The sequence below is a fragment of the Atractosteus spatula genome, chromosome 2 (assembly GCF_055471065.1).
Source record: "Atractosteus spatula isolate fAtrSpa1 chromosome 2, fAtrSpa1.hap1, whole genome shotgun sequence".
NCBI classification, from domain to species: Eukaryota; Metazoa; Chordata; class Actinopteri; order Semionotiformes; family Lepisosteidae; genus Atractosteus; species Atractosteus spatula.
Genome location: NC_142707.1, coordinates 69,990,700 through 70,112,468, shown reverse-complemented (window position 1 = coordinate 70,112,468; position 121,769 = coordinate 69,990,700). Strand labels below are relative to the sequence as shown.

Here is a 121,769-nt window from a genome sequence, read left to right as displayed (position 1 = left end):
GCACACGGCCCTGAGGGGCACCTGTATTGGCAGTCAGTGTGGAAGAAAGCTTTCCATCGACCCTCACAGTCTGTGGACTGCCAGTCAGGAAATCCAGAATCCGCCTGCACAGAGAGGTGTGGATGCCCAGGTCATTAAACTTCCTAACTAGTCTGGAAGGAACTATAGTGTTAAATGCAGAGCTGTAATCAATGAATAGCATTCTGACGTACAGTATGTGTCTTTGTCTATCAGATGAGTCAGGGGAGTGTGAAGAGCCAGGAAAATAGCATTGTCAGTGGACCTGTTACACCAGTATGCAAACTGCAGGGGGTCTAAGCACTCAGGCATCATTGTGTTAATGTACCTCAAGACCAGCCTTTCAAGGCATTTCATTATGGTGGATGTGACCACTACCGGTCTGTAATCATTAAATCAGGTCGCAGTATTTTTCTTTGGCACTGGAATAGTGGTAGTTTTCTTAAAATACATGGGAACAGAAGATTGTAAAAGCGAAAGATTAAAAATATCTGTAAAAACCGTGGCCAACTGGTCAGCACAGGACTTTAGGACCGGTCCAGGAATGCCATCCGTGCTGTTTGCCTCCTGTGTGTTCACGGAACACTGGTGTTGTGTGTGTGTGTGTGTGTGTGTGTGTGTGTGTGTGTGGTGTGTGTGTGGGTGTGTGTTGCCCTTTGATGGTCTGATGTCCTGTCCAGGGTGTATCCTGCCTTGTACCCATTGCTTACTGCAATAAGTTCCAGCTCCCCAATGAAGTGGTTAGAAAACAGATGGATGGATTGATTAATGCAAGTAGTGAATGTACAGTAGCAAGTCTACAGTATTCTTCGACGGATAATGAGATCTCTTGTAATTGTGCATCTACATACCAGGACAGTAAACACATAAGAGATACCCAAATAATCACAGCTTTTAAATAAAGGCTCAAGACCTATATTTGGTCACAGTTTTGCTTCGCCTGAAATTCTAATAGGGCTGTCAATGGACAAAGTTTTCTATATAATGTAATTCACCTTAAACCACGATCTTCCATGCAGTTACTGTAACACAGTTTCATTTCCCTCTGCCTGGAGGGCTCCTGCTGCCGGCATCTGATGTTGAGTCTTAGCAGCCCGTGACACTGGAACCTGGAACACTAGACCCAGAATGGCAGACCTAGGGAACCTCAGCTACTGCTCTTGATAATCATGAAAGACCTGGGGGGCCAGACCTTGCAGAAACTACGCATGATCCATTATGATGCCAATGAGCCTGGGACACTCAGAGGTTGATTTTCTGACTGCACAGTGGTCGGCTGTTGTTATATACTGCTTGGTTAACTGCTATAGAACTCTGTGTAGCAAAACTGTAGCAAAGAGTGCTGTACCAAATAAAATGATTGATTTATTGATTGATTCATTGGTTGGTTGGTTGGTGCTCTTGCATATAGGAGCAGACACTGTTCAACCTTCTTGTCTGCAGTTCCCTCATGTGTCCACAACTCCCATCCACACCTGGCACTTTTTGCTGCAACAGAAGCCTATGTATCACCTGCAAGTACATATCCAGCTGCACACACGTATATGTGGCCTGTCTGGTGACTTCAGCATCACCCAGAGAGCGTCATGTTTGTTCGGCAATCTCATTTATTGCACTTCATGCAGAAACTGTCCTGCCAGTTAAATTGGGGAAACAGGAAGAAGACTGGATATCCCTTTCGGGGACCAGTTGAGGGCAGTGAGGATCAATGAACTATGCAGGAGGATATTACCTCCTCCAATTACGATAACGCTGTCATCTCTGTGTCCTTTCACAAGGATTTCAAGACACTTCTTCAGGAAAGACATCAGGGACCCCATTCACATATTCTCACAGCACTTAAACATCCGCTCATTCATCTTTTCTAATCACTTCTTCCAATTCAGGGAAGCAGGGGAGCCGGAGCCTATCCCAGCAGGCAACCGGCGCAAGGCAGGACAGGATACTCTCCTGGACGGAACGCCAGGCCATCGCAGGGCACACACAGACACAGACACACACTATCACAGCAGGGCCAGTTCTCCCAGATGCCAGGTTATTCCCCAGTATGTTTTTGGATTGAGAGAGGAAACAGGACACTTGCATACAGCACATCATACAGACAAAATACACACTTGGTATCTAGTGACTGTGAGAAGAACCTGGAGCACCCTGAGGAAACCCACATAAACACAGGGAGAACATACAGAAAATACACAGACAGCAGCCCAGGTCCAGAATTGAGCTCAGGGCCCTAGTGCTCTGAGGCAGGAATGCTAACCACTGCGTGCCAACAATCAACTAATATCTTCTGTACAAGACCAACTGATTTCACAGACTGCTGCTTTTCACACTTCCTCTTAGCATTTGTCCAACAGATTACCTGCAACCATTCCCATCTCGCCCTCTTCTTCACACACCTGAGAAAGGCTCTACAACCAAAACATTGTGCGTACTGTTCTAGTTCTTTTTACTGTTCAGCATGGCTTTGACCTCCACAGTAAGAAATGACTACACATGAGAAGGCAGGGCCTCACAGTTTGTGTCATCAGGTGTCATTAAAGATCAACCGCCATAGCAAGCAAAATCCAGAAATATATAGTGTTTCAAAACACTGAGCCTGAATTAGTTTCACTGAAGAGCACCTTCAAGCAAATTTAAAGTATTTTCCTAATTTCATGTGGCTTTATTAAAAAGTGAGTTTTACATACGGTGTGTCTGTAATGAATGGTATTGAAGCAAGTATCATGAAAAACTAGTGCCTTGGAAGACAAACGTGATTTTGAGAAAATGTCCTACGCCTAATTCTATTAATATTTGGTGTACAGATATTGTTTGTAAATGTTCTCTGCGATGCAGATCAGTAATAACCGATGGAACCACAGATGTCATTACAGCTGTTTACTCACAGGGGGTAAACAGGATGTTGTGATAATACAGAATTGTAATTATAACATGCTGATTCATACCGTGAGTTCGTTTTTCAAATAGAATGAACGCACAGGTTCGTTTGTAGGTATCCGGCGTGTGTAAGGCTAACTGAAGGTCAGATGCCTGTGGATTCCACTGCTACCACACCCTGTACTTGTTTCAACGTATGCATCACTTCTCCACCCGTTACTTTTCATCTGGGTTTTGTTTGAATCTAACCAAGGAACATAAAAACAGAATGCAAATCTGGAAAATCACATTCTGAGTGAACCATTAAGTGGCAGGTTTTTTTTGCAAGTCAGAAATCGGACTCACTTTTTTTTGTTGTTCTTTCTTACATTATCTTTGTGTGTGCCCTGTTTTTGTTTTTTTATCAATAAAATTGTAAGGCACACAAAAACTACTGCCACTGATGATTTCTCTTTAGTTTTCACACCTCTGAATCTGATAACGGAAAATGTGAAAGGTCACAGATGATGATGTAAAGAGAGCCTACCTCACCACAGAGATTGCCTTTTTTTAGACAACTATTTTTAAAGGGCAACTGTCCCAACAAACAGAAAGTTCCTACTATTCAAAAAAGGTTTAGCTGTCTTACAGCTAAGCTGACAAACTTTTGATCTACCAGTAGACACAAGGTAATATGACTCATTTTTATTAACCATTTCAAAACTGTTGATATATTTCACTCTTTGTTTTCAGCCTGTCCAGAAGGTAGTTCAATCTTAAAATCCTGTGGTACAAAGACATGATTGACAATCCCTTCTGGTCCTTACAAGGCAATCTTCTATTTAATTACATAAGATGATGGGGCGTGTTTCTCTTGTTAGAGCTTAGCCCTTCTGCTATGAAAAACACACAGTAATGAAGTAGTTTTGAGAAACCATAAAGAGTCAGCTATTCACAGAACACGGAAATTTCCTTGCAACAGTCTAAACGAGATTCTCAGTTTTCCACGACCACAGCCTGTTATATAATGAACTTTATACGGAATTGTTTAATACACCCGTTCATTAACTGCACATCTGCCGTGTTAAAGCATCCAAGAAAAGGACGAGAGTAAACAGTCTTGTAGAGCTGTAGCTCAGTCACTCGTGCCCCATCATTAAAACAGAAAAAGGACCTCCCTGAAACCACAGAAAAAGCAGCAGCCTGACGTCAACAGGCATACTGCAGACAGAAAAGTCCTCATTGAGGAAACATAGTGAACACACCACATTACAATGAAAAGGTCACCGAAAAAGAGAGAAATAAATCTGTATCGAAGGCAGACGTGCATCCTGGAAGTGTAGCCTAAACACTGCGCTAAACTAACTTGTGAAATAATTAGCAGAAGTGACAGTGACACATCAGGCAAGACAACAAGCGCAGAGAGAATTCAGGCTTCTCCCCCACGCAGAGTGCATAAGAAAATTTCCTTTGTGATAGTCCAGTAACCTTATTTAAATGACATCATGTAATACCATAGTGAACAAAAATAAAAGCCTCCATGCATAGAAAAATATGTAGCGCACAACATCTTTTCCCCAGATGTCACTGAAATGTCAATAAAGAGAGCGAAGGAGGGCTGAAGAGCTGTAATTCCGAGGCGAAGGTTTGAACTCCCACACAGGCGGGGTGGGTAGGACAGCCGCAGCCTGTCATTTGTGAAGTCAGTAATGCTGGTAACACTTAATTACAGCATGCCTTCTCACTTCCACTTCTGTCGCCAAGATCGCTGTGTTCCCAGGTTGAAAGCTGACACATCTGACACACACACACACAAAAAGAAAAAAAACAAACAAGAAATTAAAATCTCGTGTTTTTTTTTAAATGATGTGCTCTTGCAGACTGTTGAGGGGACAAAAAAAAGTGCGTTGCAGTTCTTCCGAGTGTCCTGATTGACACCATGTGGGCAGTAGGTAATTGCTGAGGTGTGTCTGTGGTGAACATCTTGAACAGAAACGGATGTGCAGCAGACTAAAGCACGGCAAGGTTTAAAAGTGATGACTCATTTTGCACGTTATTTACTTCTGCTTGTTTGTTTGTTCTGCAGGTTTTAGCTCAACAGCGTAGCGTCGGTTTTAAATGTTGCTTGAACACAAATCTTTAGCAGTAGAGAGTGCCTGCTAAATACAGTACTTTAAACTCTGAAATGACCGTATAACACGAGCAGAGTTGCATTTTGCTCCCAGGAAATTACATCTGGAAGCAAGTAAATGATGACATTTTATCTTTGAAGAATTCTATACACAACTTTTAAGGCTTAAAGGCTTAAAACACTCAAACTCGGGTTATTCATTGTCGATTCTGACCAAGTGCTCATTGTGCCTTAGTGAGTTCCTGATATAAAGATTTGTATTACAAAGGCTTGTGTGTATATATATATACAGTATTACAAATGGGTCAGGATCGGTCACATGACACGACAGAAGTCACACTTTCGGTTGTTTTACATGAAAGAGGTAATATAAACAACACACATAAACGGCCACTCAGATCCCCATTCCCCACTGGAGTAATCTCTGAAGACACTACCCAACTCAAAACGTATTTGACTCAAAAAGCTGGCATACTGTTTTTGTTTTGTTGATTTTCCTGGTAGTGAATGACACATTTATGTGGCAAGTAATCATTAATTTATTAAGCAAGTAATCATTGAGTAATCATTTTATATTTTGTTAGCAAGAAAAGGACATTGACTGGATGCACACAAGCATACATGCCTTCCTTAACTCTTTCATGTACAGGAAAGTCTAGATTTGCATTGCCACATCTTTGTGTTTTAAAATGTTTTCCATGTCTGTCCCCATAGAAGAACAAATGTGCAAAAGTTTTAAAAAATGGTAGTGCTTTATTTGACTGTTGCTCCACAATGGCTTCATGACCCTTCATATCATAATCACATGCATAATGCTTTAACAAGAAAATGCACAGATGACATGGAGTGTGTACAGTATATGTAGTCTTGACATTTGTTTTAGCATTGCATCATAGCAAGCGCTATAATGATGCAAAAACAAATGTCATGACCTCTTATGCAGACATCATGTCATTTGTGCATATCTTTGTTAAAGCATTATGCATGTGATTGTAGTCTCTTGTGTACCAGTTACTGTATCAAGGGATAATGCTATTAGGCAGCAACGTTCAAATAAAGCCATACCAAAATATTGTAGTGCGTTGTTTTTATTGTGACTGCCTTTGAACTTCTCTTCACAGCTACACATCTTGCCAAAAAGGTCTCCCCACAGCTGCTGAAATTCAGATTGCAACAGCTCAAGTTCTCCTATTTTGTTCACTGTTCGGTGTTACAAACTGTTTGTGATACATCTACATCCCACAAATAGGACTGTAAGTGGCTCTGTGAGGATCAGCTAGGGACCCTGAAACGCTCAGCCGGTGTTGTACCTGCTCCAACAGTTTTGTGTTTACTGTAACCTCTGTCTGTTCCTCTTTCTGTATGGGAAGCAGGACCTGGCGGGATGGAAACCTGATATGGGGAAGTCTGTCTGCAGCATGCCCTGTTGTGAATGGTGGTTAGAAAAATCCCTTAAGCATGGTTCATGCTGCAATGATTGACGTCATCAAGGTATTTGACTCCCTTGTGCTGGCTCCCATCTCGTAAAAAAAGGTGCATTTACGTCTTCACACCAGTGCCCGGGCTTGCCTACAGTACATCCTTAGCCAGCATATTCTAGGATGTGTTCTGGCACAGAGTGCTACTTGACCGCAAACCCTGTGAATCACTTCAAGATGAGTCATCTCCTTTCAAATAAGATTCCTTGACCAACTCTAGCATTTGTTCAATGTAGAATTATTGTTTGTTTTGGTTTTACACCAAACACTCCAGCTATGACTCATATTCAGCTCACTACATACAGGAATCGAAATACTTTTACTTTTGTATTACTGTACTTACACTTCTGTAGTAGAAAGTAAACCCGCTGTTATGGGCTTTGTTGTGTTTCAGACCTTTAAAGCTTACACAAATCAGCATATAAGGTGTAGCTGTTTAGTTTTATTAGGATCACAAATGAGGTTACAAGAGCTTTCACAGTCAAAACAAGTTACCCAGGAGGGTTTCCAAAGTGAATAATGAGTAACACCATTGCTTTCTTCATCTTGAGCCCATGGGAGAGTGTCACCTGTTTGTGGTCATGCCAGTTATCAGTTTAAACAAAGCTCATCTCGCATAATGTTACATGGAGGTGGAGTTTAACAGACTTCAGGTTCTGTCATTGAGCCAAGAGTAAGATTAGTGTAATGCCATTTTTAACGGCAACATGGATATTCAAGATTAGCACTGAGGAACCCAAGTACCTCCACCATGTAGAATGCTTGCTGTATCGAAGGCACGACTATGGAACACTTATGTATGATGGTTGCCCCCACTGCAACCAAACTCACCATTTTTCTGGGCACCCTTGATTTTCATGTGTACCCTACTGTGCAAGAGTAGCTGGGGAACTGCTCACTGGCTCACTGGATAAATCAGAGAGATGTGGTGGGCTGCCAGCTCCACCTGTGAGTATTTATGGTGCTGTGGGACCTCACTGTCACGACCAGTGATGTCCACACCTCTTGGTGCTGCTCGAAGTGCTCCTGTCCAGCAGAAGATCTGCATAAAAAAGCACAGTGCAGAAGACAGCCGAGCCTTGTCTCCAGGGCCTTAACACAGAGGTGTACTACACTGGATTCAATGCATGATATCATAGTAAGTCACAGAGCTAAGCAGGTCTGGAAATTATGTGGAAAAGTAATGTGTACCATTGCCTTGTAATTTGTATACATGATGATATGTTTGAATAAAGGCATCATCATAGGAGGTGCTTCAGCTTTGCAATTGGAACTCCCTGCTAGAGTTATTATTATTATTATTATTATTATTATTATAATTGCTTACACTTATATAGCGCTTTTCTGGACACTCCACTCAAAGCGCTTTACAGGTAATGGGGATCCCCTCCACCACCACCAGTGAACAGCCCCACCTGGATGATGCAATGGCAGCTGCACTCATTACACACGAGCTCTCAGCTCTTTGTAAATAGATTAATTATTTATTATTGGGCTATTTAAGGTCATGTTTACAAAGGTAGTTGAAAATGGTTCTCTTTTATTCTGCATTGTAAAAAGTGCTGAAACCTAAATATTAATAATATTTGACTCGGATACCATATTTCATGCATAAAAGGTATTTGCTTTACAATGAATAAATCCTCTTTCAGAAAACTGAAAGGCCTGTAAAATGATTATTTTAAAAATGGAGATTTGAAATTTTAAAAGATTTCAAATGAAATGGAGAAACCGATGTTTACTAAGCAATCTAACACAATTTTTCCTCAAATGCACAAAGTTTTCAATACATTGGAAGAGAGACACTTGATCTTCTAACACAAGATGATGCAATTAAAGCATATGTGCTATCTGTATCTGTTCTCAAATCTACAACACAATCATTAGAAACACTTTTAGTTTTTTTCCTCTCTCTGATTTTTATATCATTGTTCTGCAACTGATGTCATGCAGGAGAGCAGGAAAATGTTGCTATACATATATACATTTGTGTCAGTTCTTATCTTTTATAGTCCCTTCAAACATTTGTTCTTCTGATAATATTAGGTTTTATATTATTTCATTTTCATGTAATATAATTAACACTTCTTATTTTCATTTTCGAATCAAACATTAATTCAACTCTGTAATATCTTAAACAATAGCAAATGAAAGAAATGTGACATTTGCCAAATCTAAACAAGCTGACACAACAGTATTTAGAATGAGAACTGAGTATGTTACATATTTTATCAGTGCGCACCAAAAAGGTTAATAGTCATAGGACTGTAATACTATATAACTGTAATAGTTAACATTCAGATATTCTATTTGTATTATTCTCCTAATTGTCTGTCTTTATTTTACTGTCCATTTTTTACAGTATTTTTACACATCAAAAAGCATCCTAGCGCTATAGAACATGGAATATTACTATTTGTCTTTAATTGGAAGACATTCACCCTTTTAGTGACGGCAATGGAATTTCGGGTTTTCTAATGTTAATCTAACTGTAAATCTCTTTCTAAAGCATTTTGTCAAGCTTATGGATCATGAATGGATCTTCTGACATTCACCTGGTGTTCTAAAGAAGAGGAAACAAACATATTTTGTGAACACTTTGAATTTGCAAGGTATTTACTCTGAGTATCATACAATAAATGATCAAAATAAACTGAAGCTACATTTTTAGACAGGATTAAATAAACTTTCAATGAACCCCAGCTAATAAAGACCATACTTTGGGGAATTGGACCATAAACATTTGTAGTCTGCCAGATATAATGCTGATATTATTTTTCTTTTCAAGATTACTTTTTGATCAGCTGTTGCACATACTTTTTGCATTAGCTTAAATATGCTCTTCTGCATGATTCTCACGTTCTCTTTCATTGAGAGACTAGAAAACCACTGCAGTATGACAAAACTGCAAAACCAAGGCACAGAATTGGCCCTTCGTCACGGCTCTCCCAAGGTTCATTCATATAAAACTTTTGCTCATGCTTAATGTAATCAACAGGGTCATAAGTAACAAGGGAAGGTCACAATACAGGAATCCTTCTTGTGCTGCTTTGGATTAATACTATTTATATTCTGACATGAGTCCTCTGGGAATTTTCCACATACAGAGCTGTCTAGGCAGTTGTTAAGATTTACTTCAGAAGCACAAAAGATCAATGCCTTTTTGTCACAGTGCAGATACTCACTGTAATGTAAACTGATTTTTAAAGTTTGCAGCAAAGCTTTGGTGAGATATATTCAGGTTCGGAATTAATGAACAAAATAGCCTAAAGGGTTACATATGGATAAGTAGAAATGGAGTCACTAATCTGGTGGATTAGCATAGCATTGTATTTTTCTAGGAATTTATTTTTTGCCTGATTTGCTTGCTGTCTCGGAAGGCAATTTTGTAAAATGAAAACAAATTAAAAACCTCCCAAATAATTTTCAATGTCTATGGGACTGCTGTACCAAAAAGCTGATTGATTAATGTGTTGGAGAACATTCATTCTCGCAAATCTACCTGCATTGTTTCAAGTGCAGTGCAGCACAATTGCTACAGATATATAAGGATACTGTAAATGGCTTAATGAGAAGACAATCATAATGAAATTCGTATAATCGCTTTAAGACTCTTCTTGTACATCTTTTAATTATTAATCCATTATCCTTTAAGCTAAACAAATGGTTGGTAAAATTTTGTCTGCCATTGTGTGCTCTAAGACAAATTTCCCCAAATGGTACAATAAAGCTTGAATTAAATTGAAATACAAATGAAATACCCAAAAGAATATCCATTCTTTATTAAAAATCGCAAGCTATGTGCCGTTGGGAGACAAATGTGGCTTAAGATATGGAACAAATAACAAGCTACACCTCAGGTCATATATGCAACAAGTTTGGATGTCCATGATAAGACTAAATACGATCCAGCAAAACAACGAATTTAATGAAGTTTTTGAGAAGGCAAATCAATGAATAATGAACAAGGATGTTAAACTGCCCTCTTTACTACCTTAACATAATGGTAACTACAGTAACAGGATGACACTAATTGATGAAATAGCATGATTGGCTTCTTCTGTAGCTCCTACTGGATGTTGTTGACAATGGGTGCTCCAAGTTTGCTTTTTCTAGCACATCGTATAAACAGAAGTTACATACAGTGTGTATTGACTATTAATACTGGCTGTAATATTTCTTTTTTAAAACTGACCGGAGACCGGAAGTTATCAAACCATTGGATTAAACATGAGAAAGAAAGAACTATAATTCCGTAAAAGAAGGCGCTAAGTTCTTTTTCATTCTTGGTAAAAAGACACCCTGTTATGTTCCAGTGAAACCTCTATTACAGTATGCTGCTAGCAGAATGAATTTCCACTAGGAGCAAAAAAAACTCATGTAACTTAGGTTTTTCTTGTCACTTATTAAATACACCTTAATGCTAAAGCCACTCCTGTAGGACCTTTGAAATAGTAGTGGCAGGGTGTTCTTTTTGATCGGGGAGAAAGTGCTTTTCGATTGTACAGAGTAAGCGGAGTGGAAGAGAAGATGTGGCATCTAAAAAGTAAAATCTGTGGTGCCCTGATAATTTATAATTAAATGCAAATTCCTTGAGGGCAGAATTCTACATTGGAAATCATTTTTATGCTGGGGAAAGCTCTGTTCTACAAACAGTATGTGGGCTGGTGCTGAACAAAGTGTCTGTCAATTGTACAAGGCTTGCGTTGCCTCGTCTGTGTTAACTTCATCACTTTGTCCCTTCCTGAAGAGAGCGCGGCAAGCTGGATTTACATAGAATTTGCCGATCTGGCACGGCCTGTCTGCTTAACAGTTACGAACTAATGCCAATTGAAGGTTTAAAAACCGTTAGTGTGGAAGAAACAGTATCTCCAGAATGAATGGAACTCCACATTTTGTCTGTAATAAAACGTACATATTCATTTGAACGTGTGCAGAGCCTTATACAAACAGGTCAAGAAAAGTTAAAGCCTTGTGTTAAAGCCTTTTTGTCCTGGAGTTATTAAAAAAAAACATTTGACTGGTTGTGGATGAAAATCTTCATTTTGGGACAGAGTTCTTCAGTAAAGTAATAGGTGTTGCCTAGAATATAACGGTTTTCAGGTTAATTCACAACATCCTTCTATTTCCACTTGTAGAAGTATGAGACCTTTATCATTCTCAATATACTACAGTAACCATGACAACATAGTTTTGTTTTTATCAACTAGTAAACCAGTGATCCTGAACATCTGAATGACAAGTGTAGTTTCTTTCAGTTTGGGATGCTTTCGCAATGATAATCTAAAGAGAAGATCTCGCTATGTATTTAATCCACATACACAGGTGGTCAATATCTGGGGCACATCTGGACCCTCTCCTTGAAATACAACAGAGAGAGGAAAATAGACATAAAAATATGGATACATATAAAAATCTCATTTTAGGCTTTCTAAAAAGGCTAACTGTTTTTCTTAGCATATCATCCCTTAGCAGTCATGCAGGCTAACAGACTCACACACTCTGCACAGTATGTTCATATGGTCACCATAGTATTGAAAAGATAATGCTGCACTGGAATTAGCCTAGAGCAGACCAACCAACTGCATTCTGGAGCTTAAAGTGTCCTTCACTGTCAGGCTGAAAGAAGCCCAACCTTTTTAGTCTTGAGCTGAGAAGATAGTGAAAGGACCTGACCCAACACCCTCAAAAGGAACTGCAAAGGGTTGTGGAGTGTGGAACAAGCTGCCCAGCTATACTGTTAGACCTCATACCCTGGGTTCCCTCAAGAAATGGCTGGTGAGATCATTAGATCGATTAGCCAAACAAGCGAGACAGAGGTCTCTTCTGCTTTGTAACCTTTCTTAGATTTTTATACTTTTACTGGTTGTGCCCCTCTTTCCTGTACTCCTGTACCTTCATTCTGTAATGTTTCATCTAGACTGTGAATGCTGAGACCATAACAAAATCTTGTATGACAAAAAAACGTAACATCTGCTTTCTCACTCAGCAAGCAACCGGCGCAAGGCAGGAGACACACTGGATGAGACACCAGTCCATCGCAGAGCACACAGACACACAATGGGGCCAGTTTCCAAGAAGCCAGTTAGCCCACCAGTATGTCTTTGTGCAGAGCCACACAAACACGGGTGCAATATACAAACTCCAACCCATTACACCATGACTTTGTAATTGTAAATTAATGTAGTCGCCTCATTTAATGTATGTAACAGTAGATTTGCTATTTGCATCTAAATGTATATATAGTGAGATATACTACTGTACATTCCATTTTGAAAGGAGGTGTGTAGAAGGCTCCACAGCCGAAACGTTGTGTCTCTTCTCCTTTCAGCGTGGAATAAAGCTTTACCTGTTCCTGTGCAGCCTGCGTATGCTGACACAGCTACCTAGTGTACTTGAACTCATACTACAGTCCTCCCTTTTTGCATGAAGAGTTGGACAGTCATTGATCCTGGCTATTATCTGAGATGGCTTTGTAAAAAATGAATGAATGAATGATAAACTTTACAACAGAAAACATTTGACAATATACTGTATCATGTTGTAATGAAGGTGAAGTAGGGCATTCGTTTTTTCTAACTGGGAGATTCCACCAGGCTTGTGGTTAGCTAGGCCATGAAAACCACATTAACTAACAGAGTGCGAGCAAATGTGCATGTTTTTTTTTTTCTCAGAAGTGCGTTTTTCTTGTTTTTTTTCTACCACATACAATATTAACAATATATTTTGAAATTTAACCTAATCTGTAGTTATAGTGTGGATATTTTGAAAACGAACTCATCTCACCAATAAATGCGAGATCCTTTTCATCGTGCTTGAATTACAGGTGTTATAGTCGACTCACAACCTTTAGCTTCCTCAGCTTACTAGCAGGGACGCATTTACCCGTGACATATGCTAAGAAGATTTCTGAATAACAATGTTAATCTTGCCCTGGTTTAATACTAAACCTTATTAATTGCGGAGTATTATATTAAAGCATGCGATGTGTTATAGTTTAGAATGGTTAAAAGGCTACAATAGCGCTGATCTGTCCCAGACACAGTGAGGCAGGCTGGGACCTTTGTTCTTCTCTACAGCAGGGTAGTGAACTGAATACTTTTATTAATCTGCTCTGAGGAGGGCTGCTCCAGACCCCAAGAACTGCAAGGTCTTCTGGGCACTGCTCTGGTTGAGCTGAACCAATTATTTGCTTAAGGAGACTAAGTGAGCGGTGATTTACAAAGGATTGTGGTAGGAACTGACGGGGGGAGGTAATTCAGTCCAGCTATTCTGTTTGATCGTGGATATTTGATCAGAGGATCTCGTCCAGCTGTTTCCTGGAGGACGCCCGGGTGTCGGCTTCAGCAGCGTGGCCGGGGAGCTTGTTCCCTGCTCCCACCACCCTTTGGGTAAAGAGGCGCCTCCCTTTCTCACTGCCGGTTGGTTGGTTTTCAAACTTGAGAGAGTGAGTCCACTCGCAATCCTCCTGCAAGTCTGAAGGGTCGTCTGTACACTTACTCTATTTAGAAATCGCCGCAACAGTGTGAGCCCGCTTTTAGCAAATGTGCTAGGAAAAAAGGTCATGCATTTTATAGACAGGGTGTCTATGAAGTGTCTCGCGTTGTGAATTGTAATTATTAGCATGTCGTGTATCTGCAGCTTATTCATTTACAACGATGTCCAAGAAAACGTGTCGGAGAACACGGGAGACACACTCGTGTGTGTCACCGGCGATTTCCCATCGACCATACAGAGCTCATGCGGGCGAATTTGACATTTTCTCGCTTTGTACTACAAATCCCATACAGCTTTGCAGCTCACCCCCCCCCCCCCCCCTCAACTGCATACTTCATTAGTCATGGCGAAAAAGCGCCGCACTCACAGAAACACAATCCCGCCGCGTGAGGCTGCTGAGCTAATGCGAGGCGAGGTGGCGCGCGGCGCGCGCTCGTTAGGGCGATTCACCAAGCCGCGCTGCGGACAGTTTCTTGAGTAGGTGCCTAACCGCCCGGGGCATTCACGCAATCTGTACCGTGCATTGTTGTGAATGAGGGATAGGGTGACGTCAGCGCTCGAATGTCAACAATGTAGCGATTGAGAGTAGGCGTTCCATTAGAGTGTAACAAACAGGGGAGAAGGAGCCGCACGCTGTATTGGAGCCTCACACACTGACATTTACCGGGCAACATCAACAATAACATTAAAGAACCACCGAACGGCCCTCTTGCACAAAGACACAGCTGAACCTTAAAAGCATCAAATGCAATCTCCGTGCAGTCACGGGGAGGGGGGGGGGCTTTAGGAAACTCTGCAAGGAAGTCACCATGTGAAAAAATGTTCTAATGTGGTAAACAGACAGACCAAAAAAAAACAAAAAGGCTGGATTACAAGAAAAAAAAAATCGAAAGTTAAAAGGTGAGCAGCATGAACGTTTTTTTTTTTAAAATCCTTTGCTTCGATCTCTGGTTTTCGTTTCCTGGCTTTTGTTCCCGAGTAGTATTTTGTTCATTTGCGGTACTGCGGTTCCAAAACTTGTGCGCTGGGTGGGCTTTCTCTGAACGCGTACTGCTGGAGCTGGAGCTGGCGTCCGAGGCTGGAAAAGGCGACTGTGTGTGTGTGTGCGTGCGTGCGTGCGCTCTGTTTTCTGTCCGTCGGGCAGTGTCTTTCTTTTTTTTGCACATTTTGCTGACCGCTTCTGCCTGCAAGCCCCGATCGGCATACAGCCCGGGTGAAACCGGCGAAGCCCGGAGAGTCCCACGTCCTGTCCTGTCGTGCAGTGCGTTGTGTGTTGTGTGTTGCGTGTTGTGCGGTACGATCCCGGGGAAGGAGGAGGAGGCGCGGGGCAGTGCCGAGGGGTCAGGCACGGCTCTTGTGTGCGCGCAGAGGGAAGGGGCTGTCAGCTGCGAGAGGCCCTGGCCGCTCAAGACAGCCGCGGCCAAGACGGAGACCCCCTCGTTACTCCTTCCCGCCCTCACTCATCCCGCAGCTCCCGGGAACGAAACCGAGACCAGGAGAGCAAATGAAACAGCAGCAGGCTTCGCCCGTGCACCCCAGTTTCTGCGCTGTTTAGCCCCACGCTTTGAGAGAACGGCTAGTGTGCCTGTGCGATTTATATATATATATAAAAAAAACCCCGTCGCCGGTATGCATTAGCACTAACGCCCTTGGACGCTGACATCGTCGTATCTAACGTTCAGCCTTTTACAGCAGATTGCGACGTCAAAAATGGGAAATAGTCATTATTGGACGAATGCAACCAAAAAAAAAACGCGTTTTTTTTGTGTGTGTGTTTGCCCCGCTTTGCGTGATGCATAAAACGTGGTGCACTTGGTACTCGTCGCAGCCACAGTGGAAATAAAATCTGCAAGCCATCACGTTGCAATTCCCATTAATCCGCAGAAAATCAGCAAACTATTTGCTGTGTAAGGCACCGCTGTCCTTATTTGGTTCCGCTGCAAACGCAAACGGCGTGATAACCCGTAGGTGTCACTTCAGACTAGACCAAGGGGCATGTGGACGCGCGTTTTCTCAAGCTTTCTGAAAATCGTCGGTCCGGTTTTGCTTTTAACAGATTATTCTTCTGGTCAAGCACAATATGTCTAACTGAGAAAAAAAATAATTCTATAGATCAATTCGTAATATAGACGCGCGCGCGCGTGTGTGTGTGTTTTTAAATCTGACCGCCAATGAATACAGTTGCTTTGTGTGCGGTTTCTGGTGGTGTCTGATCAAATTTGTGAAGAGACTCGTGGAAGCGCGGGACAGTAAAAAAAAAAGATGAATGTAAAAAAAAGACTCTTTAAATCTCATGTGCGCTTTTTTTTCTCCTGAATGTGCTCTAAAGGTACAGTCCGAATGGGAATGCCGACTAGAAACATGAATCGGACCTTGACACGAGTGCTAGCGCTTTGTCCTGAAATCTTGGAAGAACTTGACTGATCTGTCAACCGGGGTTCATGCGCATTCGGTCTCATCAGCGTTTTATACTTGCAGTGCCGAGTTTATGGGACGTCTTGTGGCGGTTTCACATAACAGTGTTGGATGATAAGCAGATCTGGGGCGTCTGCACAGAGAGCCCGCAGAATCATCCGAAGCAAATGAACATGCCCGCGGAGACGAAAGGTGCTGGCGTGTGGAATGTTCACCAGCGTCGGTGATGGGTTCTGGTTTAGCTGAAGCTGGCGTGCGGGTCGCAGCCGCGGATGCAGTAGGGAGCACCGGAGTGACAGCCTTTGTCTGCTGTTGGTGGGCAGGAAAAAATGAGAATAGATAGGGGGGGGGGAAATCCTCGTAAACATTTACAAGTCTCCTCCAAGCGTGTTCAGGCGCAAACGGCTTTCTTTCGCGTGATCACAGGGAGCTGTGAAGAAGGAGGAATGGCGGTACCCCGGCACTGACGGCCGGGGAAGAAGCTGAGTGTGAAATCGCGTCCTCTCCCTCTGCACTCCCGGCTATTTTTACAGTGTAGTGACATGCTTCTAAAAATAATAGAAGTCATTGAATGCTCTTAGCCTGATTGGGGGGGGAAAGAGGGCAAACTCGGATGTGATGGCAAGTGCGTGTTCAGGGTGAGATCATTTGCCTTGTATTTGCTGTACTGCGCACGTGAAGACTGCAGCATGGCAGAATTGCACCTCAATCAATAGCGTTCCTCTCCGCTATCGGATTGATTTATGGGGTACTTGTATGTGCTGCAGCGGCGGGTTTTTTTTTTTCCCCAGTCCATTGTTCTTCGCATTTGACCGCGGTCTGATCTTTTGTTTTGCACTTTTTCTTAAGTTAACCCGGGATGAAGAAGCGTTTCTTCCAAGGTTGGGACAACTTTAATTCACTTGGCGTGCGTTCATTACCCGGCTGGTCCGAAGGGCAGGTGTCGATGTGCCGTTGTGGATAAAAGCCGAAAATGAGAGAGAGAGAGAGAGAGAGGGGGGGGAAAAAAACTTTGATCACGACGTTCAACTTTCAAACGTATTGTAGTGCATAGCTTGATGGGCAGTTGCTGATGGTAGAAATTGAGATTTAATGGGCGGGTGTTTCTCGTGTCGTTTTATAACTGTTGCAAAAGCATAGTAACTTGTGATGCAGTCGCACAAACCAGGTTTTCAAGTCATGAAAAAGGTAACGTGTATGCAGTAAAATGGATCAATTCGCTACTGCCTGCCACTGAGGGGAGGCGAATTTCCTAGAGGTCAGAATGCGTTCAGTATTCAAACAAATGGAAACTAGAGGTTATCGGATGGCATTAGTAAATACTGCCTATGGCCGTTTTATTCACACATCAGTTTTGTGAATGTTCCTTCACAGACGCAATTTTAGTCGATCTTAACACAATAAGCATTAGTAATACATTTAAATCTGGGTGACCACGAACTCGATTAGACACACATAAAGGTCCCCTTTATAAAGCTGAAACCAGATTTCTTTGTAATGACGACAGTACACTAGAAGTGTAAATATTACGAGGAAAGTGTACCAGGGATTTTAATGTGCAGTTGATATGTAGCTGTGATGCCCCCTTTATAAACATCTTTACCTTCGGCAGGAGCTGTGTATTGTAAGAATATTAATCAAAATTAGTTCAGTCTTATTCTGAATGAATGCAGTTTGATGGTAGGTCAGTGCTCTTCATTTAGAGGAGGAAAAAGCAACATTCACATGTTCATAAAAATAACACATTTGATAAACGCGCTGTTTTAATTGTTAATGATAAAACGCTCTCTCCTTCTTTATATATATAACAGAGGCAGCTATCTGTTCGGGGAGAGTACAATTTTAACAGTGCTCGAGAATTACGTATAATTGTGTCCTCACGTTTAGTCTTTGCCTAATACACTGCCTTCAAGATCCTGATACGTACAAAACATATATAGATATTTGCAGTGCGTCAAATCAGTTATGCTGCAACATTTTTTGTGTAAAAAATTGTAAATCAAATAGCGAAATTACACATAAAAATATGCAAACATGCTGCATAATATGAATACACAGATGCAGGTCAGTAAATGCAGACTGGGATTTGGGCTGCAGTAATCCCTAGGCAGACTGGTTGGGGAAAAAAAAGATGTGCATTATTGCCAATGTATACAATGTGTACGGATAATAGCCAACTGCAGCTTGTAACCTTAGTGCAAGCAGTGAGGACAGCTGTTCAGTCTTTTGATGATGTAATGTAGCTTTCTGGTTCTCTACCAAGATTTATCATTTAGGGTTTCAAGTCAATGGATATAATTCTGTACTTTATGGGAATGGTCACATTTGTCACTGTGTCATTCGGTGTTCAGTGCATTGTGCGGGATTAGTAAAATGAGATTGATTAGGAAAATCTAAAGCAACCCTTTCATAGTCCAGGTGATCTTGGAGGATATAAGAAGAATGATGGTACAATAGTGGTTCTAAAGTTAACTGAACAGTGTTAAGCTAAAGATATTTTAGATTCTTAATAAATACAATGTGTGACCAGTCAAGAGGACATTTATGACATTAATAATTACAGTATGTGTCACATTAGCTATAGTTCTTATTACCAGGGTGTCTTAATTGAAAGATGGGAAAATAGCTATTATTTTGGATCAAGATACAGCTGAGTGGCATGGAAACAGAATTAGGTTTTCAAGTGTCAGTGACCATTTTGGAAGTCCACACTTGCGGGTGGCTCAGACGAATACTGTGTTTTCCACACAAACCATTCTTGTTTTGAAAATGCCATTTGACTGATTCTGTAACAAATCTGTTACAATCACATGTACAATATTTGAAATTATTGGACCCCTTGATACGGTTGAAATTGAAGTTGGTTGAGAAATGAAAAAAAAACATAGTGTAACGCAACGGGGGCTCAGGTGGGCGCCCTTGCCGCATCAGGTCGGCCCCACACTGTCCGGGGCTCGAACCCGGGACTTCCGCGTCTCTCTGCAGCGACCTAGCCCCGTGAGCTAAAGAGATCTCTGCAGCGACCTAGCCCCGTGAGCTAAAGAGAGATCTCTCCACAGCCCAGTAGCTGTAGTCCTGCTATCACAGGGAAGGGCGGTGACGTCACCTGCTCTGGTACGCCGGCTCTTACACAGTGTCTGTCGGCCGTAAGCGTTACACTCTCCCCCGCTTAAATCGCCGTCCCCGGCGAAGGGCTATCCCACCCCGCTTCTGACACCAATGTAACGCAACGGGGGCTCAGGCGGGCGCCCTTGCCGCATCAGGTCGGCCCCACACTGTCCGGGGCTCGAACCCGGGACTTCCGCGTCTCTCTGCAGCGACCTAGCCCCGTGAGCTAAAGAGAGATCTCTCCACAGCCCAGTAGCTGTAGTCCTGCTATCACAGGGAAGGGCGGTGACGTCACCTGCTCTGGTACGCCGGCTCTTACACAGTACCTGTCGGCCGTAAGCGTTACAATAGCTTCTGCTGAAACTTATTTCAGAACTCTTGTTGAAACTGATATACCCGGCATACTTCAAGACATGGAGAGAAGAGATCATAGCCACTAGCATCCAATCAAGCTACAGTAGATGGGACGGTTGGCTTTTTTCATTGATATCCTTTCTTACATTATTTTCTGTCCTAGTTATGAGCATGATAATTGTATGCTCCACAAAATTGTCCTGATGCTAAAGTTTCACTCTTAAAACCTGGCCCACAAAACTTGTATCTAGCAGTACAAAAAGGAGAGGACATTTCTCATACTAAAATGTACGTCGAAACACCACCATGTACGATGCAATTATTGTTCAGAGTTCAGAATACATCCAGATATCGCCTCACTGCATCAGAACACAACAGCAATAAAAGCAATTATGCCATGCATCATCTGTTCATCTTATGAACAGTATAATATTTAATGTGTGTTTGGACTGAGCTTTAGCTTTAATTTCACAGGTGTGGATCTAGTTAATGAGCAATACTGACAAAAAGGGAAAGAGTGTGAAATTGCAGGGTACTTTAAGAAAAATTATTGCGGGATTTTGCACACTTCGCAATAGATCAGGCAGATGAGTGAGAAATTACATTGCCCATCAATAAGTTCCCAACATGCCAGGAACACATCTCTGCATGTCTCTCCGGGGGTTAAACATTCCTAGTTCAAGGTAGCTAAACAGTGTTTAGCTGTTAGATAACAAAGACAGAGGATCTCAAATTAAATTTGTGAATGCTTTGCAGGTATTTGCTCTAGTCACCAAGTGACCTGCACATACTGTAGCTGCCTCACAGCAGGGATATTAGTCAGCAGTTCACTGGACGGTTTGGGTCTTTGTCTGGTTTTGGAGGGGGAAGCGACTTCGGACATGTGCAAGAATTATGAAAATAATTGATCCACCTAGAAGTGAAAATTTTGTTCAGGGCGTTTTAGGATCTCTGGTTGGATGTTGTCTCAGCCAGCAGCAGTGCTTTGTCCTATTCCAAGGCTTGAAGAGTTAGGGGATGTTTCTGCTGCCCTTGGAGAGTTCCCCCACTCTGCTCTGGATTTGCTTTTTCAGTCCCTTTTCTGCCATAACTTTCCCATAGGAAACCCAGGAATCCCATTTGACCAGATTGCTGGGCTGTTTCCTAGCTCTGTAGATAATCTGTGTCCTGTCTGTTCTGAACAAGTGACCCATATTGCTGAAGTATGCAGGCAGACTCCTCCTGCAGACAAGGTAGAGTTGACCTTTGCCCAACATGGGGGTTACATTCCTCCAAAGTGGCGCATTAGGCTATTTTGCATTGAAGAAACTTAACACCTTATGTAATAAATAGGGATACATGAATGCAGCCGTATAAGTCGCCTGTTAATACTAATATACATGTATGATTCCACGCAATCGGAATAGTGAATGAAATGAAACTATAATAAAAAATCATATATTTACTGTAAAATAAAATTATAAACATTTATTACATTTACATATGATACAAATGTTGTTAAATGCTTACCTTTAGATAGTGAAAGTTTAGGACATTCAGACCTCCACACCTCCAGAATTTTTGTTTTTTTCCCACTCATGCCAGAACGTACTGTAAGTCTTATTCTCTATATTTCCACTTTCAGGTGCCATGCCTTTTGACTCCATTATGTTTTTTAAGGCTGGAAACCAACACAAAAGTTCAAGAAGGTCGAAAAAGGCCACTTCTCTACTAAACTGTATGACCTTACTGAACTTCTCGTGGTAACAGGGTACTTGAGACTGAGGGAGAGAAGGGTGTACATGGTGTAGAAGTGTTGAAAATATGTATTGCTATGAGTTTCTAGAGCACCTATAAAAGTAATAAATACTACTTTTGGCAGAATGTTTATGACTGCATGAAGTCAAATGTTTTGCGTTCGACGGATATTTATTCTCTTTGATTTTTTTTCCACGTACAATCAAACCGAATTGCAGAAGGGTTTACGGTATAGATGCATGGCAATAACTCCATAGAATGGTCCACATGGCTGCCTTATAGAAGACTCTCCAAAAACAGATGTATGCCTGTTCTGCAGGGATATTGTGGGATGATACTGTTCAGGACCTCGCTGTGCAGTATTTCAACCATTTGATTTTGTACAGGTTCACACAAAGAGGCAGGCAGTGGACTAATGCTTACTGAACTGACCCAGCACAGCCATCTTTCTGTCTAGCAGAGTGGAAAGTTCCAGGATGTTTGGAATATAGACACAGTCATGCTCTGACTCCCCATTTGAGTTTTTCTCTGCATCAGCTTCTTGGTAGCTGGAGGGACACTGCACTGTGTGAGGTGTCAGCTTCCAGGTGAGATGTTGGACTGAGGGCCTGACTGACTTGGTCATCAAAGACTCCATAGCATGATCTTAGGGGTTGACACCTCTGAGATCAATGGTGTGAACCCCAGTGAGCTGGCTACAGAGTGGAAGTACAAGACAAGTACAAGAGTGGAATGTATTCCACTCTTGTACAATCTGGCCTTAGTTCAATTAGTGAAGCAAATTTTCACCTTTCCACCTGATATTCTATAATGTGGGACGGCTGGTGCATAATGGCTGCCAGACTGCCCAGGGGATTTCCAATATTGAGGTTTTTACTGTGTGCACTAGTCTCTTGGTAGCCCCATTCCGTGTGATGGCTGCTGAAGTCTTTAATATAGATGGCTGGGTGTGGTAGGATTAGTAGAACCCGTTGGAAGATTGGATGTGGATTTTCAGGTAAGGTATGTTCTTGATATTGTCCTCCAATATTGTAGGATAAGATCACTTTATTGGCCATGCACAATTTCTTGCATTAGGAATTTGTCTTTTCGCATACCCCAGCTTGCTCTCCATGAGACACACAGACAGGGAGAGAAGCTTTGGGTCAGAGCACAGGGTCAGCCATTTATACGGCGCTCTAAAGCAGTTGGAGTTAAGGGCCTTGATCAGCGGCCCAACGGAGTAGGATGCCTCTGCCGGCCGCGGGATACGAACTGGCAACCTTCCAGCCACAGACGCAGTGGAACAATCTTCGAACAATCTTTGTGCAATACCTCTGACGAAACAACATGTCCAAAACAGATCCGTTTCAGATTGGTTTACTTCTACCCATGAGTCTAAAGGCTTATTTCAATATTTTGCAGAAAATGAGCTGTTAAGAGGTAGCAGGTTTGACTTCATTGGACTTGTGCAGCTGGGATTCCGAGGTATCTGCCTGCGATGGTGGTTCACATCTGTCGAGAGCAAGAGTTCTGTGGCCCTCGCACATTAATGGCCTGTTTTTTTGACAAACTGGATTTGATTTGATGCTAGTTGAGGCTCAGGCGTGTGCCTGTGACAGTGGTTCCAGCTGCGTACGCAGCAGAATGCCAGTCTGTCCTAGACATATGCATGATGATTATCTTAGAATAGAGAATTGCATATCGAAAGAGGTTTGCAATAGCACTTCTGATATATCATATCCACACTTGTTTTATTTTTTAAAATAGAAATATATTATTAATTGTATAACATGTTTTTGAAATCAAAAACAGGCTATTATAGTCAAGCTATCAATCTAAAAACACAACATTTCTAGTCAGAGGTGTTTTGTTTGAAGACTCAAGTAAATTGTGAACCAGGAGATCAGTTATATGGGAACGTTTTTTACAAAATTGGCGGCTTTTCGTTTTTGTCCACAACACAGTATCCTCTTGTAGGTTAGCAACCTTTATCAAGGCTGGCATGGAAAAGAACTTTTCAACTGTGTTTACACTCTGTTTTTGCCATATCATAGCTGGTTTTAGAAGATCACAAGCCAGAAAGCCCTTAATCATGAATTTAGCAACCTTAAAGGGAAAACATTAAGTTCATATTTTTTTTGAATGATATTCATAATTAGATAAATTAACACATTATTGGAAAGCTGTAATTTGATATATGATGGGAGGCCTTGGGTCTGTACTGTAGAAAAATGAACAACAGCTCTTTTTGCCCATCTATTGCTGGGGAGAAATAGATTGCAAAGATCAGTCAGTGCTGATCACATTGTGATTTACATGTTATGACAGCCTCAGTTTTTTTTTTCTAGAGCAGTAAGACGGAGCTCCTCTGTAATTCACTGTAAAATGAGTGAAAAAGAAACTACTACAGGGAAGTGGCAGCACATCTTTCAAAGTGATTTTTTTCACACATAGCTGAGAGAGCATATTTAACACAGCGCAGCTGCCATTTAGGCATGGTGAGCTCTTCTCACAAAGACAACCAGTCCTGTCTCCACAATGGCACTAGACCAGCAATGAAGAGGAGCTTTTTGGAATGCGAATGAGTCAAATAAATTGTACTCTACCTCACATATCAATTACACTGCATGATTCATTAGAGGTTGTACTTAGTTTGCATACTGGAGGTCATGTTTTTTTGTGAAGATTGATTTTGTTTTATTTTCTTGTGAGAAATGTATTTTTTCTGACTGAAAAAAGAAATCAGCTCTGATGCTATGTCTGGTTATTATTATTTTTACTTTAAATATTCTACCATGCCGTCATCACACTGTGCATAAGAATTCAATTTGGCCTATATAATGACACACAAAATGGAGCAAGCGTTTAAGTCATTAAGTCACATACTGTACATATGGTTATTTACCTTGTTTCAAATGTGGTAGTTTTGTAAATTTCTTGAGTAGGGTTGTACTTTGGGATGAATAAAATACTTTCATAAATACTCCATTTATAGAATTGCAGTTGATGTGAGATTTCTAAAATTTGATGATTAAGAATCTATCTTGAAAAAGACAGGATTTGATTTAATACGTGAACAACAAAGGGCACGCTAATGCTCCATGAGTAAGGATGAGTGTGTGATTGTCATTGATGTGATTGAAGACAGACAGACAGTCTGAGGGACGATGCCTGGAGAGTCAGATGTTCTGCTTCGACAACCAGCAGAAACCACAAAGCTGGCTTTGTGAAGGACAGGCCTCTGTCTAAAAAGCAGGTCATCACACTGGGCCCGGGATCATTACATCCATTTGAATAATCATTTTCAGAGGGCAGTGACTCCATCACAAGAGATTCCAGGAGGAAATATCCTACATATCAACAGAAAGGCTGTAGCTTGTCGTCTACATGGAAGGGATCTGCATTCACAGAAGCTGCTTAGAGGTATCGTGTTGACAAGTGAGAGATGAAATTACCCTCTTTTGTGGCCAGGGAACGTCAGCAGAGAGAGTAGCGGAGGATTTAATTCACCAGTCAGTGATGGTTTGTCCTTGGCAGACGTGACAGAAGACAATGAGTGTGGAGATGTCGTGGCGATTACTATGCTGACTGTTGTATTGTTCCAGCCACTCTGTGGGGTGATGGAAATGTGATGTATCGAGGAATCTCCTTTTCACAAGAATGCCTGTGGTCCAAATCAGTAGCTACCTTACTGCTGAGAAATAAATCCCTTGACCCAGCAGTTTTTATGATCCTGCAAGAATCATTCATTTTCCAGCAGGGCGTTGCGAGAGCACAGAATGCTGGGATTACAATGGCATAACCTCAAAAAGTCAATGTCAATGTCGGTGTCTTGCCACGGCCAGCTTTCTTTCCTGACCTGAGTCCAATAGTACTGTGTACCATAGAACTATGGGATAAGTGCTGTCAACAGCAGACAACCATGACTGGCCAACCTTCACCAGTTAGAGACAGACAGGATATCCCAAAGCACTTTGTCCAGTAGCTGATTTGAGTTGCTGTGCTTCCAGGGTTGTGGTAATGATCAGGGAGGTCATACCTGTGATTAACATTATATTAATTTTAACTGTGGATAATGTTCCATACAGAAAATGTATCATAATTATTTTAGTAGTATTTTTGTTCAGATTTGCAGTGAAGTTGTTTGATGCCTTTTTTAAAATTTGATAACACTTATTTAATCAAAGTATTGCTTCGCATTTGGCTGCATTTAAATTTTCTACTGAATATCGCTTTGGTACTTTAGCTCAGTTTTGCCTAGTAGTTCTGAGTCTAAAATGTCTTTTAATAAATGTATTAGTTAGTCCTTGTTATTTAGGAGATAGTCCATGTGAAGTGTTTGTGGCAGTTGTCTAAGCATAAAGTAATGCATGGATTGTTGTAATCTACATTTTCACTAGGAAAGATGAGAGCCTCTTTGTACATTTTATCACAGGAAACATTTACCAGGTTTACGTTTCTTTCAAGCCATCACCTACACTAGGTATGCGTGTGAAAAACAGATGTCCAGCAAAGCAATAAAGGAGCTTAATGGTCCTGGAAGATCCAACATATGACATTTTCAGGCATTGATTTATAGTGGGTTTCAATGACATGTCAGGTAATTTCTGTGCTATGCACAGATAAGGGTTAGATATAAAAACAATTACTACTCCCTCCAAAATGCTTCTAATTTAGACAAAAAATAAATTTTAAAAATTGAAGCATTCAAATCTTCAGAACTCTTGAATGAATGAATGAAATCAGAATTCTACTTTCAAGCATAATGGAAAAGCATGCTTTTCAAGCTTGAAAGGCATTATTTTTCTAGGAACAAGTAATAGGTTTATTCCATGCTGAAAAAAAAGAAGAAAGAGAACATCGTTTCGGCTCCACGGCCGAAACGTTGTGTTCTCTTTCTTCTTTTTTTCAGCATGGAATAAACCTATTACTTGTTCCTTTGCAGCCTACGCATGCTGACTCTTATTTTTCCCATCTGAACTCTTATTTTTCTAGTCCTGGTACATAGGACAGCCTTATCTGAACGAAGAACAAATTTAGTCTAAAGTGCTTATTGCCTCTCTTATGAACATGATTTTGTTGTAAGTTAATTGTTGTAATTATACATGGAGATATCTTCAGAAAGTTGTATGACTGTTCTTTGTATTTCTTGCACGTGAATACCTTTTCATACCGTTTCATTACCATATGACTAAAATGTCATAGTATGTGACTGAGCAAGACTTATATTACTGCCGAGGGAATCATACATTTCCCCACCTTTTTTCTTCCTTTTTTTTAAGGTAAATCAATACCTCACGATACAGCTTTGAGAGGATAAGATACGGACTCTTGGAGTCACTTGCTGATGTGCAGGAAAAAAAATGTTCTTCAGACTTGAGACTTAACTTCTTAAGAAGGAAACAAGCATGGAGATAAAAAAAATAGGAATCACTCATAACACACATGACTGAATTATACAACGGTCTGTTGATAAATAAGAGAACAAAAGCTCCCATACTAGTGCCTTTATTTATGCTGAGGCAGAGATAAAACCATTAAGAAGATCCTTATACACTACAAACCTTATACATGTCCAAACCTTTTTAAATGTGTTGTGCTATGGCACCACATCCTCATATTCAGTGCTGTAAAAAACCCGCCAGTCTCCTAGAGCCACCCTATGTGTTGCAGATCATCTGCTGGGCAGGAGTCTCATCCAGGCAGCTTTCTGAGCATCTGTGAGTGGCTGCGATATCCAGTGAGCCAACACCTTGCAGCACCCAAATGCCCACGAGTTGTTTGGCAGCCAGGGCCCAGAGAAATGTTGACTTAATAATAATAATATTTTCTTACACTTATATAGAGCTTTCTGGACACTCCACTCAAAGCGCTTTATGGGTAATGGGGACTCCCCTCCACCACCACCAGTGTGCAGCCCCACCTGGATGATGTGACAGCAGCCATAGTGCACCAGAACGCTCACCACACATCAGCTATCAGTGGGGAGGAGAACAGAGTAATGAAGCCAATTTATCGATGGGGATTATTAGGAGGCCATGATTGGTAAAGGCCAATGGGAAATTTTGGCCAGGACACCCCTACTCTTTTTGAGAAACACCCTGGGATTTTTAATGACCACAGAGAGTCAGGACCTCGGTTTTATGTCTCATCCAAAGGACGGCGCCTGCTTACAGTATAGTGTCCCCGTCACTATACTGGGGCATTAGGGCCCACATTGACCGCAGGGTGAGCGCCCCCTGTTGGCCCCACTAACACCTCTTCCAAAAGCAACTTTAGTTTTTCCTAGGAGGTCTCCCATCCAGGTACTGACCAGGCTGAGCTTCAGTGGGCTGCCAGGTGTGAGTTGCAGGGTGAAATGGCTGTTGGCCATATTTGCATGAATTTGCATGTAATAGGAGCAGGTTTCACTTTTCGGTCTTCCATGACTTCCACAGCTTCCAAGCATTCTCGTCCGTGGAGGAGGTACTTGGATGTCCAGGTTGTTTCTCATCTCAAGTCCTGCCGTTATGAAAAGTATTGCACCACACCCACACCTCTTGCCATGACATGGTGGACACCTCCGTGATACAGCACTGAACTTCAGCCATTGTCGAGGCCTTTGTGCATACGATCATGTCCTCAGTGTTTCTCCATGTGTCTAGATAGGTCAGCCGATCCTAGGAATTACTATAAACAGGTGGTACACTTCTGTGGGCTACATCACTGAGTGGATCATGGTATTACAATGCTTTAGTCAAACTTGCCAGCGTAACTTGTTTTTAACAATGAGAACTCTTCTTGCCTTACTTTTTGAAAAGTCTTTTTGCTGGAGTAGTTAATATGAAATAATCGTTAAATTCAAACGAGAAATTCCTGTACACATTAATAAATCACTCTCTGTGCTAAAGGCCATGAAACATTCAATTTATTGGCTTTATTTAAAGTCTAGATTGCCTATGAAAACCTTAAGTCCTCCATGGATAACAAAAACATTTTTTGGGTTGAAGCAGATACCTGTTAATAGTAATTCATTGCATTTGTGTGGCATCTTTCTTCCTAAGGAATCCCAAAGCAATTTGGATAAAGCACAACATCAACCATTCACCACCGAAGTGCAGTACTCATTGGGGTAATCCAGTATGTAAAAATTAACTGCACATGGTATGTACAACTTCCTTAGAAACTGCAGAATATTTTTGTTTTTTTAGGTATTAAATTAATAAACCCTTGCTTTTTCAAATAGGGGAATTCAGGTAATTAAGTGACATGGTTTAGTAAAGAAAGCAAAATATTAGAAAGGGACTTTTCTGTGTGTATCTGGTACAAGCTCTGATGCTTGCTATTAATATGGTGCTAGGTCGGCTTCTGTGGCTTTGTGCTATATTGATTCTATCCGCCCGTATTGTACTTTTGAAACCCTAAAAGAAACAGATGTTCTGTTTTCCTAAGTACTGAAACTGCTTCAGTTGCCCAGTAGTACTTAAAATCAGAATGCTTTCTCAAAACATTAGCTTTTAGTACTGTCATAACTGCATACTTCCAAAGGGCATTTCTGTGTTCAGTGGTATTTAAGCCATACATGCATCTTTAAGTCAATTCATAAACGCCAAAAAAATAGCTTCAAGGAATATGGTCAAGTTTTTCTTACTTTAGGATTCACAGTGTAAAAGCTGTTTACAAAAAAGATCAGCACTGTGTTGGTGACATTTAATTTCCTTGAGGGTGATTCATTTTTGTCACTGTGGCACAAGTGTTTTATTTAAGCATTTAAGAAGTTAGCCTTGTTTATTTTGAGTCCTTGAGTGTGCAGCTTTGTAAACAGGAACTCAGTGGAGGTGTATCTATTGATGTTCTCAGCTCGTGTTGAACAAGTAGGTGTTTGTGCTGCTGTTAAGATTAGAATGATACAACCCGTCAGCATTTTCCTATGTTTGCTGCTGAGTCACATGTGGGATAGAGCCACTGTAACCTTAGTGACCACTTGCTATTGACAGATTCTTCGTTGTTTTTCTGAAAGTGCAATCAAAGTTTCCTTTCTCTGCACAGCTGCCACAGCTTCCACACAGTACTGACATGCTGTGTTTCTCCATTGTCTGTATGCGATTTGGGAAGTTTGTGTTTGTTATTGTATCTCTGTAATTCCAACTGGAGTTACCAAGTGAGGATAAAAGATCATCCCGCCTGTCTTTTGTTTAGTATGTTTAGTTATCTCGTTTGAGAAATGCAGTGAAAAGTTTGTAGCTGACATGACTGACTTCACCTGGGCATGGAGATGCCAGTGTGGTACGAAGGAAGGAGGTTATTGCTCAGGACAGGTGCTTTGCACGTTTGTCATCAAATGTCGCCCTTTGAAAACCACATTGCAGAGACTGAGGAAATGTGTGAGGGAGTACATGGGTGTCACTGACTTTTGTCGGCACATATGACTCACTTCTAGCATGTCAATATTGTACGTACTATTAATAAAACCTGCAGAGTCTGTGGTTAGTGAAGCAGTTTAGCTACCCCAGAATTGGAAAATATGAGACATTTTTTGTTGTGGTTTATCTGCAAATTGTTTATTTAAACATGTACTTGTGCACTTTTGACAACTCACGTGAAAAAAAAAGACATTTTAATATTGTTTTTAACGGATTCTAGAAATGTTTAGTGCTTTTTCATGTCGTGTTCTAACTTGGTCATTTAGAGAGGGTTTGAAGGATCCTAGCGGTAAAGGAGCTGAATAAGTTATGTTTCGGGGCAGGTGAGTTGCAGACAAAAGCTAAAAAAATCACATTTGGTACAAAACATACAAGCAAAAAGCAATATTCTTGGTGTACACATCTGTGTCCAATTTTAAATTTTAAGTTGATTTATATCTGTAAATGTAAAGTAATATATGGTGATGATAGAAAATAGTTTTTTTTCAGAATTTTGTCTCGGTCATTTCTGTCTTTTGAGTTATGTCCCACGTCCAGTCATGCAGCGTCTTTCAGTATCTGTGGAGGCCAGCCTATGAAGTTTTTAGTATATGCATGGGAAAATGTCAGCTCTGGGTATGCCTGTGCACTGGCAGTAGTGTTCGTCATCAGATTCCTTCTACTGTTGCCAAAAATAACTAATTTGAAAAGCTGGATCTTTTCCCCGTGTGCTCTGACTCTTACAGAGTTACAGACGCTTTGTTGAGTTGTCCCCTGTCATTTGCAGCAACGTTGGTTAAAAGCCCAAGTGAGTGAAGTGGCTGGTTCAAGATTTCTTTTCCCTGCTGAAGTCTGTTTTCTCCCCCCCCCTTCTTGTTTGTCGGAGGTTTTCATAGGATGGGGAGGGAGCGCTAGTCAGTCTAGCACGTGAAAGTGCAGAGGATATTTAAAAACAATCAGCACATTCCCGGGAGCAGGAGTGAGGTCATTGTTATGAAATGCAAGGGGAAGAAAAGGGCCAGGATGACCCTGAAGCTCTGTCGTTATTGTCTGGCTGCCAGGACTGTTCAGTGAGCGCCGTGAACTCGCTGACTTGGATGGTGCTCCTGAGGTAAAGTGGGGTTTCATACAGATCAAAACTTCTTGGAGCCTGATATGTTTGGATTTCTCAGTACATAGCCACTCGGACACACAGATCTGCTATTTAATTATGTTTATTCATACTTATTAAGTAGTTCGTAAGAGCTGGTCCTGCGATTTATCAGTGTGGCGGATGATGAGCAAAACCGTAATCGCTAAAAAATGACATGAGCTCCAGGGGGCCCAGCATATTTTCAGCTGAGGGCATATTACTGTTTAGTGGAAGTGAGAAAGCGTGTATAATCTGAGAAGTGGAAGTGAAAAAATGTGTCAAAAAACTTTATTTTTCCTGGTCTTAATGGCTTAATTCAGAATGAAGGGTACCCTGGTTTTACATAAAAAATAAGTAAATTACCCCTTAATATGCCACCAGTCTGACAATGACCTCATGATATAGTCAACATGGCAAAGAATCATTTTACACTTGCATTTTGTGTCAAAGAACCTTATTGAGAAATTGATTTCATTCTAGAAAAGAAGACACAAACTAAACATCATTATTAATCTATTCAACAGTTCTATTATAGAACAGAATGTTTTTTTCTGGCTATCAGGCGTCCGGCAGAGACTATCACCAGTGTCCCCCTGGGGAGTGGAAAAGTCACCATATTGTAGTATGCTAATATCAAAAGGCTAACATTGAGTTCACCATAGTTTTATTTGAATACGTTAGATGCGAGCAAGCCCCGTGCTTTTTTAAATAGAAAAAAAAAATATTTTTATGGGCAGATTAGTCATCACAAACAAATGAAGCGTGAAAGTTCTTTTCTTTTTTAAATGCGCAATCTGTGGTTTTTACAATGCAGCTGGAAATGGAGTCTTGTGAGCGCGAAGGTGGGGAGTGGGAGGACCTGGGGGGTGTCTGCATCCTGTGAGACTTGTACAGGTGGTTGGGAGGAGGAGGGGGAGCTGAAGGAGGGCGTCGCGCCCACTTCCTGTGTCGTACACTGTGAGGTACTGTAACCCACCGGTCCATCTCCTGACACAGAGATCAACAGGATTTGCTTGCGGTGGCTTTTCACTGCTTCTGATTTGACTGTCTTCAGAGACAGAACCTGCGGTTCGTGGCGCACAGTTTTATGAGTTCTCTTTTTGCTTTTTTTGTTTTATCTCAAGAGAGATACACAAGTTGAAATAGCGAATGCATGTGCACTGGCAGGCGAAATTAAAAGAGGTTACCTGGAAGTCTTGGTGAAATACAACTTCATAAAAAAAGAAGAATCGCTAAGCTGTTGAACTGGAGCTACGCTCATATAACTGCAAAAGAATCGTCAGTAGAGGATAGGTTTCACCTGGATTTTATTGCAGGTGTTTCTCATCAAGTTTGTCCCCCTCACTAGCAATGAGATCTGTATATGCTTTGGACATTCAGATTGAACTTTGTCATAATGTTATTTATTCACTCATCCAATTCCCTTCTCTAAGACAGCTTACAATAATATATACATACAGGAAAATAATTCAAATACTGTAACAAAAATAAGTAAAACACACAAATGAAAAGTAAAAACCGTGAAGCAGGTACAGGTTAGAAGTGCAGTCCAGGGGCAGAGAAAGCAGTGCGCATTGAGCAGTAAGGAATCATTGATTCAAATTCTTGTGCTGAATATTGCACTCCGATTCTGTAAATTCAGTCCCAGTCTGTCTGCGGAGCTCATCCTATGCTTATTCTTGTCAGTCATCCTTTTCTCCCCTCTCTTGCACATCTCACCTGGTGACATTTTGGAGGGAGTAAGTTCTGGGAACTGCAGAGACCAGTGCAGCAGTTTAGTTACGTTCTATTGTTTTAGCTAAGTTTAAGTTTGGAGCCTACGGCATTCTGAAAGTTTTGTGTGAAATGCAGGAGGAGAATTGTCCTTTTCTATTAAAATCTCCTGCTCGCACAGTTAAAGAGCTGTATTGTACTGTAGGAACTAACAACATTATGACAGGTCTGTTTGTCTTCTGGGACGGCTTATTCTCTTGTAATGAAGAACATATGATCTCCATTCGAGACCTGAACATTTTTGGAAGATCTGGTCACCCCTTTGGTCTTATATGGAAGATCACCAATTCTAATGTAATTTGTTTTTTCCAGTAGTACTTTGGAATTGGAAGGCAGTGCTGTCCCTATATGCCACATTATATTACATTATTTCGTCATCTGTTTTTTCTTTGTATCAGTGGACATGATGTGCTGCCTTATTGGCTATCTGATTATTAGTGATGCGTATGCTGTAAAGCGAATTGCTGTTATTGATATTATTAAAAACAAAAAGAATATTAAAAAAACTCCTCCTTCCCTCTACACCGGTTTGTATGTAGTGGAATGTTCTAGGCATTTTCCAAAGTTTTCTTGTTGGAACAAAAATATTCAAGCCGTTGCTGTGCTCATCATACCAGCTGCTTGGAGATACATCTGAGTTTTCTTTGAAACTCAGCAGGATGTTAAGTTCTTGTTAGGCGATGATTTTCCAGAGTAATTTCAAAAATCGTGTTTTTGTTTTTTTGCTCTTGTCAGTCATGCTTTTTTTGTTTTGCTGACAGAGTTTCTGTATCAGTTGATTGCAGACTGCATTACATAACACAGAAACAAAATCTTTCTGCATCAGACTCCAAACACTAAGGAATTCTCCTCCAGTGTTTGTGCAAGCTCTCTGTTGTTCACTCCTGCACGAAAATGTTCAGTGTTTAGGAAGGTTAGTTGTTTTCATGTACACATAACCCCCTCCTTTTTGCCTTTTCAGAGTGCATCTTCATCAAAGGTCAGTTACCCACATTTGAGGTGCTTCTGCTACCAATAAGTTCAGCAGCCCTCACAGATGACACAATAAAGCTTTTTTTATTTTAACGGAAAGAGGGTGTTAAATCTCTATGACCTTATTGGATGGAAAATATGTTAAATGCCTCATGATAAAGGTTGAGTTTGTATTCAAAGTTGACATTAGGAATGTCAGGTTTCAATTAGGCACAGATATTTCTGATTCGAATGTCTGCCTTTTGAAAGAAGGCTGTCTTTTTTTAGCTGTTAATTTTCCAGTGTCATCTGTAATTTCCATTGACTGTAAAAAGTTAATTAAGAACTGATACATGGGAGATCACACATGCTGTCACAAAGGGCAGTAGTGTGGATGTTCAGTAAAAACGTACGTCTGCTGATATTATTAATTATCAGGGCAGCATCATTATTTTTTTCTAGAAAAGAAATGGTCACGTATATGATGCGACTACACCACAATTAATTGATGCAGAGATCAGTGAGAAAACAATGACAGCAAAAATATATGATTTCTTATAGAAGCATATGGAAAGTAATACACAGTCTAACCTTTGTTCAAGATATCGGTGATGCAGAAAAGCATGAATTCTAGTAATGTTTTTGTAAACTAATAAGAAAGGCTTTAAGTTAAGGGTCTAATTTGAACTTAAATATAAATAACCCACACAAGTAATGAATGATCAAATGTAAGTACAAATGCTGTTCAGTATCCATATTGTTTTTGTTTGTAGTTATTACAAAGTAAATATGATGGAAAATTGATAATTTATGGAAAAGGCTTGCTATCCTATAATTAAAAGTCCTTACTGGGTTTTATACAAACAGTAATGTTAACCATTTTCCTTCCTCTCTATACGTATTTACTGACAGAAATGTAGATAATATTGCAGCTTTTGCCTTTAAAGATCACAATATTTAATTCTATAGAAAATGTCCATGACAGTTCCCAAAAAATGATCAAAGCTAGTAATTTACTAGAAGATGTATGTACTTAGAAAAGCATCAGTGTTTTTTAATTCAGTTAAAATGTTTTTTTACATATTTGTAAATTATTTAAGATTCCATTTCCTGTGAAATTATCTAAAAAAACTGTTTCAATCACTTATGTTGTCTTGTAATCAAATAACGTTTGCTTGACATGGGAGTTAAATTTGGGCAGATCATTTATTTTGGCATTCTGAAAGGTAGTTCCCTTTTGTCTTGAATAATTATGTAGATAATCAGGATATTGCCATTTTATTTTCCTTTTGATTCATTATACATTTATATTTTCTGAAGATAGATTGACATAAGTGTGATCCTAAAGTTTAACAGAACATATGGTTGGTTGAAAGGTCATGTTTTGTGTAAAAGTATATTTTCCACAAGTAAAGTAGGTGAAATTGTAAAAGGAAACTATCACCTACAGTTACTTAATATACTTCATCTAGACTGATCATTACTTACCTAAAATTCATTTTGAAGCTAATTTCATTAGTCTACCTCAAGCATCAACCTCTTCATATTTTTCTAAAAAAGAAAATACCATTATATATTCTGTGCAAAAATGCACATGTACAGTAAATAATTCCTGTTTATTAGATATTCTTAAAAACTCTTATTTTTAACTTTTAAATTTACCTTCTTAAAAGTAATTTTAAATTTTATGAATTTGGCCTGAGCTGCACTAGTTTTGGTATAGAAAATGTAAGCAATTCTCTATTGTCATAAAAAGAATAATCTTCCTATTGATAATCTCGAGATGTTTTCATGCCAATAAAAAAACAAACTGATGCATCACAGATTTCAGGCATATACAGTATGCACATTTGCAAGGGAGTGGTTAAAGAACAATGGAATTCATCCACAACAATTTGTAAACTGTTTCCAGTTATTTATTGTAATATTTCTGCAACATTTCCTGTGTTTTAAGACTTAGACTTCAGTTTGATGTTACCAGTAAATTGTTCGGTTTCTCCTGTTTTTCGTGATTTCATTGTTTTTCAATGTTACCAACAGATAACGTTTTAGATACATTTTAATTTTTTTAATTGGTTTGCTGTTTTTGTACACTTTAAAAAAAATGAGACCTTAAAAATAAGATAATTAAATGTTCAATTATGAAAGTGAAGAAACTGAGGCTAGAGTGCAGATTCTGTTTCAGTATGTTTCATATGTTTCAGGCTGAAACTCCACATAATAAACACTGAATATACTAAGAATTGTTGTTTTGTTCACAATGAAATGTACAAAATAGCATAAAATGGACAGGATTACACATTTTAGTATCATATTCCTCATTTTAGTATAATCACTTGGCTTAAATATTACCCTCACTTAAAGAAGTTTTGTAATTCATTACATTTTTATTAACAGGATGTTTACTTCTTTCTTTTGCATGTAAAATTAATAGTTGATACTGTGTTTTACTTTTGCCATTATTAATACAGTCAGCAGAAACTATTGTAATGCAGAAAATGTCCCTTTTAAGAAGGGTATTTTCTAGAGCAAATTATATCATTGAAACAGCTTTCTGCTAATGATTTAAAGAATTCACTCTGGAATTTACTGTGTAATTTCTTTAGTTGTACATTTTATTAGAAGCATGTTAACTGACAATGAGTATAATTAGAAAATCATTATCTACAGGACAACACACATAGAAAATGATTGCATATCAGGCTAAAACAACGACTGGTTTTTCACCAAGCACATTCTTGATGAATCTCATTGGAAAGAGGCATGTCTGATTCTTTAGGATCTTAGTGTTCAGCCAGACAGCTGTGGTAACTTACATTACCTCATTGTACAGTGATTGAAGAGGAAGCCAGTCTTCACAAAAAATACCAATACAGAATGTTCTGTGCTGTGGAGACCTGTTTGAATATAGCAGACCATGTAATTTCTAGTGCCCCAATCAAAATCAATTTGGATTCTCTTATAAATAAATCTTTCGATACAGTAGGTTTATTGGTCTGAAATCAGCATACGATTCAGTGCTGTATGAAAAAGAAAAATAAGCAAAATGCTGTGGAGTTGTCCAGCATTCCCACAGTACTTTTGTGCCTAAGGTATAACTTTGTGGTTGAAGTGTGGTCATCTGCATTAGGTGAAGGCCAAGCTACCACTCGCAAATTAGATGGTGTCTGCTTTATTTTTCCTTGTTGGTGTTTTCACACTGTGCACTTTTTTATAGACATTATGGTTATATATATATATGATTACAAAAATCTGTTTAATTTCAATATCTGCTGATTTGCTTCACATGAAGCCTCGTGGAGTTGGTAACTTCAATTTCTTTAGAAACATTTAAAATGCTTTATTGATTATTCTGACCTCATTAAAGGATTTCACAGTCTTGAGAGGAATCTATTGACTCGCTCTCCTGTTTTCCTTTGATATGAGAATTTGTTGTGTAAAGGAAGAAGAGACGGCTTTTCTCTTCGTCTGTGATTTCTTTGCAGTTTTTTTTTAACACTTGAGAGTCACCCTTGCCCCTTACAAAATTACTCACTTTTTTGTTTTTTTCCCCTTTTTAAAAAATGGACTGTTTCATTATCTTGCACATAAATCTGCCAAATGTTTGGAAACATTAATAATTTACTGCAATTAATAATGTTTTTTTTCATCCTATGCATTAGAATGCAGTCAGATATATTAAGATGTTTTACAAAGCAAATTTACTTATCCCCTTATTTCCTATTTGCTTGTTAAGTAACAGCTTAGTTATGATTCTGTACTCTGAAATCTCATACAGTATAGGCATTAGTTACAATATTTAGGGGGTTTTAAAAGCTAGTATTTAAGCTGTGGTTTATAAATAAAGTAATTATTCTTTTTTATGTACTGTCAAAGATTATGTGCTGTCACACACATTTCCCACAGTACCAAAAGAAGAAAGTGGTACTGCCCACAGTACATGTGAGTGTTTCCATTAACGTAGTCTGAGAAACTGGGAGACTACAGTAAGTGGGCAGCATGACAAAGGTGCCTTCATTTCCTGTACGTTGGGAGGCCCACTCTATGTTTCAGTTTGTTTGGTGTCTATGCCGTGATGCTTTGTGTTCTTGCTCAAATCAAGCATTACAATTTCTGGGCTCCCCGTGCGGCATTGTGTTCAACATTTACATATTAAGATCACAAAGTGGAACATAAATGTAAGTATTTGACATGGACTTATTTCATTCTTCCCTTGTGCTCTGTGAGTAAATGACGCTATGTTGCTGTGTTTTCAGGTATGCTTGTTTTGACTTACAGTCGTGTCATGCAGGCCTACATAAAAAGATCTAATTCGAAGTGATGTAACATCTTTTTTAAAAGGTAGGCTTTATTCAAAAGTTGCTTTACACTTCAGTTTTTGGTTACTTGTATCTGTGTTGGGTAGTTTAATAGCTACTAATTAAGATGTCAGAAAGTTTTCTCTCAAGAAATGCCATCTAGCTTTGTTGTGACCATTGTTAAAAAACTGTTAGTGCTGAAATGTATTTAACGCTAGAACGTGTCTCCATAGTGCCTGAGAATTGCACCTGTTTTTTCCTGTTTATGTTCTGTACATTTTATTTAAAGTACTTAGCCAATCGTGGTTTTTAAGTGCACTTCTGGAAGTCTTTGTTTTACAGAATGCATTCTTTTAATGAACACCATCTCAATGTGCTTTTCAGATCTTTAATACAGAGCAGTGAAAGGTTCATCTTAACAGTACAGCCACAAGCATATTAAAGCCAATTAGGGATCTCTCAAGGTGTAGATACATAATAGAACTAAAAGTTAATTCCTTCTTCTATAATATAATCACTTCGGTTTTTTATCATGTGCACAAGTGCAATGAAATGCTTATGGCCACTTTTTTTGGTAGAGTGTGGAAAGTATTTAAGCTAGGGATTTAAAATAAACTGGGGTGGGGTTGTTCAGATACCACGTGAGGTTTTTTTCTTTTTCTTTTGAATATTTTTTTTTCAAACAGATAACAAAAACATCACATGGGTTATAGGAGGTAATGGTTTAATTCCCAGGGATTCATCTCAGCGATGTGACTTCAGTTAAGCTTTGGGCAAGGAAGAGGCAGCGGGGCCTCGTCTTCAGAGCGGTGACTGCTGATGAAATGAAAAGCGGAATCTGAGGAAGTGCCCTCTTCTACCAAGTGGGTCAGTAGATGAAAGGTGTAGTCAGAGCAGATGTTATCGAGTGCTTAGCAGGTTAGGGGAAGGTTCTTGAACTGACCCTGGGTTGGCAGCCCTGAAGTCATGTGTGTGTGCTCGTTGGTGACATTTAGAATTCTGTCTGTTTGGTATTACCTGGCAAAGGGCTTCTCAACTAGCAGTTGTTCTGCTTCACTCCTCTGCAGTTCTTCAGCGCAACCAGCTCTTTACCTCCTGTCGTAAGGCTGACACCATGTGGGGTGGCTTGGTGTCATGGATTCTTTAAACGTGTAAGGAATTGGGGAATTAAACGAGCTGAGGCAGCGACAAGGTGCAAAGCAGCTCCCCCTATATTATCACAGCACAGACAAAGCGATAAAGATGAATAGAAGCCCGACCAGACTCCTCAACAAAGGCCTCGCACCTTCTCTGCTGTGGCGCCTTGCCCCTTCGAGTCTGGGACTATTTAGCAGGCAACTAAGCTGCTTACCAGCTCAACCCAACAGAATAACATGGCCAAACAAAACAAAATGCAAGCGCTTGGCTGGATGGTTTGGTCATTGACTCTCTCTCCCCCTTCCGTGCAGTAGCCCTGGAAAGGATCTGCACCCTGATGCAGGCGGAAGGTTTGTTGGAGCTACCAGGAATTCTCTGCTTCCCGGTTGATGCTGTGGCCTGTCTGGTCTCCGGGCTGGTCAGGTGATGGCAGGAGCCCTCTTAACCCCTCCTACCTCCGTTCTACATAAACTTGGCACATAAACTGATGTTACCCAGAAAAAAAAGTTTAAGGAGGGGATTGGAAGGGCCACAGTTTGAGGAGCCCTGATCTAGATCGTGGTAATACAGTGGGGTGTCCTTGCTGCCTCACAGTTCCAGGTCCTGGGTTTGATTCTGGCCTTGGACATTTGTCTATGTGGAGTCTGCGTGCTCTCCTTAGTTAGAGGGAATGTCGGGAGGTGCTCCAGTTTCTTCCCAAAGACATCCCGGCTGTGCGTCATTGGCCGTTCACTCGAAACTGTCCCTTTTCCGCTGCGAACGTCCTATGGACTGGTGACTCTCAGGCCTGCACCCAGGATGTGTTTCAGGTTGCGCTGGAGAGTTAGAGCACTGCGGTAGTCATGGAAATAGTTGTCGAGATATGAGTAAACAAATGGACAACAGAAAATCTTGGGGCCAGTGAGAACAATGGTGATGGACCTTCGAGATGTTTCTCTGTTGATAAAAAAAAGTATTTTGAACTTTGATTTAAAAAAATAATAATTCATGCAAGAATACCTATGAGTTTGCAGACTGCATACTGCATTTGCTCTATACTCATGATATTGCGATGTACAGTATGTGGGCAATAAATTCCAAATTCCTGCCTTATATGTTAACTGTGTTTGATGATCTGTCAGGGTTTAAAACTACTTGGTCTGTGTGTGCATTACTACTACTAAAGCTTGCAGTGGAGAAAGCCGACTTTCTAGGAAAAGCTGTCTTTTTCCAGTTTTCCTCAATTTGTGTCTCTGTAATAAAATTAATGTTCTCCCTTTCTTGATTTTTTTTAGACACATGATTCCTCTTTCTTCTTCATTAAGCTGTTAGGATAGATGGGATATGAGATTTTCTCCATTGTTAAGTTATGAAGATAGATGACATGCGAGACTTTCTCCATCGTTAAGGTATTATGATAGATGACCTATGAGAATTCCTCTTTTGTTAAGGTATCAGGTTAGATGGAATATGAGAAATTCTTTCTTCATGTGGAATAGGAAGAAACATTCGATGCTCCTTTCCACGGTTTCAAATGGAGGTGGTGGTGGGGGTCTTTGTCAAACATTAAATTTTATTTCTGTTCCTTTTGTTTTGTGGTCACCATCTGATTGGTTTAATCCTGATATTACTGTATCCTTGCAGATACTGTACTTGATGTTCTCCTTAATTACATAGTTCATGCTGGCAAAAGACTTGCAAACATGGTTTCCTGGAAAAGTATTGGAATATTTCAAAGGGCACATGCTTGTCCCAATAATGCCCCTTTTGGGAAACTTAAATCTGACATCGTATAACTTGAAATTTCATTTCTTTATTCCCAGTCAAGCTGTCAGGATTTACAACAAAGCCAAATTAAGCCAACGGCATGAAGTAGTGTTCCAGATAAACATCCCTTTCACCAGTTTTCTTCTTGTGTACATATGATCTGGTCATTCCTATCTGTAAATAATAACAGTGGGGTGTCATATTACTGAAGACCATTCCAGCTTTAGTATTGGATCTCTTTGTCTGGTTAGGGCAGGGAGTAATTCATTTTGTTCACACATATTTGGTAATACTGAGCAGCTAGTGTTATTCAACTTAAAAAATAAACATGTAAAATGGAACAAAATGAGCTGTTAAAACCGCTCTATTTGGTTAGGAGAATAGAGGTATAGAGCAGTGATGATTTAATTTAGTTTCACAACATTTTCATCCTAGTTTTGAAAAGCCCTTTCTCCAGTACATGTACTGAGTGTTCACTAAATAAGGTGCACTGCAAACCACATAGTTGGTTTTCAGGGAGATTGTGTTCAGTCATGTCCCATAAGATTTGTACAGAAAGAATCTGTTTTCAGGAACCCTAGGAAAAAGGGAAGGTTAAAAGTTCATAGATACGTGGAGAGACCACAGTTGTCAAGTGTAACCTTGATCTTACAGCAGTACATTTGAGGGAATGATGACATCGAATACTTCAGAGAAAGACTGGTGGTTTAATTCTAGGATAAGGAGTTTACAGTATATACAGTATATTGAATTATTTTCACTGAGTATTTTACAAATATAATAGAAGTATACCATTTGTTACTAAGTTAATAGCTATATTAAATGATTTTTAAGTTTGAAATTTTAATGTAAACCATGGGGTCTTCCATTAGAGACTGTTTAAGCTGTGAAAGGAAATAATGCTTCCTTTGTTACTTCCTTTGCAGGTGTTTGAAAAATAACTGGTGTATATTTTTATGCCTTTATTTAACGCCAAAATTTGCTTAAGCAGAACCTTAAATTCAAACATTGTTTTTTTCATTTTATTATTGTTCTTTAAAAGCAACAATATTTAACAAAGATTGCACAGCATCAAGCGAAAAACCAACAGCACTTAGTCAGTCCTGATTCACATGGATAACTTCACATTATTCAAATAAAAATGAGATTCTGTGCCCTCTTCTAATTTTAAGACAGCCTTCTACAAGAATGAATAAACATTTTAAACATTCCTGGCTTGCAATTATAATCTAAACTGTGTGCATCATATTTCATATTTCAACTATTTTTATTAACTTTTCCCTTTTAGAAAAGTCTGTCCAATATGATATGAACTTTTCTGTGAAAAGTCGTGGTTCCCTGCAGTCCCTCTTGTAGAGTTTAGGCACCGTTTTAACAAAACCACTGTGTCTTAGCATTATGGTTAGGGGTTGTGGCTTAAGGTTAACATCACAGTTACTGTAGCTGAGGCATGGGTACTAGCAGTCACATTCTCACACAGCCCTTCAACACTGCAGTTTGTTATGTGTAAGCAAGCTATTGCTCACAATGATATGAGCTTGCAGGAAAAGGGCTTCAGTTTCAGTTTTGAGATTATTAGAGTTTTGAATTGCGATTAGTCTTCATTGCTTGGTCCCTTGAAAGCCTTTGCAGGATGAATCTGGGTGGTGATGAGTGAGGGGTTGCAGTTACTGTGAAGATGGAAACCCTGGTGCAGCGTGTATTAACCCTCTCTGATGTAGCTTGTAAGTTTTAATACTCAGTATAAAGGGGTATATCGTAAGGATTGCACTGCACTTGGGAGTGTTCTGAAGATTGTGTTGCTCTGTTTGCAGGCTAGCAGCTGTACGTTCAAAGTTCCATTTAGAACGGAATTCTAGCTCCAAATAAAACCGTTTAGCTCTGAAACCTTTACATTGGCTGAGTATTTTATTGATCCATTTAATTGAATTTATCCATTAGATCTATGAATACAGTAGGGTCTTGACATTTGAGAGCTTTCAGTGCAGAGAACCTTCACAAACAGCCAAATTCACAAATAACCAAGTCCTCCCCATCCCATCGCATAATGTGCTATAATGTAAAGTATGTATAGTTATAGAAATGTAACCCTCTTTTATATATGATAATTATAGTGTTAATGCATTAATCAACTACAACAAAGAACAGTAATGACAAACGTATAGTAATCAGTTAAAATCAACAACATGAATCCTTCCTCTGTGTCTAGCGGATACCTGCACCCTCTCTCTGCCTGTGTGATTAGCACACTCCACTGTAACAAAAGGAGCAGTGAAACTGTCAGAGGGAAGTGTGGAGAAAGCCGTCTCCAACCTGTCATTCCCCACACTGCTGACACAGGACCAGGAGCGTTTGGTACAATATAAAAACAGGCTGAGCTGTGGCTGGGTAGTGGGTGCTTGGGCAGGGGGCAGGGGGAAGCTCACTCACTAGATTCGTCTCTCGATCTTTATCTGCCGCAGCTGATTTGAAAGCTGCGCTCTCCAACCTTCGGCTCCGTTTCATCCCCCTCTCCTCTTCTTCCATCCAAGACCCCACTGGCCAGCCTGAATCTCGAGTCAGCGAATTTGCAAACGCTAAAGTTGCAGCTGCCGAGACCCCACTGTACGCTTTAATGTGGCTAGAAGAAACAAAGCTTATCTTTTATCAATCTTTCATTTATATTGATCAGAATTTGCAGAAACGTGATCACAGCATCTCAAGGTAGACTAGTAAATGAACAGCTAAATTGAGGTGTTACCGTAGCTAATTCGTCACAATTACTTATCACATTTAATTGACTCATTGTCAAGTGTTCCTCATTATGAATGTAATTTGTTCTTCTGTACACATAACTAAAGGCTACTTTTTGTGCCGTACAATACAGGTCTATCAGGATTAGCTGAGAGCTTAAAACATAATTGCTAAAGTAATAAAGGAGCTATTCAGACTATTTGGTCGCCAGAAAGCTAATTAATCCATGTAGACCATCCAGCTGTGTCTTAAAGAAACTCAAGGTATTATCTTCAACAGCATGGCTGGGTATTGTCCCATAGTCCCACAATACTTTGTGTAAGAAAGTACCTCCTATTCTCAGTTTTGAATGTACTTCAGTATTGTTTCTGCATGAATCGGGTTGCCTTGTAGTTTTCTCTGTTCACAACCAAAAAAAGCTTTGTTCTAGCCTGTCACTGGAAGATATTTCTTTAAGCCGAGCAGTATATCTGGTCCCTCTTCCCTCAACTGATACCAGATTCCTAATTCCTGTAATATTTTTTCTTTTTCTTAATAAGGTGACCAGAAATGAACACACTACTCTGAATGAGTTCCTGGTTGGTGCATTGTACAACAAACATCCTGTGATTTAAAGTCTAGAGTTCTCGCTGTCTGTTCCCAGCAGTGAGTCTGGTTGCTTTTTATCTTGGCAGATTTTTTTCTTGCTGATTTCTTGACGGGAGCAGTGTGATCGGTTTTGAAAAGTGGTGCCCATCTTCAGTAGAAGATAACCACAGTATGAAATTGAAAAGATTAGAAATATCCAGGTCTTTTCAAGCAGCCTGTACGTAAAACATTCAGCTTTGAAATTGCTTCATAACCTTTGTAGAACCTGCTTTTCAAGAGTTTATGTTATTATAGGATTGCACAGCTTCTTAAATGAATAAAGTCTCTCTGCATTCACAACACATTCAAGGCGTAAAGAGAAAACTGTTAAAGAAACTTGTTTTTTGGAGTTACCCTTTATTTCATTCAATTTCTAGAGGACAGCTAAGAGCCTATATAGACGCTGTGTAAGAATGCTTTCTTTCCTTCATGACACTGCAGCTGGTTTCATTAGCCTGCGAGTGAAAGAGTCTATTGTTTTGTCACTCCAAGCCAAAGCTGCGTATACTTTATTTAGGTTGCTACTCCATTTCTGAGTAGGAGTACTTAGCTATTAATTCTGGGATTTCTTTTACTCGGATTGTTTAGCATTGTAAAGAACTAGATTAAACCACCCGTTTACTTTTCACACATCCTAATGGCCGAATGGTGTTTGAGGAATGAAAGTGACATGACATTTACATCCAGTTTTAAACCAAATGTGGTTAGAATGTCGACTACAAAATATTTAGTATTCTAAATATTTAGTATTTAATATTCAAATTTGTGTACAGACGAAACCAAACATTTTTTAGCATCTTCTTTAAAAAAGCTAAAGATGACCGTATCAAAGAGTGTTAAATTAATGAAAACAGTTATTAGTGAATTTAAAAAAGGACAAGCGTTTCTGTAACATATCTGAAAAATATTACTGCATATTACATGCACAACTGACTTAAATTCTAGATGTTCTGTTGTTTCTTTCATTGAAAAATGACTAATATGTAATGAACACAACATGGTTACTAGTAGTTGTGAAATTAACTTTCAGTTCACAAGTTAATATTTTCAGTCTTTCTTTTCTTTATAACTTGCTTTATGTTCTGCATTTGTCATATACTGTATGTAAGAAAACTGTGTGATGCGTACGGCTTAATGTTTATTTTGTAGGAGTAACCACATGCTTCAAAGATCATTGCTTCAAACTAATAGTGAGAAGAATAGAGACACTTTATAATTTAGCTTTGGGCAAGGAGCTGTGACGACAAGGCAAAAGTTTATTTTCTTTTTTTTTGTGAAACCCCTGTGTAAACTGGATATAATTTATAGTAGTTTTAGGCAGTTGATAACTTTGAGTCGGGGTGAGTTCTTTGCTGACTTTATGTCTGATTGTGCTAGCTGGCAAGCTTTGAGTTTCCAGTGGTTTTTAAAAGGGAATCTGAGAAGCGGAGATTTTACAGAACGTTTCTGTTCTGAAAATATGTGAATGCACATTTATATCCCATACTTCTGTATTTTCCCGTGTGATGGTACATATAACTGACAGTTTATTTCAAACATGAATTGCAGAAAAAATAGAATGTTTAGCAGACTTCCTGAATCTGAAGTACATACCAATGTTTTTTTTTCTTTTCTATGTATGAAGTCCATAGGAAAAAAAAAATATCTTCTGCTGATGGAACATTTTTGACAGCATCTTCTCTATTTTTTTGTGATCCAAAAATGTAAAACACAAATAAGTACCTGTTTATAGAATAATACAGTTTCTTTAATTTTCCCTGCACAAAAAATACTGCTAAAAACCGTTTTCACACAAGTTCTGTAGTTGAATGAACAGAGCAAGGTAATAGAAGAGGACTATCTAGAGGTCTAGAATTAAGGTCTTGCTTTAAGGCTGAGCCATACAAATAATTTCATGATCTACTCACAGATACAGCTGCAATAAAGGTTTCTTAATTCATTTATTTTTAGAACTACACATCAGGATAGAAGAAGTCCCTATGTCATGATTTTCAAAGACCCTTGGAAAAAGTTTTCTTGAATATTTGAACTAAAAGGCACTTAAATATAGCTAATGACACACACTGTTTTTTTATTGCTTATATAATGGTGAAACTAAACTGTTTTGATGTTTCAAATTAGTTTTTTGAGAAAAAAAAACATTTTTTGAGAAACACATTTTGAGAGAGTGCTTTACTTCCATACTATAAACTGTAATTCATAGAATATAATAATAATTCAGAAAGTGTTGGGGCTCTGAACACTAAGACTGTGCTTTAGACTTTATACCAAAATATGTACTTTCTTTTTGGAAGTACTGTTCCGATAAGGTGCAGACTTTCAAGCTGAGTGAGATTTTTAACGAGTGAGTTACTGTTTTTTCCAGTCGTACTGTTAAAATAATCTAAGCTGTACATCCTCTCTAGATTCAAAATGCAAGACTCTCGCAGTGCTGTTTTTGTTCAGCTGCACTGAATAATTTCAGGCTTACTTCACTGGAGTGTAAACTGAGTAGCTGGCAGGCCATAAAAATCTGCTGTATCTGTCAGGAGCACATCTATTTTTAAACCTTGCACTATCACATATCAGCATTTGCCGTTTTTATCTTTTGTTGAGTGTGGAGGAGGTTTTGCTTCGATGTGTGTAGAAATCTAGCTCGGCTGCGAGGTGGGCTATTATCTGCCTGCCCCTCGTCCCCTCTGCAGCACCACGCTGCATTCCTGAATAATTATAGTAAATGCCTTGGGAGACATATGAAGTTAGGTTTTGTTCAGAAGTGCTGAATGGGAGTGGGGACCCACCGGTTACTCGGGTGGCCTCGTGCATTGGCGGAACGTTTTCTGACACCTACTGAAACTACTGCTGCTGCTGTTACTGTACTACTATTCCTAAGAGCAGAGATAGGAACCAGATGGCAGACTAGAACACCCGCATGGACCTCTGAGGAGCAAAGCATATGGTAAACAGCTAAAAAATACTTTAAAAGAACCTTCTGAGCCAGGGCATTGCTCATTGCATTTACAGTGCATTGCAGTCTGTAAACCTGTGCCAAGTTTAGTGTTTACTACACACAAAAGAGTGCTGAGCATCACTGATTGGAATGACTTTAGCACTAACTTGGCACACAACAGGAAGCGAATGGCTTTTGCCGTTTTTGTGTTTAGTTCCCCCCCCCCCCCCCCCCTTCTTTCCAGTCTACAGGCTTACTTTTCTGTTTTCTGTGAAAAAAAAGTATGATGGTAGGGGAAAAAAATTCCCACTATCTTGGCTAAGCTTTCATTCGTTATGCATTCCCTTTTTCTTTCTCTCTGCTGTTGGGAAAATGGACGTTTGTTTTTGACATGGGGCTCTTAACTATGCCCAGCATTGAAACATCTTTGTTCTGAAGGTCTGGGCAACACCGATGTGTGTTATCGAAGGAACTGCTGAGCTCATTCATCTGCTTTTCATGGCCCGCTTTCTTTTATTTTTAGCCAAATCCATCAGGCCTGACAAGCGGGTAATTTGAGCCAGCAAAAGGGCAGAGCTCCAGGTCTCTTCCACAAAGTAATTCTTCTCCTCCCTCCTGGGAAGGCTCCGAACTTAGCCTACTCCAGGCAGATGGATTTGTTGAGTCATGTGAGATCATGTACACAAAAACACAGTGAGACTGAAAAGGGGGCTGTGGAGGGGGGAGTGTAGGAAATCTGGTCACAGGCAACAGACATAGGAATGCAGCAGAGTCAGTCTTGTATAAGGTAATGTCTAGCAGACACTTAGGGGTGGGGACATCTGCAAAGATTTATTTTAACACATTGCTGGCAAAGAGGTATTTGGGGGTGGGAATCCTGCAGGCTGTAACCATGCCCCAGGATTACATTAGGCTAAAGGTGACAGAGGTTAGGAACAAATGTCTACTGCTGTAGATCCACATTAGTTGCAAATTTAGAAGGGGATTCAGTCAACAGTTCTGTGTTGCCCTTTGACTTGGATAGATAGCATTGTTCCCTTGTTCTGTACCCCAGCAGAACAAGTTCATCACATTCTCAAAAAAACATTAAATGTACATTCTCTTGTGCGCGGTTCATTCATTAAAGGTCCAGTCGCTTGAGATCTGGAACTTCGATGACCAGATTTCTTTCTGTGGTCATGGTAAATGTAGTTAAGTTGGAATGTCTTCAGTCATAAAAAACCATCTCTGTGATCCAACTGATCTCAAATGTTTTGTTGCAGGGTAAGTTATAGTTGAGCATTGTAACAATTGGACTTAAGTTTTCTTTTGTCATTGAATTAAATGTAAATAAGTTGAGTGGCGCAAAACCTGAAAAAAAATCTAATTTAAAATTAAACTTACTGAACTTTTTTAACACCTCTTAATACGTTCTTTGAAATTAACTGCACTTTCATATGTAGCCTACGCAGAATCTGAAGGGAATATCAACTACAGAGTGTTTATGCAAAAAGTGGCTGATTTATATTTCATGGCATGAAGGAGTCGTGCAACTAGTGCTAACTGTAAAAATCAAATGGCATACACCTGGAATTGCACTGTTTGTATTGTCTTAAATGTTTTGTTTCATGACACCAGATAATGTATCAGTGTTTATTTAAATGCGGGGGATCATAATAGACATGCTACAAAATACACTGTGCAAGTTTACCTTTTACTTGACTGGAAAAAATGGTAAATAACGGTATACTGGCGTGCTGGTCTAATTATGCCGCGGGACCCTTCTTGTGACAGGGGTAATGTACTCAGACACCTTTGCGGATGACTCCCCAACATGACATGGTTCAGTAGCTGTCAGCTGTTCTTTTTGGCATAGATGGCCATGGCCTGATCAAGAGGATACATTTTGAATGGCCGATGATTTAATGGGTCTGACAGGGAAGCATGAAGCACTGTCTTCTCACATCCTTATGCGAAAACCCATCCTGAGATTATGGTGAAATGGGTTTTCTGCCCTCTGGTACATCCAGTCAGATTTTCAGTTGCCACGGATGGTGGAGCTGAGGACTAGATGTATTCTGCATCATGGGGGCCATTGAGTTTGAATGCATTGTGCTAAGTATGTGGAGAGAAATGTCAATAAAGGGACTTCTGATGTATTCTTATAAACCAGAACTATATACTGTTGTGATGTATTGTTATACTGTATAAGTATAGTTTTCTGGTAAAAAAACAAAAAGTAGTTAGAGTAGTGCATGGTGTAATGGTTCCCAAAGTTTAAATCTTTGGTTTTGCACTCCACATTGAAAGCATGTTGATGTTGGAAAACCATAGATTACAAAGAAAGCTTTATGCATAGTAGAAGCTGTCATCTGGAGTACCTTAATGTATATAGACAGTTTTCCTTTTTTTTACTTCCCTTGTAGCAAAGTACTTCTATTTTGATTCTGTTTGCTGAGGTAAAAAGGGGAAATTCTTTAATCGCCTTGGAAACTGGACTTCAGTAAAGGAGACTATTAATACAACTTTCTAAAAACTCACCATGGATGTCTTTTGTGACTCTGTAACATAAAACATAAAATGAATTAGGACTATATTTCTTTTAGTTGATGAGAAAAGGTAAACTATTTAATCTTAATTCATATTAGTTTGTTATCTTGCTTAAAACTTAATATTAATATGTATTAACATATATTACTTAATATGTAATAAGGAATATGAGTATATGTCAAATACACATTTAGTGAATTTAAGTTACATTACTATCTTATTTAATATTGTAACTCATCTGTAATTTAAAAAAACTGTTTTACATTAAAAGGAATCTCACAATGAAATAAATGCTGTAATATGTGCAGAACTTTCCCACTGAAGTTAGGAAAATTTAACAGGGTAATAAAAGTAACTGTGACATCAATATTTTGCAGATTTTAAGCCTTCAGATACATTTCACTGAAGTAAAATAAGTCTGAAGTCTTCAAGTATAACATATTTTAATTTATGGTTTTTACCATACTGGCACAGAGTTCTGGGTGAGGGATTTATCTTATTAATTAGACCATGAGTACAGTAGTAACAAAAGCGTTTGCTGAAAGGAGGGAGTCTATTCCTAGAGCACATCTTATGACTATTTCCTAATGCTGTGAAAGAACGCCATTTCTGGTCACAGTGCAAGTGGAGATTTGTGGCATTTGGAACTCTTTGGAAAATTACACTTACAAGATCTTTGTTACCTTTTTTAAAAATAATTATTGACATACTGTTCTCCATGGTTAACCATTCAGTGACAGCACTTTTGTTGTTTCCAGAATTACTAGATCTCCATATGTGCTGTAAGTAACAGGTCTTTCAAACTATATACAATCTCAGGGCAGTTCAGAGGCAAGTTGACAAAGACAGTTAAGATTTGCATATTGCTAAGTAATAAAATGTTAGATAATGAATATTGCATGATACTATTTGTGAGCAACCAATACATTTAGAGCAATATACTGTAGCTCAGGATAAATGAAAACACCTCTCTTCAAAAAATACGCTTGTAAATTTATTCTTTTCCCTTTGAGAACCCTAGAATAAGGTAATTTTTTAAAAATCAATAGCTGTTCACAATTTTTTGACTTTATACATCTTTGATTCAGACATTTGAATATATGACTTACTACTTTAAACCACATCGTAAATTGCCAGTTTTCATGCAAATGTTTTCGGTGTGAACTAGTGTCACACACCTGACAATCACTAGCATCTTGACCGGATGTACGTGACACTGAGGAAGAGATGTATAGGTAATGTTTTTTTTTTGCCATAATCCTTCATCTGTTGTTAGTGATTCTCTGGGTGAAGGTGGTTGTGCCGGCTCATAGCAGGTGTAAACAACAGTGACCTTATTAGCTTTATCAGGCAGTGTCTTTCACCACATGTAAAATGTTTTACATGTTTTTACAAGTACAATCAAACATAGTTGAGGGATTAGTCGAGGACACTTAGTCCCTCCAGCCTTTGTGGAACATCTGTGAAACAAACTGTATCTTAAAGCTGCAAACAGAATATTTCCACATTAATTGCTGTGTTCTCATGAATATTTGCTTCCTTTCATTTTTTGTAAAAAAGGGAGATTACTTAAACAGATTGCCGCAAAACTACGTAATATTTACTTGAACTGTTGATATGGTGGAAATGGCTAGCAGGCCTTCCAAGGTTCTATTTCTAAACCCTTATAAATAACTCTCTGAATTTTCAGACTCTTTTTTGCAGCAGACTTTTCTTTTCTGGAATGTAGGTAAAATTTAGGAAATGCTTGGTGAGGTCACTGTGTGCAGCCTATTGTGGTCTCCATGGGAACAGCCGTGGGGTAGTTGCTGTCCGCTATTGCAGTGGTTGTGGAACTGCACTCTCTGAAGTGAACCCACTTCTTTTCTGAAAGCGCAGTGCCAGGATTCAACAAGTTCCCAAGAAAAATTCAACATACACGTTTCGCTGATCGCAAATACCACTTTAACAAAAGGCGTTTTGAAAAACAGGATTGAATGAAGTTCTAAACTTCAGTTGGTTATGAGTAAAGAATTGTAAATAATTAAGTTACATAATTATTTACCCAGGTGGAACCCAAACCACTGACCTTCTGTGATTGTTGCCACACAGCATATTTGCTGTGGCTCTGGTAACAATTTGTGAAACCATGGCGAATGCCAAAACTCCTTGACTTCTGTAGACTGTCATTTCATTACTTTTATTACTGGGCATTTATTCCAAATTTTTAGGTGTCAAACCAGTGTTAGTTATTATTAATAATATTAATTAATAGTAATAAATAAATAACATTATTATTAATAAATAATAACATTAACTAGCAGAAAGGGAATTTTAGATTTTTTGTGTATACTCAAAGGCAATTCAGAGTAATTTTCATCTGTATCGATAAATTCCATCAAATAAACATGGAATCTTAAGACGGGAATCATATAGTGATGAAGAGGATCAGAGTTACAGTGGCCAAGATCAGGGATAGGTTTCTTATCCCTCTGAGCGCAGTGAAGACTATCATTAGAAGCAGACTTTCGTCATACCACCCAGGCACTACATAGATCGGGTCACCCTTCCAAAAGGAGCAGCCAGGCAAGGAGAAAACTGGTTAGAGAAACAACTGTAAAGCTAAAATTGAGTTTAAAGGATTTGTAAAGATTTATGTCTAAAATGGGAGTCAGTTTCGCAATGTTCATACATGGACAATATTTCTGTCTGTTCACAAAGCTGGCCAGTGTAGGTAAGTGGCAAGACATAAGTCTTTACTAAAAAGGATTTATCTTAATCTTAATCTTAAATCTTGTACTGTATATGACATGCTGCAGACACATGGCAGTATTTTTATGGTCTGACGAGACAAAATTGAACACTTTGGTCCAAATGCAAAGCATTATTTCAAGTCCAACAAAGTATGTCCCCCAGTCAGCGCCATCACAGCTGTCAAACATCTTGTTATCGGTATTCTCCTCATTAGAAGGAACTGGGAAGCTTGTCGAGATTGAGAGGAAAAAAGTACAGGAAAATCGTAGGGAAAAACCTATCGAGTTACTCAAGAATCTAAAACTGGGTCAGAAAATCTTATTTCAGCAGTACAAGATCAAGGCCACACTGAAGTGGTCTGAAAAGAAGAGAGTAAATGTCCTTGAGTGGCCCAGTTAAAGACCTGACTTGAATCCAAAAGAAGATTTGTGCTGAAGCTTGACAATTGCAGTCCATCAACTGTATCCCACAAACTTGTCATAAAATTTATTTCATTTTATGTCAGGAAAAATGGGCAGAAGTTAGACTATCCCACTGTGCTATGCTGGTAGACACCTATCCAAAAATACTGCCAAGGGTGTTTCTACCAAGTACTGGCCTAAGGGACTGAATTCTTACACAATCACTAAACATCTCTTTTTTATCTTTCGGGGAGATTTTGTTCACATTCAGACTGCAGATCATGTCTTCTGTCATGTTGTAGCTGTTTTTGCTGGGAGGAGTCGTGGACAGGATATAGTTACCATATTGATCCCAAACCTGCAATTTTATCAATTAGCAATAGGAGAAATCTGTTTCTGATGCAAAACCACGTCTCTGTGGTGTGAAGTAGGCAGTTGCACTTTCCCTGTGTTAACATTTGCTCGAGAATGTTGTCGACTGTTTGTGCATAGTTGCTCAACCAACCACTGGAAAATCCTGTTCACAGCTTGACATCAGTTTTCCACTGAGTGGTAAAGAATCATTTTTGTGTGCAGCCCTTTAAATTGTCCATTGCCAGTATGAATGGCACAGTACCTGAGCTTCAGGCGTTTAAATTTTGACAGTAAACGGCTTAAAGCTAAAGCAGATGAAAAATGAATAGAACATTCAGAGCAGATGTTCTGAAATATATGCTGTTTATGGAAAATAATTTGTGCTGAACTGTACCTAATCTAAGATTTCATCTACCATCTTGTGAAGATAGTTTGAACCTACATTTTGATCTATATATAGTATATATAAATATAAATTATATATGCAAATATTTATTTTGTTAAATGGCGTTAACCAAATAAATACAGTAAAATAAAATCCCAGCTGCATAACTTTTCAGTATGTAAGTAAATTCCACCCACTTAAGTGGAAACTGTAATTTAAAATAAAAAAATAAATGCACTGTTGCCATTTGGTACCCTGAATTGTGCAACCTTTTTGCCATGACTGAAAACAGCCTTTCAAAAAAATCTGCTAACCCATCTGGCAGAGGTGATTAGCAGAAGCTGAGCCAGATGGTGTCACAACCAGACTCTTTGCAGTGCTCGGGGTGTATTAATCCACATACTGTATACTATAGGTTAGGTTGCTTAGCTCTAAAGATTTTTGCATTGTATCAAGTTAAATTGAACTCGAAGAAAAAACGCCACTTGGATTTTATGACTCAAATGTGGCCTTCCTAATGGGCTGTGGAGCGTGAAAGAAGAGTGTGCTTTCCCTTGCTGGTTCGCAGAAACCAGTATAAATTAGCAGCGGATGCATAGTTCATCCAATAGAAACATAAAAAAACACACAGAAGTGTATTGCAACTAAGTGCAATCAAAAAATAAAACCTCAGGAATCCCAAGAGACGCTCCTGACATGAGAATGAAGTGAAGTATAGGAATGCAATCTAGGAATCAGTTATTAACAGGCTGAACCTATTGAACCTGGTGAGCAAAGAGGACTGAGTCAGCGACTTTAAATCTCAGGAAGCAAAGAGAGCTCTGAGCATGCTCAATGAGGCTGCTCTTCGATTGGCCGTCCTCTGGACTAACATTCATTCTCCCCTCAGGGATGCTGGGATCACGATGAACATATGTTGGAGACAGATGATAAAATATTGATATGAATGAAAAGTGGCTTGGAGGATATTACACATACCGGCAAGATAATAGCTGCAGTTAAAGAATAACATTTTCTTGGAACATTTGTTTAGTCTTAAATGTCTTTATTTATTCGGCAGAATGAATGAGGACTTGTGCCTCGTATGCAAGTCCAAGCTGATTCTTCTTCTTCCTATTCCTTCTTCCTAGGACTATTCCTACCTCACCCTCAGTGGTGCTCAGCCGATTCTTCTGCTTGGCCAGTGCCAGTCACAGTCGGCTAGTGACATGACCCAGGCTGAAATTAACATTCATCTTATTACTTGGAATCTTTTAGAAAATTAGGATTAGCATATGATTTTCTGTAACCGTATTTTTTCTTTTTCCATAAATCTAAAACCGAAAATTATTTTTTGTTACATCCTCCCAATTTGAAACAGCCAGTTGTGCGTTTTTCATGTCTCAGCTCACAACAGTTTCCGTGACCGTGTTGCAGAGAGCCGCGAGTCAGCCCTGGCGGCGGACTATTCCTACCTCCCCCTCAGTGGTGCTCAGCCGATTCTTCTGCTTGGCCAGTGCCAGTCACAGTCGGCTAGTGACATGACCCAGGCTCGAAACTGCAATCAATTTTAATTTCGAAACGCTGAGACTAGGAACCATTTTTATTAGACTTTATTGAAACATATGAATACTCCCTGGCTTAAATATTATCATGGCGACTCTTAAATTGCCATCTGAAAGAAGAATTTGAGTCCTTAATCAGGTCCTTTTTGCAGTGGCATTATTTTAACATTGCAGTGGTATTTACAATACCAAATAGCAAAAGGTAAATACGTTTATCTGCAAAAACGGATCCCTCTTTGATATTTGAATTGTTATTTTTCAATTTTATTCAAGACGGAAACAGGATTATTCATAATGGCTACACACATAAATGTGGCACATATGTTAATTCATTTTCAGGGTTCAATTTCATCCTGTAATGTAATCTTAAGATTTCATTTTTTTTCTCAGATCATTAACAACCACCTTATGTATCTTAAGCTTTATTTAATCTAATCAGAGGGCAGTTCCCACATCCGTTCCTAAACTTAAAATCCTTTGGGATGAAAAGTGCTATATAAATTGAGAATAATAACAGTAACCATTATAAGCCGCCTTGGAGGAGGAAATCTAATGACAGGCCATTCTGATCTTTCTTGTTTTGTTGTGTGTGCTTGAGGAAAAAGATTGGCTTCTCTTTGGGGGTTTTGTCTCTCAGTTACGTATTACAGATTGATTGACATAACCAAATCTAAAGCACTGTTACCAAATCTCAGGATGTTCTGTTCTTCTCCAGGTACACAGTGTGCAGGGAAAATATAACCAACAAATACAAATAAATAAGGGTTTTCTTAATCTGTCTTCTTTCTGAAGGTTAAAATTTATAATAGGTTACAAATTATGTAAGGTTTGTAATTTCTGATCATTTGAAAATTATAATTATTGAATAATGGAATTGTCTAGATGCTGACTTATTTACCATCTACACTGAAATTGATTAGAATTCTTTTCTGCAGTTTCATTCAGATAACATACTCTGGCATGCTCTTACTGCATTAAAAAAACTGCTTTCTTTTTTGTGCATTTTATGAGAGTTAACATTTCCATCATATTGTGTTTTAGTATCCTTTAATTGCACATGTAAACAGAGACCTTTACCTCAAAAACCATTTCAGTTCAGTTTGCATGTAAAACACATTTTGAATAATTTAGCCTGGCTGTGTGTCCTTTTAAAGAATGCATTTGCTGAATGTTCCTCAACAGTGTCCTGGGAACCAAATGCTTTCTTCTTTTCAAACAGAATCTTGTGGACAATCTCTTTCAGTTGGTGACTGGAAGTAGACTCATAGATATTTAATAACGGCATTCAAAAGCCCATGTCCCTGCCTTGTTGTCAGCATGTTTTACCCAAACCCTTCATTTTTTAGATGCTTTTAAGGATACAATTTCAGATTTCTGATTGTATTGTTATTCCTAAGGAAGAAGACCATATGCACCTTATCCCTGTGCCTTTGTGAAAGCAGAGCTCACGGAATTTCTAATTCCTTTTCTTTGTGAAGAGCAATAATCCACAACACTGCACGGATTACACGCACCTGCCTGCAGTGCAATTTCATTGCTAATCAGGGTTACTACGATATGTGAAAAAAATCGCAGAATCACAGGAGCTTTATCCTGTCGGCATACATTACAGGGTAGTGTAGCATGGAAATACTGTGTCAATGAATGCAGTATTCACTGCTACTTTGCGCCTACTTTTATTGTGTTAGTAGAGGCAGCAGGAGGCTGCAGTGAAATTGACTTGTTTTCTGAGCTAGACATGAAAAAGGCTGACAAAGCAATAGATATTGAAAGCATGGCTGATAGATGCTTGTGGAAAATGTGTTCTCTGGTGGGTGTCGGTTACATTTTTACAGTAGATTCGTGCTGCAGATTTATGTGTTTATTCTGGATTAATCATTGCCAGGAGGTCTTATCTTTGTCTGACTAGTATAACAGGCTGCAGTCTACCGTTTTGGAAGTATCCCTAGCTGAATAGTTGGGGTTTCCTTATTAACCGTAGTTACAGTAGTTGTGTTTGTCAATGTGCTGTAGATGCCAAGGTTGTTGATGCAGTGATGGCCGTGGCAAAAAAAAATAGAAAACTGCTGAAGATGACTCAGCCCATCTTTTCTTCCTGGAGATGACGGACAGAAAGAACACTGGAACCTGCATGTAGTGCTTTGTACCAGCACTGAACCTGACATGTTGGAATTCATTACAAGACAGAAGGGAAATCAATTATTCACCTCTGTGAGGAAGAGTGCTGTTAAATTGCCTTTTTTTTTTAAGAATTAGGATGCAGTATATCTATTCTCCAGTGAAAACAAGCAATGACACCATTAATCTTGGGCTCTGCCCCTAGGATGAAAAATAATTGTATTTTGCTTGGCTGCAGTTACCTAGCATGTATCTGTCATTTTATAGTATATTTAAATAAAGGTACTTCTGTATCTATGCACCCTTTGCCTTAATTGATGGAACCAAAGAAAGTATATGCAAGCTGATCCGCTATAACAAGAGTTAGAGTATGTGTGGATTTTGTCCAGAAACTATGTTCTATAGGAAGGTCAGGAGGCCTTTGTGAGCAGTATTGAGTGTAGCTATCAAGATTAGGAGGATTAAGTTCTTTTAATTGCAGTTATGATGGGTACTGGAGAAAAAGGAACTGTAATTGTACGTCTGTAATACAATTTTGATTGTACAGTACATTGAGCATTATATGTTGGGCTTCCAGTTTTGTATTTTCTTTTATATTTCTTCTGACCTTTAAAACCTCCTCTCTACAATAATTTAAAGGATATAAAATAGGGTTCTAAAATAACATTTTTGAATTTCATTGTGTGTTCATTCAGCTCTTTACATAACACATCATTTTACTTTTAATTGTTCATGTGAGGACAAATTTTAAAACTAGTGTTACTACAGATCTTTCAGAATGTCTCATCACACTTGATTCTTCGTGAGGCTGTCAGTCACCATGCACAGATATCATTCACAGCTTCAAGAGCGATGCCTTTTTACACATCTTGATATGACTGAAGTGCCAGCTGCTAATGTCTCGTGTCATATCAGAAAGCAGCTTTAAGTTTAAGTTCTCATCAAGAAGTGAATAATGAAAAGACAAATTGCTAACTTGTTTCTTAAAAACTGTAGAATTTTACAGGGTTGTGTAATGTTATTTGTGTCTGGCATTATTTGTTATTTGTTTACCACAGATAATACTTTTAATTTTATGCAAAGGAACAAGTAATAGGTTTATTCCATGCTGAAAAGAGAAGAAAAGAAACACAATATTTTGGCTGTGGAGCCTTCTTCGGGTGTCAACCTGTACTTGTTCCTTTGCAGCCTACGCATGCTGACGCAGCTGCCTACTTGAACTACTTTTCATTTTATGGGTTTTTTTTTACAGACAGAGGGTAGTAGCTAAAGCATTCTCTAATTTGGTCAGTTAGAGCAGTATTGAGGATAGTATAACTATAATATAACAGTTACTCTTAGCAATTGTAATAAAAGGTGTCCACAATTAGACATTTTTTCATAGTCACTTATTAAAAAGTTTTTTTTCATACTGTTTTGGTATTCTGCTTCAAAGCAAAAACTTAAAACCAAATAAAAAAAAACTGAAACAGTTATACATGCATTATTATAAAATAATTAGCAAGAAATTGGCAAGAAAATATTCAATCTGTTTACAGGAATCTAAGGGAGAGGAAAAGTAATTGTTTTGTCTGTCTAGCTTATACAAACACTTATATTATATTAACACAAAGTTTATACAATCACTTTAAAAAGGCATCCTGGATGATTCATTTTTTCAAATAGACTTGTGCTTTTTACATTACCAAACACTTATCATCCCTGTATTCTATATTTAAGATGGCTATGAAGATGCTCAACAGGAGAAATAGTACATGTGCTCTTTCATTTCATAGTGTTTTTGGATGACTTATATACTATAGGCACTGGACGTGTGCACTGCATTTCAGTTTCTGAAGTGCAATTTATCTGATATTTATCTGATAGAAGTGACACTCTACCTGTATGTTCAATGTCTTTACTCTCTCTCTCTACAAGAAAGTAGGTCATAAAATGACCTCAGTAAAGTATGAGGCAGCAGTTTACAGAGTAACCAACAACTCAGCAGCAGAATCAGACTCCAGGAAACTTGGTGCAAACAATTGTAAACACAGAGTTCCTGTTTGACATCTGTTTCCACTGAGCTGAACAAACCTGTCTTTACACTTGCAGGCAGGCAGTGCTGGGCTGTGCAAAGAATATATACAGGTCATTAAACCAATCAGATTTTCCCTTCAACTTCTGTACAGCCTCTTCCTCCCCACCTGCTGAAATATTTAAAAGATATTTATTTTTATATTTCAGTTTGTGGCTAGAATAACAAAACATTGGTAGATAAAATCAGGCAACACAGGTTCCTGTAATCACTGATAAACTACTAGGTTGAAGAGCCTGAAGTCTGAAGGCAGTGCAGAAATTGCTAGAATTAGTATGTACTGTGAAGTGTAGTGCTCTTTTTAAAACTGCAAACCTATCTTCAGTGCAGCTAACAGCTCCGGATTAGTACACAGAATAGTTCAAAAGCATTGCAGATCTTATACTGTATCTCTGCAGTTAATATATCTTACTACATTGATATTTAGCATTACATAACTTTTTTTTGCATAACATTAAATGACTTAGCCTTAAACGCCAAAACCTCGCTACAGTGCTGTCCTGCAGTGCACTCTCTCCCTGTAAACCCAGAAATTATAGTAAAATGTCTGCTGACTTCCTTTTCATCCACAAACTACAGTAAGACTGGACCTTTGAGTTCCCCAAGAGTTTCAGCTGAAGACATTGCTAAATCTGTAGCACTAAGGTTTTGTGACATCTGATCAATAAGACTAATAATGTGTTGGTCGTGTAACAACAACTGTACAATGAGTGATGTTCCTGTTAAAAAACAGAGTTTCAGGCAAGAAATGATGTCAGTGTTATCAAGGACTTCAGAACATAACAAAACCTAGGCACTTTGCCAGCGATGAGGTGAATGGGTAGGGCAGATTTAAGACTTTCACACCTTGTAGGGTAGCTAACCTTAAACATTTTTTTTCTTAGCCGTTGCTCTTAGAGACCTAACTTTTCCTAGCTAATTGTACAACTTTTCCTCTTTACACTTCAAAGGTGTGTGACTGAACATTTTATTGAAGGCAATATTTCTTGTGTTATTCTCCTGCAGAGCTTCTGATAGACTTCTGATAGTTCCTATACTGTAGCAGATGTTCCTGGGAAATTCTTGGGAAGATCAAAGTTCTTCTGAATGAGATAATGATGAAGCTGCATGTACGTGATGTCTCTGATATCTTCAATTTACTGTACTGGTGAATATTTGCCTTTTTTACCATTTTTTTAAGTTACTGTGGATCTACTACTTGGCCATTTTTGTATCAAGCAGGATTTTATCTCCAAACGTGTTAGAGTAAATGTCTCATGAAAAGACAGAATGATGTGTAAAGAGAGTACTACTTTGATTCCTTTATAATTTGAGTAAAGATGTTTTTTTCTATTAAATTATAGTACTTGGTTTTGTAAATTTCAGAATTTTGCATATATGTTCACTGCAAGAATACTTGTGATTTTCTTACAGATGATGATGTTATATTTTCAGACATGTTGGTACATGCAGACCAGTTGTTAAAAAGTCTGTACAGCATTTCTTACCTGAAACATCACTCACAGAATCTGTGTCTTGTGCTGACAACCCTAAATGTATCAGTTTTATTGGGTCAGCCAGTTCTATATACAGAATTTTCTTCTTTGCTATGGTCTTTGTTAAATGTAGTAAAGCAACCAACTTCATACTTAACCACATTAATTGTATGTCTTTATCGGGTTCGATCGTGTCTGTTTTACAAAATATTAGTAACATTCTAGGTAATAACTTTCTTTGTCACTGTTATAGTTGAACCTTACTGAAGAGGTGCAAATGTTACATACTGTAGTAAGTGCTTGGCCTGCAAAATAACAGCGTTGTGGAGTGGTGGCTGAGGCTGTGGACTTGACACTAGATGTTCAGATCCCAGGTGAGGCACTACTGATATACCCCTTGAGCAAAGTACTTCACCCTAATTACTACAGTAAGATGCCCTGTTGTATAAAGGAGTACAAATGTAGGTTGCTTAGGATAAAATCTTCAAGCTTGATAAATACAATAAATTTGTTTACAGCTCTGAAAGCAACCACTAGTCAAAATCCTCACTGCTTTAGCTTCTTGACAAAAAAAAATAAAATAAAAAATGATCTTGACTTAGAGTTCAAAGTCCCACAGAAGGAGAAAATAATGAACTATGATTCTGGTAAAAATCATACTGCCTTTCCCCCATGGAAATGCTGAAAGCACAGTACAGCCCACATTTCCAGCTTGACTTTGTTCTTTTTTTAAAAAAAAGTTCTTCTGTGCAATTCAGATTTTCCATATAAAATGCATTTGGCAAAAGATGTTCATCTCTTTGTCTGTGACTAATTTGTTAACAAAGCCATATGACACCATCTTTAATAGTTATATTCTCATTATGATGACAGAATTGGCAACAATGGAAAATTCTCTGGCAAGTGCACTGCTGCATTTTAATAGGGCCTTTGTCAGGGAATGCAACCATTATTTAAATGTGTAATTATAAAAAAGGATTTGTTTTCTGTTTTATTAAGCCCTTGGTTTTTAAATTACTCTGAGGATATGATAGTACTGATACAGATTGTTGTACAAAGGCATTGAGAGTAAAGAGTATAGAAATGGCTACATCCTTTTACCTGGAGAGCTTTGAAACAGGTTTGTGTGCCTTACTGTATTTCCACTGGGTGAAGACAAGAGACACACGGTTGTGAATATTCCACTTGATCATGTACTAAACATTTGCAGAATTAATCCACAATCCTGGAGAAATCATGCTGAAAATATTCAGTGTTTGCATAAATGAGTTACAGACTGTTGGGAGATGTAATCTACTATAATTGCACTGTAGGGTGAAATGCTTCCAATCAATAGAACAGATCATGTCTAAATGAGCTGTATGACATCAGTATCAGGCTTGAAGTACTATGGATCCTATTGTCCCTTTCTCATTGTTCACTGCTGAGTTAATACTGGTACTCACTGTCAAGGAAAAAACACTGCTGGCTGGTTGCTCATCTGAAAATCGCTGTTTAGTCTTAATGACAATGAATAAACTTTGACTTAATTTATGTGTACAGTAGATATTCCTGTATTAGAGCAGGTATAGCTCTTATTTAGTCTTAACAGACTACAGAACAGGTTACACATAATGCCTATGTCAACACAAACAAAAAGTATTTAAGGAGGATTGCAGTGAAAAGTAAACTGTGCATTCCTCCTTTTGAAACATTTTATAAACTTGAAATACAGTATTTGAAAGGTCTGAGAGCCGTTCCTTTGAGTTGTAGACATTGATGGAAATCTATGTGACAGAAGATTTTCTTATTGAATGGACAGTGAAATTGTTAGTGAGCATTAGTTCTAAGGTTTTCTTTGCTGTTTCTGTCTAAATGTTTTATACATTTCCCTCTCCAAATGTATCTGTAGCTGAAAATTGAAACTATATTGACACACTTTTAAATATACTTTAGACATATATTAAAAATCAAAATAACTTGCAAAGGCCTGGGTTTGATACAGAAAAAAGCACAATAAAATGTGTTTTATAGCAAACTATAAATTACTTGTATGTATTTTATATATATTATCAGTTTTGTCTAGGGAGATTGCTATCTTTTAATGCTTAACTGAAAAGTTTGTGATGCTTTAATTCCTCAGGTAGGATTTCAGGAACTGGAAAAAGTGAAGTTGCATCTGAATCATAAAGAATAACACCTTCAGGCTGAAAACTGCAAATCCGTTACATGTACAATCAATGAATAAACTGTTTAATTACAGAAGTTAAACAAGTACCTGTTGTGCTATTAGGTTTCTTGTGATACAGAACAAAGTCATTTTTCAGCAGATAATTTTATGCAGTGCTGACTAATTCACTGATCAATTAAAAAGGAAACATCCTCGTCTCCCTCCTGTTACATAGAAATAGTGCTCCAGTTCCTAGCATGACTCTGTAGAAGGCACTTGAAACACTAGTTCATTTATTGCAGTGTCTGAAAAGAGTAGATTTAATAGAGGATAATACTCTAACATGAAATATGCGGGAGAATGATATTGTAGGCATGAAATACACTGGAGAATAATGCTCTACACAGCAGATATACTGGAGAATAATACTCTACACAAGAGATACAGTGGAGGATAATACTCTACACAAGAGATACACTGGAGAATAATGCTCTTCACAACAGATACACTGGAGAATAATGGTCTTCACAACAGATACACTGGAGAATAATACTCCACACAAGAGATACACTGGAGGATAATACTCTGCACAAGAGATACACTGAAGGATAATACTCTACACACGAGATACACTGGAGGATAATACTCTACACACGAGATACACTGGAGGATAATACTCTGCACAAGAGATACACTGGAGGATAATACTCTACACACGAGATACAGTGGAGGATAATACTCTACACACAAGAGATACACTGGAGGATAATACTCTACACACAAGATACAGTGGAGGATAATACTCTGAACAAGAGATACACTGGAGGATAATACTCTACACACGAGATACACTGGAGGATAATACTCTACACAACAGATATACTGGAGAATAATACTCTACACAGGAGATACAGTGGAGGATAATACTCAACACAAGAGATACACAGGTGGATAGTACTCTATACATGAGAACACATGAGATACAATGGAGAATAATATTCTTCACAAAGATTCTGAAATCGTGTGAACCACTATTATTGCACAGAGTCCACCCAACTAATTGTGTGGCTTGCTTTGGTAATTATATGCGCCTAAACTAAGTTATATTTGCCACAGCAAAGGGTTTGAATACTTATGCTATCATGACTTTGCTGTTTTTCTTTCATACTAATTGACTGCTTGATTCACTTGTTTCTTTTGTTTTGAATGTGGAGAAGTTTGTATATATGATGTTGGGTATATTAACGTTTGTAGCAATTGCTACTTCAAAGTATCATGACTGTAAGCTGTAAAGCAATAAAATTTGAAAACTATACAAGGGTTTGAATACTTCTGCAAGGCACTGCATGTAAATGCATCTACTTCACTGTGCCTGTATTTTAACCTTCAGTACCTCTAATGGAAGAAGAAAATCAAATTTTAAACAGGGAACAAATACTGGAGAGCAGAACGGTAACTTGTGAAAATGTCGTGGGAATGCTTGCTTCAGCTGAATGCAAGCTACAGCCTGGAGCATAACACTGCATCAGCCCTGAAAGATTCACCAGTGCTTTGCTTTAGAATGTTTTGAAATCCAGCAACAGGATTTTCTGCTCTGTCTTAGGGGACTTTGTGGAGTCCATGCAATATAAACCTGTTTCATATACTTCACTTGTCGTAGATTAGATGCAAGAAGACAAGAAGACTGAATTTAAATACTTTGAGGATTTTTGTAACATTTAGTTTATTAACTATTGATTTTGTTTTTGTGAAAGTATCCTTATTGAACAGTGATATATTCTCTAGGTTTATTGAACACTTATTCGTCTTACCAGGTGATAAAGATGTGTAATGAATGAATTAAGATAGAGGGTGTGAAGACGTATTTTTGCAGCCTCATATGCATAGAGAAATACGTACATGCAGATAACCCTATATAAAATACAAGATTGTAAATCCCTATGAAGTCATACACGCCCTGGGTTCTACGGAGACTGTAATATTAGTTTTGCGGAATATTTTCTGAGTCATCTACTACTACGTCTGTGAAATACTGACTCAGAAAGAGACATGTTAACTATGTGGCCCGGATGCAACAGGAAGTGCAAAGTTTCAGAAGGTGCTGCTGAATTAACAGTCCCAATTTACTTTATATACAGTAACTTCACTTTCTTATCCTTCGTAATTTAAAGTTTTCTTTGAACGCAGGCTGTGGTCCGTGTTACATCACGAGCTTATTCAGGCGTCATCGTCAGTCTTTCATTTTTGGATTTATGAAATGAATTCCATGGCTTGATTGCACGGCCTCCGGTGATGTCTAATGTTATAATCATATCTGATAGGACTTGTTCTAAATCTTCCGTCAAACAGGGTGTTGGCAGATGGGCTCAATGAAGAAAAAAATTACCATACAATGGTTGGCATTATTTTGAATTCTAGAAATCAAACTATAGTGATGTGGTTTATGTTGATGTTGTGTATTATTACTAAATCTGCAAAGCAGCGTTCCATTGATAGACAACTTCTTGTATGTTTTTTCCTAAAAGAGTCTCCAGGTATATTCATACGCCTGTTGAAAAAGGAACAAAAACATCACATAACATATAGGGTTCTCAATTGGGTGCTATTGCTTTAAATGAAACAATTCTTAAAATATTATGCTGTAAATGCAATAGCACTGCACAGTGCAAAGTTATATGTATAATAACTAACTGAGTCTCAGAAAACACAGGGGTTATATTAATTCACACCTTTTTTTCCTTTAAACAAAATCCAACAAAAACAAATCCACTATAACATGCTGCTCTTTGGAAGTGCACTGAAAGCATCAGGAACTATAAAGTTCATGAACGGCTTCCTTTTTCCCTCAGGTATAAGAGGAACACATGGCACACGTTATACTGAATGAGATACATGCAGGATCTCCTGTTTCATCGTAGTTAAGATAAGAGACCTCTCCAAATACTGCTGGCCAGCGGTCATTGACCTCCCCAAGCTTGGGGATGACTATAAAAATCCATAAAGGGTTGAATCAAGCACATTCCACTGAAGTGTCTGTTGTGAAGACATTTAAGGCTGCTATTTCGAGGTAGCCCTTCCAGGAAGAGGATACAAGTGTATTCTGCCAGACAAAAGGTTCAGGAGGCAGCAGTAAATCCAAAGGCAACAGTTGGAGATCTCCAATACAAAAAAAGCCAGGTTACAGTTTGCTCAGAAGTGCAAAAAAGAGCCAGATGAGTTTTGAAACAAAGCTTTACAGACAGATGGGACAGAGTGATGAAAAATGTAAAGCATGGAGAAAGAAGCCTGATGCTCTAAAGAACACCACTTCATCGGTGAAGCTTGGTGGAAGTAATGTCATGGCCTGGAGTTGCATAGCTGCTTCTGGGTCTTTCTCACACATTATTGATGTTGTAGTTTTTATGATGGCAGTAAAAAAAGGTGTACTGAAATCCACTGTAACACCTCATCTGTTTGTGCAGAAGAAAATGTTTCCATACGTATTTGCCATTCCTTCATTGTGCAGCACGATAATGACCCAAAACATACGGCCAAGTGTATCCATGGAGCTCAAGGACAAAAAAAAGTGGAAATCTTTGACTGGTTAAGACACTCTCTGTCTACCAATCCAATTGCGCCTGCATTTTACATGCTGAAGAAGTAATTGAAGTCAGAACACAGCAAGAATAAATATGAAGTCGAATAGCTGGAGTAAAAGACTTTTACTGCGTAATTATTGTGTAATTTCAAATAATTACACAAAGAGTAGGCAGAGCTCAATGGGTCACATACGTCATGACGTTATTACTTCGAAGGGTTAAAGTGTATGTGTCCCATCACTTATGGTCACTTGAAATCACTGAGTTGAATCCCAAATACATTTTGGACTGTTTTGACTAGAGAAAATAAATACAAAAATATAAATAAAAAGGATACAATGTAAAGACGATGTTACATTTGTATTTTTTATATAAATCTTATTTACAAATTTCTTGACTGTGAAGCAAGTGAAATAAGTTTTGGTTGTGTTGCCTGGGTGCCTTTGGATGGCATTAGGTGATTTTTGTGGTTCCTTTTTCATTGGCTCTACAGTTTATAGTCTGGAGTGCACTGTTTCTAAGCAGAACTTGTTAATTTTATTAAGTTGGGTTTTTTCCATTTTTCCATTTTGGGTTTGCTGCTTGAATTTGTTGTATCAACAAAGCTTTTTTATAGTTAACAGTTAACAAGTTAACAAGCTGTTTGTTAGTCTGATATTACATTTAAACATGTTCAGTTCTCCAGGCCCATTTTCATATCATTTTTAATAAGCTTGTCTTATTTTTCTAACGATCGTAATAAAAAAAGGCTGATGACATTCTCCACCAACAATGGAGCAAAGATCTGCTACTGTTTAAATCTTTAATGCGGTAATAATAAGCAGCATCTTGTCCTTGAAACATAGTGGTGCACTAGGCTAAGCTTCAATAGCAGAAAATATGAGAACATCGAGCAAGAACTTAACTACGCCTCATTTTTTACTACAAAAGGTTCATTCTTCACCCTTTGTAAATGTCTAAGAATAAACACAATCCTGCACAAGAAGAACTTGCCTTTTTCGAAGAACTTGCTTTGAAAGCATCTTTAGACCAAGAGGAAATGCTGGGTAAAGCAACACTGCACCACAGCTGCAGAAAGAACCCTTTTCTACCACAGATGTAGAGTTCATTGTTGTCTCTTACATACACAAGTACTGTAGTAGTACAGCACACACCGTATCATGTTCTGAGTCGATATGCTCTAGATCACCCACCCGTGGGGGAATTACACGTAAATGCTGAGGTATCCTGTGACTGGGACAGAAAGGGTGTCGATTAATAAGTATAAATTAGCGAGAGTGGAGAGCATGGCCTGGCCTTTGACACATCTGTGACTCCGTACAAACACAAAGGCAAAAGTGAAGTCAAGTATTCCACATGGTAACCTCCATTTCCTTCACACACGGGTAGGAAAGAAAGTGGCAGGAATCTGTTACAACGGGGTTCAGGTCATGAATACGTGATGTCAACTGGAACGTCATGTAGAACCGTAAACGATGGGCGCATGTGAAATGTGTGTCCTTAATGGGGAGCTTCACTATAATATTCCAGCTGTTCATTTTTTAATCTTGGGTAAGCTTTCCTGGGTTTTTTTGTTGCTTAATGCACACTGTGGAGGATGGTGGTATCATTTAAGTGTTGGGTTGGGGTAATGGAAATGTTTTCTTTAAAGACTTCTTTCCCTGCTTGTACGTTTTACACAAACTGCATATTTTATTAGCTTTTTCCTGCCTTCCTGTCATAAAATTCTCCTTTGACATTCTGGGTACATCTTTCATAATTTCAGGCTATTGGCTGCACCGTGTCTCATTTTTATTATAAGAACTGGAGATAGATACGTCTGCTACATCACCTTCATTAAGTTAGTACTAATTATAGGTTAAATAATTTAGGAATGATTTAAACATCATTCCATTGAGGTGTTTTTGTGGTGTAATGGAGAGAAACCAGCCTTTCTTGGTTGTTTTGTAGATGGCTATTAAAAATCATTCCTTATCCTCTCATGAGAATGAATTATTTCTATATAATTCACAGATCACCCCAACCCCCCCCCAAAAAAAACTCAGTACAATCCAGGTATTTCAGTGGTCAATTTGCGCCTTATTGCAGTTTGGTCTTGGCTGGAGCACCCAAAAAAAAATAAAAAAGAGAAATGTCACCATCGTTTTGAGACTAATTCAAAGACTGCTAAAAGGCTTATCCAGTTTCCACTCGTGCTGTCTGGGGAACGGAGAGATACAGACTGCAGATGGGAATAAAATGCTTAGGATGCAGGACCATGCCTTGCCAGCCGTGAGCATCAATCATGTCTTCCAAGAACCGAGCCGTGCTGAAAAAGGCACCGCTCTTGTACATCTAGCATGCAGTTTTAGCCATCCCTTTGTACCGAAAATAGAGCTGCCTCCTGGTGTCATTTTCCTCATTTATCCCTTCCTTTCTGGATGAGTGCAGCTTTGAATTTGGGTATAGCTTTGGTTTGTGTGGTTCTCATCTGTAGGGGGCTTTGAATTTTCCCTGAAATACTGTAGCCTTTTTCTTTTCCGTTCCCACACGCTACTGAGGTCAAACCTGTCTGGATGTCACCAAAGGCACGTCCTGTATAAGCTGATTTTGTTAAAGAGGCAGGACTTGTGCTGCAGGTTTATTAAATCACACCTTTGACAGAAAGTTTTCTGGCCTTTTCTCCTGCTAGTTTTCCTAGTGAAATGCTGTCATCCTTATTATCACTCAGAATTCTAGCCATGAGGATGGTGTGACAAATTGCTTTTATTCCAGTTTGTTAGATTGCAGGCTGCAGTGCACTGCCCTTTTTGTGTTATTTATTTGCAGATCTCTAATGCTCTTTAACAAAGGGATTATGATCCTGACACATAAGTCAGAGTTTCTTGGGGATAATTGTGGGCCAGGATTCTAATATCATTAGCTCTTACACTAATTTCTAATCATCATAGATTGTTGAAGTCAGGAAAGAAAATATTATGTAACCCTTTCAAAACACAGGTAGAAATAAAAGGCTTAGGATTGTAGCCCATGCCTTGCCCAGAATGTAGCTATTAAAAAGGTGTTCTGATTTTAGAAAAACAACTGCCTCATACCAACTGCTTCTGTTGTTAATCGTAGGACCTCCGGTTCACGTTGACAAATTACAGTGTATTAATTCAAATCAGGAAGGCAGACTGCGAAGATTTAATTGATTACTGTCGAATGCATCAGTTCTCACTACTGCAAACCACTTTAATACCTTGCTCATAATTTCAGTTGAAATATTTCACTTCTCCACATTGAGGAGTAAAAATATGAGTATGTGTATGTGCAGAGTTATTTGATAGGTTTTCGATTAATTCAACAACTGTTTCACAAACTAATTTTAGCTTTTATAAAGAACACTTTTAGTAGTTTAGTAGTACAAAAGGCAGTTTTATGTGGACAGTTCTCAGCTCAGTACTAATAGGTAGTTTCAGTCAACAAAATATCTCAGTTGTCTGTGATTCTGTGCTGGTATAGTCCTGAGGTACTGCCATAAATGTGAACCTGAGATGACATTTAGTTGATTCCTTTCCATACACTCATATTCATATTGTAATACTCTGTGTAAACGTGTGGCCTAAACAGGACACATGCTGCATGGAAATACTGTATATTTTCATGTATTTATGAAACCACATTGCACATTAAAGGAAAATGAATATTTTATTTTTTCTGCAGTAGATTAGTATTTGATATTGAAACCATTTTTCATTGTGTTTTCAGGTTACTGTATATTACAAACATATCAAATCAGTTTTGAATGCTGTACATAGTTATTAGTAAATTACACTGGTTGAACTTTGGCTTACAAACTTCCACCTCAAGCAAAAATGAAAGCAGTATCATGAAGTATAATTAAGAGAATGAATGGGAAGCAGAACCTTGCAGTATTCAGGGAATCATTGAGCTGCTCAGATGTCCAGTCTGTAATGTTATTCTCATTCATGTTTGATCTTTGTGACGTTAACGATTAGTATTCCATAATAAAAAGCAGAAATAGCAACAGAAATAGAATTCCTAGAAAATGTGCGATAATTTTTTTGTTAGCGTAATTTATATCGTTTTACCCTTTTACCCTTTTTCATGCTTTTGTTTTATAGAAATAATAATGATTCTCTGCAAGGTGGCATTTGATAAATCGCTGATGCAGTAATATCGGTTACTGTCTAATATCAGTATCTACAATCCACTGAGTTGTTTTATGTAATCAGTACACCATTGTGCACTAATCAGCAAAGATTAATGCATTTATATGTGTCATTTTTTTCGGTGCAACAAAAATCACAACTAACAAAGCGTTGCTAGAATCGGCAATCAAAATCAAACAAAGTCAGCAACAATATTCAAACTGGTTCTAGCTAGATAACAGAAAGAATGCAAAATACTTTTTAGGCTGATCTAGGCTTGGCTTCACTGCCTGATCTTGCAGTATTATTTTGCAAGTGTAGGGCTACGTTGGGCATTGGTAGAGCTTCCAGACAATTACCATTAGCAGACAGGCCTATAAGTACTGTACCAGGTAGATGTTTGCAAATTGGTGGTGGTGGTGGAGGGGAGTTCCCATTACCTGTGAAGCACTTTGAGTGGAGTGGAGTGTCCAGAAAAGTGCTGTATAAGTGTAAGAAATTATTATTATTATCAATAAATACTATTGCTTACTCTTGTAACTGTCTCACAGACTCTGGGCAAAAGGTATCAGGAACAGTGAAAGTCCCACAGTGTGGAGTTTCATTTTGGAAATGAACAGATTCCACCAAGTCTTCTCCGTACTACCAATGGAAATCTGATTGAGGGATTGTGAGAGAATGGAACAGGCTAGCCAGCCGATACCCTGGCTTCCTGCAAGAAATGGCTCGGTGAGATCCCTGGGTCAACGAGCTACTGCCAAAACGGGCTCTCTCATTTGTAACCTTCCTTTGTTCTGAGTGGTACGCTCTTACGTTCTCTAGTGTTTTGGTTTCGTGACAGGGCACATTGCCACCCAGCCTTTTACACCGTATGGACTCTCCATTTAAGCAAGACTGATTAGCTGCAGTGTTATGAATACGCTAGGTTTCAGAAGATACGTATCGATTTCCCTTCTTTTGAACAAAAGTGACTCATGGTCTGAGGTTGCTGAGGCACTGGTGCAGCTTGTGCATGTAAATTGGAACAGGGAAAAAAACATTCAGAATAGCGCACATGCAAGACTGTAGGCAGCTCAAATGTCAAACTGCAATACGCTTGTTCAGAATTGTTAGACATAAGGGTCGTGATACAGTTAAAAGGCTGGGGCATCATTATTTTTAACAATGCATTCAGACATATGGTACTAACAGTTAATTAAATTTTAATCAAATGCTAACGTTTTTCCTGTTAAGAAAACACTGATTTGTTTGCTAACTTTTGAGAAAGACAGTTGACATTTCCTTTAGTGCAACGGTCCTTGCTCTGCATACAGCTAGTCTCTCCGTATACAGAGCAAGCTGGGCATCTTCTGGGTTTGCTGTGTCACGCGCACTTCTTCTGTTTTTGTTTTTATGATGTTTCTGTCAATTGTGTGATAAACGTCTGTCTTTTTTTCGGTGGGCTGTCCTGTCTCGGTTTACGGAGGTAACTATGTAAACGCGACAGCACAGTAAATTTCTGTCTTCTGACACGAGTAAAAACTGAACTTCAGCTTCACCACAAAAGAAAAGGCTTTACTTTCACTGAGCTCACATTCCTGTCTTTATCGCAGTGCTAAGACTCATCCAGCCTCCATCGGGTGCTTTTGTGGTTTCTAGTTATTGCTACATGACCCATATTTTCATCTTATTTCTTTCATTGTTTCATGTAGTTGTCTTTCTCTGTGACATATCTTAACCATGTGTTTTACTTTCTGATCTGTATGAGAATAAATGTGCTTAGGAGAGCTGACAATCTGAGACTCAAATAGCGTCTGTGCTATGCTCGGTGGGCTGCACAGTGTAGGCACAGAATTTTGTTTTACACTGTACAGTACAAGCTAATGTTACTCCCTCCTACAGGATATTTCCATTATATCTGGAGTCCTTTCCAACGTAAAATCTTTAATAGGCGCATTACATCTGTGTTAGATTCTGTGTACTGCAGTCTTAAAAATGCTAACCATACAAATGGTGACACGTTGTATATATTTGGACACCTTAACCTTTTATATGATGTTAACCAAATGTCATTTCAAGGTCTGAAAAAAGTCTGATCTATTATAAGACACTACATAACGTATTCATTTTTATACCTGTTAGTCATATTCAAACAGTGTATATTTTTTTTCTTTTTGTATCAGCCTATACTGTATATATGCAAAACCTCAACACGTAAGGAAGATATACAGAGGCAGTGTTTCAGGTAAACAGCAAATAAGCATACTGTCTAGGTCTTCATATAAGTTTCCTTAGCCTCACAGAAGAAATGTGTAAAATATAAAAAAGGTGTAATATCTGTTTGATCTCAGTGCAGAAGCCGTGTCAGTAATATCTCTATATAGTGCCTTACAAAAGTCCTCACTGCCTTCCAATCCTGTCACGTTTTGTTGTATTGCAAATGAGGTATACACATTTTATGAAGTGAACTTTAGCTGCTCCCCCAAAAATGCTTTACTTTCACATTCATATCTTTATCACAGTACTTAGATTCATCATACTTCAAAGTTGGAACTTTTTGGTCTAAGTGCAAAGAGTTTTTTTCTGACGCAAACCAAAACACAACACGTCATCCAGCAACGCTATCCTAACTGTCACGCACGGTGGTGGCAGCATTGTGTCATAACTCTGCTTCTCATCAGCAGGGACTGGGAATCTAGTCATGACTGAGATTAAATGGATTGGAATAAACCAGACAGTTGTTAAAGGACAACCTGCTCCTGTCTTATAAAGACTTAAAACCGTGACAGAAATTCACATTTCAGCTGGGCTATGACCCAAAGCACAAGGCCAAAGCTACAATAGAGTGGCTTAACAACAAGTATCCTTGTTTAAGTATTAGCTCTGTACTAAAAGTTAAATGAAAAGAGGTTGTTTACTGTTCTCCCAATATCAGAAATTAAGGTTCTTCTTTAAATTCCCTACCATTCGATTTGCTGCTTTTTCATTATTCCTGTTATCTCAAATCTCTTTTTATTTATTTTTATTTTATTTCTCTCTTTTTTTAAAAAAAAGCGTGAAGTAAGTTTTGTGTCAGAAATTTTTGAAGGTTTTTTTTTAACTCTTCCCACTGAGGAATTCCCAGACTATGACTTTATCTCACCAGTGCAACCCTCAGTTCAGAGAGGAGGCTGGAGGTTGATTAATAGTATATTCCCATGTCACTATGTAGTCAAGTGCTCCTTTCACACATTCAGTCTAGTCATCACTTGTTATGCAGAGATTGCTTGACCCAGGCTGAATTCTGACATTCCCGTCTTGGGGCACCTGGTGTATGAAACCAACATCTGAAACATGTAATACCTTAATGATCAGTTCTCCAAAGGCTCTTAGTAATTTTCCAGCTGTTGAACCTTGTTATAAGATTTTTTCTGATACAGAATAATCAGAACCCACTCTTTTCCTTTCAAGTATTTTTTGAACTGCTGAGGGATGCAGTTCGAATTTAGTGTGCGTTCAAAACTATGGTGTTAAATGTCAGTTGTTATAAATCATTACGCGCTCGTATTAAATTTTCTTTTATGCGCTGATATATCTGAAGTGATGCTTTATCTAAGAGATAACATTTTAACGCCAGTTACCTCCCACACAAGGTTTCCGCTCAGAGTTAAACTGAAGAGTCACAGAGCCAGCCGAAATGTGTCATTGTCTCGCCAGAGGTTGTGAGTCGCTTTTGCAATGGGCACATGCCTGAGACTCTGGGGATCAAGCTGAAGGAAGTGTAAGGAACCTTTAAACTGTTGTTTCCTCTGCGCAAAATTAAAATTCAAATGCACAACTGAAAGGAATTTTTATGCAGGTTGTGATATGAGACAAAGTTTCAGATTGCTGTAGCACTAGGTGATGGCACTGTGCCGTAACATATATGAGATTTCCTCCGCACCTCTTATCGATACTGCTGTATTTGATTTTCATTTTCAGTAATATTGATAATTGCTGTTGGTGGTTGCGTAGCAAGTATAAGACTTAGCTAAAACATAAGTAGTTTTTTTTCTATATTTACTATTCCGTGTGATTATAGGGAGATTTAGGCATCTTTGAGGCGTTTGTGCAATGATTTCTGTAACCACAATGTTTTGATAGGATAGATAATGTCAATGTAAGGTGTCCACCAAAAAGCTATGGGGCATTAATAAGAATCTGTTGCATTGTATAAAGATTAGTGCATCCTGCACATGCGACATGCGTATTGTAAGTAGGCTTGTCGTTCTGCAGATTTCATGAGTGTCAAAGGTAAAAGGTAAAGGAGTTACTGTACTTTCCTAACCAACGTTTCTCATTCTGGAAATTCTATTCTGGGTCATTCTATTTTAAGGTAGTGTGAAACAGAACTACAGCAAATGTAAATGTTTAAATGTTGGACTCTTCTCTGGGGCCGCAATTGACTTGTGTTTTTCAATACCAGTACTGACAGTACAGTATGTGTCGCACTGGGATTGGTGTTGGTATATAGTTCTACATAAACAAGCACACACACACACACAAACACTCACACTCTTATATTTGTAGGAGGACAGATGTAGGTGGTTCTAAGATCTCTCTTTCCTATGATAATACTTTCCATTTGTGTTTTGGCATTTACACCATTAGAGCTATGCTCTTACACATGTATTGTTATCTGTATTGCATCTGTGCTTTGCTTTATTCATGTGCATTGCCATAAAGATTTTCCCCCCCTTGGATGGATTTTAGCTTGGATCCTCAGTAAGGAGAAAGGTAATCATCGATTTACAGATTTGCATTTTCCTTCTCATTCCTGTGTCATCATTTACTGTTAATAATACAATGAAATTAGCCAGGATTAGCACAGAAGATCCTGCTTTACATAGATGCCTGTCAACTGTACTGGCAAAACTTAGCAGCCTACTGGCTTATCAATCATGGCATTAATTGGCTCGTGGATTTTGTTTAAGTGGAAGTCTCCTGAGTCGTTTCACGCTAGAATGCAGCTTAAATACCTCGTCAAATAGGAGATGCAGAATGCGGTGTTGCTAATTAGTATCATATTGACTAACAGTTTAAGAAAATTAGGCTTTTCTTTTTTATTGTTCCTGTTAGAGGTTTTGTTTGATTAGTCCAGTGAAGGTCTCAACCATGTCTGTTGTAATGTAATATTAAAAGACGCACAATTGGACTTGAAAAGTAAAATATCAGATTTAAATGAAGCAACACCCTGGTTGATAAACTGACAATTATGTGTTAAGCAGAACCTGGACAATGTTTGCATCGGCAGAATTTTGGCAGTAGTCTGTCTGATATGGTTAATAAACATCATGGCTGTTAGTGCAAATCAGTTCTTTGTTTCTTCTCTTATAAATATGATGCTTGTCTGGCAGGCAACACAACCGGGAAAACAAATGCTACATTTTTCAAGTCTATTCCTTTTTGGTTAAAACAGAAAAGATGATCAAAAGGGTGTCTTCTGTTCTCACGTTATAGATGCACCGGTATTCCTGCCACAGGTATGCAGTAAATGCTTTTAGATTATATACAGTACATAACCTTTCTTGTACTAACAGACATTTCTGTGACTCCTCTACACTGATGTTCTTTCATCCGTCTCTGAGTAACATTTCCAATGATTCTATTAGCTCCAGTCAATACTCACTTAATACAGTACATCCTATGCTAGTTGATGAGGATTTTCTGTAGAAGCAAGCTGGAAAAAAGCTTCACTGGGAAAATACAATAATGTGAAATGAAAAGAAATTACACAAGATGAAGCTGTTTCTATTCCATGCACTTCTGCATGCCTAATAGTGTACCATGATGTTGTTGTTGCTATTAAATCCTTATTTTGAATAGTGCAGCTTTTTACAGCTATACTTATAAACAGGAATCTTTTGTGTAATTTCTTTAAGTGAAGAAATCGGTGAGAAAGAGCATAACTGGCATCCACACTAGCAATCATCGTCACACAGATCAGTTCATTTTTGATGTAAGATGTGCAATGAATGAAGCTTTTGCTTTATAAAATGTTGCCTTTATAATATTTTTGTGTTATAAATATCTCAGTATTTCTGTCACATGTCTATGTGTTACCATATTAGAACCTGTTATGACTCACTTTGGTTTCTGACATGCACTGTGGGAAGTAATGATTCATCTGAGCTGCATTTAATAATCCTGGGCCGAAAATACTCTGGCACAATATCTTTTACACAGTGCAACATGAACACGCAACCCTGGTTTTGAGCTTTTCATTGTGTCATGTTGTCTTGTTGGCATTTTTTTTAGGAATGCAAACGTTGTTTGACTACAGTCACAGGAATGTAATGACCATGGAACTTAACTGGATGAAAACGGCAGTAAAAAAAATAAGGGGTTTGCAAAGTCGTTGTTCTAAGGTAATATCGTGTTTGTCTGTATTGTAAGGCAATTCCTGGCATGAACTGCATCGCTCACATGTTTGGAAGGAAGTGGTGTAAAGTACTGTAGTGTTTCTCTGTTTTATCTCTCTTGCATTTTAAGAATTTTTGCCTCTCTTGTATTTTAAGGATGCAATATAGTGGCTCCGCGGTTTTGTCTTGCATAATGTTGAATAGAGTTTCTGCGGCTTCGAAACAGCCTTGATATAACCAGCACAATCACACAGGTGGTCAGGTCTCTTTTCAAACCCTTCGCAATCAATACTGAAAGAGTTATGAGCTCTAAATACTTAAGTATAAGCCGCCATTCCAGTTTAACTTTCACGGTATTTCAGCATCATTTTGAAAGTGTTATTGTTCTTAACTGAGTGAGGATATATTTCATGCGGTCTTCTATCATATCTGATTTTTGTGTATGTATATATCTTAATCTGTTCTGTCTAATCTTATATGGATATGATTCTGACACACTACTTAGCCTTACCTTTGACGTGAAACTCGTAAGATCATTTAGGACAAAGACCTAATCCGGACAGTACCAAAGGAGTAATTAGCCAAGGATCATCAATCTTTTGTTACAGTGTGATGTAGATTTATCACCAATGAATTTTTCAGGCGCGGAAATTCTTCTTAGAAGAATCTGCTATTAAATATGTTTGCATTTTCTCATCTATTGGTTGTTCAAACACCTTTCTTATGTTGAACGAGGAAGGAAGGAGATTTTTGCGTGAAAATGTTGAGCATTCGTAAAATTACAAGCTCGTCACAATGTAGCTTTAATCAAACAACAAAATGTCATTTTTAATGCATTGTTATCCTACCGGCAATACTGATTTTAGGTGTGATGCTGATATAACCCTGTACTGGGAATGCATTATCTTTAGCCACATCTGTGTTGCAAAACTGCAGATGCAGAAGCTGAAAGTGAATAAATACAGCAAAGATTTACAGAGGGCGGATAGACCTGGGAAGACTGTTGATTATAGGATTCGGTTATCGTATTTTGTTAAATTCTGTTGGCCCCTTCCCACAGAAAATTGTTTGTAGTGAGTTATTCCATTATTGGGGTCAGCTCTGAATTATGAGCAATGTTAAAAAGCCCAGAAAATGTGGAATCTTGTTTTTATGATATATTATAATATATGAATATTAAATAATAAACTAAAGTATAGACATTTTAGCTCAAGTGCTTGTTGTTGCTTTTGAGCCCTCGTGATATAAACATTGCATGGGGGGGGTGTCTTCACATTTCTCTAACAGGTCCGTGTAAAGCCAAGAACAGGAGGCATTTCTTTACCCAAAGGGTGGTTGGAGAATGTAACAAGTTACCCAGTTATATTGTTGAAGCCCATACCCTGGTTTATTTCCGGAACAACTTAGAGCTACTGTACATGGGTCAAATGGCCTCTAATTTGTAACCATGCTTATATTCTTGTACTGTTTTGATAACCTCTGTTTTCCTAATGGCAAATGGTGTGTGTTACAAGCACTGATTTACATACTAAAGATTAAATCTTATTGCTGTCTTAATGTGGGTTGTATGGCAGCAGTTAATTGCCTGAATTGAAGACCCTTAAATCAACTGTCATTACTGATATGGTAGTATATATCAGTACTTCTGTAAGGAATTTTAAGCTAGAGTAGGTGGCAAACTGAATGACTAAAAGATAAGATTTTGAATTCCAGGAAGAAATGATTTGTGGAACATTTGGTGAAAAATAGCTTGGTTTTAACGTTGTAATAATGAATAAATTAAGCCTTAAATGAAACATATATGATAATGTGAAGCAGAATTAAGCTAGGAATTGTGTAATTATCTCTTGTTTTTGATGTTGTGCGGTGTTTTGCAATAAACATTTTGGTCAAGCAGGTCAAATTAAATAACATAAACAAATTAGTACGTACATTTCAAGGAAATTTTGGAAGTTTGAAATGGGATGATTAGGAGTTTGATTTAAAAGATCCACAAAAGGGACCACGATAAATTTGATCCCTTTATGTAGCACAGCTGTTGTTGTGCTCTTTGTGTGTTAAGATGCAACCCACTGAAAAATCAATCATGATAAAAAGAAGTCAGGGGACGCCAAGCTAACTTAATGAGAAAGCTAATTTCTGAGAACTGGGTTTAAAAGGGTCTGTACATGCTGATTGTCTTTGTGTACACTGACAGGGCTGCTGTCCTTGCTTGCAACTGCATACTAATTGTAGCCATCCTTTGTTTTAATTGAGCCATACATCTAAGTAATTACTTTCTTAGTGTTGTTTGGAAGAACACTCAATCATTTAATAAAATTAAACAGCTGTATTTTTTTTAAAGATTTTCACATTTATTTTAAGACAATATAGCTACTTGACATTATGAATGTTGTGTCAAGCATGTCGTTGATCCATCTTGCATGGATATGCAGGGATCGGTACTGATTTCTCCATATCACTCTCTTTCTCCGGAAGCCATTAGCACACAGATTTATTTAACCCTTCTTGTCAAACAAAGGAAACATCCTTTCCCTCCCCGTGTAAAGATAATCTCTTTAGTGTAAAGCAAGACCATTAGCCGGAGAGCAGAGCAGATGTGTGCAAGCATGAAGCACAGGGGCAGAATAGAAGGTGAAATTTCCCATTCCAGTGCGAATGAGCGATGAAAGTCAGGGCCTCAGTGTCATGCCATTAAAGTGTGGTGTATAAATGATGCTGCCACAGAGTGCTACTGCAGGCATCATGGGAGTTTCTCTTTCTGGTAAATTACATCACTCAGCCAGACCTGGAGGAATTGCATCTGAATGAGAATAAAGACTGTCAGCACCAAACTCCAGATATTACAAGTGGCTGCGGGCTTTGAAATCTCGGCTTTGCACAGCCATGTTTCATCCCGTGCATTTTCAATTATAAATGTGTCACACGTGGCAAGGAGAAACTGAAGCATGAATATTTAAACTGAAGAAAATGCTAGAACTGGTGATCTGCCAGTTGTTTTGCCCGGGCTTATATGCCGGTTTCTGTCATTTATTTCTGTCTTGGCAAGAAGCTTTCAATACATTGCTTCACAGCAAATGTGGCTTATCAAATTGAGGTGTTAAATACCTCTACATGTGATTGAGATACAACTGTTATCGTGAAAGTCTAGATGTTTTTTCTGTGTTCCTTGACATGAAAAATGGCACTCATGCAGTGGCTGAATGTTTTCTTAAATCCTCTGCACTTGGCTGTTTTGTTTTTTTACATTTTTTTTTTAGAAAAAATGTTTAAATTTTATATTTTCAAGCGCATGCTAATCACAGAACAGCTTCAGAACAGTGGGGTAATCAATTCACTTCAATCACAAAATCTTCAGTTAAGTGAGGATGATTGTATTTTAATTTTGTTACCGTCATTGGCTGCATATCTATTGTGGGGAATGTAAGATAGCATTTTATTTTCGAGTTACCCCAGAAGACCCGTCGTTACGTTGCTTTTGTATGTAAATTCATGTGATTATTTTAACACATTTTACAGAAGTAAATGCTCAGTCTGTAATAATACACAGAATATCTTTTACAGAGACATGTCTTTGCTATGCTTGTGGTATTAATCATGGTTGTAGAATGTATTTTTTCTCCATGTTCCTTTCATGCATGTGATTTCAGTGTACCTGGTCTATCACTCTCATGCATTTAGCATGACTGTACATGAGCACGGAGAGAAAAGAGAGATCTGTGCGATTGTAGGCTTTCTCTCATCATACCCTTGATGTGTGAGTGTTACCAGTAGTAAGGCAGCACACAAGAATGCTCATTCTTCTCTTCAGCTGTTACAACTAGACACTAGCAAGTGGGATGAGACAGTGAGTTCTGCCAGCTCTTCAGGCAGCTCTTCATGTCTTTAGAGGAAGGATTAACTGACTGAATTACTACAGCGCATCCTCCCTGATAGCTTGGCTGTGAGGGTGGATTTGGTTTCAGATGATGTTCCATCACCTTCACAGTTTATATCTTAGAACAATTTGGGATCATTCGGATTTCATTCCAGTAGAGCTCGTTATTACCTAACTTCATTATTTGCCTAACTTTATTATTATAGCCAGCAGCCACATCACCCTGCAGTTCACATCTGGCGACCTACTGAAGCTCAGCAGATGTGAGCCTGGTCAGTACTGTACCTGGATGGGAGACCTCCTGGGAAAAACTAAGGTTGCTGGTGGTTGTTTGGATCTGTTGTGTGCTGCTGTCTGAAACTCAGTTCAATGCAGATCAGATTTATTTAAGAAGGGGAAGAATTTTTTTTGTTGTTGAGAAGATTCTGAAGAGCATACAGAAATATCTCGAACTTTATTCTGTGTCATAAAATGCAGTGCAGTGCATTTGCCACCATCAGAAAAGGACTCAGCATTTGTTGGAGCAGCCTGTTCATGTTTCTTGTGAAAAGCCTTAAATATGAAATATTTTAATGAATTATACTGCACCCACTCCAACAGAAAATGGATTCTCGGTTCTTACAGTCCCTAATAAATTATTTACAGTTTGCTGATAATCCCTTCAGTTTAAGTGCTGTGCCAGAGCTGTCATGGCAGTAGTGACTGCAGATTTTAAAAACAGCAAGATTGTCTTCGTTGCAGATTCACGTACACTTCAACACAAACATGCGATGACAGCACTGTAGCAACCTTGTAGCTAAGCAGTACTCAGTTCCCATTATTTCAGCCTTATAGTAGTCTTGATGCTGAGCTACACTGAGGGGTCAGTGTTTAATCTCTCAGTTTGCCAAAGCAATTGCGAATAAACCAGATAATTATAAAGAACTGACTAAATTATTTTTAATCCTTGCTTTGTATTTGTATCAAAGAATAAAAACCTTGTGTGTCAGTGTTGCTAGGCTACATGCCTGTTTCATTGCAACACTTTTTTTCCCAAATTTAAAAAACTGAAGATTATAATTTAGTAAAAAAAAGGAAGCATATTCACAGAATCACAGGCTTTGCTTCTGTTGATCCTATGAATGTTCAAATACTCCCCTACGAATATGCTTCCTGTATGAAGATTACATTAGGGGTGGCTGACATTAAACCACTGGTTATATGGAGGTTTCACTACAAAAACTGGAACACTCTTGGTTTAATTAGAATAAAATTCAAATAAAGTAATAGGATTTAAAATATATTTTCTTGTTTCTCCATAACTCAGACGCTGGGTACAATTTTGCAAGCCCATTTTCTCAAAGCAGCCACTAATTTAGTGGAAAAAACAAATTTGACTACAGAATATAATATGTCACTAGATGTGTACAACCTTGTACTGTACTGTACATGTGATTCTTTCTTTCTGTGTTATTTCTTACTCAAAACATGGTAGCACGGATCAGAAAAGACTGGATGTGCTGACAATCATTATAACATTTTATTTAGTAAAAAAGGGAGATCAGGACAACACAGTGGCGCAGTGGTTAGCATTGCTGCCTTGTAGCAAAGGGGCCCTGGGTTCAATTCCTGTGTGCAGTTTATATGTTCTCCCTGTGTTTGTGTGTGTTTCCTCTGGGTGCTCCAGCTTCCTCCCCACCATTCAGAAACATACCAGTAGGTTAACTGGCATCTGGGTAAACTGGCCCTGTTGTGTGTTTGTGTCTGTGTGTGCCCTGTGATGGACTAGCGTCCTGTCTTGGATGTAACCCACCTTAAACCTGTTGCTTGCCGGGATAATCATAGTTTCTCAAGTTTGCATGGTAATTATTTTCTTCTAAAACTAAAAGTGATTTCAGCAGCTTCTTTTCTCTCAAAGCACAGTTACATTTTGCAGCTAAACTCCAAACTGTAAAAGCTATACTCACCGTCTGGCTGTCAATAACAAAGACATAATTAACATGTAGGGTAATAAAGTGAGAGTAAGACACCAATGACACTGAATTTAACAACATTCCTGAAAGTAGAAGAATGTTTCAGGTAAAAATCAAAAGTTATGTAATGCAAACAGTGTATATTTGACATTTAATGTATCATTTATCGGGATTTGATAAGACATACACAATTTATGTAACGCAGAAAAGGGAACAGAGGTTGAAAGGGTAAAATACTGCTCAGCTTTCATGTTCACATTCATTACTTAAGTTGTTTGTGCTGTTTCGAAAGTGTAGCTGTCGAGGAATGCATTATAGTAGGAAACTGGTTGTGGGAATTGAATTGGTATTGTACAGTGCACAGAGGTTTATGGTTCCACAAAAAGCTGCAAGGAAGCTGAGGAAAAATAAGTATTGTGCTACAAATGCACTTTTGAAGAACTCTAAATTAAATTATATTTCGGTGCTTAAAAAAGATAAATCTAAAGTTTTGGTAGAAAAAACTGAGAAACCTTTGCTGATCTTTATTAATAGAATTCCTGTAGGCAGTCTGTAATAGGTTTTGTGTTTTTTTTTTAAAGATGGCATAGAATAAAACTCCATTAGTGAATAACATTATACTGTTTGAAAATTGGTATTTTTTAACAATTAAAAATCTCATTTTAAGTGGATTACTTCACTTGGTTTTGGTGAAGTAATCCACTGAATCAAAGTATATTATCATATAACTGTTTCATATGTCACAATATACAGTATATAGTACTACAAAAATGTATAAGGGAATGGTGAATATACTTTATACGCCTTGTGTTAACTAAAGCCTATAATTAAAAACATAAGAAAGGTAACAAATTATGGGAGACCATCTGAGCTGTCTAACATGCTTTATTCCTAGTACGGGATTGATCCAGGAATCCCATTTGTTTCTTGAAGGAGGCCAGCTTCAGCAGTGTGGCTGCGTAGCTTCTCCCAGACTCAATGTAAGGAAATGTCTCAGTCTTACAAGTGTGTCAACAGCACTGTGTTGTACCTGGGTACATTTGAGAGCAATGTAAGGGTTTCAGGCCCTTCACCTAACCTTAATCCTGGCTGCAAACTCCAGCCTTTAAACTTAATCCCACTATATCTTTAATTTCTTAATGGTTATATCTCACTATTTCAAACCTTTTCCTGAAGATACATCTTAGGCCTCCTTCATTAATATAGCTTTCTCATCCTTCCCAGGTTTGTGACCGGTCATCGGGGAAGGCTAATTCTACACAAGAAGTTTAAATACATAAAAATTGTCTGAATTTGCAGGACTGATTCCAGCTAAATAGTTCCTATTAAACAAGTTGATATATGGAAAAAATGCATGGTATGATTGCCTTAGCTGAAACCCAGCTTTTTTCCACAGAGTACAATGATACAGTATGCAGTGTTTGTATAGAGGAACTACAAAAGAATACTTTTTAGAGGCATATTTATCACCTAAGAGTTCCAAACCTTTGTTCCATTTGATATTTCTTATATTATTAAATGATTTCTTGATATTTGTCATACTATTCCTTGTCTGGTTCTGATTTCTCACAAACTCTGGCATCCTATCATGTCTGACATGATACGGACAATGTAAGTGGCTAAAATGAACATGCAAAGAAACACAAGCTAAACGCTGTTTAAGGGAAAATGTTCTGCTTTGACTATTATTACGTACTTAACTCGGCAATAGCTATGTTGTTTAAGGGGAAGTTTATGTATCTCATAGAAACAGCAGGGCAATACATTATTTTATTGTACTTAGAGTAGGTTTTGTAGGACAGACAGAAGTTCATAAAGGAACTGCTGAATATTTCATTATTATTTCTTTTTTTAAACTTCCTGGCTTAATCAATCATTAATGAAGGTGAAATCATTCAAATTAATTAATTTCTTACATTCCTCTTTGGCTCTGTTCTTTCTGAGCACATTTTGCAGTACCAAAATTGTTGGGTTATGACACAGTACAAGTCAAAAGTTTGAGTACATGTCCTCGAAACCAGGTTTTTCATGATTATCTGTGCTTTAAACTTTATAAACTTGTCCACAAACACTTAATATTTAATTACGTGATATGCGTACTTATAATCTTAAGTGAACTGGATTGAAAATGTTAATTTTTCATTTTCAATAAAATGAACACCCAAAGCAAGCGGATTTCAGTCTGAAGTCCAGGTTAGTTAAGTCAGAAATGTGTATAACATGGTGTTAGAACACTCAAAGAAATTTTAAATTTTCTTTGTTAGATGTTCTCACAGTTAACCTCATTTACCTTCTGTCACCAGTTATTGGTAAACAGGTGAGGGTCCACGATTACTATAAATATAGGGAGCATGAGCAAAAGTTTGTAATTCCTGAATGAACGTGGCAAAATGTGCTCAGTTAAGCAAGGAAAAAAGACAGTCTATAATTACTTTAAGAAATGAAGGTCAATCTTTTAGACAAATTGCAAGAACTTTGCAAGTGTTGGTAACTGCTGTGGCCAAGGCCATCAAATAATATGAAAAAACTGAGGACTGAAAAAGTTCAGGCAGGCCAAAGGTGACCTCAGAATCAGAGAATACGTTCTTTAGACTCTGCGAAACCGGCGACTAACTGCTTCCAAAAGTACAAGCTGAGCTCCATGCAACTAGAAGTACAGATGTTTCAACATCAACTGTTCAGAGGAGGTTGCGTGAAGACATTATTTTAGCATTTAAGAAAAGCTGTTTTTAGTACAAGCAGCTGAACTTACAAAAAAATATTTTGTAGTTTTGTACCTTGCTAGCACCAAGTCTGAGCTCACATCTATAGTCTCATTTCCACTTCCCAGTGAGTAGTTCATAATCCACGACTGATTGTAATTGCAATGTCATTGTAAGATTGTAACAGCTGCTGTAAGTAAACCACTACCAACAGTATTAATCGCACTGAAGGGTAAGACTGATTCTTGGGACTAAGATAAGTATTCTGAGCAAGAGAGTAAATGTTTTTGGAAATCCCGAGTCACACTACAAGCTTGGTGGCATATTGTTTTAATTTGTTTTAGCGTTGCTTCTTTGTATTGAGAAATGAATGAGACTTCACTGTAAAATCCCTTCTGTGCTGGCAGCACCACCTTGTCCAAAATGCGAAGATATTTGCTTGTGATCATGTCGCCTTTCACAATATCACCTCTGCGCTGAATCGTACAAGCTTCTATGAGCCATGACGGTAACTAACCTTGTTACTGTCATGTCCAGATTGTCAAAGAAAGCAGACAATGTATAATTGGACTAACAACTCCACAGCATGTGTTTCTGTTGTTATGTACCCTATTTGCTGTGGCCTTAGGCCTTATCTGTGCCATTTCTGTACAATCATGTTTCTGATCCTTGGCTTATGGCTGATTTCCCTGCTATAAAACCCTGAGAATACAGAGTGGAAATACTTGAGGGTCTACCTGTATACAGTAGTTGTTGACCTATTGGTTGCTAGCATTTAGATCAAACCTCTAGTCTGTTGTTATTAGCCTTCTCCCTGCTCTGTCCATTGAGCTGTCTATTCTGTGCTCTACACAGTCTTTCATTTCAGTACATTAATCACAACAGTGGACCTCAGGAACTAAGGTGTTTCATTATTTCAACTACCATTTCTCATAGCACTGCTGTTATCATCGATCCGCATGTCATACCAGCAGGAACTGGATATGAATTGGTACACATGATCTTCACTTATTTTTAACTACCACACAGCCCCTTTAGTTCTATCTATAATCGATTCAATACGAATTTAAGTAGAAAAGGTCATAAACAATTGAAGCTTTCTGTTTTGGGATAGATTATGTGGGCTGTTCCACAGACAGTGACAGGAATTTGTATCTTACAAATATGCGTGTGAGTGATTATCAGGTTTAAAAAAGGGATCTCAAGTTTAATTGTTTGAATAAAAGCATTTTGTGAGACAGTGGCAACATGTTAGAGATTATTTAGTATTAATATTACTTTGAACAGTTCTGATTGCCTTGTATGTATGAACCATGTAATTAAATTTCTTTGCAGTCTAAAGTACATTTTATTAGTGGGGATGTGGAACAAGGGGATTAGTCATAGAACCTATTATTAATTCCCCAAGGAGCTTGTGTGCTGTAGTTAATGAGCCACTGAACCAGTTTTTATGTCAGAAAGGTTAAAGGAGAGCTTTTACTACATGTTGGAAAAGTATTTTTGCCATTCATCATGCAGTTGCTACTGTGGACAAGAAAAAAGATATACTCTTAATTCATGAATACTGTAGATTGTTTTTTTTTATTTTCAGAACTTAGTGGTGAGACTGAATATGGGTATTTAAATAAATGTTATTGACTAATGTTACGCTAACGAACATTATGTTAATCTATGTTTACTTTTCATAACACAAGTTATTTTAACTAGTGTGCAGGATGTCAGTATTTACAGTATCTGTGCACCTTTGTGGCCTGAAGTTGTTAAAAGTCCTAGCAGTCTGGGTTTGACTGGGGCTCATGACTCTGTCTGTCTTCATCTGCCTCAAACGTCATGCAGAGATGAAGCAATACTGCAAATGAAACAGTTCATTAATTGCTTTTTGTTGCTTTGGACGATTTCACTTTGCATAAGCAAGCCTGAGAGTGAATCTGTAAAATTCTGACAATAAGACTTTTGTAACACCATTGTTATAAATATTAATATGATATTAGTTAAATATTAATATGGTTTATTTCATGCTGAAAAGAGAAGGAAGAAAACACAACGTTTTGGCTGTGGAGCCTTCTTCTCACACCTGAAGAAGGCTTCACAGCCAAAACATTGTGTTTTCTTTCTTCTCTTTTCAACATGGATTAAACCTATTACTTGTTCCTTTGCAGCTTATGCATGCTGACGCAGCTCCCCACCCGAACTACATATACTGTATTTGTTTGTTGTTGTATGTTTTATATTAATCCGCACAAGGAAAATATGCTTTGTGTTTGCAGAACTGGAAATAAGTGCTTTGTAAAAAAATAATACTGTCCTGTTGTTGCTTGACATTAAGGCACAAAGTCCAGATATAGCTGTAGTTACATCTGTGCACTCAACTTTTGCCACTGCAGTTCAATTCTCCATGCTCAGAAATATATGTTGATGCCTATTAGCAGCTTTGAGAAAAAAAATCAAACATTTTTTGAGTTGTTGAGATATTATGTGACAGACTGACACAGCTCTGGAAAAAAACGATTCAATGATATTATTGAAGAAGAAGTTCCATGTCAGTCAGTTCTCTCTCTCCTTTTTCATGTTCTTTTTCTTCAGAAAACTACAGCTAGAGCTGGAAAAATGTTTGTTACATAGTGAAAGTTGGGTACCCTAGAAAGAAATGAGGTACTGCACACTGCTGTATCAGCGTGTCAAAGCAAAAATGTGATTTGCATGCAGTACCTTGTGTAAGTATTCATAACCTTGCGTGGTTTTCGTGTGTTTTATTTGAAATTTAGTCATTGCACATTAAAGTGGCAGTGAATATTTGTTACATACAATACCTACTTCATGCATTCAAAACAAAAAACACCTGCATGAGCCTCACGATTAATTCAATATTTGTTGCCAATGGTGCTTCCACCTGTTGTGTTGAGTGATTTATTGAGTTCAGGGGTCCAAATACTTGTGCAATCAACATATTTAGATTTTTTCTTTTTTAGTTTTGCTGACATCAGTTGTCACTTTTCTTACCCTTAAAAGTCTTAAGATTGAGCTTTCAGTTTTTTATATATACATTTTTTTTAAATGCAATATTTTGTATTTTTGCAAAATGGGACTCTATAGGAAGGGTCTGAATGCTTTTGCAATACACTGGATACAACAATAACCACTTTGTTCTCCTAAGAATACTGCAAGAAAAATTCAACCTTCTGTTTGCATTTTTTCAATGTAAACATTGAAGAAACTGTCATGATCGTGTGGCACTCTTGTGCTGTATACTGTGTTTCCTACTGATTTCCGTGATGTGTGAAATATTTTGTGAAAGATACATTGTTTACTCTAAACTGATTCCAGTCGGTTGGTTTTGGGGATTCTTTGGTTGAGGTTTTCCATGCTGCTAAAGTTAAGTTCCAGTTTGGAATAAGCCATTTAACTATAGGTGGATTTTACAGTCACATGCAGATCGTTAAAATGAAATGTGGATTGAAGGAACCTTTATAATTACCACGTTCCCCTTTAAGCACTCTGTTTTCCATCATATTTTTATGCCCTGATTTTTAAATAATGTATTCAGGCTGGAGGTATTAACTCAGGGCGCTGGTGAGGATCCAAGCCTTCAGGACAAGTAAATATTGACACCATAAGGGAGGCAGCTTTTCCTTCTTCATTCAGCAGAACAGATTAATACTAATCCTAAACCTTCGGATCTATCACTGCTTAGGGGAAGCAGTGGGAGACCCTGAAGCCAGAGATCTGTAGTGTAGATGGATGTCAGAAATGCCCTGAGATCCCAGGCTTTTGATCTGTGTAGGAGTTTTATTCTGAAAGCCTGTTAGCTGCATCACATTTTTTTTAACGTATCACAAGTTAAAATGCCTGCAGTGTGATTCCCTTTCCACCCTCTGCAATTCTAATTAAAAAATAACAGGAACAGATCGGTACACTTTTTCTCCTTCATTGTGATTGAAATTCAGCTGTTCCAGGGCGAAGCACAGGCAAGTAAATGCTAGTGGAAGATTGTCATGTTTTAATTGTTGTGAACCTTGCATCCACATCTGGAAGTATTGTTCTTGGAAGACAGGTCATTACCCATCCAAGCCAAAAAATAACATTTAGCAGTAATGAAACAAGCTTCCTTGACAACCACCGTGAAATTCTGCCCAGGCTTTGACAAATATTTCTTCTGAGAACAAAGAAGATCTGAGATTAGGTGGAGCATGCTAGGTTTCTGTGTAGGAGCATACTGTAGCTCTTCCAGCTGGTATTTACAGCACTCAATTGAAAAAGAGAGGAATTTCGTAGGTATACCTATACAGTAAATATATGGACTGTCATTGTTGTGACACCTGGACACCTTAGTGAAACACAACTTTACATAGAAGCATTAGTGTAAAAGCTAAACACAAATTTTTACATTCAGAATGAGGAACAACAGGAAATCTCACAAATTCTTTAACCTTAACACTTTAAGATGTTGAACATTTAACATTAAGATTGAACATTAAGATAATGAGAAGAGCTTGACAGGAAAGCCAAAAAACGAGATTGGCACCAGCATGGATATGTTCAGAGTGATGGTTAAGATATCATATGGTTACCCTAGCCACCCGGTCCAGCCATACAGTTTGCAGTCATATACTGTACAGGTAGGGCTGAGACAGACTAGACAGAGTGCTTGCAGCTGTCTTTGATACTACAATGAGAAATGTCAGTAACACACAGGAGCTGGCAATGTCTCAGGACATGGTTGTACGTGGCAGCAGTTATCGATTTCTGTGGTGAATGATGCAAATGTGGAAGTTTAAATACTTTGTAGTTCCTTTGTGGGGAAACAAGGGAGGGGAGAACCCCCTGTGAATATGAAAGTTTCAAGGGGAACAACCACTCCCCAGACTGACGAGTTGTTTATTTCATGTCCTCTTTGGAATGGTACCAGACACTGGTGATACATGCTACCAAAATGTGCTCTATTGCACCTTCTATTGTGAAGGCTCATGCATTTCATATAAATCGGTATTTTCTGCAGATTGCCTTTTCTTCCTTGCTCTTCAGAATGATCCTCCATTCTGTATCTATGGTGTTATCCTCGAGTTAAAAAGAAAAAAGAAACTCTGTTTAAAAAGATTTAAAATTCAAGGCTCCTCCTTTTTTTGAAGGGCAGTGATGTGTGAAAAAAAGAATACACAATAAGCCTTTGTTGACGCAATTTAAGTGCTTTGCGTGTTGATGACAGCTGTAAATATTCCTTTTCACCTAGGATGCGCGCGGTTACGATCAGGGACCAACAGCCTAGACTCTGTGAGAATATATCAGCCTTAGAAAAATCAAGTCACTTCGATTTACATAAGAAAGAACGCTCTTTGGTAGTCATGAGACATCCTTTTTCTTTTTCTTTTTTACTACCGTGATATTGTGTTGCACTTCTACAAAGCCGGGATTAACCCGAGGTAGAAGAGTCAAGAATTACTTCACCTTGCGTAGGTGGGACGCTTTGCTTAAGTGGGGTATTTGAAAATGGCAGCAAGAGATGTTTATATATTAAAATGAGAATGAGACGAGATGTGCAATGGTTTTGTGAAGTGCCATAGTCTGAAGATGACACGGTGGCAGAGAAGACACCGAAGAGGAGCCAAATAAGAGCAGAGCTACTGTACAGTAGCGCAGTAATTTTCTTATGTGAATAAAACTAATGTTCACTAATTCACGTGTAATATATCTAATGAACAGAAAATATTGTTACTTCTCCCTTTTTAATTAAGTAACATCTGAATGCTAACAAAAGCGATTACACAATTAACATGTAGCGGCCTAAATGAAGCTAAATTAGTGGTGGTGAGTGTCAGAAACGAAATGGAGAACTAGCCGTTCAAATTCTATGCACTGTATGTAAATTTACGGAAAGAAATAGGACATTAAAATTTGAATTACATGTTGAGCTGACATCTGACGCTTCTAGATGTGGAACAAATTTATGCAACCATGTGGGTGGAAAGTATTTGTCGAAAGTTAAGATTGCCAAAAGCAGAACTTTTTTTTCCATGTGAAAGCATGATGCATGTACAGTCCTCGTGTTTCATAAACATGCTCAGTCCAGTTTGTTTAAAAAGAAACCGTGTTGTCCCCATGTTATAATTCCTCTCTGCCTTTTCTTTGTTTTGTTTTTTCTGTCTTGCGTGTTTCCCTCTTACTGTACAGTATGTGCATGATGTGCTCCTGGCTCAAGAGTCTTCCAATGAAGGGGTCGTGCGCAGTTGTTTTTTTTAGATCCCTTCAGCCCACTGGACTGACCAGGGTGTCGTTGCAGCGAAAGGGCGGCTCTGTCTGTGCCTTTTTCAGGGGCTGCTCTGGCGGGGAGCGAGTTGAAAAAGCAAGTCGTGGTTGAGCTGTTGAATCATCGTCCATGCTGCTGGCTGGAATGGGAGAAGCTCCGCGGGTGAGAGGGGGAGTGATGTCAGCCCTGCGGTATGCGCCTGCTGTAACGCGATCTCCTCTGTTTTGTTTTGTTTCTGTTTCAGGGTGTGAGCGGAATGTCCGTGAATGAGAAGCCTGAATCCCCCATGTATGTGTATGAGTCGACAGTTCATTGTACCAATATCCTCCTGTGCCTCAATGACCAGCGGAAGCAGGACATCCTCTGTGATGTGACCATCATAGTGGAGGGGAAGGAATTCCGGGCTCACCGAGCTGTCCTGGCAGCCTGCAGCGAGTACTTCTTGCAGGTCCTGGTGGGACAGACCGAATATGAGCTGGTTATCAGCTTGCCTGAGGAGGTATGTCCCGTAAGCAAAGTTATAGGGTTACCACCTCCTGAGATGCCCCCCCCCCTTTGCTGTTGTTGCCGTTGTTTTAAAACTGTTCTCTTTCTGCGTTCAGTTTTTTTTCCTGCAGTGTGTCTTCCATTCATTTATACCGGACACGGATACATGTTAGTCCAAATGAGACGCTAGGTAGCAAGAAATTGTGCAAAGGAATGTGATTTCAACAGCCCCACCTGCTTTCCTACTGTATGTCGTTGGTTATGATAAACACGTTTATTGGGATATAAGCTGAACTTGCATGTATAATATTTTGTTTTTAGTGTGACACACTGTGAGGTTTACACTGCAGAATCCATTGATGTGATCTTTATAAAACATTAGTAAAATAAAAATTCACAAAAGGCATCTTATTCACAAAACTCAGAGAATAGTTACACTGACTTGAACATTTGTTTTTCTAAATAGTGTGGCAGTTATTTTGGCTATTTCAAAGTTAGATCTGAGTACATTTTGCCACACTCCACAATCTCAGACAAATAGGCATCTACTGTACCTCAGAAAGTGTTGCTAATTCTGCTTGAAATATTTGAATAGTCTTTCTGCCTCTTTGTATTCAGATAGAAGAGGCTTTGATTAAAAAGCACTGATTAAAAAGTGTTTAATTCTGTATTTACACAAGGCATTGCTCAAATATTTAATCACTTTACTGCAACAAAAGACTGAAGCATCATAATTCATAGCTGGCACCTGACTTCCTCTGTTTAAAAAGATAATTTAATCAAGCATTTAATTTATGATAAGATAATAGCAAAGAGGTGAAACTTGTCGATGATATATAATAGATGAATCTCACTGGCAATAGCAGTACAGCTGGCAGTGTTACAATCACCAATTAACACCTCCTGCAATAAAGCTGAGTAGCACTTATTTCATGCCATCTCTTTCACAAGAAAACCTTTTATTTTATACACTGCTCATCAGACATAGTCCTTTTGTGTCCTTGCAAAAAATGTGATTTATGATCCCATGGCAGTTTGAAAGTGACATCAGATTTGTCTTGGAGAAACAGAACAGGTAAATAAACTCTATGATGTAAGTGTTTGGTGGAACACAGCCATAAAAGTATGACTAAAGCCATTGTGTGCACAAGGATAGTATTCCACGTCTCGGCTGCACGCTGCGGACAGTTCTGAATTGTTGAGAGGAGGTCCAATGAATGGAAGATCTTCGTCTCTTCGACTCTTTGACAGAGATTCAGCTTTCTGCAGTTGAAGTCAGACTGCCCAGTGGTACTGAACCATCAGTGTTTAATTTAAAAAGAATCTGAGCAAGTCACCATCACTGGTCTCAACACTTATACAGTACGCGGCCTGCGAGAGGATAAGTTGGAATTGAATTCTGAGGTTATATTTCGGTTCATAAAATAGGGAAAAGATATTGCACATTTATAACTTAAAAAATGTAAAACCACAACATAGAATTTTAGTTCTGGTGTCATTAATTCTATTTGCTGTGGATTTGTTTGCTTTTCAGTACTTTTGTACCTAATAACAAAGTGTTTTCACCTAAAGACCTAAAGTAGTGTTTAGCAGTAATGTCTGTTTAAGATGTATATTCGCACTCTGCTGCTGTACTGTATATATATATTCAAATGAAAACCCAACACAACACATCACCCAGTTAACACCATCACTACTGTCACGCACGGTGGTGGCAGCATTATGTTATGGGGCTGCTTCTCATCAACAGGGACTGGGAAAATCGTCAAGACTGAGGTGAAAATGGATGGAGGAAAATCTGTTTTAGTCTGCTAACGACCTAAAAGAATGCTGGAAATTTGCATTTCAGCAGCATAATTGCCCATAGCACATGGCCAAAGCTACACTGGAACGGCTTAACAAAAGCAAAGTAGTTGTGTTTTAAGCGGCCCAGTCAAAATGCTGACTTGAATCTGAAAATCAGTGGCAAGACTTAGAATTTGTTGTCCATCAACAGTCCCCATACAGATCAGATCAGATCACTTTATGGGCCATATACAATTTCTTGTATTAGGAATATGTCTTTGTGCATATCCCAGCTTGCTCTCCATGAGACACAGAGACAGCCAGAGAAGCTTGGGGTCAGAGCGCAGGGTCAGCCATTTATACGGCGCCCCTGGAGCAGTTGGGGTTAAGGGTCTTGCTCAGGGGCCCAACAGAGTAGGATTCCTCTGCCGGCCGTGAGATACGAACCGGCAAACTTCCAGCCACAAGCGCAGATCCTGAGCCACAAAACTACCACACCACCCCATATGACTTAACAGAGTTTTATTTTAGCAAGTTTGGAAAAATAGAATGGGTGCAAGTTGCACAGTGCACCATGCTGGTGTGCAGCTTTGGCAGAGACTTGCCCATAATTTTGCAATTCTAGTTCCTGAATTGCAATTGAAATATTTTAGTTTTTCTATTTACTTTTCCCATTTTTGCTGGTATTTAACTTTTTCATTCATAAAAATGTTCATCATTCCAATTTCAATTAAAAATATACACTTCAATAAATTTCAATTGTAATTCAACAAAAGGGGACTTCATTGGAAGGGAAAAAGTAGTTTTGCAAGGCACTGCAAGAGGGACATATAGCCAGGCTGCATCATGAGATGCATGAGGTTTTTAGTTTTTGTTTTAAAATGATGCACAAGTTGTAGGTATTGTTCTCCATTACACACAAATGTGAGTCTGTTTTGGATATATCATCATTAAAAAAAATAGAAATCTACCTATTGTGAGATTGTATTGTAATCTCCCTTCTTAAGCGGTTATTCTTAACTTGTGAAAGCATTTGCTTCAGTGTCTGCTGTGTATGGAAAAGGGAGATATCTGCCACATTAATAGGAGGTTAAAAATGTGTCTTCTGTGTGCTAATGAATGGTGAGAAATGCTGAATAAAGGGCTCAGAATAAATGTTACATTCAGCCAGGTCTAATGCTTAACTAACATTTCCAGATAAAAACTAGAGTGCACTATCTGTGGCAGTTTAGCAGAACACAGTATTTACTATACTGGTGCTGTGATTAAATTATTCTTGTGCATGCAAGAAGTGTCATCTCACAGCAAGGGGGAATATAATTTAATGATATCATTGCTCACGTTGTTAGGTGCCCTGTCACTTTCTCCTTTTTAGTCATATCTTCAAAGCAGCATAAATAACCTGATGTAGCTAGGATTGTGGCAGGTGTGCTGTTGCTATGGACATCCTCCTTGAGACTGAAGTGCCTTTAATGGAAAGCAAGTCCCAGATGGGTAGATCTGACCTCCTGTCGGTTTGATGAGGCAGCAGGTCATATGCTTCGAGGACCTCATTAAAGTGCAGGAGTGTTGTTCAGTGTGGGCATGCCTGGTTACACTAGGGCAGACTGGTCAGTGTGCACTGTGCTGTACAACACCGTCACCTTTTTTATAAGATAGGGTAACAAGGATCAAAGAGAGCTGCTCACTTTTTTTTTTACAACCTACGTTTTTCTTTTTCTTTTGGCTTTAGAACACAGGAGCTGCAACTACAGTATATGTAACTGTCCCCAGCTGAAATGCGAGACAGACAATTCATTCATTGATCAGCCTCGGGGCTACATACAGTGACATAATCTATTCCTGACTTATCCACTCCAATGGGAGCCTGGTAATCTAGGCATCGTTGTGACTGAAGTGACCCTTTCTGCTGTTTTCATACGTAATTGTTGACTGGTGAAAGGAGTGTTTGTGTCTTGTTTGGGTTTTTTCTTTGAATAAGAATATGAGCTGGCAAGCAAACTGCAGTAGAGAATGATTTTGAGAGTTCTAATAGGCAAGATTTATCTCCTTTTCCTAAACTTATCAACAGTATTTGACTTTCTCCTACTCAAAAGGAAAGAATAAGGAGAGGTCTTAAAGAATTGTTTTTGACCTTTTTGTATATCATTGTAATGCTACAGTTGACTTAGAGTTTTCAAAATTGCCCTTCAGATAATTGTTTTGCATTAGAATGCCATAGTTCTATAAGGGTATTTCATTTATAAGGTAAAAAGAGATTGGTTTTATTCAATAGCAATACTCCTCTTGCTTATACTGTATATCTTGTGGAAAATCATATTTAAAACAAAAACATCACCAAAAAGTTTAAAACATTTTCCCAGAAAACATCTTAATTAGGTTATGAAGAAAGGTAGTTCATTGTTGCACTTTCACTTTCTGAAAATAGTTGGGGTGCCAAAATGTGACAAGATGAAAACCTTTCTTTCAGATATGGTGAAACTCTGAGATTTTTTCCCTGACAGAGCATTTTAAAATATGATTGACCTACTTGTGCTGGGAGCTCTGTGTATTTGCAGGCTTTGCTAATGAGTGCTTTATCGTATACTGTAACTGTGAACTAGAGTATTTGTGAGCATTGCTTCAGCATTTATTTGAGGTGTTGACTGCACTCCTTGAATGGTATTGAAGGGTGCAGCGTGCAGAGTTAACTGACTGTGCAATGTTGATGCATCTACTGGGTTTGCTGGAATAAAGACGAAAACTTCTGTTTTAGTGAGTTCGCTCTTACTACCTCTTCCAGGTAAAAAAACAACAACCTTGCATTCTGCCTCTTGAACGAGTCATTCGAAATACTTCTTTCGGAGTAGTTTTTACTTGGCAAGTTGTATTTGTCTCTCCTTGTAAAGAATGTATCCAAAATATTAAGAACTAGGGCTAGAAGCTTTCTTTGTTTATTGGTGAGAGCATAAAGCTCCTTTAATCGTACTGTACTGTAGCTAAAATAACAAGAATTATTTCATTCTGAAACAAGCTTAGTAGCTTGTACATTTGTGCCTTGATTAAACAGTTGATTGTTTCACTTTGTTTGTATCTGGAACACAATTGACAGGTGGTGTTGATCACTGTTCCCCTGAATCTCACATTTCACTCCTCCAGTCACCTAATATTCAATATCTGGTTATATGTCATTGCACTCAGCTATTTTCACCTCACATGTGTTTTTGCACGAGATCTGCTGAGACATATTATTTCAGGAGAAATTAACTGCGTACATGTATACTCATTGGAAAAACAAAACAGTAGCATTGAACGGTTTTCACAGTTTTTAGGAAGTATCCAACATGCAAGTGATTTCTCCTAATTAGGATGTAGATATTGCAATTACAGTTTAAATGGACATGTATTGCTGGAAAATCACAGATAGCTTGAAGCCATAAATATAACCAATACTGGTCAACTTGGGAATAAGTACCCATATATTAAGTGAATTTAATGCCCTTCAAGCAGATTGCATAACACTTGTAGAGCTTGGTAGACAGATGGCATCACCCAGCAGTGCAGTCTTCATATACCCACTCTGGGACTTTGGTAATGAGTGGGGACCTGGTACTGCTATATTTACTGCAGACAAGCATCTCGGCTGTAATTCTCACGCAAAAGGTCGCAAATTGTTCTTCATGCTGAGCCAGACCTCATTGGGACCTTTGTCAGTGTTCTCATGAGCAGCTAATTAGATCACATGTTGAGCATCTCAGAGAAACCCTAGCGCTTCAGCATGTCTTCTGCAAAGTGACCTGCTGGGGTGTGCATTTTCACTGTGCAGCTCCTCTTCAGATCATAACACCCTTACTGTAAGATGCTCAGCGACCAGGTAAGGAGAAGTATAAAGATACCCACTTTTTTTAAAATAAAAGTGTGCCACAATCTTGTTAAATGCAGTTATTTTTTCACAAAAATATTTTGGCGCCTTACCAAAATATTAGACAACTGCATTCCAAGGACTGGGCCGTCGAGCCCCATGTAGTGGGAAAAGCCCTGACTTTTTGGGACTGAAGAGCGGGATAGAGGATAGAGGATGCCAGCAGCCAAATCACCCTGCAACTCCCAGCTGTCAGCCCTCTGAAGCTCAGCAGGTGTGAGCCTGGTCAGTACCTGGATGGGAGACCTCCTGGGAAAAACTAAGGTTGCTGCTGGAAGAGGTGTTAGTGGGGCCAGCAGGGGGCGCTCACCCTGTGGCCAATGTGAGTTCTATTGCCCCAGTATAGTGATGGGGACACTATACTGTAAAAAGACACTGTCCTTCCGATGAGATGGAAAATTGAAAAGAGTAGGGATTTTACCCCAGTGTCCTGGTCAAATTTCCCTCTGGCCTTTACCAATCATGGCCTCCTAATAATCCCCATCTCTGAACTGGCTTCATCATTCTGTTCTCCTCCCCATGGAGAACTGTTACAATTATTATTGTTATTATTATTATTATTATTATTATTATTATAATAATATTATCATTGCCGTCATCATCATTGGCTGCTGGTGAACAGCCTCTGTTTATGCATCATGGGGTTGACAGACAGTGAACTGGAGGCTCAGCTAAGGTTTCAAGAAACAACTGAACCACTACCAAAACCTCAAGCAGTGACATCACACCATGCTTCTGGTCTGTTGCTGAAAGTAACAACAGATGTGGCTAATGTGCCAATTTAGACAGGCTGTAGTGTTTATTGGCAGTGTTTGGTAGCTAAACCAACGAAAACATGAAGCAACAATTCAGAGCTGCCTCAACTGCTGTTTGCTGAGAGGTCCCAATTATAAGAGGTCTCTTATAATTGTGTCTTTAATATTTTGTGTTAATACTGGACAGTATGTCTTGTCTAATATTTAGGTAGGTAAATACATTCTGTACTTTAAGATGTGTGATTGTGTTGAAGTAAAACAAAGATATTATCACAAAAGCTTCTTTTTGGATTTGTTAAGATCAATGGCTGTACAGTATGTGCATGTACAATTACATATATTATACTGTGTATGTGTGTGTGTGTCAAGCATGGCTGAATTTAATGTTTTGTCCCTGAAAAGGAATTACTTACAGTATTCATAATATGTAATGGAATTGACAAGAGTTTTTGTGCACTCATTATTCCCTCAGCAGGAAATTGCACTGTAAAAAACTATTCTAAAGGTGAGGCAGCTTTGCTAATTAAAGCTGTCTACAGAGTCTATAGCACATACACTGAGCTTTTCAGGCATACTAGTACGTTGAGCAAAATGTGTTTGGAAGGAAGTAAGGGAATGCTTAATGTATAATGTGGCAGGTATCCAGAAAGTGAAAAACTTGGTCATCGTTTTTTTTCTGTATGTTGCTTTTATGATTCCCAATGTGCCCTTTTAGGTCACTTGTGGAGATCTTCTAGATAAAATGTCAGATACGCTGGCCTTGAATGAAAATAGCTTATATTTATTGACAACCTGTATTTATACTGATGTTGTGGGTTTTATTTATTTTCCAAAAGGTCAATTTAAAAATGAAAAGGGCAGAAAAGAAATATAACCTTGTCCACTAACAAGTTTACATTACTCTGATGCGGGGCCACATGGATGAGTGTATTTAAAAACTGAGATTTGTGTTAGTCAGCAAAAATCAATTTTACAGTGCATTTAATGAACTCTAGAAAGGCACAGATGCCTTTTTTTCTGCAAAAGAAATAGCATGATTGTCATGGCCTGTTTCATTAGAATGCATGACATGTAAGAATATGCTGAAGCACATTTACATAAATTAGCTGCTTCTGTTACAGAAGCAAAGGCCATTGTAAGAGTAGAGGATTTCTTGGGAGAGGGTAACATTATGTGCTTATTTGTAGGGAGCTTGGCAGCATTCCTGAAAATGGTGTGTAAAATATGAAGATCTGTGAAGTATTATATGCATACAGTTTCCTGTGCTGTAATGATATCAGTTTGGCAGACAGAGAGCAATGCAATCTCAAGCCCACAAGCTTGCATTAGCATAAAATGTCCCAGATCTGTCAGTTTGATTAATTTGTCTCTTTGTCTCCACTCTGTACAATAAGTGCTATTAACAGCTGAAACACTTCATATGTCAAAGTCTCTGCTCTAATGACTAGAAATTGTGGGTTATTTTGTACTTTCCAGTGTTATTTCTTTCATTTCGTATTCCTTTCCAGTATAGATTGTGTTTCTCTCCCTGTGCCGCGATCCTTCATTAGCTTGCTGGTTGTAACACTAGAGTAATCGCATATGGTGTAGGATACACATAAAGACGTGATCCCACGGGCAGCAGCTGCTGATGCAAGCTGAAAATAGATCCAGCGTGCGCTCAGCACTTTTCCCCGAGCTCTTCTATTTATTAGTAACATTCTCAGCACAGGAGAACTCAAAGCCTTGTTTAAGCAAAATGACTTTCACCTCCAATGACAGTGCACTGGCTATTGTTATTGCGCTTGTGAACTGATAGATGTTAGCACGTGTTATAGCATTATGAACCAGGGTGTTCTTGGTCTGCATTTATATTGCTTTACGTTTTATTTCAATTTCATAAAAAAAGAAGTCCCTGTCACTGTGCTCGTACAGCTGGCTTTCTGCCCAGCTGTGGGTAGTCCCACGGGGAGACAATGCTTGGAGTGAATGATACAGTTCTATAGAGGTAATGCACTGTGATACACCCACCATCAGGGGTCCCTGTCTCCCAAACAAATAACTGGCGCTTTGCAACCATACAATTACACACAGACCTCGTTGAGTAGAAAGACACTTGCTGTTTTTGTGTTTTTGTCTGCCAAAGGGGGACAGGCAGGACAACTTTTGCTGGGGGATCTTGGAGGATGAGGATCAGATATACTGTAGATTAGTCAGACAGCTACAGTGGACTTGGCAGGCACTTGTCATTATGTCCCTGAATTACAGTAGCTGTAGTCTGGCAAGGATGTTGTAAGGGAGTTTCCTCGGCCGAAGACAGTGTGTTAAATTATTATGTAAGGCACCCTCGCTCCTGTCTGCCAGACTTGTGGCCTTGGAAGTACATTACTGTAAGGAGTAGAGTGACCTGATTTTGTATTTGAGTGCATGCTTCCCTGCAATTCAGTGTTGAATACTGGAAATAAAACCAAATCATTCAAATGCATTTGAAACACACATTTACCTAAAGAACAAAATGAGTTGGAAAATACGGAATTTAATTAATTGCCAATTCTTGACTTTCACGTGACGAAAAAGTTCAGTTAAAGCTGCATTTCGACAGTCTAGAGTCTCTAGACAAATCTTCACGGCAACATGGGTCTACTTACCAAATGGTATTTTTGGATTCATAACAATAACAAATGGGTAGTAATGTAAAAACACAAGCTTTACAGTTTTGTGCAACAGATGTGTACAGTGTGTTCCCACATGTGAAAGAAGCTTTTTAATGATTAAACCAGACCTCTTTACAAGTCTGAATAGGAGTTTAGACATAATCAAAGTTCAAATTCTTTTCCTTAGATTTTGGGGGAAGGCATTTTGGTCTTACAGACAAGCAACCATCAGCATTTTGTTATTTTTGTTCATTAGAAATGAGAAATAAAACAAAATTTCAGTTTTACAGAGTGGGTTTTTGATATCGACTTCTTAGGCTGTTACTATCCTGATGGTGGGAAATATTCTCATTCGATTGTGTTTAACTTAACAATAAAGTTTAAAATAAAGTACCAGTAAATACAGAGATCTATTTGGTCCTTAAAAACCTGTTGTTCCTTGCATTTTTTCTTTGTACTTTATACACCCGTATGTTTCAGAAATTCATATTTTAAAGACACATTATTTAGTTAGATGATTTTTTGGAACTTGGAATAAATAACATTTTCTCTTCATTGCAATACTGAGATAATTTAGTACTTTGTCAAGACCTTTAGAAATTCTCAATATTAGACCTTCATGTCTCATCATCATGAATTACAATTGTGGAGCTTGACATTGCTGGTCAGGATCAAGTAGGCATTGTCATGAATCTTTTTCTGATAGGTCTCAGATATCCTGCCCAGTACAATAATAACTAGTAACGAAACTGAGACAGCGGGAGGTTGAGGAATATCGGTGGGTAATTAATACTGGTGATACGATTCAAGAATGGGAGCGACTCAATATTAAAAAGCCAATATTTATATCTTAATATAAAGATATTAAAAAGGGTTATTATGATGAGAATAGGTTACACAGAGCCAGACACTGCTGAGCTGCTGTGCTAGTTTGTATTTACTCGTGGGCAGAATGTGTGGTGCTGAGCTGATAAAAGATTAACTGATACTTTACAGTGTTTGTTTATGGACATTAGACCTGTCGGGTTATCTCACCACACTTGAAAACTCCAGAACAATAGCACTGCTGATGGTAATGCTGCCGATGTCCGTGTTTCTTTGCAGGTCACTGCCAGGGGATTTGGCCCATTGTTGCAGTTTGCGTACACTGCGAAGCTGTTACTCAGCAGAGAAAACATCCAGGAGGTCATCCGCTGCGCAGACTTCCTGCGCATGCACAACCTGGAGGATTCCTGCTTTCGGTTTCTGGAAGCCCAGCTTCTGAGCGAGGAAGATGGTCTGCTCCTCTGTCGCAAAGTGGCTCCCTACCCCCAGTCCCAGGAGGATGACAACTCGGAGGGGGAGGACGTGAGCATGCAGTCGGAGACCACCAAGATCACGTCGCCCAGGGCCAGAGTTTGCACAGAGCCCCTGGACTTCAACAAGTCATCCAGGCTGCTGGATGAGGACAGGCTAGCTGTGCCCATCCCAGGCGGCTTTCAGGATGGCAGGGTGGACTTTGAAAAACAAGGGTGTTCGGACCTTCCTCGCTGTCCCAAGTACAGGAAATACCAGTGGGCCTGTGCCAAGCACAATAATGACAGCTCCTCACACACCAGTACCTCAGGTTTTCCAAGCACATTCAAGGAAAGCAGCTCCAGCAGCAACAGCAGTGCCCACGTACCAGGAAGGCTCACACTGGGACAGATAAAGAATGAGCCACGCGCAGAGGAAGAGACCATCTCCCTGTGCCTGTCTGGAGACGAGCAAGACATGAAAGAGAAAGATGGCGTGTCGGAGATGGAGATGGATGGGAAGCAGCATAGCCACATGTTTGCGGACGGACCTAAAAGCAAGTCACCTACATGTTTAAGGTCCCTCATCAGTAAGAACATTGAGCTGGTGAGCCTGCCGAACACACCACAGCAGCTTTATACCAACAGACTGGCCTGCCCCCAAGATACTCAGGTTGACCACAAAAAGGACTATGGGCCTTTCGCTGGGGAGCTGGGGCTGCCTGTGGCATCTCCTAAGGAGGTTGAGGAATTATCATCAAAGACCACCTCGTGCGACGGGGTCTGCAAACAGGAGTCGGAGCTCGACCGCAGGAGTGTCATTTTCTCCTCAGGATCGTGCGATCGCCTGGGAACTCCAGCGCATTCCTATCCTGGGGGGAACTCTTTGGAAAAAGACCTCTCGGATCACATGCCAAAGAGCCTCTGGACTGGCGCGAGCCAGTCCCTCCCCTGCTCCCAGACCTACTCCCCCAGCGGGGTGCCCTCAGAACCCATGCTGCCATGTCGGTCGCGCCCAGTCACCAGCTGCCCCGTGCCGATCAAGGTGTGCCCCCGCTCTCCCCCCTCAGAAACGAGGACGAGGACTTCGAGTTCCTGCTCTTCCTACTCCTACGCCGAAGACGGAAGCGGGGGCTCCCCCTGTAGCTTACCCCAGTTTGAGTTTTCCTCCTCTCCGTGCTCCAACGTAGCACGATGCCTGACGGTCGATCAACAAGACCAGGGGATGGCGGGGGATTCCATGTACAGCCAGGTCCGGCCCAAGATTAAATGTGAGCAATCCTACGGCACCAATTCCAGCGATGAGTCGGGGTCATTCTCGGAAGGAGACAGCGAGTCGTGCCATGTCCAGGAAAGAGGGCCTGAGGTAAAGAGAACACTTTCATGCTGTTTCTTCCACCCTTGGTCTGTTACTGCTGTGCATTGTGATGTCTTTAAAATAAGGTCCTCTTGGCCAAATGACAGTCTTTCTTATGAAATGGAAATATGCTGAGAGCCATTAAACACAAAATCTTATTTGTTTGCATTTTAATGCCTCTCAATATACATTTAAGTGATATGAATACACAGATCAAGATGTTTAGTATTGCCATAAAGAAGAAGTAACTAGTGTCATTGCCTGCACATTTTAAAACAGACTAGTCTTTATTAGGATGAATCAGTTGGCAGGCCTTGGCTGTTAGTGCATTCATAGAGTAGCCATGAAGGACAGATGCACGTTCTGAATCTTTTAGGGAAAGGAATAGAAAAACTTAAATGTACTAATTTTCTGATTTTTGTGATAGGTGGGACGGACAGGTTTTCAGTATTATTTCTGATCATTTCAGGAACCCGTTAAAAGTGACTTAAAGCTGACCAAATTTGCTGCCTCACCTTTCAGCTCCTGATCAATCAGCAGCAACAATAGTGCCCACATACCAGGAAACAGTCATATGTTTAATCTATTTTCAACGCAGCTGTCTTTGGAAATTTGGAAATGGACTTGTATAAACTCTTGCACTCTGATGTTGTTTTTTAATGCTCCAATGTAAACTGTACATCAACGTGTGTGTTATTAATTGCAAATCCTCTTAGCTGAGTAAGACATAGTATTTTAATTACTAAGAGCTAACTATCTTAAAGCCTTAATTATGACTTAAAAGCTTTTTAAATGACTGCAGGCTAGGAAAATAACAAATTATATCCTTCTAGAAAGTCGATGTGTTGTTTTATTCATAACGAAGAAGTGGATTTTCAGTCAAGTCATCTTTAAAGCATACATCTGAGGGAAACTACATTTTCCCTGGCGAAAGAAAGTGGTGTGTTGCCATGGTGATCTCCATTTCTGAACAGTTCTTGGCTGCTGAATTGAAAAATGAGAAAATTGTAACACAGGTTTCATTTGAACTACGGCAAGAATTTGTCTGTAAATCCAGTTTTACGGCACAAACAGATAAGCATTAAAATTACACCTAGTCGGAATTTGTAAACATCATATTATTGTTTGCTGTCAGTCATGTAATGTCTGTATGCTGTATAGATACTGCTGTACAGAGAATTTCATTGTAATAATGGTCATCATTAATATGTATTTTATTTTCTTAATTTGGAACCTAATTTGCAGCACAGAGGTGCAGTGGTTAGTACTATTGCCTCTCAGTGCTGGGGCACTGGGTTCAATTCCTGGGGTGCTGTCTGTGTGGAGTTTGTATGTTCTCCCCATGTTTGCATGGGTTTCCTCCAGGTGCTCTGGCTTCTTCCCACAGTCCAAAGACTTACTGGTAGGTTAACTGGCTTCTAGGAAAATTGACCCTAGTATGAGTGTGTGGGTTGCGATGGACTGGCGTCCCATCCAGGGTGTATCCTGCCCTGCGCCTGTTAATTGCCGCGATAACCTGTGGCTCATCTGGATTGGGAAAAAGGTTAGAAAATGGAAGGATGGGAACCTGCTTATTTTTCTGATGGGCTGGTTACCTTTTTCTGTGTGTATATAGCGGTGTCTCAAATTTTAATATGGGACTTTTAATAACAGTGGAGATTAAATGCTTAATTAAAATAATCTAGTGTCAAATGTGCCAAGCCAAAGTGCTTTCATTAGACCCAAATCAACAAATTACTACTCTCTTGCTTTCAAGACCATCTTCAGAGTCAACTAGAAAAATAAGCTTTGCTGGGACTAAGGTTTTTATGGCCAACTATAAGCAGAAACAATGTCTGTCTTGAAAGTGCATTTTTAAAATAGAAACCAGAGAGCCTGAAAACAATGGATTCCAGTAAGGAAGGAAGTTGTTAAACTGTAGGCTTATCTCAGAACGCAAAAGTTATTCAAGGTACTTCTAGTCTCACAGGGTTTTTCTGATGCTCTGTGCCCAAGGCAAGAAAGCCGTAGCTGTATTTCTGGCACAAGCCTAGAAAATAAACACGCCGTGAGTGCAGCAGTCTGAAAGTACATTCTGTGTTTAGATGTTGCCAGGACAAAATGAACATCATTCTTGTCCATTGTATGTAGAATTCTTTTCATCATCCCTAAATCAAAATGCTGAGGTAAAACCTATGATGAGTCAACATATATGGAATTTCTCTAGGGCTATAACAGCAGATGGCTCAGAGCCAAAAGGTCTGAGACATGAGTTGAGTGCTCCCAGCACACAGAGCACAAGGTTATCTTTTTTTTATTTGCATAAAAACAAGGAATGGTCGATTTTGTTTTCTTAGCATTGAATTGAATAATTTCTACACCCAGATCCATTTCTGTTCTTACAGTAATGTGATACAGCGTTCTTTTAATGAGCTTTATCCTCATCTACTTGAAGATGAAATCTCTTTTAACATCTGCTATTTGTTATTATTTGGTAATATGCTGAATATTAACTTATAAGTGAATGTGTTACTCACACAGGAAATAAAATGCCAGAAACACCAGTTCCGTTCTTTCACGATCTCTACAAGCATTCTCTATTCTCGATATGATAAATTGTGGTCTAAATATTATTAGGCATAAGAAGTTTAGTTGAAATCTGAAAACCGCATTAAATTATGTTTTACATTGTTGTTTGTAACTGCGTCTCAGGGTCTACGTTTCTGTGGTGTGTTTCTCCTCCTGGTTTATTTTTCTTGTACACTCCTTTAGTTCGGATGTTTTTCCTTATAACAAGGAGTGGAATGTCTTCCTCAAAGTGTTAGCGGTCCTTGTGACTGACACTTCTGTATAGCCAGCAGCCATATCACTCTGCAACTCAACTGGCAACCCACTGAAGCTCAGCAGGTGTGAGCCTGGTCAGTATCTGAATAGGAGATCTCCTGGGAAAAACTTAAGTTTGCTGCTGGAAGAGGTGTTACTGGGACCAGTAGGGGGCGCTCACCCAGCAATCTGTGTGGGTCCTGATGCCACAGTGTAGTGACGGGAACGCTATACTGTAAATAAGGTGTCATCTTTTAGAGGAGACATAAAACTGAGGTCCTGACTCTCTGTGATAATTAAAAATCCCAGGGTGTTTCTCGAAAAGAATAGGGGTGTTTATCCCAATGTCCTGGCCAAATTTCCCATTGGCCTTTACCAATTATGGCCTCCTAATAATCCCCATCTCTGAACTGGCTTCATCACTCTGTTCTCCTCCCCACTGATAGCTGATGTTTGGCTAGTGTACTGGCGCACTATGGCTGCCATCGCGTCATCCAGGTGGGGCTTGAGTGGAGTGTCCAGAAAAGCCCTATAGTGTAAGGAATTATTATTCTTATTACTCGTCATCATTGATTGTAGGAAACCGTGACATCCTTAATAAGATGCACAGGTTAAGCTTTGCGTCTCTTTTGTTTGAAAGAAATACAGTGAGCCACACAGCTGCAGTGTGTCAGCCAGTTACAGGGATAGGTATTGTGTATGTTTTTTAAAGCCTCCAAGAACCAAACCAAATAGGCATGGTAACATTAATCAGCAGAACTCAAAACACATCCACAGTAACAACATTACATGTCATCAAACTCAAATCACTATGTACGTGCTGTACGTATGCAAAGGCCTACAGCTTATTTTTCCTCTGATCCACTAAGAACTGTATTGTGTACACTTTGTTGCTTTACAAAGCTTTAAAAAAAATGTACTGCACTTCAGTATTTTATTCCTTTGATATTATAGTGCTTACTGTATGTCCTACTGGCCCAGCTATAGTTTAATCTACAAAATTAGGTTGCAGTACATGTACCTAGATTTCATAACCAGAAGGCAACCAGTTAGTTTCATTTTCATTTTTAGCTTGTGCTGTTGCGAAAGATGTTTTGCATCATTATTCAGACGCTGTCGTTTCTCTTTTTTTCACAACCTGTTTTTAAAATTATGACCAGAAACGATATAAAAAAAAACATCAAGAAAGCAACAAGAGGGATGGGATTTATGATTGCTGCTAGAAGCACACTTTGTCATCCTAACCTTATTACTGGACTAGTTTTCCTTGTGGGGTTGCTATATATAGGAGTTTCTTCACAGCTGAGAAGAAACTTTACAAGGTCAAATCTAACCTGTTTCCTGTAGCCTTCCTGATAGTGTTTAATGGCCTGTAAATTCCCTTTTTTTTTGCTTTTTCATAAAAACAGCAAATCACCTTTCTTTTCATTACGATGTGTGTAGGGGGGCATCGTAGGGGGGACAGACTTTGCGGTAAGATAGCAACTGAGACAGCTGAATTATGTAGAATATAGTACCCACAATGTAAATGCATTTTTACAAACCATGTGGTAATTTTCTTTGAATCTATAAGCTTTCAAAAAATTATTGTTTCACCTTGTTGGCTTGGATTTTGCCCGAGTAGGGAATAGCACATAAAAAGACTGAGTAATATCTTTCATAAATCGTGGAGGAGATACTATATGTAAAGATATGGACTTGTTTTGTTTGTGCAGGAATAGGAGGAATAGAAGGTGTGTTGAGCACTGAAAGACTCCTGTCACTCTATGTAGAAAATTAAAGTATATAGATGCTGGATATTGATTAAACGTTTTTGACGCGTTTTTGATTAATCGATCATTCACGATTGACCATGAATACAGTACATGTTCCTTTGACTTTTACATACAGCAAGTACTAAGTCAAAGCACTAAGTGAAACAGCCAGGAAGATGATTTGTAGTTTGTGGGTTTGTTTTCAATATGATGATAATCCTGAAAACCTATCCAGACAAAACCTAACTTATCTCAGTCAGAAAAAGGAATAGCAGCTTTTGTTTATGTAGAATTGCAGACATTAGTACTGGCAATGAGCCCATTCACCAGGATATATTAACTCCACTTTCTAGGATGAACGAGTATTCAAGAAACTTGATAACTAAGTCTAGCACAAAGACTTCCAGTATGATGCAGGATACATTCATATCAAGATGAGACTGTAAACTAGAGCCGACAGTCTTCTGTTCCAGTGCTGTTAGGCTATGTAATGCCTTTTAAAAAGACATCTGAGAATCTGGTTTATTGGAATCCTTTAGATCTCACCTAAAATTCACATTAAAACTTTTCAAAGACTTGGGTTTACTCTTTGTAATTTTTTTTCGTTTGGTTTTATGCAATACTTTGAAGGCTAAAGGCTCCTAATGAAAAGTGCTTTATCAAATAATAATTCTTAATGCCCTTAACACACAGAAAATACCCATTTCATTTTGATCCATTTTTAATTTTCAATGATGCTTTTTCTGATTTCTGGTTGTGAGGTTTTGTGTTTTGGGTTGAGCATGGAGCATCCTCTTTTGTGTTCACTTTATATTCCACTTGCACAGTTAAAGAACACAAATAAAACAGCTGTCATTTATTTGGCTGTGTGCAGGCTTTGAGCATCATCTGTATAAGCTTCATGGAGTCACGGTCACAGAGATGGAAGGTTGTCTGCACACCGTCACAGTGTGCCTCATACAGGCATTGTGGCATTAATCATATAGAAAGCACTGCAGACCTCCATCTAGGTGTAAATTCTGAAACAAAGGCTGCAGTTGATTTTCACTAATTAGAACCTTTGATCTGGGCTCTGTCCTTGTGAATTGCAAAGCAGCTGAGCTTGTTAACTCCAGGCGTACACCGAAAGAATGAAATTTTAACATATTTATTTGCAGGCAGTGAACACAGCACTCAGGTGCTGCTTCTGATAGTGAAAATGGGAGAGGGAAATCTATTACTGAAGCGAAAATGAACTTCTGTTTTTGGTAGCTAATACTTAGTGTGTATTTGTGTTGTATTGGCAGCAAATCCGTGCCTTCTTTATGATCCCTTTTTTGCCTATGTCATCCTTCTTGAAATCTGTCATTTTTCTAAATGTATGTAGGATTAGAGAATGTCAGCTGGAAAAAACAGCCATAGTAAAATAGTATTTTATATATATAGTATTTTTTTAAAAATATTATGGGCATTGAGGAATACAACGAGATAGAAAAGTAATGCAATGGTACACAGGGTAGTGCTTATTGTCCTCAGCTTTGTACTGAAGATACTGAAGAGGCTGAACCAAAGTCATCTGCTCTCAAGAGAAATATCTTATCTACCCAGCTAGGACCCAGATAAAAGATACAAATTTATACCTCACTGCCACTCATCTGCCTTACCATTAGACGTGTATTTTCCAATTATTCTCTTTTCATAGTATTCTAATTATGATTCCTAAGAACATAAGAAAGGTTACAAACCAGTTGAGGTCATCCAGTCTTTCTGACCCATTTTGGCAGATAGCAGTTCATTGATCCAAGGATTTCATTCAGACGGGTCTTAAATGAAGCCAAAATATTGGCTTGAACTGCGTGGCTTGGTGGCTTGTCCCAGACTCCCACAACCCTTTGCGTAATGACAACTGTTTTAAATGCACTTCCACATACTGTCGTTTCCACTCGTGTCCTCTGGATCATGTTTCACTGTTCTTTTTGTAAACATCTACTGGCCTGACTGTATCAGAGACTTTGAGGATTTTGAATATTTGTTCCAGCCCTTTTGTCGTCTTCGCTGTTCAAGGCTCAGGAAGTTCAGTTCTGTCAGCCTGTCAGTGCAGGATGTTCCTTTAAATCCTTGAAGGCGTTTGGTTGCTCGTCTCCGGACTGCAATATCTTTTTTTAACGTGGTGACAAAAAATGTACTAAATGAGGCACTGTACAATTTTAAGGTCACAACCCTTGATTTCAATGCTTCACGTTTTCATGATGTAGCTCAGCGTTTTGGCTATCTTTTTTATTTCTTCTTCACATAGTCTGGAAGATGTACGCAATGTATCAACATAAACACCCAAGTTTTTGTTTCTATAAGTAGCCTCATCTATCTCATTGTTTCCCATTTTGTATTTAAAGTTTGTTTTTTCACCAGCTTCATGCGAATCTCTGTTCTAGTCTATTTGCCATCATAAACATAGGTAGTGCTCAATTCTGACAGAAACAACATGGCTGGATAAATAGGCAAATAAAGCACATCCAGGCCCCTTTCAGTCCCTTCTATGTGCGATGTTTCCTGGCACAGTGATTTTAACCCTGCTGATAGCTCCAGAGTTGGGTTGTTGTACAGTACTGTATATCCTGGCGATGACGTTGGTTCCAGTTCAACAACAGCAGTCTGGGAAGAGAATGCTTTCTTCCGAGATGTGTTGTTGTTCTTAAACCTGTTTTTCACAAGCTGTCTCTCACCTTTACCTCACGCTCAAGTTCTTCGACTGTCGTTCCGAGTCCCCTGTTACATCTCTCAGGGCTATTCTGGGCCGTTCTTGTCGCTACACTTCGTTGATTCACGCGGGACAGAGGGAGGCCACTTCGACGATTTAAAAATCAGGGAGGCAATTAATATCTTGGCCAAACCAGTGGCAACATAAGGCACCATTATCCGTGGCCAGTAAGAAAGAGGCCAAAACTAGGTTACCCAGCTTCATTTACACAGATCGTAAAGAAACAAGTCGCACCCCACCTAGGTATCATTTTTGCTTTTTAAGTTGGTCTTTCCTATTATTGTAATAATCTTAGATGATGATTAACTGGCCTGTCACTGCTACACCAGTGGTACAGTTTCCCAGTGGGGTAAATGCCGATCTCCTTCTCCTGCACAGGCTCTGTTCTCATCCGCAGATCTGGCCCCCTGTGAATTCGCTGACATGTTATATTAAATAGGGTGGCCTGTGACAATGTGCAGATTCGTTTTATCTGTCGTGCCGTTTTCTTTTGTACCAGTTCTAGACAGGTGTTGATACATTGCTAGTTTCTCATTTGTAAAAAAAAAAAGACAAAATAAGGAAACGAGGAGTGTCTGGGGTCACCTTCACCCCTAAATTGATGTGTAGGTGAAATCTCGATGCAGCAGTTTAAGAGTCGCACCGTCTTGCAGCTGTTTTCATATTATGCAGTAAATAAAATGATGGCGCCATCTTGTGGTAGCACTGAATATTGCTAGCGATCTCATGAAATATTTCTCATACTGTAAACCGCTGTCAGCTTGGAAGTACGTGCTAAATAGCGGTGCAACATGTAGATCATATGAGATCATCAGTATATCAACTATTCTAATATACGTATGTGAAGATAATAAATATCTATATTCTTATTCTATCACCTAAATTACAGTCAGAATTAGAACACAATATTTCAGGAATGCATCGTATGGAAATTCCAATAGAATAAAATGTTGTTTTACAGTATTAAAAATAACAGGAGAAAACTGAAATTTACAGTAATTTCATGTCAGGATGGAAAGAGTATAATATTCACGTATACACCTAGAACTGATATTTTAAATCACCTCTTGCTGTTCAACCCCCTTTATAAAGAAGCATAGCTATCCATCTCCATCCTCTAGGGTAAATTTTAGTCGGGCTTGTTGCAACAACGTTCACTTTAGTTTTCAGTGTGAAAGAGCAAAGGAAGTGAACTCACCTATAACTGGGCTCACAGTGGTTCCCTCTTCAGTTCTGCCAGTGCCAGTTGGGAATCTCACCCCACCAAGCTTCATGCACCACATCTCACCCGGAATAAAGCTTTTACTGCATGAATCACCTAAGTGTCTCTAGATCAGGAGTGTCCAAATCTCTTATAGAAGGGCCTAGTATCTGCCTTTTATTGTTCCAATCTGAGTACTCAATTAACATCAGACATACAGTATATAAAATATTACTTAATGTCCTTTATAGCTGATGACTCAAAACAGTCACTTCATACATTTTCTCAGTCAGGCATATACAGAAGGTTACGTAAGGTCTTTTACAGTGGGTTCCTCAAAGAGCTCACTACCTTAAAGCTACAGCTGCTGTATTTATCAAACACCTCAGAACCAAGCTCCAAGTATTACACTTATGCAGTTCATTAAGTAATTGGACCCAAAATATAACAGAAAGATCAGGTTAGAACAAAAAAAACAAACAGATGGTACTAGGCTCTCCAGGAACTGAGTCTGGCTTTCCTGGCCCAGACCTCACAATTTTATTACAAAACATACTTCTGAAAACAAATACAACATTCTGAACCCTTACAGCAAATGTGTACACCGTGACATACCTGTAAAGTGGGAATTATATCATTAAACAATCTTTGTTTTACTTTTTGCTTTGAGAACAGAGCACACATTTTTAAACTTGACCATCTCGGAGCAAAGTAGGTGATTTCAGCCAGTAGGTGATTTGGCTTCATTAACTCGTTTGCCTTTCTTCCAACCTTACAGGTCAAGCTTCCTTTCCCCGTCGATCAAATCACAGATCTTCCCAGGAATGACTTCCAAATGATGATAAAAATGCACAAACTAACCTCAGAGCAGCTGGAGTTCATCCACGACGTCCGGCGGAGGAGTAAGAACCGTATAGCTGCGCAGCGCTGTCGGAAGAGGAAACTGGACTGCATTCAGAACCTGGAGTGTGAGATTCGCAAGCTGGTACGTGCTCTCCAGACCTGTCCTGACCACACCTGTCAGCGCACAGGACCGAACGAAGCAGGGTGCTGGAGTGGGGCTTGAGCAGCGCCAAACCAAAGTAATGACACGGGAAGAAATATACTGGTCTCGTTGCCTGTTCGTACGGGTTAAATACATGTCACGTACAGTTGATTCAAATGGGGGTTGTTTAATGCGCTTACTGGAACACGGTCTCTCAAACCCTGCCCCTAGCCTCTGACCCCCTGTCAGCAACAACAGGTCAACCTTTAAATGGAACGAGCACACATTTTAAGCTTACATAGAAATAGTAATATCTTATTTAAACCAAAGAAATCACTCTGTGTGCTCTCAGGATATAGTTTTGTTTTTATTATTTTTGGGGTTATTATTATATATTTCTAGTTGTTTTATGTATAGTTTAGACTACATAAAGTAAAAATGGATGTATAAATTAATGTTTACTTTCCAAGCTAGACTGTCTCTTGCTAGTTTTTGTCGTCATTTTATAACTTGAACTCATAAGTTTCTTCAGACTATTAGGATATTTGCTCTGGATCTTGGACTGAATGACCCTGTTTCAGTACAAAAATGAGGGATTTCTATGTATAATATTTTGAGCAGTGTGCTTTAGTAATGAACCATTTCGCTATAGTTTAGATATTTATCTGGAAGATCCCTGGTTTTCTTGGCGGTATAGTGAAGTGTCACATTGCCTGTTAACTGACAGGGAGAGCCATCATTGTCTTGATGTTTCTACAGTCTGCAGTGGGAAAATCGTTGATCATCTCTCTGCAATCTGCTCCTGAGCAAGTTGCTGAAGTGCAGCCTTTGGAAATCAACCTTTGCCCCCTGCACTGCAGATGGTTGCATTGATGGAGCGAGCAGGGATTAGATGCTAGTTCTTGCCAGTTCTAGCTGTTCTGGTGAAAAAGCATTATGTAGGTCAACAAAACCGCATTCTAACTACGGCATGTGTAACCAGAGTGGCATTCTGAGAGCTGCCCATCTCCCCCACAGCATACGCCCACAGATTTCCTTCCACAGTATCAGCGGAGGCAGCTTTGCGTGGGGACGCAGGCTGTTTCCATGACAGGACAGAAGCCTGTGTCTTTTTTCAGCCTTTGATATTTAGCTTCATTGACAAGCCGTCCACGCCACATAGGAGCAAACAAAATGTCTGAGTCTTTACAATAAAGCCAAATGAACGTCAACACGATTTCAAATGGTTTTGTTGCTGTTGTTGTGTCACAGTTTTCAGTGTAGATAACCACAGGTTCAAAGCCACAAGAAACTCAATCTAGTTTTCATCAGATGCCTGCAAGTGCATCTGTTGCATTGTTTGGGAATGAATGCATATTCACAGGACGAGAGGCTGTCACAGATGCCAGCAAATCCCGCCTTGATAGCACAGCCATGTACAACTTTAATTTTGTATGTTGGCCTTAGATTAAAAAACCACATCCAGCACTCTGATAAGAACAGGTCCTGAATTCTCCCCTCGTTTTCTTGCCATTTGAATGTTTTCAGTAAAGCTCTCCCTCAAGAATACCTGTCTGAGTATTAGAGAGAGAAGATAAGATCACTTTATTGGCCATATACAAGTTCTTGCATTAGGAATTTGTCTTTTCACATACCCCAGCTTGCTCTCCATGAGACACACAGACAGGGAGAGAAGCTTGGGGTCAGAGAGCAGGGTCAGCCATTTATATGGCGCCCCTGGAGCAGCTGGGGTTAAGGGCCTTGCTCAGGGGCCCAACAGAGTAGGATTCCTCCGCTGGCCGTGGGATTTGAACCGGCAACTTTCCAGCCACAGCCACAGATCCTTAGCCACAGAGCCACCGCTCCGCCCAGAAAGCGCTACTTAATGTGAAGTAGGGCATAATTGTCTTACACATTTCAAGCTACTGCTGCTTTAAATGTGACGCTCTGTGTTCTTGCTAGGTATGTGAAAAGGAGAAACTGCTGACGGAGAGGAACCAGCTGAAGGCCTGCATGGGGGAGCTGTGGGAGAACTTCTCCTGCCTGTCCCAGGAGGTGTGCAGGGACGTGCAGCTCAGCCCCGAGCAGGTTCAGTCTCTGCACAGGTACTGTCCAGTCCTCAGGCCTGTGGATCAAACTGCCCCCACCCCCGCCAACACCAGCATCAACCTCACTTCCTCCAGCTCTGCGGCAGCTGGGGCGGAACAAAACTTCGCCAAGTCGCCGTGTGCCGGGGACAGCATGCAGTGCTGCGCTGACCCCAGCCCCGTTCAGATGGGCGCTCAGTGGCTGCCAGGCAACGGAGCCGAAAGTCTAGGGGGAATCACGATAGGAGAGCATGACCCCAGCACTTTCCTTGACATGGGGTCATCGTTTGAACAGTGTAACCAGACAGTCACGGTGGATTTTTGCCAGGAAATGACTGATAAATGTACAACTGACGAACAGCCCAGGAAAGACTGCACCTAGTAGTGGTGGGCATTTTTTAAAACACCTCCTTCCCAGAGGTTGTGGGGTGGGTCATCATCTGCCAGTGTTCTTTAGAACTTTTTTTGTTGTTGTTGATTTTTTTTAAAAGGTTGACACTACAGTTGTCTTAACAGCAGCAATATCGTTCTCCAGGTATTCTCTCCTAACCATAACAAGTGGGGAATTAAAACCCTCATAATGGTGCTACACCTTGCCCCAGCAGGGATCACAACAGTGGTAACACTGTTTTTATGTATTAAAGTTCATTCGCAACAGGAATGGGCAGACGACATCTCAGATTTAAAACCTCTATGGACCTAACAGCAACTGTTTTGTTCTCTTTATCTGTCTCTCTCTTTCAGTTTCTCAGTGGCCCTGGTCACAGCAATTCAAGCTCAGGAATTCTTCTGAATGTTCAATATTGTTCATAAAAAATAAGACGGTTTCTGTACATTGAGAGTTTTATACAGTAGCTAGACTGTATGCGTTCATATGCAAAAATTTCTTCTGCATCGCTCATTTTTAGAGTTTCTATACTGGAACACTTAATGTGTATTGTACAGAAGTTTGTATTTAAACATTCCTCTTTTGCCTTTTACAGTGCGAAAAATAAAGAAAAATGGGTTTGATGATCAGTTACTTTGCTAGGGGTCCCCACACATCAGCAATATCATTCTCTGCTTTTTTTAATTCTAGATATTTAAATCTTTGTTAGGCAGACAGATTAATGTATATAATTGTGGCACTGTAAGGGTGTCCATGAGCATGGTGATTTTGATCATGAAAAAAATTGTACAGTAAAGGTTAGACTTTCATTTACACTGGGGTTACATCAGGTACCTTTTCCAGGAGTATAACGTTCCTGTCATTTCTTAGATGTTTTCTGCCAGTAGGCTATTGTTTTCCATACAGTAAAGTATTCCTACACTCAGGATGTCAGGCTTATTTAAAATAAAATTGCCTCTTTTATGCTAATTGGGTGTTCAAACTGACCGGCAAACAGGTATTGTGGGATATTACCCAGTGGTCATGTGAGGTGTGAATTTTATGAGGGCCTGCTAACAGTTCTGTAGATGTGAGAACAGTTTTGTTTTAAATAGGGTTTGTGTTTCAAAGTTTTTAAAGAAAAAAAGTCAGTATTTAAAAAAATAACTGTGGTGAGATTTTGGACACTTCTCACCTTTGTGAATTTCTTTCAGTGTTACTTTTTGATTTTGTGAAAGAGTATGGAAATCATTGGAAACCACAGGATGAACATGTTTCGGGATATGCTCAATCTTCTAGCTAATGTGGGGTTTTTTCGTGTTTACTTTTGCATTTCATGTCAATTGATTGGCACTTTTTTTTTACAAAACGCACCTGGCACTCAAAACACAAATGAGCACTTCATAAAGGTTATGTCATAGCCACGACCACTTGAAGAAAGCACTTAATTTGGCACGTAGAAACCAGCTTCTCGTGGATAATTCTTATCATTGTTATCATTGTCAAGAATATTAGGCTCACACTTCTATATGAATCCAGTTTATCTTTTCCTTAAAATAAATTGGAATCTAATTTTAGTATGTTCTTATGCCATTGTCATGTGATTTTCATTATGAGAATTAGTTTACGAAAAAATACGAAAAAATCTATTTATAAAACAGGAAGTAAGCCCAGTCAAATTAGATATTTTATCCTCTATCTAGGTATTAGATTATAATTCAAGAAAATATCATTTAAAAACAGTCATATATTGATCCCTTGCCCTAAATGTGAAATTTATGGAGAACATACAATCCCATGCATATGTGTTTTGTGGAATAAGGTAATGTCTGTTACCTTCATCATTTTAGTCATCTGTATTTGCTTCCATTTCTTTTTAAAGTCCACAAAAGTTTTGCAGCTCTTTAACTACTGTTAGGTAAGTGGTGTTCTGCAAAACACCAACAATTGGACATCATCAGTACTGCACAAGGCAGCAAACAAAGTTTTTTTAAAGATATTAACACAGGGAATTTCAAATATTTGTATTCTGAAGTGCAAAGAGAAGGGGCCGAATGCCTTCTATCCATTTGTAGCTTTTCTTAAACGTTTAAAGGTGCAGATCTAGAATGGGATTACACAGATCTGGATTTGTAAATGAAACTATTATTTTATTCTCACAGAAGACTGTTTAGAAATATTTAGAGTTAGTAGAAATCTATTCACTTTTACACATGTTGTGAGACATGTTAATTAATTAGGTTAATTCATTAAGAGGAAGTATGTTCTCCCGCTGTTGAATTTGACAAAGAACCTAGAATCTTGAAATGTGATTGAAAACCATTACCCTAAAATACAGAGGATAATGTTGTAATGAACCATTTCATTATTAAAAAATAAAATGGGTTGCATCCGTTATAAATTTGACATAGCCATTTTAAAAATAAGCTTCATCATGCATAAGTCAATGTGGAATATTTGTGTTGGCAAACAAAATTTTCCAGCTCATGTTGGAATTGAGGAATAATCTGGCAGTCCTTCACTAGCACTGGTAGAACACAAAACTGAACGATACTGTACTGTCTTGGCAGACCAATAGCTAAGAGACAATTTCTGTGGTTAAACAAACCACAATAGCTCACATTTTACAGCAACTAAAACATAAATGTCTAACAGCAGTGAAACTGGCCATCACAAACTCCAGGTAAAATCACTGCAGAAAAGCTTTCACAATTAAACTTATATGAGCCACTGCTCATCCACATTATGTTTTATTAAGCTTCCGAATTTAAAGCTAGCTAGTTTTTGTGACTAGTCTGTAAAGTGGTTACTCTTTTCTTGTGGGGTTTTTTTTTTTCAGATGCTAGTCCATATGTTTTTGCTATATGGGATTTTATTGAAATTCGAAAAAACAATATCAGGTAATAAAAGGGAGACTAGAATTAGGGAGGGGTCAGTGAAGGTGTACAAGTATGTGCAGGTCATCCCTATAATTTTGTTCGTTCTTACTTAATGTTCCAATCATATGGAAAGCAATTTCAGTAACCTTCTAGTATGAAAAGCACATTCTGTATATGTTGAGAAGTATCTCCATCTACGTCAAGTGGGCTGTGATTTTTTTCAAACACGTTGAAGGTTTCTTGTCCTGCGTAGATAAATAACTATAAGCTATAGGTAACGTTTTCTTTGTTATTATTTTGTGCTATTTAGATAGCAATGAGTGCATAGCACTTTCTGTCTTGTAAATATTTTCCATGGCTTTGCTTGGAACAGCACCCAGGGAAAAAGAGATCTGATGGAGGTGCAGTGGCTAGAGGCGGAAATCGTCACTCAATACAGATCATCCCTTTCATGTCACAGCGACTCCCCCTCCGCCATGTAGCAGTCTAGGGGACGATTTGTTTAGGACTGGAATGCGATGCTCACTGCCACAGGGCAGTCGGAGTCAGATTGGAAACTGTGGCGGGAGGACTCCGCTGTCCCCAGCGTCTGTGGCCTAATGCGATATCTGCACCCGCGCCCTCTCTTCCTCTGAGTGTTTCCCAGAGACTGGGGGGAAAAAAAACAAAACAAAAACAAAGGTTTGGTTCATCGGTCCTGAGACCTGATGGTCCCGGCTGTCCTTCACGAGGAGCCTTTGCTGTCGCCTCAGTCACGTATACATGCGTCTGTTTCTGTAGCATGTAGTAATCTGTATATAGTGCAGATGCCCTCATATGTTGTCTCAGGGTGCCAAAAGTATATTTTTTATCCATTTATGATTCTGGAACAGACATTTTTACTGTTATTCATTCATGGGTTGATTTTTTTTTCCCTCCTGATTTTGTTTCGTCTGCTCGGGTGGCTGTGTTTGCATCCACGGGCCCTGCCCCCCACCTACAAATTGTACGAGCTCGAAAGTGATCGCTGATCAGAAGCAAAAGCTGAGAAATTAGATTTGCACAAAACCAAGAAATCCCCAAAAGGGCTAAAACTGACACTGCAAAATGAGCCTCAAAGACCAGGTCTAATTTATAAAAACTAGTTTGAAGAGTTGTAGAATAGCATAAGAACTACAGGTATATCCACATGTTCGAAAAACCAAACAAACTCTCAAAGATGTGCAGTGTTATAGTGATTTGTTATCTGTGCTGCATATAGTGGGCTGATTTACAGAGATTTTTAAAGTGTATTTTATATTGTTAATGTTTAAGACGACAAGCCAGTTTGACTGAATACAGAGTACTCTTATCCTTGATTGCTTTTAGGGTTCGTTTAGTTGTTCTGTGCTGCTTATCATGACAGTAGTTTTTAACACTGGCTATGTACACATAGTTTTGTGTCACAGTGAACACGACTCGCCTTTTTGAAAATTTGCTAAACTTTATAATTACTGGTATCCTCGCGGAACACAAAAATCTGAGATAATTTACAGCAAAGGACAAGTGTTTACAAAAAGTGTCACCTTTTTTAGCGATTTGCCATGTAAATAAAATTGCCAGAAGAGACTGATAATGTGTTGAGATACGTTTGAATGACAATGCCCACTACTTACTATGCGTTTTACAACTTGTCAGTAGACCAGTTTGTTTCAGAATTATGTGGATACAAGTGCACCTCCAATTTTTGCCTTACAAATTTCAGAGGCCATATTCACATCAGAGTGAACTGAGTGTATGCAGGGGCCTGAGCCCCCCACCCCCTTGTCAACAGTATGGACTTTCTCACACTTATCTACCTGTAAAATCCTTCATACCTCTCATAACTGGTCAATGACTGTATCAACAAACTGCATCAGGTGTTTTTTCTACATGCTTTTTACACAGATTCTATGGGATTATTGTATTAGTAGATTTGGTGCATCATTTTTTAATGTACTGGTTCTTAAGCTTGTAGTCTCCAAGTTATTATTTTTTCTTCTAGAAGACTGTGTTTTTGTGTTAATATTGTCAATTTGAGATAGCTGTTATTTGCTTTTTCTGTTACTAAGAGTTTTTACCGTTTTTATTTTCAAAATTGCTACATGATCCTAATGAATTTAATGACTCCCTAAACCCATTGTAAATACAGTATTGTGCAAAAAATCCCCTTTCATTCATTTGAATTGCTAGTGTTATAAAATTACTGATTTTTTTGTCTAGACACCATTTCTGTTAATGAAATAAAGAACATATCAAGTATAACAATCTTTGTGGGTTTTACTCTGCTCTCTTGTATTTTATTTTATCCTTGAAACAACCGGCTAAAGCTACACAAAAGAAAGAAGGCTTCACAGCCGAAACGTTGTGTTTTCTCTCTTCTCTTTTCGGCATAGAATAAATCTACTACTTGTTCCTTTATAGAATGCTGACTCTAACTAAAACTAATTTCAATCTTTATGTTGCATCTGTTTCTCAGCTTTTGTTTAGGATCATAATTGTTAAAAGAGGTAGTACATATACCATGTATTGCATGGCTGTCTGTAACTGTAAGAAAATTAAATGACGCATACCCATTTTTTTAAACTTCACTTTTCAAAACATGAATGTTTAGGAGTCTGAGGTTAATTTAACTTACAGAAAATGTCAGCAAAAACAGAAGGAAAAAAATATTTATTTCATAAATATTCAGAGCAGTAAACCCGGTATTTGTTGGGCGCACCTTTGGCAGCACTTACAGACGCAAGTCATTTTGAGTCGGTATCAACTTGACACATCGGTTCATTGCACTTTGTGCGTGTTCTTCTCAGCAGATTTGCTCAAGCTCTCTAATGTTAATTGGCTTAGCTTATATGATTGGGGATCATTTCTGGACAGCTGTTTTCAAGTCTTGCTACAGA

General features: G+C 38.9%; 1 protein-coding gene across 3 annotated transcripts; it reads left to right on the top strand.

Moving 5' to 3' along the window:
* Window positions 1–14,724: 14,724 nt before the first annotated feature.
* On the top strand, window positions 14,725–121,134 carry bach2b (BACH transcriptional regulator 2b). Of its 3 annotated transcripts, none has more exons than XM_088909232.1 (5): window positions 14,725–14,883; window positions 92,135–92,389; window positions 102,555–104,090; window positions 113,354–113,560; window positions 115,502–121,134. In XM_088909232.1, exons 2-5 carry the CDS (start codon window positions 92,147–92,149, stop codon window positions 116,006–116,008), a joined length of 2,493 nt encoding a protein of 830 aa, XP_088765358.1. In that variant the 5' UTR covers window positions 14,725–14,883; window positions 92,135–92,146; the 3' UTR covers window positions 116,009–121,134. The 3 variants fall into 3 exon arrangements, with proteins under 3 accessions (XP_088765358.1, XP_088765359.1, XP_088765356.1); XM_088909233.1 differs by lacking the exon at window positions 14,725–14,883 and adding an exon at window positions 74,438–74,498; XM_088909230.1 differs by lacking the exon at window positions 14,725–14,883 and adding an exon at window positions 77,053–77,124.
* The last annotated feature ends 635 nt before the right edge of the window (window positions 121,135–121,769 follow it).

What these genes read in the sequence shown, in the direction of transcription:
- bach2b (XM_088909230.1), top strand. Translation starts at nt 77,053, where the DNA reads ATGACCATGGAACTTAACTGGATGAAAACGGCAGTAAAAAAAATAAGG. An exon ending in TGCAAAGTCGTTGTTCTAAG is followed by an intron (nt 77,125 to 92,134) that starts GTAATATCGTGT and finishes TTTCTGTTTCAG; the next exon opens with GGTGTGAGCGGAATGTCCGT. An exon ending in TTATCAGCTTGCCTGAGGAG is followed by an intron (nt 92,390 to 102,554) that starts GTATGTCCCGTA and finishes GTTTCTTTGCAG; the next exon opens with GTCACTGCCAGGGGATTTGG.